Source organism: Thermobia domestica, chromosome 14 (assembly GCF_964235325.1).
Source record: "Thermobia domestica chromosome 14, izTheDome1.hap1.1, whole genome shotgun sequence".
Classification (NCBI taxonomy): Eukaryota; Metazoa; Arthropoda; class Insecta; order Zygentoma; family Lepismatidae; genus Thermobia; species Thermobia domestica.
Genome location: NC_137467.1, coordinates 179,915,595 through 180,059,773, shown reverse-complemented (window position 1 = coordinate 180,059,773; position 144,179 = coordinate 179,915,595). Strand labels below are relative to the sequence as shown.

At 34.7% G+C, this 144,179-nt stretch overlaps 1 protein-coding gene and 1 non-coding gene across 2 annotated transcripts; both read left to right on the top strand.

The window, feature by feature from the left end:
- Nucleotides 1-72,068: 72,068 nt before the first annotated feature.
- On the top strand, nt 72,069-117,749 carry LOC145670493 (nose resistant to fluoxetine protein 6-like). Its single transcript, XM_081739220.1, has 13 exons — nt 72,069-73,306; nt 82,207-82,460; nt 89,671-89,882; nt 91,982-92,070; nt 92,488-92,681; nt 95,928-96,097; nt 97,313-97,493; nt 99,148-99,335; nt 101,371-101,506; nt 110,559-110,757; nt 112,575-112,717; nt 114,979-115,087; nt 116,574-117,749. Exons 1-13 carry the CDS (start codon nt 73,201-73,203, stop codon nt 116,717-116,719), a joined length of 2,127 nt encoding a protein of 708 aa, XP_081595346.1. The 5' UTR covers nt 72,069-73,200; the 3' UTR covers nt 116,720-117,749.
- Nucleotides 117,750-134,304: 16,555 nt separating this feature from the next.
- Nucleotides 134,305-134,408, top strand: LOC145670771 (U6 spliceosomal RNA). Its single transcript, XR_014128419.1, has one exon. It is a non-coding gene; the product is annotated as a U6 spliceosomal RNA (small nuclear RNA).
- The last annotated feature ends 9,771 nt before the right edge of the window (nt 134,409-144,179 follow it).

The window sequence follows — 144,179 nt, the reverse complement described above, 5'->3', positions numbered from 1 at the left end:
TAGGATAGACAATTTATCTGGAACATCCATGATAACGGATAAACTAGAAGAACAAGAAAAGCGAAACTTTGCACGAAGCAACTATAAGAAGAGAGACATCGTTTTTCGTCTCAAACAACACTAGCCAGTGAACAGTATTGCCATCCCAATATAAAGATATATTTTTTTCAAATGGCACTTCGTCACATTATTACATATTTCAAATCATCATCTTAAAAGGAAAATTAATATGCGAAATTTATTATTCACTGTTGCAAACTGAGGATGTTACAATATCACAAACATCCAAAGTTTGGAATCCTCTATCACGCATACAGCACAACGGAGATAGTAAAGACAATGCACACCGAAAGCACTTTAGCACTGGATACTATGGCCATGGTATGACTTGTTTTAAATGAATAGCAACAAAGTTACAACGGCTTGACTATTTGAATTTTTGAAAGGCTTTATTTCGAAAAATGCTTAGGTGAGTATTATATCTAATTACTAGCGTTTTTTGCAATTGGCAAACAAATTATTTTCCCGTTTACAGCACTTTGAAATCTTAAACCGTTCCGCAGATATGGTAAACATTGACAAAGTACGCAACACTGCCGGAAATGGCGTATTTCTGGACAATATTTAAACGGATTGTTGTTTTCATTCTCTTTTATAGCATTGCAGAAATAACTTTTGGTAGTTATAATTACAACAAGTCCTCGCAATTACATGATTTAAGCAATGTTGCAAACTTGAGCATTGTTTACCATATCTCCGGGACGGTTTGATATGTCGAAGTGCTCTAAACGGCAAAATAATTTACACATCCCTTGCAAACCACATAAGTAATTAGACATGGTACTTATCTAAGCATGTTTTCGAAATAAAATCTTTCGAAAAAACTCAACATTTCAAGCCCTTGTAACTTGGTTGTTTAATTGAAAACAAGTCATGACATGCCCATAGTATCCAACGCTAAGGCACTTTTGATGTGCATTGTTCTGCCCATCTCCGTTGTGCTGTATGTGTGAAAGAGGATTCCAAACTTTGGATGTTTCTGATATTAAAAAATCCTTTGTTTGCAGCACTGAATAATAAATGTTTTTTTTTTAAGTTTTCGTTTAAGATGTTCGTTTGAAATATGTAATAATCGGACGTAGTGCTATTTGAAAAAATATAATATTATATTGATATGGCAATACTGTTCACTGGCTGGTGGAGTTTAGACGTAAAACGATGTTCCCCTTCTTATAATTGCTTCGTGCAAAGTTTCGATTATCTTCCTCTTCTGGTTCCCCCGTTATCACTGATGTTCCAGATAAGTGTCCATCCCGTATAGGGGGAATTCAGTTAATATAGCCAGTCCGAAAATATGAGCAGCACGAAGCTTAAACTCACACAGCGCACACATACCTTGCGCAAGAGAAAAACAACGACTTTGGTAGCATTGTTTGGAGTTTCATGAATTAGCAGAGAGAAGCCCAAGTTGGTTCGCTGCTGTTGTTGTGAAACAAAAGACAACTTTACAGGTATCTAGAATAATTATAATAAACAATTAAAACGTAGCTTTTTCGAACTATAACTAAATCAGGGTGATGAATAATAAGCTAAAACTTGGTATCTATGCGTTGTATATAATTTTTCGCTGGATTTATGGTCATTTCTGTCTAGGAACACAACGTCAGTCTTTTGTTCACTTGTTTTCTATAAACAGAGTTGCCAACTACTATACGTTAAAATATCATTAGCAATAGGTAAAATATGTTCTTTTGAATTCAGTTTAATATCGGCGCAAATACTTTTTTTATAATGGGAGAAATTGACGTGAAGAGCTTTTGTATATGTTAACTAAAGTAGACATTCCGTAATAACACAATTTGTAATAACATGGATTATATAAATTCTACAATCTTCAAGTTCAAACAGCAGGGTATTTACCAAATTAGAATTTGCTGAAATTACCACGAAATCATCTAACACTAATGTTACTGTTGGAATTGCTTCTAGTATTTTTAACTCTTTGCGGCACACTGTTTCTAAAACGTTATGTAAAATGTGGTAAATGCCACTATGATTCAAAGAGTAAATCATCTGGGTTGAGTGCGTTTAAAGCAACTGGATTGTGGCCAGTAGATGTACATGCTATACCAGAATACGCTTAAGTTGCTGATAATTATTCTCTCAATGTTTCTCAACACACTTTAAGGTCATCTGCTGGTAATAATAACGCAACAATCTCTTCTACACTACCTAATGCTCACATCACCAACCAATACGTCCACAGGTCAAGAACTTGCATGTTTAGCAAACACGGAACCTCAATCTGGACCATCAAGCGACTTAGGAAACGCTATCTACCAAGTTCCTCAAACACCACGGAAACTTGTCAAATCACTTCTTTATCTGACTACTATTCAGAGCAAAAGCAACAAAAAAGGAAGACATAGAGCAAAAGCAAGAGAACTTACATCAAGACAATTGATAACACAACTTCAGTCGAAAGGCACTTCAAAAGAAAGACTTTCTGTAAAGGTGAAGGAACGTAGGGATACACTATAACCTGGCACGTAATCCATACGATCCTTTGGGGAATCCCTCACACACATATCTGGAGGTTTGAAACATACATTTTTCAGTCGAGCAGGTACGACTTGATTGTCATGTTTTAAACTGCACTCTGTACGTTGCGTTGTTTTCGAATTACAGCTCTCTGAAGTTCATTTTCCTACGCTTTCGGCATCTTATATCACCGAAACTATTTCTCACTGACCAAAGTTCCAGAGGATTTTTTTGCTGGTTTTGCTGTGGGGAATCAGCTCCCGATTGTTAAAATAGTTTCTTACCACCCTGTATATTAAAGGAAGATTTGCTCGCTGCGTTATAATAGGAATAAATTAAACTTCTATCTGTTGTAAAATAAAAAATTCACTAATCTTAGAACGTAGAACGTCCTTCCTGCAAGACGTAGCATCCTAAAATTCCTACCATGTTTATCTATAAATTAGAGTGCTTTGTGTACGTCCAGCAGGAGAGAAAGTTCTCTTGGTGAAAAGGGCACGAACTCTAGTTTCAGCGCAAAAAAGAATAATGTTGGTATGACTGTTAGTTCAATAATGGCGGCAATTTTTTAAAGGTGATCGTGTGCACGTTTACGCTCGTCATTTTATCCACCAAACACCAATAATTTGTGGAGTAGAGCTAATTTAGGTAGTTACTGGAGAACACTAAACCTACTCTTATATTGTTTATTGTACATTGTAAAATCTGTAATGCTGGAAGGTTTCCGTCCTTTCGGAAGGACAAACTCACATTCTTTCCATTAAGGAGATGCGTCCTGCCGGCAGGACGGCGGCTTATGTACAAACGTCCTAGCGGAGGAGCTCTCCGGAGGACAGACGCTTGTACGTTCAATCATTAAGGGAAATTTACTCATTAAATTATAAAATAAAGTAATGGAAATTTCTTCTACTATTAATCAAGGCAAGTGTGGGAATTTAGTCGGTTTATTATAAAATACACTATTGGATGTTTTTCTAATGCTATCCAAAACGTAATGGAAATTTCTAAGCTGTATTGTAAAATCAGTAAACCGAGCTTTTAGCACTTGCTAGCGATATTAATAAAAATAATAATGATGGACTATTTAATTTTGTACTTAAAACTGCTTAATGAAAACTTGTATTTAGAATCATTGCAATTTCTACTTTCCAGGCAGCACGTAGTTGGAGCTACATGATTATACTGAATGGATTTGTTGCAGTCGATACCTTTTTTCTCTTGAGTGGTCTCTTACTGGTCTACGTCTTCCTTAAAGAAATAGAGAACACGCAAAGATTTAATTTCCGTGATCTTATTAAATTCTATGTGTATAGGTACATAAGGTAAGAACTTAATGTTTTAGTTTAGTCCTGAAAACCTGAACAGTTAACTTTACGATAATATTTTAATGTGAAACACTGTTTACTTATATTTATTTAGTAATTAGACTTCTACACTATGGTGTGCCTAAGTTTTGGAAGTTCTATAGATCCTTGAGTCTATCTCTCAGTTTGCCGACAAGTATTAGAGCAAAAATAATAAAGGCATTGTGCTTTTCAACGAATTTAAAAAGTTCGTCACGAAATTCTCTATGTTCCTCTGTGTGTGCGTTTGTGTGTGTGTGTGTGTGTGTATGTGTGTGTATATATATATGTGTGTGTATGTGTGTGTGTGTTATTTGTGATTTTTTCACTTTTGAGCTCTCCATTTGATAGAGCATCAAAAACTATCTCAAAGAAGTAATTGAATTTTTCGCATTCCTCTTACCGTTCCCGAGATATTGACCAAAAAAGTCCGAATTCCAAAGATTTATGGAGCCATATCACGAGAACCATAAGTGATAGAGAGAACGTATTGGAGTTGTTCAGTACGTAAACGAAAGGTGAAATTATTTTGGTACCAAATAATACCCGGTAGTCAATGGCCAACTGACCACCATTCCAGACACGTAGTCAGGATTTCGTAAACGGGAGGGGGTCCGTGACATGAAATACTGTGATCATCATACGAGAGGCTCGATCATTCTAAACTATTTAAAAAGTTCGTTTTGTGAAGATTTCCTTGTCGGGGGAAAGGTGGAGCTGACATGAAATATTGAAGGCCCAGGAGCTCGATCAATCTAAGCTACTCAACAACTGGCAACAAATATTGATTTGCTATGACAATAAAATGAGGATATGTTAGTATTTTAATAACGAACTCTGAAGAAATCTCGAGTGGAAGAATATTAAAATGTATTGAAAATGATTTTCTAATATCTACGTTCCTTCATCCGTTTATTCAAATAAAACAATTTTCCTTTCATTATGACCTCAACTATTATAAAAGTACATATCCACTATTATGAAAAGTGCATATCCAATAATGTCTTGTAAGATATTTTACAATATCTCCGTTTCTTTCTCTACTTGATCAAAGTTAACAGAACTTTCTTTCCTCATAACTTTTTGTTTTTATTATTCCGTCTTCTGTGTGTATATATTTCCGTCTATTCCAAATGACAGGTTAAAGGAGCAGTAGAAAACTGTTTTTGAAATATATAACGTATTTGACACTGCAGAGAAACGATGACGAAAAATTATGATGAAAAATGTCCGCACTATTACAGAACGGCACTATGCTTTTGAAAGCTTGAATTTTGCCAAACTAGTTACAGAAAGACTAAGAATTCCATATTTTTTTCTACAAATTTCAAATTCCTCGACTTTTTCAGGATATCCGGCTCATTCGCCACCATTTATTGCAAGTAATACAGATCTATTCATAAGAGAAAGTAACAAAAAGCTTTTTATTTTAAACGCTGGATCTTCTTTTCTTCGTTCCGTTTTTGTTTCATTCTTCCTCATTTTTTCATTTCTGGTTTCGAAGCGGGGGACGAACGCTCGGACCCCACCCTTTAGCTGCATGCTTGACCATTCCCAAGATATTGGCCAAAGAAGTTGGAATTTCGGGAGATTTAAGGAGCCATATCTCGGGAACCGTAATTCATAGAGGGATGATATTTTGCCAATTTTTCCGAGAAACAAAAGAAGTACGGATAAACATACATTATTTACTTTTACATGTAGGAAAAATCACAGTTATCCTTCCCACTCCATCTCGCCATTCATTTAATGTTCGTTCTGGCAATGCTCTTGGAGGATTCTTACCTTATCTCAAACGGTTCAGAATCCTAAGAATAGTTTACAACATTTCCGTTAACCCTCTCTTCAGACCAGAAGTGTTAGACATTTTTTGGTTTCAGCGTTTATCGCCATAAAACGAAACCTGAAACAGATAGTGACCAGTGGTTTTATGCCATTGACCGTCACTACAGCACTTTAACAAAACCGGAAGTGGCGAATATTTACGACTACGTTTCGTTTCAAGAGCAACAACATTCGAAACGCTTGGTTTAAGATTGATTCAGCGTCGAATAGATAGGTTCCACATTCTCTATACGAACAGAAAGTGGCAGAAATCAACCATTTCTTTTAAACGTTAATAACCTGAATCGGAAATTGTAATAAATAGTGACAAGTGCCAATTGACTCAACGTCTCAAGAGAATATACCATCACACCAGCACACACATTATTCGATCAAAACCAGCAGTGATTGAAAATGAGTGGTTCTTACGGTTTGAATACTTCTTGCTACAAAGCAAAATAGTAAGCGATATAGAAAAGGCTTTTACTTTCTCTTTTCTTTTTTCTTCCCAGAGAATCAACGTCCAGAGAATGAGTTTTGTCTGGCTTTTATCTATCTGTTCAAACTAAGGTAGAAAAAATCTACAATTTCCGGCTACCACACTGATCGTGTACTCGATTGAACGGAAAACGATATTGACAAGTAGCTTTCTGTATAAAGATTTAATACCCAATGTATATATATATTTCACCTCTCATTTTCTTATTGTGTTCTAAGTAAAAGTGATGAACATAAATTATCACTTTCGGTTTCAATAGTATACTCCATAGAGCGAAGCAAGCAAGATAAAATGAGTAACAACTTTTTCATATTGTCCATTCAATATTCAAGAAATAGGTTCTATCTTGGACGTTATTCCTCATTTGCAGCCAGTAGTTATACGTGTACTACTTGTAGTTTGATTACTGAAACCAAAACTGTGAAACCAAACTTATTTATTTAATTAAAAAATATCTACGATACACATTTCCAGAAGATTATACGTACTATAATACAGGGTTATTATAAACGACTGAAGCGCTTTCATAAATTCACTGTAGCTCTAGTAATTGAGATATTGTAACAAACTTCAACAGTGACGTACAAAAACTCAAAAAGTGTTGTTTCTTGCAGATGTACTTTAGATTTCTCCCACGAGAGCGCAGCAGTTAGCAATTAGGCAAGATGGCGATAGGTGCTGCCGAGAAGACATTTCGTGACATGGCCTCCACGCGTAGACCTTATTTTATTGTCTGTGCTGTTATGTGAAAGATTCAGTGTTTACACTTTCTCTACGAGCAAACCTGCCAGAACTGCGAGCCCGCATCAACAATACTTTTGAATTCATTGATAGGGACATGTTGCGCCGAGTGTGGGAAGAACTTGATTTTCGGCTTGATGTCTGTCGAATCACTAATGGGGCACATATCGAACATTTGTAATTGTTAGGAAAAACTTTTTGAGTTTTTCTATGCGAAAAAATTATAGCAATATAAACAGTAATACACATATTATAGAGCTGTGAAATCAATCCAATCATTTATCAATTCTCAGAAAAGGCATACAGATTTTGCTTCAAGAGAGTCATGATATAACTTGGAACGAAGTGAGTAGAATATCCTCGGTCATGATAGCTAGTAATAATGCTCGTGAAATTAGATGCTCTTACTGTGGACTTTCTTGCAAAGAAGCACAATACTATTCTGCCTTTAATTTTAAATTAAAAGTAAAATTCTCTTTCTCTCTATGTACTTCGTTAAGTTTGACAAACTGCTTATATATATATCATTAATCTGTGTCAGTTTTTAAATCAAATACTAGAAGACTAAACATTTTATGTAGAAATACATCTCCTTTCAGGGAAAATGTGCTGGCAAACGCGAGGTAAAGAATGAGTTGGTAGTTTGAATTATTATGTTATGGATACTTTAATCTCTCTAGGATAATGAACGTTAAAGGGAGAAACGTTACTTGCTGTGCGGGTTATGATGGAAAAATGCAAATAAAAGTACACACAAGTAATTGTTTCAGATATAAAACAATATTGTAAGCAGGTAGCCTGGAACAATCGTCTGAACAGAACAAAGTCGGTATGGGTAATTTGCATGTTTTGCATCTTCTTAATACGTTGACTGAAAGACCAAACACCTATCAGAACCGTACACCTCCTTCGATACAAAATATGATATGGAAAGATGTGAGGCAAAGAAAGAGTTGGTTGTATGAATTTCATGTTATTTTTATTTTACGTTCTCTTGGATGATGAAATTGAAAGGAAGAAACGTTAATTACTATGCCGTTTATTATGGAAACATATGTATAAAAGCGCACGTCAGTATTTATTTTTTAAATTTTAAAAAAACAAGATTGTCAACAGGTAGGCAAAAACAACCCTGTGTAAACAGAGGTAAGACGGTATGGTATGAGGCGCAGAATTCCAGACTGGAATGGTTTATGCTAGTAATAAACTAATAGCCATATTGTAGTTTTCAACCAGAAGATTGTCTCATTTAATGTTTAAAGGAGCTGCAGTTATTCTGAAATTTTCTGACAATTTTTGCATGAAATCTATAACTGAGTACAATAGAAATCCACAATATTGCAATTAGTTTGTTGGAACGTATGATAATATAGTAAACAATTACTTATAGTTCCATTTAGTTTGAAAGCATATGAGAATATACTGAAAGTATGAGTTGTGTTCTAGTTGTAATATTTGACATATTGATCAATTGTATTGTCATGCAAACACAAAGAAATCAATCATCACTCAATTTGTTGAAACAAAAAAAAATATTTGTAAGTAACTATAAAAATACACCAAGATATAGAGAGTAAAATGATATTCAGACACTGGAAGAGAAGGGGAGTAATATGTTGTATCCTTTTTGTGACGGTGGAAAAGAAGTGTCATAAACGGACTGAAACAAATTATTATTTGTAAGTAGAAACTGATTATTTATAATTAGAGACATATGAATATAAAGTAATGCCAACATGAACCAGAGAGAGTTTGCCATACTGCATAGGCTTTCAACAAAACGACAAAAATATTAACATCTAGAAAAGGTATCACTTCAAAGTAGTTGTGCAAATACAGTAATACATAGAATATAAAGTAAAATTAAGATTACTTGTGTAAGTGAGAGTTTAGGTTTTCTCTGTGCTGTTACAAACAGCAAGAATGTAAGTGTTATCAGGATACTGAAATAAATGGTCATTTGTAATTAACTGTTAAAATACTGCAACGTATAACGGATACAGTAAGATAAAGAGTTTTTTTAAAAATTTTTGTTGAGATAGTTACAACTTGCCTTTGGTAGTTATACTTTTTATAATATACGATTTACATGTATTATATTTCGGATGGTATACGTAATTTCACGTATTAAATATTATATATGATTAATGAAGGATATGATAGTTTTTCAGTAGCATTTAACAAACTTCATTGTAATAGTTTGTTTTTCGCAGACTTGCCTTACGCACCTTAGTTTTGTATGTCGAAAGAATTTATCCCTCATAATGTGTAATACGTACCAATGCATCTATTTAACTGTGTTTTAGATTTTTAAATAATGTGTATAATCCAATTCACTACCTGTATCATATTTGTAGTTTTGTGTCTTTTGTTAATTAAAGGCTGACTCCGCCTTTGGCAATTCTCGTGGGATTCCACGCTACATTGTTCTATTACTTTGGCTCAGGTCCACTTTGGAATTCTTCGGCTAGAAACCTTCAGGATAATTGTGCTCGCAATTGGTGGAAAACTCTACTGTACCTCGAGAATTATCAATATATGTTGGATGTTTCAGGAGAGGTTAGTGCGACATTTTACAATATTCTTTTCTCCTCCCAGATTAAATTTAATATCTCAATCTGTTTCATAAATTACGAACTATTTTATTATAGACATTACATCGAAATATGAGGCCTTGGATAGCAAAGTGACGTGACTCAGTTTTGAGGCATTGTGAGATGTTGAGACTTTTATTAGAATCGATATAGAAAATCGATTACTTTTTGTTGCTATCTTTTGGCCTATGGCCTGCTGTTTTAACTCTGAGATACGCAACTTTGCCATTCAACAGGTTATGGTTTCAAGTTCCCGGAAAGACTTGATCTATTTTTCTTAAAGAATTATGCCACTTTGCCATCCAAAACCTTATATGTCAGCTCGAAGAAGTTCTTTCACTACTACTGTGGATGCCAGAACAGTGTATTTGCAAACGTATTAGTTAATATTTCTAAACGGATGTATGGGAAGTGAGGTTTATATATCTTTGTGTAAAAAAAGCATTAAGTCTGGATATGTTTATTGTTTTGTATTAGCAGAAACATGGAATAACGTTTGATCAGAAATTTTTAGAAGTACAAGTGAAAATTGAAACGCTAATTTCTATCCCTTCGAGTTTGAATAGAAGGTTAGAAGAAGATATGAAACTTCATTGGCACACTGAATCAACTTTTTCTCAAAAAACGCTTTCTCTCACCTCTTAACGTATTAATTTTGCTGTCATCAGTTTACCCACGGACGGGTAGATACTGCCTCCTGTAAGATTCCCACACTTACGAATAGCACAATTCAGAATTCTGAAATGATATTTACAAATCTTTAAGTTTTAAGGTTACATTTTTAATTATCGTTGTACTAAAATTCAGGGAGTGATATGTATTCTCTTAGACAATCAACGATAACTTTAATTTCAAACCGTGGAATATATTACCTTCACAAAAGAAGGTGTTCACTATTATTTCAATAACCGGCATTCACTTTTCAGTTTTTTGTGGTTTACTTGTCCAACGAACAGTATGTGGGAACACTCGTGCAGTCTGAAAACCTGCTTCATACATAAAGCAAGGTATTTTCAAGGCCTTTGGAATGATGAAAGATAATTTGCTCTTAAAGTGCACAAAATAATATCTAGTCCAGGTTTTAACATTTTGGACTTATTTCACCTTTAATAACTCCATATAAGTATTTCAGACCTTAAAACACTCATACCCAGGTACTGTCGGTCACTGTTATAATTTAAAACCAATGTTAAATTTTGAATGTACTTTAGTGAGCTGTACAGAGCTCCACCACCACCTCTTCATCACTTTGACAATTCGGATAAAGTTTCTTGTACTCTGAAAACTCCAGTTTCTAGTGAGATGGTACACAACATCACTGAAGAAGGGCACGGAAATAAAATAGTGTGACTTTACTGCAAAAGGCTTTCAGGTTCCATACTAACGGCTGAAGACATGTCATCTGTTTTTCATTTTTGATGATTTGTACACTATATATTTTTTAAAAAATCTTCGATTTTTATTACTTTCGCTGATTTCTCGTTACATTTTAAATGAAATGCAGGTAAATATAAAACTATATATATACACTAAACTTTCAATCATAGTGTACTCCGCATAAAACAGATATAGAAACCAAATGACAAAATTTGAAGCAACCAATTCAATTTGAAAGCCACAAGCTAACCTTAACTGTCAAAGTTACTGTATTATAGTTTATAATTATTAGATATACACCAGAAGTTCGTACCAAAAGATTATGGTTAAACATCTAATATTGCTTTATTAAAACACTTAAACTTGAATTCTGATCTTCGAAGTGGAACTATAACAAATTTCAAGTTTCTAACTACGTTTCTATAATATATTCATCTGTAAATGAAAACCGTTTTCCATGCTGATGCTTCTCGCGACGAAGGTTCATAATGAAGATGTTTTTCTACATGTTGTGAAAACTCTATTCCGAATAGGGGAACTCTATTTAGAGGAGTGGAATGCAGAAGTCGTCTCCGTTTATTCTGCTCCTAACGTAATTTAAATTTTGTACTCCGATTATCAACTAATGGTAGTTGAGACGGTTATAATGGTATTAAATGGAATTTGGAATTAATAAAGCGAGAAGAAACGGAAGAACGCCGAGAAACCACAGATAGTTTTGTCCACTATAAATACAACTTACCGCCATTTGAGATCGAATCAAGGACTCTACGGGTCAGAGTTGAGCCCTCTATCGTTAAGCTACCGGATCAACTGTTTTATATAATTTTGTTTGTATGACTTATAGCTAAATTTAATCTTTCTCTCCAGTGTGTTGCACAAGCATGGTACTTGCAAGCGGACATGCAGCTTTTCTGGATCTCTCCATTGTTCCTATATCCTCTGTGGAAGAAACCAATTATTGGATTGGTCATACTAATTGTGTTCACTCTTGTCACCATCATCTACAGATTAAGTGTAACTATTATCAATGATTATGCATGGACACCGATTGGAGCGTAAGTATTTATTCTCGTAGATTTAGGAACGTTTTCCTGTTATTGTCGTGCATCTTGTGTTAAGTAGAAGACATCATAATAGGAAAACGGAAGAAATCATAAAGGACTTGTTTTCGTTTTTGTGTAATACAGGGTATATACTAAAGGATGATGTTGTTTTGACTGTTAACATCAAATTAATACACGGTCGTAATTAACCCATCACACATCCTGTAGAACAAAATCCAGGAAGTAGAAGAAAATACCTTAAAAATAAATAATAAAAGCAGTTGTTTCATTCTATACTATGAAAGCAAGGTAGAACTGTAATTATGCGAATTGAATAGAGGAACTGCAAGTAATAATATGTTTCCACGAGTTCGATTTTAGTTAAGAAATGCGATTGAGTTATTTTGCCGTTTACTGCTTAAATCCTGTAATTGCGAGAACTTGTTTTAATTACAAGTACCAAAAGCTATTTCTGTAATGCTGTAGAAGAGAATGGAAACAATAATCACTTTAAATATTTTCCTCAAATACGCCATTTTCAGCAGTGTTGAGAACTATATCGATGTTTAGCATGACTCCGGAACGGTTTGAAATATCAAAGTGCTGTAAACTGCAAAAGAAGTTACGTATCCATTACAAACCATACAAGTAAATAGGTATGATACTTATCTTAGCATTTTATCGAAGTAAAACTTTCAAAAAGTTAAAATTTAAAGAAATGGTAACTTAGTCCCTATTCCTTCGACACAAGTTATACTATGACCATAGTATCCAACACTAAAGTACTTTCGATGTGCATTATCCTGTGCATCTACTTTGTGCTCGATGTGCGTTAGAGGCTTCCGAACTTTGGATGCTTGTGATATTAAACATCCTTATTTTGCAATATTGAATAATACAAGTGATAATTTAAATTTACGCTTGACATGTTGATTTGAAATATTTAATAATCCAACGGAGTGTCATTTGTAATAAAAAATATAACTTTATGTTGGGTTATCAATGCTGTTTGCTGTTTTTTTCTGTTTAATACATACACAAGATATCTCCTTCCTTATAGTTGCTTCTTGGAATGCTTGGCTTTTCTCTCTATTTTGATTCGTCCGTTATAACGGATGATAAAGATAAATTGTCCACTACGAATATTTAGTCATATTTAAGTAGAGAATCCAATTTGGAAAGGAAAGTTTCACTGCCGGGGTTCACAAAATATGAATCGTTAACATTAATATATATATATATATATATATAGATCTCTCTCTCTCTCTCTCTCTCTGTATATATATATATATATATATATATATATATATATATATATATATATATATATATATATATATATATATATATATAAATTTTGTTAAGTTTCAAAATTTTCAATTTTCTCAACGCTACCTTATTCCTACATTTATATTTACAAAAGCAGCTACACATGTTCTATGGATAGTAGAATTTTAAATCGTATCGCAAGTGTTAATGAGAATTATAGTATACTGTTTATCTCGTTTTTCACAAACACAAAATACTAAATAGAAACTCCTTGTAACTCCTTAACAACAGCAATAGCTTACGTTCGAAATTATTTATGTATTCTTTTAAGCTGTAATATGTAGAATGTATAGAACAAAAATTTACTTTTAAAATTTTGAAAGTAAAATTAAATTACTTTTTTTCATGTTGTGTATTATAGAAGTGCAATGCAGCCAGAGTTTAATGTAAATGTCTACTTTCCTTTCTACTCGAGAGGAGCTCCATATTTTGTGGGCGCCATACTTGGATACGTCCTCTACAGATCAAAGGAAACAAGCATTAAAATTTCAAAGGTAATGGAAATGTCACAAATTTTCAATTTCATGTTTCAGCATACGAGATGTGTTCAAAAAAAGTTGAACTTGTGAAATACCACATCAACCAGCATATGGAGCATACTAGGCACTTAGCTTCATGATTAGACAGCAAATTGCCGTTTACATCGTTCTTCTAAGATCGTTAGTCGCCAAGCTACAGCCGTTGAAGTGAGTATATGTACAAGGTGTTCGTTGGGTTAACGATACAGTGACAATGAAAAAGATTGAAGAACTACCCGTGTGTGTGTGTGTGTGTGTGTGAATTTTTGCTAATAAATTGGTTTGTCATTTACAAATTCAATCAATTTGTTCTCAATTAATGCAGGGTTTCCTAGTCCAAAAATCAACCCATCACGCGGTCAGAATTCAAGATGATGTTCGTTGTGTTTTTGATTGAAAAGGTATTGTCCATCATCAATTTGTATCATGTGGTCAGATAGTAAACAAACAGTTGTACCAAGACATTTTAGCGCGGTTCAAGGATGTTGTGAACACCTGAATTCTGGCGAAACTAAACGTTAATAATGCAGCTTGCCAATGCATCTACTAACGTTTTGCTACTTATCCACAATTATCTGGCAATGTACCAGACTCCCGTTGTGCCCCATTCACTCTATTCTCAGGACCTAGATCCACTAGACGTTTTCCTGTTTACGAAATTTAAAATTAATTTGAAAATACGTAGTTTCCAATCCGTAGAAGCGATTCATGGCAACACCAAAAGATAACTGTGCACCATCCCAGAAAGTGTATTCCTGGAGGTTTTTTCAAAAGTGGAAGAAACGTTGGAAACGGTTTATTTGCAGTAGAGGGAATTTTTTGAGGGGCAGTGTGCTTGAAATGCGGTACAATAAGTAATGAAGATATTATATCAAAAGTTCGATTTCATTTAAAACTCATATTGGATGTTTCTGAATTAAAACGTATATATTCTCTTTCTGTAGTTATATATGTAGATATAGTTAAATGACGGGCTTTTCTTTGCTTCAATTAAGGCATTCACCGGAAAAAGATCTATGGTACATTCTCAAATGTGCTTAGTAACCGGTGGAATCAGTTGCTGTATAGAACATAACTGACATACTGAAAGGCTCTTTCTCCATTGTACAACTTAAGCGAATGCGAACCCCCGATTTGTATGCATATGTTTAAGTCTGGCGTCAAAGGAGAACTCCGCTAATTGCCCTAGCTGCCCACTTCCTGACCGTTTCTAACCCTATCATTTGATGTGTTTGAAACTTCAGATTTTTCTATTCGATTGATAATGATATGTATGTAAAGATGAATTATTTTTATAATATTGATTTTTGTAATTTTAGTTTTATTAATATTTATAGTATTTAACCTTGAATTTACAGGGCTAAAGAAGCGACTATGTTAGAAGGATATATTTTGTATCAAGCTCTATTTGTTTAAAAAATACACAAAAACACAATAGTACACAAACACTCTGCTAGATTAACTATTGTATCAAAAATTTCAATATTGTTCACTGATATTTATTGTTAAAATATATTTAGATAAAAATAATAAAAATTGTCTTTTTCAGCTTCAGTGTAATAACCATTAATGCGCACAGAATAAGGAAAAGCAGGAAACAGACCGAGTTTCTTATATTCGATATGTAGAAAATAAAGACCGTAAATGTTACCCTTTTCTTTATCACAGAACTAAGACATGACTAAAGTTAAAACACATTTGAAATCCTCCATATGTGGAAATAATTCCTAATGAAGTCACGACGTGATACATTGCAGACTCCAATCCCAATGCTAGGGTTAATTAAGTGTTAGTACATTTATAAATACCGAAACAATTTAAAAGGTGTTTAAATTTAACAAAGAAAGAACACTATGTAATGGCTGATCAATTAGCAGTTTTCTTAACTTGTATTATAGGACGTAAGATGAAACTTTCGATAGTGTTCGTACGACTTTACTTTCTAAACAACAATCTTCAACTATAAAATAATACCAAAATTTACTTCCGCTGTGATAGTTTATAACCATCCGTATAAATACATATGTCTCGTATTGAGTATTACATATGCATAATTCCAGGATCTGTCTTCGCTCTTCGCAAACTATCACTTTTTTAGATGAAAATCTTTATTTCCCACGATTAATCCCTTTTTTACTAATGAAAGCAGTTTATTATTAAATGTGAGTGATTATTGTAGAATTCGGGAAATAATAATGTGGAACGAAAACATCTTTAACTAATGAATATCGATATTAGTATTGCATAGAATGGAACTTTAGGAATTTCATGTAATAAATGTTTGGTATTTCCAAGTTTATCAAATTGAAACGGCGATGCAATTTTGTTTCCCGCCATGAGAATTTTTGGAGACCTGTTGGAATGGGTTTGGAATTGAGAAATCTGTGATGACAATTCTGAGGAGTCTTTCATAATAATTCGGAATCGAAACACAACTACTATTAGCTTAGAATGTAATATTTCTTTTAGTTTTGTTTCATTTTTATTATAGGTTTATTATAATTATAATATTTTATATTATTATAATATTTTTATTATAGATATTTCATTCAATTCTATTATAGGTTTATGTAATGTGTGGCTGGTTACTGTCCACAACTATTTGCCTCTTCGTCGTGTATGGTGCTAGAAGCAGTTTCCAAACGGATTACAAGTACAATGCCATTGAAGCTGCCTTTTATTCTGGTCTCCATAGATTCGCTTTCTCCCTAGGGATTGGTTGGGTAATATTTGCATGTGCTAAAGGATACGGAGGTAAGACATCAAGTTTAATCCTATCTTAATAAAACACATTGATACATATGAATATAGATAATCATAATTTTATTTTGATATAGCTGAGTAAAAGCATATTGCATTTGAGACAACATGGCATGAACAACCATAGCTTGTAAGTGAAGCACAGGATAGTTATTTTAACAACCGACACCACCCAAACTTTTAAAATATAAAATTTATGATCGCACTTTATTTGATACGTCTGGTTACTTCTTCTTTAGTACTACAATACAGATCATTCTTCTGTACAACGTATCACTAAGTACAAAAATAAATTATGCAACCTGCGCAAGTATATGTATATCAATGCTTGTGTATGTAATCATTCAAAATGTTAAACTAAAGTAAATCACAATCGTTTTAAAGCTTATTCTTTTCTATTCTTATCTTTTATGGAACAACATAATGTATTTAAATATATTTTCCGTTTACATTTTCCGAGAGGAATACCAGATTGAAGTTTCGAATAGATTCGCGGTTTTAGAAGACTCGGAGTGCACTAGTGTTGAGGATACTTGGATTGAAATTAGAGATAGCATTAAAAGTTCAGCAATAGAAAAATTGGGACACCCGGAAATACGTAGGAACAAACCATGGTTCGACCAAGAATGCATTAAACTAGCAGAGAAGAGAAAACAGGCAAAATTACGGTGGCTACAAAATCCGAATGAAACAACTACACAAAATTTCGCAGATACCAGGCGGGAAACTTCCAAAACTTTTAGAACAAAGAAACGGGATTTTTTGAAAGCTAAAATTAAGGAACTTGAAGATAATAGTAAAAATAAAAATATTCGGGACATGTATAAGGGGATCAGCGAATTTAAGAAAGGCTATCAACCTCGTGCTTATATATTAAAGAAATCTGACGGAACAGTTCTCACCGATACGGATAGCCTCTTAAATAGATGGAAAGATTTCTTTGACGATTTGCTGAACACGCAGCCAAAAATTAATGTGCGTGGAGAAAAGGAGATACACACCGCAGAACCGTATATTCCAGAACCCAATCGAATAGAAGTGGAAGCCGCTATAAAGAAATTGAAGAAACACAAATCTCCGGGTGTAGATGAAATTCCGGCTGAGTTAATTTTAGCTGGAGGCGAAAAATTGTGGAACAAGATACACAAACTCATTCTCCTTATCTGGAACAAGGAAGAATTGCCACAAGAGTGGAAAGAATCAATCATTGTTCCAATTCACAAGAAAGGCGACAAAACTGACTGTAATAATTATCGAGGCATTTCTCTTCTGTCAACATCCTATAAAATCCTTTCAAATATTCTGTTAGCAAGATTGACCCCATACGCAGATGAAATTATTGGAGATTATCAGTGCGGATTTAGACGAAATCGATCAACTATCGACCAAATATTTACCATTCGCCAAATACTCGAAAAGAAGTGGGAATACAATACCCCGGTACATCAACTATTTATTGATTTTAGAAAGGCTTACGACTCGGTTAGGAGAGAAACATTATACAACGTTCTTACAGAACTTAGAATACCGAGAAAGCTAATTAGATTAATTAAGACATGTTTAAATGAATCCCAAAGTAAAGTCCGGGTAGGAAAATTTTTGTCCACGAGCTTCCACGTCGAAAATGGCCTGAAACAAGGAGATGCGTTGTCGCCATTATTATTTAACTTTGTGCTGGAATACGCCATAAGGAAAATCAAAGATAGCAACCAGGGCCTAGAGTTGAACGGCATTCACCAGGTTATGGCATATGCTGATGATGTAAATTTAATAGGGGATGATAGGAGAACAGTAGAAATAAATGCAGAGATCTTATTAAACGCTTGCAGGGACATGGGTTTAGAAGTAAATGCAGAGAAAACTAAATACATGGAAGTGCGTCGGGACCGTAATACGGCAAATTGTGGAGGCGTTAAAATATTAAATAATACGTTTGATAAAGTGGATACTTTCAAATATTTAGGATCAATATTAACAGACGAAAATCATATTCACGAAGAAATTAAATGTCGACTAAAAGCAGGGAATTCGTGTTACTATTCGGTTCAAAATCTCTTGTCGTCGCGAATTCTGTCGAGGAATTTGAAGCTTAAAATATATAAAACGATAATTATGCCTGTTGTTCTGTATGGTTGTGAAACATGGTCGCTTACTCTGAGGGAAGAACATGGACTGAAAGTATTTGAGAACAGGATCCTGAGAAGAATATTCGGACCCAAGAGGAACGAGAATGGGGAATGGCGGAAGCTTCATAACGAGGAACTACATAGTTTATACGGTTTACTCAACATTGTTAGGGTCGTCAAGTCTAGGAGGCTTAGGTGGGCAGGTCATGTTGCTAGAATGGAAGAAAGTAGAAACGCTTTCAAAGTCTTGACTGGTAGACCCATAGGAAAACGACCATTAGGAAGACCTAGGCGCAGATGGGAGGACAATATTAAGATGGATCTCGCAGAGATAGGAATACAAAGTAGAAACTGGATGCAATTAGCTAAGGATAGAAGTCAGTGGAGAGCTTTTGTGAACGCGGCACTGAACCTCCGGGTTCCATAGGCCATAGAGTTAGTTAGTTAGTTAGTTACATTTATTTAAATATATCTATCGTTTAATACATTTTCAGACAAGTGAAATTTTGAAATAAAAGGTATGAGTTACAATACTAAACTTTCTAACTCCAATGTTTTAAACTAATGAAATTATAGAATGATTAGTGCAATGTATATTTGTGAATAATGAACACAATCACCTGAGTCGTTTTGAGGAAAATGTTTTCCGAAAAATCACTCCCACACAAATGTTTCACAGAGTAACTATTCTAACCGCAGCGTATGTTATTAATGAACTAATAATATAGGAATTACAGTATAAACATAATCATTAAAGCCGTGTTCGAAATATCTTTTTTGTGCTGCTTTTATATGTAAAAGCCATGGAAAACTGTTTAAAAACGTTTAATTGAAAATATAGTTCAGATGCATAAAACGATACAGCCCCTAAGAGGATAAACACACTTACAACAGGACTAAGAATGGATGGACGAACGGACTAGATTTTTTGGCTTGTAGGGGGTCATGAAACGTGTAAATTTATTTCAATATAGTATTCGATTTTCATACGATCACAATAAATTCGTCTCTCCTATTATCACTCGATCCTGAATTATAACCTCAAATATAACTTCAACGTTTTACATTAGAAAGTGAAACCGTGACATATTTCTATTTCTTCTGCAGCCCCGCATTCTGATTTAGCTTTTTTTTTTCATTAGACAATTAACAACTCAATCTACAGGACTTCGCTGTTTCTTCATTCGTTATAACTAACAACAATCAAACCTAGCAAGTACTCATTTTGCATAAACCATGCGTTTCTTGGTGTATATTACATTACTCTGAAATGTTGCTTTATCTAACAAGCTATCAACACTTAATCTTCTTTCTTTAACGTAGTTTTAATCAAAAACTTATAGGTCATTAGGAGGATTCATCAATCTAGATTTTATCGTTTTCATATTTTCCATGGAGTTTATCGTCGACTATTTTATCACTTAACGCTATTTTTTCTTGTTGGTTTGTGTAGAAAGACTTAATCGAAGTATGCAATTTGCGTTTTCCTATAGCGATTTTGTGTGGTTTACTCCATATATATGCAAATTATATTATGATATCATTCTTGTAATAATACACGTATCGTATCAGATAACTGCAAGACAAAACAAATAATGTAAAATAATTCGTAAAATAATATTAAACTTGAATAAATAGAATATTAAAATTGATTGATTTATTCCTGGATTTTATATTTTAAATTTATGTACTGTGATGTGTTATATTACGGTATGTAATATAAAAAGTGATTTAGATACATCAGTCTGAAACAACTAAATGAATAAAGGTAGATGAGAAATAAAACGTGAATGCAATTGTGGACTTTACTTTAATATTGGTGTACCTCAGAAAAAGAAATATTATTGAGAAGCAAAGGTAAGGCATGTCTTATCTACTTTCATCAGTGCAATTAGGATCGTTAATTAAAAGAAATATGACGGAAATATACATAAATATAAACTTCTGAAATGTTAAGAAGGAATAGGTATAAGACAATTATTTCTTTCTTTTACTCTTCTTGTAGTATTTATTTGAAATGTATAAGGGTTATTATCACACAATGAAACATCAGCATTAGTCTTCAATTTTAAAAAAATCAAATTTGCCTTTCTACGAAAAGTTACAACTGCTATGAATTTTAGTTTAACATTATATTTTCCTGTGAAGAATATTTAATACTTGGGCGTAAACTGAGAATCAAACTCTTGATTGAAGATTCTCAGTCTATCTGAATCTTAGGTTGATTTCCCACAGAATGTTGAGGTAGATAGAAACAAACTTGAATTTAAGAAAATATGTGAGTCATAAAGAGGTGTTAATTTCGTTACTTGCTCTTATAATGTGTGTAAAGAATGTGCTTGAGATACAAAAAAAAGGAATATGAAACTATCAGAAAAAGTAATGCGAAAAGCCATTTACATTGTGATCCTTGTGACAGCTGAAGTAAAACTTCAAAGGCTCCACCGCTTCTTGACTTACGTAATTTATGTAACTTCTAAGCGAACGGCAAGTGTTAGAGTTGAAGTATAAACTTGAAGTGTGTGTTAAGTGAATGTAGGTGGTCTGTTTTAGATAAAACTGCGGAATGCAATCCGCATGGCTTTCATATTTTCTTTTCTTGGAGTTCCACGTGTATGTTTGATTGAAAAAATAAGTTTTGGGCTTATTTCAATAAAGAGGACTAGATCTTGGAAACAATCCTGACTTAATTCATTGAATTCAAAATGTCAATATTTTGTACTCAAGTCACACATTAATTGTTTACATACACTTTTACAAAAGTTGAAATATTTACAATAGTTTCGGATCTTCAAGTTCTGGTATACTACAATTAGCTTTTAGGGTCTAATTTAAAAATAGAGAAGCATTTTTGCTTAGTTTAACGAGCCACGAGTATGCGCCTAGCCTAAGGAGACGAGGATAGTGAAATCCATGATAATGGTACAGTGTACAGCGTGGGAGGAAAAGAGAACTCCAAGAACGTCATAATTTTAAAGATTCTTCTTTTCGTGTTTGTATGTTTATTTTGAATACTAATTATAGAGTTAATTGCTCAAATATTTTTTGAAAATAATCTACAGAAATATTTATCAGTGAATAGTTTTAAGTTTAAAAAGAAAGAAAGAAGTAACTCGCCTTATGAGCAATAAAATTTATTCAAAGTTTGGTCGATTTGATGTTTAGTTCCATTCAGTAGCGATAAAATATGAGAAGTGGACCTGTAACTTAACGCGGAATTCGAACCACATGATCTTCCGTCGGGAATCGAACCCGGGCCTTCCAAGCCAAAAGCCCGGTATTTTTTGTTTAAATCTTCAACCCTTTTTCAGACAAAATGAGGTTTCCTCTTATCCTCATATAAAAATGACATTTCAGATGAATCATACCTTATATCGTGACAAATCTGAGTGTCTTATATTCTTTCATTTACTCTTCTAATATCGCTGCTTTTTCGTAAACTTTCCCCTAGTTTTAGCTTCAAGGAATATAACCAGACAGAGTGAAGTTTTGATAAGACGTTTATTGTTAGTGACAGGGGTGCCCATCCCCCCAAAGCCGATGGCGCAGTCCCCCCCAAAACTAATAATCTCTTCCCTCCTCAAAACTCAAGTCCTCTAAATACAATTGCCCAGTGTAGTGGTAGTTTTTATAGTACTAGTAATTGTTATTTTTGTTGTTGTTTTTATTTCCTGTAGTAGTATTATAGAATGCTTGTAGTAGTAGTAGGGGCAGTAGTAATTATAAAAATGGCATTACTTTTATTAGTAGTCTTGGTAGTGTACAATACTAAATATGTTCTATAAGGATATTAAAGGGTATAAAAACTTCTACACACTGTGTATGGCACAGATATTCTTTTTTTACAATTAGTAGTATTACTTTTTCTTTACAAAATATTGATATAACTCCCTTGTACATGAAAAGTAAGACGCAAGTTACAAGTTATTGAGTTTGATACCAAAAGAAAATGTTATCCTCAAAATGAGCCTACAAAAAGAAGTGATATCCAACAAAAAATATTCCTGTAAAAGAGCCAAGTACGAGTGGCCTTAAAAGGAATTGAAATCACAAAAATGGGCGCAAAGTTCTGGTGGACAACAGTTACAAACACTCACTTTCTCACTTCAAATTTAGATTTGAAACTTGGCTGTTGTCTGTATGGTTACCACTAGCTCACAATTATGTCAAACTACTTTATAATTTTCAACAGACAACATAGGCAAGTTTCAAATCTAAATTTGAAAGTGATTCCTTGAGTGTTTGTAACTGTTGTTCACCAGAACTTGGCGCCATCCTTTCATATAGCAACTTGCGCGGTACTTCATTCATAGAGTTTCTAAGCAGGGAGTAGGGGGATTCATTCTCGAGATTTGAAAAAAAAATCGCATCGTGTTCCAATGTTATTCTGACGACATCAAAATTACTTATTCGACATTAGAGTAAAAATTCTTCCCCATTTTATTTTATTTCCCCCAATTTTTTTTTTTTCGATGGCACAACTAGCGCCATTCATCCCTCCTGTGGGCGACCTTCTCTCTTAAAACGAACCAATCTTTCCTTTCATACGGCTACTTGCGCGGTACTTCATTCATCGAGTATCGAAACAGGGGATACGGGGGTTCACCCCGGAAAATTTTTGAAAATTAGCTTCTCAAAATCGTGTTTTAATGCTATTCCGACAGTAAAATTGCTAGTTCGAAAGTAGAGTAAAATCCCCCCCAAAATTTTTCTCAATGGCGCAGCTTGCGCCATACATCCCCCCTGTGGGCGGCCCTGGTTAGTGAAACAATTAACAAATCACGCAAAGCAGATGGAGAAGCATTGTAGTTTCTTCTATGAGTAGTTCAGATATTTCCCCTAATTCCAATGCGTTTTAAATATTTTTTACAACAAACATATAAATAATGTATAAAATTTAAGACTTAAAATTACTGTAGTTTATGGCATTGTAACAATGTTGTTTATCCACAACAAAATTTTCGTATGTACTTTCATGTCGAAAATTATTGTCGCATGTCTATAAATATGCTGCTGTTGGCAAATAATTTGTTAACGAATTCGCCCGGTATTTCTTATAATGTTAGTATGTGTATAATATGTATGTGGAAAATTTCATATCAAAAGAGCAGTAAATAAGAACAATGAAACGCAAATAACATTTTCTTTTCTTTTAGCAACATTTTATTTTACTCATAACTTTCGTATTTATGATTATTTTCCTATGAAATGTACCCCAAATATACATTTCTCGATTGTACACACACAGTATCAGTATTAAAAGTGCCCTGTAAAATCATCAAATTATATTCTTACAAGAAAACAGTTATAGATATGGGACAATAATTTTGGACATGAGTGTACACTCATGTCCAAAATTACTGCCGCATGCCTATAAACATCTTGTTGTAGGAATATAATTTAATAATGAATTTGTCCGGTATTTCATAAATGTATGTGTAGAATCGGCAAAGACATGTATGTGGAAAATTTCATGTCAAAAGAGCAGTAAATAAGAACAACAAAACGAAAATAAAACTTTCTTGTCCATTTAACATTTTGTTTTACCCATTCCTATTTGCGTATTTATAATTCTTTTCCTATGAAATTTACCACAAATATACATTTCCCGATTATACACATAGTATCAGTATTAACAGTATCCTACAAAATCATTATCAAGTTATATTCCTACAAGAAGACAGTTATAGATATGTGACAATCATTTTGGACATGAGTGTACAATGCTATATTATCATTCAATGTTTACGCCTCACTGTGACAAAACTCCAATGAAAATGATTCTGACCTGAAGGGAATTGGTACGGAGCAAGGACTTGTTGAGAGGACTTAGTATCTGGAAGGCAATTTAGTTTTCTATGAACATAAATGTATCGTCTCGAATATTTTAAATATAATTTCGTGTTTATTCGTCTTGACTCTCAGAGAAATAAAAAGAAGTGATTTCTGAAAGTAGACTATACAAAAATATTTATTAAGCCATTATTCTGGGAGAGAGGTATATTTTATATTCTAAACGTGAAGTTTAAAGGTTCGCTTGGTTACACGATCCATTATAAGAATAAAATACATCTTTACCTTTCTGTGATCCTCACTCATTTATACTTTTAAGCTTGTACGTAGTTATTTTTCAGTGCAATGCTATAAGGCACGAGGACTCACACAACAGATGGAAAATAAAATAAATGAGAAACCAGAGAGTGAGAGAGAGAGAGAGAGAGAGAGACGAAGATGGGAATCATGTTTGTTAAAATTACATTAGCAACTTCACACACAGTCCACATGTGTATGACGATGTTAGATACTGAAGATCGATAAAATAGTCACGAACACTTTAACCATATTTTATTACCTTTCTTCACTATGCTGCTACATTATGGAACGATGAAGTATATGCATAGCACCTATATATTTGCTACTCTCCATTTTTCACATAAAATAGTTTCACAATACCTAAAAGTATGAAAATATACAAACAACGAGCTTTCTTTGTTGCAAATTACATCCGGAAAAGTAAGACAGAAATTGTCTGCTAGTTCTTAATTCGTTTAATACTTTCTGCTGCAAAATTGGTAAACACTTTTTTTTTTTTAAATGAAGGATTATTGATATTCTTTCTTAAGTTCTAAAGTTTGGGTAGTACGGGTAGTATAATATTTTATATATGGTCACTTGCATATATAAAGTGTTGTTATCTAAATGTAAGTAACAATATTCTGGAGTAATATTTTTTTCAAATAATGCTTATTTATTTCTTGCTATAGGTCCAGTCAATGCATTTCTTTCCTGGAAGGCAATTATTCCTTTAAGTCGCTTAACATACTGCATTTACCTTACGCACTTCTTGGTTATTCAATACCTAAGCTGGTCTAGTAGAACAGGGATTTTTTATAAAGTAGAATATGTGGTAAGTTATTAAAAAACGGTGAAATTCCATAATTGTTTGTTTACTTTATTCTTGTCGTATGCTGGACTGCACGAGAATAATCCTTGTAGTATAACTTATGGTTGATCCAGTTAGTGAGATAATACTTGGTACGAAAGAAATATGTAGTAAAAAATGTTTTTATGGCCTTGTTTCAAAGCCTTAGTCGAAACGTTTAAATATATCTAACAAAACAACATCATATAGTAAAGTATATAAAGTAAATCAGCGTTTAAACGTGATTGAAATATATTTGTTTATAATAAACTCCTTTAGTCATGGCTAAAATGTCCATGTTCAGTCAATGAACTTTATTAGAACGCCTCCTGAAAGTGGGGAATAGGTATTACCCTATGAAGGTTCGAAATGTACATGAACTAATTAACGCACAATGAGTACATTGTAATTCTAGTTGGTAGAGTCAATAATAGTCCAGGATTTGACCTTGATCAATTTTAATATAAAATAATTCTTTATAAGATAGAATACAAAATTTCTTTCTAAATTACAAAGAGAATAAATCAGTGTCTATTCTTATCACAAGTGAAGGTGAAGGAAAAAAATACCTTTACCCGGGAACCCCTTACCTCATGACAGTCCTCCAGGGTGTCTGTAGCTACTATGGGACATGGTATTATTGGTAACCTCCTTAGCTCATGGCAACCTCCAGAGGATTAGGTTGTAATTAGGAATCCCCTTAGCTCATAGGGATTTTTGATAAGGTGATACTCCTTCATCAGGGTGACCTCAGGAGCAGGTGTTGTGGGTTATGCGATCAGTGGTCAACTGATAATTTGGACGTTTCTTGATGCTTTTTTATAGGTGACTCCGGGGTGGTTCGTCCTTCCTCGGGTTCCGTCGTGCAGTCTTCGGTCTTCCTGTTTATTCCGTGTATCGTCTGCCTGAATTAATTATTATAAACAATTGCAGGTATTTTGTAGATATAACATGTGTTCGATGAAATAATACGCACTGACAAGGGAACATCTTATATTGATAGTGGCATTGTCCAATCAAACAATGTGTAATCGATATAGGAGTAAAGAAAAGTGAGATGTCCAAAGCTTTACGGGTCGACATCATAAAACACAGGAGATACAGAGGAAAGATAGCAATGCAAAAGATGCACTGACACTGAAAGAACTTCAAAATGATTAAAGTAATCAAAATGGTATTTACACAACAGTATAGTAAGCAAACATTCTACCCACAGACACGCTCAATAACATCATATCTAATGCAGTGTTACCAACTAAGCACAAAATGAAGTTTTGTTAAACGGCACGGAACGCAAATTATAACACGTAGAAAATATAATTATGTGTAGAACCATACCTATGAACTTATAGTGTGCAGTGTTGCCAATGTTTGAAGATAGGCCTATATGAATTCCTACATGAACTTCAACCCTTCTCTTACGCTCTTCGTGAAACATGAAACATTTTAAATAATGTAAATATGATTAACCTGCTGTAGCTTCAGAAACATGGTGTCGTGTATTGTTTAGGTTTTGCTACGGCTTCAGTTTTCACTTCCACACTAATACGCTGAGGCTAGGCTTTTTCCGATTGTGAACACTTTTCTCGTGTTCCTCAGAAGCCATAATGTGAGCTAACGTAAAGTATAAGGCTAAAAAGTACCGAAAACGTTAGTTTTTGAATACAGCTTCTGAACAAATAACGGGGTCGCGTTGACTCAGTGGTAGAGGTTCACCTCTGGTGCATGGGATCCGTGGTTCGATTCTAGCTTGCGGTAAGTGAATTTTGTAGTGGACAAACACAGTGTGCGTGGGTTTTCTCGGGTTCTCCTCTTTCCTCCCACATTGTACATTCCACCATTTCACTTATATCTCATCATCACCGTCTCATTTAGCCTAGGCGGCATAAGGTTGAAACGTAAAACTTAATGATTTCATTTTATTTCTCAACAAATAACATTTACGGCAAATAAGCGAAAGTACTATTGAGCACACTGAGAAAAAAAATTGTAGGTGGCGTACTTAAAAAGATAGGTTACATGCGTAATTCCTGTAGTTTTTGGACTTAACGTACACCAGACGTATAACTGAAAACGCATGTTTTATAATACTTTCTGTATAAGTGTTTCATCTATACGTACTTTCCGTATGAAACAATGTAAGCGGTCAGGATCTCACATACAAATGGACGTATATAGCATATAGCTGACGAAGGTAACATAAGTATATGCATGTGATATAAGGAAAACTGTTAGATGTCAGACATCCTACAACGGTATGATGTAACATCTAAGGGCAGTGCCTATGTAGCATACGGATAACGTATGATCCGTACTGATTTCTATACTAAGCAAGAGGATACAGTATATTTGTACAATATACCGCTGTCCGGAGAACGGATTTTTCTCTGTGCATGTGGGATTCTGAACACTGACATACTTCGAAATATGGTTAGCGAGATGAGGAAATAATTCTTCACGAAACTTGTTCCTGAACCTATTTTTTCGTGAAGAGAGAGTTCGTAAACCATGAACCGATAGTCTACTGTGTGTAAATATTTTCTGTTAAATCTGTTTTATATCTGTTTCTTTAATTGTGAAGGAAACTTGGAATCGCTTTACACTATAAGTCAAAATCATGCGTAATTAGATTTCAAATTGTTTATATTTAAATTATTCATTTTAAATAAGTGGGAATAATGTGGCTGTAATAGAACGTAATGTTACATGAAACCTGTTAAATATTAAATTTCTATCAATTTCGGTCTTAGTAATAGGTATAGCAGAAGATCTAATCTCTTCTTAAGATGCTAAATAAGTTTAAAGAATTCCACTCATTGGAATCCTGACTTAGATCCCAACTCAACGCCTCTTTAATACTCTTAGAATACTTGTGGGAGCACATCATCCACCAGGAGCGTCCTAACTAATTTATGGGAAATTTGTGAAGGCATTTGGCAAACCATAACTTTAAATCAATTTCATAGGGATATTTTGTAGGGTGGCAATTGTTATTAAATACAAAGTAGCAACACCTTACTAATCAAACGTTTGTAATTTAGACGCAGTTTAGTACATTATTATTATTATTATCATTTTCATTTACATATCATATTTTTATATTTACAGGTAATGATATACCTGGGAATTCTCGTATTATCCATTATGCTGGCCACAATTTGGACTTTAGCATTCGAATCCCCTATTCTTATTATTTTAAAGGGAATTTTCAGGACAGGTAAGAAAAAAGTATAATTTAGTTTGTGTTACTCTATTTAATGTTTCTAAAATGACCAACAAAAATAGATATTTTGTTTACAGACGTAACTTCTTCGGACAACCTATTGAAGAGCTTTCTCTTATTTATTTGATGGAGGCGTAGTGTTTGAGATCTAAGTTGATTATATGATGCCATTAACTACAGTATGAAACTTATGTTAGAATGTAGAAGGTTCTTTTAAATAGCTTCAGCAATGATAAAGAATTTTCCTTGACATGGTCTATACGCGACGTTAGTACTTTTTTCCTCGAAGGTCAATTGAAGCATTAATCATTATCTTTCATTTCATTTCATTACAGGTAGGTCACCATCTACTACACGGTCATTACCTCCTGATGGAAATATAAACCACACGACACATTCTGAATTTGAGGAAGATCAAAACATACCATACATTGTAAACAATGACAGGCAAAATTTGGTTTAAAATTTTATTGGTAATGCGCTGTTTGTTAACATAAATTCAGTAATATTTCAAGAAAAACAATAGAGTCAATTCGCTGTGTACTTTGTACATATGTTATAAATAAGTGAAGAGTTAAATTAGAATAATAACGATCACAAGCCTCCGAAATGAAACATATGTATTGCAGAAAAAGTAAAACAAGTGTTCTTACCTAATTTTGGCATTCTGATTTAAAATTTAGCAAGTAAACATTTTCTATAGTCTGAAGGTGAAATATTTAACGTCCTACTGATTTGTAATAAGTAGTCAGTATCAATGGCGATAATAAACTTGCAGAATGCTGACTGACTACCAAGAGCAAGCTCTAAACTTGCGCTGTGTCAACTTGCGTTTGCAGTCTTCACACGGGCTATCACACTAGACATAAATAAAAAATATCCCATCATGAATATGTTTCATCGACCGTGATGTCTCATTCCGTCTTCAATGTCTGCGTAGAACATCTCTCACTGTTCTTTCTTCCGAACATCCAAGTTTTATGAAATGTATTCAAGGTGAGAGTGGTGGAAATATAGTTCAAACACATGCACATTCCTGTACATAGATTTCACTGAGAGCGTATTTCAAACAAACTGTTCATGCCGGTCACGTTCTACAATGCCCAAAAGTTATTGACAACATAGATAAATAATTACTATGCTTGAAACGTCTCTTCCTTCATAGTATTTCGGAACGCAAATCTATTAAGGACTTTTAAATCTGAGTGTTACGAAAAGGGCTTCCTTAGTTTTTGCATTGAACAACAAAAAAATTGTTTCAAGTAGCTACTGTAAACAAAGGCCACCTGTGTTTAAGGCTTTGCAAACTTCCTTATATTCCTAACTTATTATGTACGGTAGTAAGAGCTGAGAATCAATTAATGACTCAAGCATGAAATGTCACGATTATTGTTTTTTTTAAATAAGGAGCATGCTTTAAGGTTAAGGAAGATGGGGATGTTGATAAAAGGATAAAATGATAGAAAGAAGAAAGTGGGAGGAAACGGGGGAACCAAGAGAAAATCCACTCACTACATAGCTCACTTGGTTGGATTTCGAATTGAATCTGGTACTCCATGCAAAAGGGTGAACACTGTCACTAGGTATCGCGGCCTGGTGTTATTCTTAAAGTTACAAGAGCAGAATGCACTCCAGGTAGGGCCTTGCACCCCTTATTTTCTTTGACTCGCTACGGAGTAAGTGACGCAATAGTGTTCAAGTCTGAGTATGAATGGTTAGAAGAGGTAGATGCACTCATATCTGGTTCTAATCTCCAAAGAAAAAACTTACATTCATCAAGAAATACTTTATAGGAAAACGCATACTTTTAAAGTTCAGGCATTTAACACATCGTTTCGCAGTTGATGGTAGAGCTCCCTCGTGGCTAAGCGGTTAGCGTACGCGCCTTTGGCGTGGGAGACCCGGGTTCGATTCCCGGCGGGAGCTCATGTGGTTCGGATTCCACGTTAATCAGTAGGTCCACGTCTCATATAGCCTCGCTGCTGAACGGGACGTTAAACTCAAAATCAACTCAACTCAACTCGCAGTTGATGGTGAAAGCATAAGCTTTAATATAACATACGCTAGCAGTATTTATAAGAGCATTGTTTATACAAAATGTATACTTTATAGGACGAAATAACTATAGATTGTAACATGGTTAGTTGTTATAACATGGTTGTCGAGAAACGTTAAATTTTATATTTTCGATATAAAAAAAATAATTATTGACTTTCTCTAATAACACAAATGAAAATTAAGACTCGTCCATATCATTTTATTGGACTACATGAGACCTATCAGTCGGTATGTTTTCTCGTTGGATACTTGCTTCATTAAACGCTAATAATATTGCAGTACGTAGCAATAAAATTTCATTGGTAATAATATTTGAGATCGATCCTTTCTTTATGACATCATATGCAGGTATAGTAATTATCTCCCTTGCTAAAGGTATTAGGTAGTCACAGTATACACTTCTCAGATTCAAAAGGCTGCAACCGTTTCTGAGAGTCAGTGGAGCACAGGGAGACATCATGAGTTCGAAAATGAAAAGTAATCGTCATCATGATTCATTGTTTGAAACAAATGACATTTTTAAATATGGCATTCTTAACTCTTCATGACTCGCTTGGGCTATCATTGTAGCCCAGCTTTATTACTTTCATTGCCTCGCAATACTTTGGAACGATAAGCCATGGGGTCTCTGTGTACCTGCCTGACAGCTATACTTGTGCACGTTTACACTCTCAAAAATTTCCTTGCTCAGCTATGAGAAAAACACATGTTCAAAACAAAATAAATATTTTTTACTCGTATTTAAGATAAAATGTCACATTATTTTCAAATGTGTTTACATTTGTGAGTTTAAGGCAAATTTTCAGGTTCCCATTGCATTTTCAGATTTGCTCATTTCTTAGAAATGAAAAGTAAATAGCGTGTGATTTCCAATATCATAGATGATTAAAGGGTAACAGTAACAATCTTACCAAGATAATATTGCTATGTCTTACTAGGGAGTAATATTACCAGGTCTTAATTACTATACAGGAAACGAGATAAAAGTTTTTAGTTATAGCAAAGTAGCAAAGTAGCAAAGTAGCAAATGGATATGAGTACGCAATACGGTGATGTGGCTGAGATGGCGTATGGACACACATCATATGACAGCGGCGAAGAGCGGCATATCAGCATTCGAACATAAGTTTTGGTGAATTGTAAACATACTACCATAGACTAAAATATGTTGTAATACATTCGTTAGAGTGTAGAACGCTGCCCCCTCATAACTAACTAACTAACTAACTAACTCTTTGGCCTATGGAACCCGGGGGTTCAATGCCGCGTTCACAAAAGCTCTCCACTGACTTCTCTCCTTAGCTAACTGCATCCAGTTTCTACTCTGTATTCCAATCTCTGCGAGATCCATCTTAATATTGTCCTCCCATCTGCGCCTAGGTCTTCCTAATGGCCGTTTTCCGATTGGTCTTCCAGTCAAGACTTTGAAAGAGTCTCTACTTTCTTCCATTCTAGCTACATGACCCGCCCATCTAAGCCTCCTAGACTTGACGACCCTAACAATGTTGGGTAAACCATATTAATTATGTAGTTCCTCGTTATGAAGTTTCCGCCATTCCCCATTCCCGTTCTCTTGGGTCCGAATATTCGTCTCAGGATCTTGTTCTCAAATACTTTCAGTCTATGTTCTTCCCTCAGAGTAAGTGACCATGCTTCGCAGCCATACAGAACTAGAGGCATGATTATCGTTTTGTATATTTTAAGTTTCAAATTCCTCGACAGAATTCGCGACGACAACAGATTTTGAACAGAATAGTAACACGAATTCCCTGCTGACCCCCCTCATATAGATTATAAAGGCTATAGCAGTCATGTTGGCTTCTTTATGTAATAAAGCTCAATACTCATTTCACATAATAACGAGTGCAGCAATAACAAGTGAAGGTGGGTTAGAGTTGTGTAGGGCACGTTGTTTTTTATATTACAATAGAATGGGGGGATGTTAATGTTTTACACTCTTTGCCATTCGTTATAAGATGTAAAATTGCTTATGTAAGGAAACAAAGAACACATAAGTCATTTCTACAGTTAGAAACACCTTTAAAAAGTGATTTATGATTATGGAATTATAATGCAAAGGTACTTTGTGGTGATCACCTAGCATAGATTAGCGTCTCCTCTTTTCTCTTTTCATTACCACTAATCGTTTTAATGAAATGACGTTTGTTTGCAGGTTGTTTGTAGTATAGTACTGTACGCATTTGTACTTAATTTAACGCAGGGGTCGCGGTAGCTCAGTGGTAGAGCGTTCACCTCTGTTGCGTCAGACCCTTGGTTTGATCCCAGCTCGCGGCAAGTGGGCTTTGCGGCGGATAAACACAATGTCCGTGGGTTTTCTGGGGTTTCTCTCGTTTCTTCCTGTTTTCTTAGTACCACTCTCTCATTTATTCTCATCATCGTCTCCTTTAGCCTAATCAACACAAATTTGGGGCGTAAATTCAAACATTTCATTTCATTTTTTTTTAAATGTAACGTCCCAAGATTGTGACTCAAGGAAAAGAAAGACAGGGGTAGAGATGGATAATAATGGTCAATGAAAATGTGGACGTACGTTTCTTGGCAATTTTTGCATGAGTATGGGTTTCTGCTCTTGTTTTCTGTCTGAATTGTGTTCTTAGTAGTGGTGTCCCAGCATATCTGTGAGGGGCAGAAACTGTCCCATGCCCCTGTGGTAATGAAGAATGTGGAAAGTAGAGGGTGAGTCCACGGTCTCCGAACCCTCCCCGAAATCGCTACTTGTATGTATATTTTTAAAGACAAATTTACAAATTTTAATACAATTTGTTCTCGTATTGAACTTAGACCCCTCCAAAATAAATTCCTCCGTACATCTCTGGTGGAAGGTAACTGGAGAGCCTTGGAAAAGCCCACGCACACGGTGTTTTCTCATGTGCGCAACTTGTTTATGGCAGATAAGTAGACCATGATGACTCAGTGTTAGAATTCGTATTCGATGCATGGGGTCCCTGGTTTGATTCCAGGTGCGCCAAGTGGGCTGTGTGAGTAAACACTATATCTGTGTTATCTCGGCATTCTTTCACTTTCTTCATTACACCAGTTTCGCTCATTACCATCATAACGTCTCCTTGAGCTTCTTAGCATAATCGTGGGACGATATACTCCAACAGAAATTATTGCCGTTAGGCTGAGGTAGACGGATAATTCTTGAATCTGAATTATCAAGAAGTTGATATAATGTTGGAGTAAACTAGAGAATCTTGGGTAAACCCATGTTGATAAAAAGGAAGCGTCTTGAGAAAGTGGACAGTGATAATATGGAAAATGTTAAACTGTCTGTTGCAGTAGGAATAAGTAACGCACTTAAAATAAAAATCTTCGTGGCATTCGTTGAATTTTCATATATTATTGTGAAGTGAAGCTTTAAATGTGCTATATTTTAAACCATATAACTGTAGATGTTTATTTAATATAAATTCTATATGTGGTAATAATTTGATTTCTTTCATGTTTATACACCGGATGTATTTTGTTTTTACCCTTTCCCTTCTCCTTCTCGTATTTGAGAACCCCGTTTCTGTGAACCGTTTCTCGGTTTTGAGAAAAAACATTTCTCAACTTTTTGAGAAATGTGTTTCACAAAATTGGGTTTATATGTCTCACTTCTTCAGATGTTACTTTCTTAATTTTAAAAAAAATATCATTTTCTTCGCAAATTTGAGAAAGCATTTGCACCCTCACAAATGAGACATAATTCCTCGCATTTGAGTAATTATTTCTGAAAATGACTTGAGAAAATCGACATCTCACTTTCAAGAATGTATTACTCGGTGGACAGGTAAGAAACGGATGTTTTCAAATACGAGTATTTTTTTCTCGAATTTAAGAAACCATTTTTAACGGCTTAGTGTGTGATTGAACGCAAAAGTGAAGGAATATATTATTATTTTGTCTGAAAATTTGTTTTACTAAATCTATATCCCGCGCTAATATTGCAATGTGTGTTCCAAAACGTGAAACGATTGAGTGCTGATCAGATGTGGAGAGAGTTAGGAAATATCAATTCTAACCTGGACGGTTTTGTAGATACTGATGCAGACAAACAAAACTAAGACACAGATCAAGTACATTTTTCAGAAACAGGAGAAGTTACTGAAAATTGAGAAAAATTGACGGAGGATTCGAAGGCATGACTGACACTTATTGTTGATAATGATAGTGAGGATGGTTGTGAAGGAAAGTATTAAACAATGCATAGGAAAAGGTAATTTAAACTGGATATTGACATTTCTGAAGATAATATTCACAGGCATGTTCATGATATTATACTTCGTTTTGCAGGTCCTAAATATGAACCTAGGCGTGAGTTGTAGCTACCTGAATAAGTAAAAGTGTTTTACGATTGTGATGCTTCCATTTAAATTGCATTACATTTTCGCAATAATGTAGCCTTAAAATATAGAAGACTCGTACATTTATCACTGGACACAAATAACTCATACAGTCTTTTTGGCTGTTATTTCTGAAGAGTATAAGGTTGATAAATGAACGGCATTTTGTTGTTTTACGCAGATAAAGTTTCAAATCAAACATCTTTCTCAAATTGTGTATAACAACTTAAAATGATTAATGTATTAAATTCTTCAAAATAACCATATGAATATTAACTAAGTTGGGCTATACAGTAAAAGAAAAAGCAATAGGCAATAATGGCATATCATGCGAGTGCCCGTGGTATAAGAAAATGTGTGGGTACTACAAGTAGATATCCCCGCGTATAGATGGCCGAGTCAGAAAAAAATTATCTTGTTTTCCTAGAAATCGATATCATTTCCTGGAATTGGGAGGCAAGTTTCGACAAGCCTTTGGTTGCTATGTTCATAGCCTTTTATGGGTAGTACAGAAGCGCGTGGGAAAATTTTGGTTTATTTGAACCTCCGTCACCCCCTACTCCTCTTTAGTTGCTATGTTCATAGCCTTTTACGGTTACCACAGAAGCCCGTGGGAAAATGTTGGTTTGCTGTTGCTATGCTCATAGTCTTGGACGCCTACTAGATGTAGAAAACAAGATAAAACATGCCTTTTCGTGTTCTTGTCGTTTATTGGCTAATAATTTGAATCCCCAAACCCCCCACCCCTCTTGCGAAGAGCGTAAGCGGAACGTATGTGCTTGTGTAGATCATTCTGTAAGCAGCTGTTGCAAAGGAAGAAACGTCAAAAATTTTAAAGATGTCATCGTCAATGAGTTTATTAGATAAGCTTAATAAGCCATCAATGGTACCCTTTACAAAAATGCGAGATTTGGAGATTGGAGTACCATTTCGTATTGTAAACTGTGAGATAATTACAACGGTATATGGTAGGAAGGCATGTGTGACATTTGAAGGAGGTGAAAAAGTGATTTTACCTGGACGTTGTACTGAAAAATTGGAAGCAGATAATGGTGCATTATTAACGTATTTACAAAGTGGGAATGTCTGTTTAATATATAAAGGAATGAAGATTAATGTATCTGGACGTAACATGCACGATCTTGAATTTACTGAACTGGTTTACTCATCGTAAGTGTATGGTAGCATGTACAAACAAGATGAAACATGAATTTTCCTCTTCGCCCCTCCTCTTCATGCATACACAGTCATCGGTATGCATAGTGTCGTTATTCTATGCTGACCAGCGACTGGAGTAACATGTCTTTGAGTTATTGTGCGTCAACTATGGATACCAAGAAAGAGTACTTGTTAAATGTTGAATATGGACTTAATTCAATGAAAACCATATTAATTTGTATCGGACTGGATAGTGATACATTTGAACCAGTGATTCGTGTTGGCAAAGGACTTGTGTTTGGAGTGGAGTTAAATTTGGCAGAGTGGGAGAAACTTGTACATTTAACCCCATTTGTTACTGACTATTTAAATTCTCAAGTGGAAATTACATTTATAAAATCTCTTGGTCGAAAAAACGAACTGGTGGTGCGAAAACTAATGGGTGAAAAATTAGTGATGTTAGAGAAGAAAGGAACACTTCATGCTCCTCGAAACACTGTGTACTTAACTTCAAGTGATTGGCTTTATTTCTTGGAAATATTACCGTGTGTTGAACATGCTGTGAAAAACAGTAAAGTTTGTAGTGTTGTGCTACGTGAATATTTTGACTTGTGTACAGATACTATTCGTAATCATGTACAATCGCAGTGTCTTACATGCAGAGGACTTGCCGGAATCCATACCTGTGTAGATGAACAGAGTATTATTAATGGTATGAACATTAGTTTTCCAAGTGTCTCTCTTGATAAGAACAGTGATGTGAACATTGATGGTGAACGATTAAAATTGGAAATGAAAGTATTTTGCAAACAAAAACTCATAGATTCAATTATGGCTGATTTATTTGATAATGTATCGACACAGCCATGGTGGGGGTAAACCGATACTCAACCTTCGGAGGGTATCAATGAAGTGAACGACTCTTCATAAAGAAGAAGAAAAAAATTGATTTGTTTTTTCATGTATACTAAACAACGTAATATCAAATGTAATAGAAACATATATAGTGAAAAGTGAAATGTTTTATTTGTGTTCGTTTCATACACCTCAATATGATAGGATTTTAAAGATTTTTATAAGAAAAAAATCCTAACATATTTTTTTCCTCGTATATTATAAGTGATACGTATAATAATAATAATAATAATAATAATAATAATAATAATAATAATAATAATAATAATAATAATAATAATAATAATAATAATAATAAATTATAATTCTTGAAATGAATGTTAAAATAAAAATTAGTATTTGAAATTATTATAATTATTATTATTATTATTATTATTATTATTATTATTATACAACTTTGTCTTAAGTATGATAGGACTTTTTTTATTTTTTAAAAAAAGGAACTAAAATAATTAATATTAAAATTTTAAAAACAAAAGTCCTATCATAATAATAATAATATTGAATTCACATACTTGATTTAATTTACGAAAGAATAACTGATTAAGTATTTGATTACATCATTGAATTAAAAATCAGTTTTAGAATCTTTTTTTAAATCACTATGAAATTCTTTAATTCAATGACTTAAAAATGTGTTTTATGATATGTGTATTTAATTACAAAATGAGGACCATTTTTATCTAAATTGCTTCATGAATAAGGAAAAGTTTAGATATTTTGATCCTGAAAACACTGTTTAGAGCATGAATGTCATCCACTGAAATCATACGTATTTTATAGATGATGGAAACGGAGCAACCATCAACAGCGAACACTATACTGCAATGATGAATAACCTATTTCCTGAAAAACTAAAATAATTCCTACAGATTCCTGACAGTACGTGGTTTCAGTAGAAAAGGGTAACATCACACACAAATTGGTAGTCGATTGAAGCATTTAGAAAATTGTTTAACAATCGAATAATTTCTCGATTTGGTGATATGCCATGCCCCTTAAGATTCCCAGATCTCATAGTTCTTATTTTGCGGTTACTTAAAACCAAAAGTATGCAAACACCAATATACACCAGTTGGGGATCTGAAGACAGAAATCAGAGAGAAAAGCAATCCGATTTCTGTGGACATGTTCCATAATGAAACTCACGATGCTCCTGGATGGGTTCAAAACTGTTTACGTGAAAACGCTGGTCATTTTACTAATATCATCGTCAGACATGAGGCCACGTTTTAAAAAGATGTGAATTACTTCATAAATAACATTGCGTATTATTCATAACTATGAACACAGTTGGTTTGATATCTGCCTTCTTTTCTTTTCCATTTTCACAAAGGAAATTATATTCACGTATAATTATTAATTAATTAAATGTAAAATAATTGGAATATCTGCAGTAGCTCGTATCTTGCTCCAAATCCACACAGCTGGCACATAAAGAAAAAATAATAATTCTAAATTCTAAATGTATTTAAAGTATACTTGTATGTAGTTTTATTGTAAATCATTCAAATAATAACAATTTTTGGAAAAATAGATAGATAATTCTAACAGTTTTCTCCAATGAATCTTATTTCTGGTTGTAATTGTAAACTTATGATAATCAGTTAAATTTTCCTGGTAACCTGCTAATTTAAATAATGATGTTAGTTATGTAAATCAGGAACATAAAATGTTTCCATAGTATGTGCTTCATAGTATGGTTAACAATTATATTTTTTCTGTAAGTGTTGCATGAAATTGGCAATATCATATATCATTATCATAAGTATTATGCCATTTTTGGTATGCCATTTGTCGCAACTGAGAACCTTCCAGTCACCACTAAATTAAGCTACTTTTTTGTCTTCACGTACAAGCTTCAGATACGTACCGTTCTTCGTCATCTTCCTCTTTCTGCTGCCTATATAACTTGTAGCACTTCCCTTATAATATTGACCCTTTTCCAGCCGCCAAGAAAAAAAAAAACAGTTTCCATTTATTTTTAATTACATTCAAAATTATCTTTTAGACAAAATTCTTCCAGATATTGTTTCATAGTTCGCTAAATAATGCAATTTACGTAATGAATTTTGCGAAATATTTATCGTAAATTTACATGGTAAGTTTTGTGTGAAGCTGGTCATAATATGAATCGACATTTATTTTCTGAACGTTGTGTCTCCCTTAGCGTTTCCAGTGTTGAAATTTTTCTATAGTTTTGAAAAAATACTGGTGATAACATAAATCGGAATGGAGAAGAAAGACCTAAATATTTCCACGGATTAACCTTCATTGAAGCAAGGGCGCACGAGGGGAGGGCAGGGTGGGCACGGGCCCCCCTCTAGGTCACAAAAATGTATACGTAATATATCAACCATGTAGACGGGCCCCGTACCAGAAAATTTTCTTCGGGCGCTCCAGATTGTAAGTTATAAAAATTGCCCTTAGGTTTTACTAATTGGTCACTAATTAAAATCTAAATGTACAAAGTTTCAAGTTGTGTATTCAGTCATAAGTGATAACCATTTCCGACTAACTAAACTCGAAAAATTCCAAACAATTGTCCGTGAGTACTGGATTTTTTCTAAATGAATTTTTTATAGCAAAATACTTCTATGTTAGTAGTTCGGGTTTAGAATATTTGGACCCAAGAGGAGCGAGAATGGGAAATGATAGAAACTTCATAATTAATACGGTTTACCAAACATTGTTAGGGTCATCAAATCTAGAAGGCTCAGGTGGAAGAAGGTAGAAATGCTTTCAAAGTCTTAACTGGAAGACCAATTGGGAAACGACTATTAGGAGCACCTAGGTGCAGATGAAAAGATAATATTAAGATGGATCTGGCAAAAATACGAATACAAAATAGAAACCGGATCCTGTTGGCTAAGGATAGAATTCAATGGAGATCTTTAGTGAACTCGGCATTGAACCTCCGGGTTCCCTTGGCCATAGAGTTAGTTAGTTATGTTAGTCATAGAAATAGAAGAAACCCAATACTTACGTGATGACTATAGTCCACGGTAGGTGATGAACCATAGTCAACCAAAATGGAATAACGATTGACACAATAATGAGAATGGCCAAAACTACTAATCCAACAACTGGCCATCTCCACAAAGGATACAAGAAAACCGGAGATATCCAGAAGAGTTGCATATCTGCTTGTAAATACCACGCCTGACCAAGACACTGAAAACATAAAAACACATTGCAAAAGTGTATTAATATTGTGATTATTCCTAACCTGCTTTTGGAATTTAAACACCGTTAGTTTTTCGCCTACCAACAAGTATGGTTTAATCGTGATATTGTTAATACATTTGATGATTAATGAGGAATTTAAGATGATGTTTCTAACACTTTATATTTTAAAACAGTCACAAAAAACGATAATAAAATTAAAAACGTACATTTTATATATCTTTCTACATAACTTTCTAAGATATGGAAGTCTGAAAATGTGAATAGAATTGACACTAATTGAAACAAGAATTATAAGAATAAGGACTACCAAAATAAATTTGTATTGTCTAATTTATATTGAATGTTCAGAATGCATGTCTTAAAAAGAAAACTATACATGGCGTGCAAATATCTTTACACTCACGTACTTCTATACTAGTGAGGAAATACTAACTTGTAATATATTAACAACAGATATTAAAAGTACCAACCAAAATTGCTGTAGAAAGAAAGCGAACTCCACACAATGCTATAACAAAGGATGATATAAAATAGAGAATCTGCCTATATCACAAAATCGTGAAGCCAAACGTCAGAGTTTCGCCACAACCAGTCTGCCCGCTCCTCCCACTAAGATCGCAATGTTTGGAGACAACATTCATGGCGGAAACGAGAGTAGCTAATCAGACGTGCCGATTAGAGTGGTTCGAAAGAAAAAAAAAAAACATTCTTCTATTTCCGGAACGCTATAGTGCGCAAAAGTTGCTGATGGTATAGACAAGAAAAAACCCGAAAAGAAAAAACTTTTATTTACATATCTTCCGGTCCCGCTCGCCCTTGAAATTTTAAAAATCCGGAAAAAGCAATAAATTTTCAATATTTTTCTAAGACGACTAAAGAATAAGAAATGTCCCTATATGGCCTAAAAGTTTCTTCAAGTATGTAAAAACAACGTTAAAATAAATAAACTGTATTTATGTGCTATCTTCTGATCGTACATCGTTGTCAAAATTTGCAAATAATTGCGAATTTTGCAAAATTTGAGAGTTTAACATGTTTTTTTTTCTTAAAAGAAGCAAGATAAGTACGATACTCACGTAGAAGGGGTGCCTGAACTTGGAGTTCCACTACCCAACCAGTCATCCAATGATTAGGGTGTATTATTTACAATTATATTTACAGATTTATAATTTCCATAATTCGTCCCCTACAAATTTCCATTTTCCCCTTTATTTTTGTCCATCACTAATAATTTTAAACCCCACCACTAATGAAGCGTTCACTTTTGGTGCATAAGTTCCTTGGTTCGATCCCGGCTCGCGCCAAGTAAGCTTTGTTGTGGGCAAATTCCATGTGCGTGGGTATTGTCGGAATTCTCCCGTTTCCTTCCACTTTCTTCGTTCCAGCATTTCATTCATTTCTCAACGTCACCGTCTCCTTTAGCCTAGCCGACATAACGTGGGACGTAAAACTTAGAGATTTCATTTTCTCTGATTTATGCGAAAATGTAGGCATGGAGGATCTTGACAAAAATGTAGCTCTGATGAACTGGTCTATAGAACTGTGTCTACATACTCTGCCGGATGCTTCCGTCACTAGCTTAACGCATCTTTCGACAGTATGAGTATGACATGGGAACTTCTTGAAATTCATAACTGGCTTAGAGTTTGCTTATACACTGTCTTATTTCGTCATTAAACAATTCTTTTAACAAAGGTGGAGAAGTAAGATTACAAGTATCCCATTGTATTACTTCTGTGTAGTCTGTAGCTCCGAAGTTCAGGTTTGGTGGTATAAAATGTCTAATAGGATCACTTTCAGAAGCTGCTTGCCCTGCCTTCATAATTCGTCTGTACCCAAGCTCTGGAATGTGGTTTCTGTCATCAATAGCCATCGCCAAATGCAAATTCTTGGGCTGAGCAAAGTAAACACTTAGTTCTATAACGAAGTCTACAACTTATTTCAGCTCCTCAGGCAAACTACCACGTTTTCTGAATGGTTTCGTAAACATGTTGTGGTCTTTTGGTCAAATTGTTGCTTGACTTCATCGCAAACTGCATAGCCGTATATGACTTTAAAATAAAGGTGAAAATTTGCCTCATTATCTGAAGGATTTTGCATAATAATATATAACCGCAGAACTCTACTAGCTGTAGTGAGCCATCTTGAATGTGACAAAGGACCAGAGTAACGAAGTGAAAAGTTTTCAGAGCAGTGCCCTAAATGGATGACGTTTGATATGCCAGTAAATACAGTTGGTCTTTGCTGAGTATCTGCCTGTCTACTTCAGGTATCACCCAATATATCGAAAAGTTCAAATTCAGTAACTGGTAGAGTGTGGACACACAGTGCTAGAGACAACTTCATCGGAGCTACAAGATCATCCATACCTACATTTTCGCATAAATCAGAAAAAAATGAACGTCCCACGAGTATGTCCGCTAGGCTCAAGGAGACGGTGATGATGAGAAATGAATGAAATGGTGGAATGACAAAAGTGGGAGGAAACGGGAGAATCCCGAGAAAACTACGCAGACAGTATTTGTCCACCACAAAACTCATTTGGAATCGAATCAAGAATCCAATGTAACAGAACTGAACGCTTTACCACTGAGCCCCTGCTGCCGCCGCATAAATCAGAGTTTAAAATAATTAGTAAGCAAGAAAAATTAAGGATAACATGGAAATTCGTAGGGGCGAATTATATAAAATTATAAATTTGTAAATATAATTGTAAATAAGAAACCTAATCTTTGGACGGCTGGTTGGGTAGTGGATCTTCAAGTACAGCCACCCCCTCGTAGTGTGTATCGCCCTTATTTGCTTGTTTTAAGAAAATAAGAAAAACATGTTAAACTGTCAAATTTTGAAAAATTTGCAAATTGTTGACAACGATGCGCAACGAGAAGATATCATATAAATACATTATATTTATTTTAACATTGTTTTTACAAACTTGAAGAAACTTTTAGGCCATATGGGGTCCTCGTCCTATATTCTTTAGTCAGTTTAGAAAAATATTGAAATATATTGCTTTTCCGGATTTTTACAATTTCAGGGGCGATGCGGGACCGGAAGATATGCAAATAAAAGTTTTTCTTTGTGGGTTTTTTCTTATCTATACCAACGGCACCTTTTGCGCGCTATAGCATTTTCGAAATAGAAAAATGATTTTTTTTCGAACGACCCTAGTATCGATGCTCGTTTTTTCTTCTTTTTTAATATTTATTAAGTTAACATGTTGAAGACGCATATGTGCAGTTTCTATATCTTATAAAAGCCTTTATTAAAGCGTATGTGAGTGCCAGGATCCAGTAGTTCTGGCATTGCATGTTTCTGCTTATGAGTTCTCGTGTGGTTTAGCTGGCTTTTGCACTATGTTATCTGACAACACTATCATTTTCATTCTCTATAAGTGTTTGATCAAGTGTTTCGTTCATTCTAAAGCGCAAAGCAGTGGAACACTATTCTGAACATTTTCTGCTTATTTCAATTTAAAAAGAAATCATTGCTCTGACCTTGCCCTGTGATTCTCAATAAATCGTACTCAATAACACTTTCTGTTTACGATGGAGATACAAGTGATACTGAAGTAGTAGTGATAATAAAGTTATCATTTGTATTTTCTTATCAGGTTGAACGATTCATTGCGTCTTTAACCAATTCCTATGATGACACAAACAAAACCAGATCCTTTTGAATTGCCGTTCTTTCATATTACAAAACAAGAAAATTGTTATTATTACTTTAAGAAAAAATAATTATGTTAATTTTAAAATTTTCGTCTTCTTCTTCCCAAGGATATCCTCATTAAGAGATTTTCAAGTAGATATTTTATACACTACTCATGAATTTCTCAAAATCATTTTTGTAATGACGATCTATGTATACCCTATTCCAAAAAGAATTAGCACATTGATTATGACTGTTTTGAGCTAAAAACTTCGAATATTTTTGGAAACAGTAAGCCAAAGATACTGATTTGAGCCCCCAAACCTACCTTCACAATTATGGAACAATATTAACCCTAGGAACACTAAGGGAGGGAAGCCTGAGAGTCTCACAGGTTATATTTGTCACACTTAGTAACATTTCTAATTGGATAAAAAAAAACTTTAAAAAATGATATTGTCAGGTTTGACCTCATTCATCATAAAACGTATTTGCTTAGTTTTTAGTGTTTTATTTTTTTCTATTTATAAATAAAGAAATCGTTGTGGGCCTCAGACACCCTCCCCCCTTGGTAGACTAACGGGCTATTCAACGCTTACGCTAACTATCACATTCCAGGGTTTTACTTATTTATTTTATTTCCCTTTGAAACATTTTTGGTATTACAACATGCAGGAGCACTCTCAACTACTATTCTCATGCAGAGATGCCAACTACACATTTAAATATTTAGTATATATTTTTTTCTGGTTATTTCCTTGGCAACTAAGTATTTAATTTTCTATTAGTTTTTTTTCCTTTCAAACCTGTTAATACGTAAATATTTCACTATACTATTATCACTCACACAAATATTATCTATCTATATATTTATCTATCTATCTATCTATCTATCTATCTATCTATCTATATATCTATATATATATATATATATATATATATATATATATATATATATATACAGTGGCGGATCCAGGATATGATCAAGGGAGGGGCTAAACCATAATTTGCCGTTTTATCCAGTGTAAAGCTGAATTGAAGCCCATTTTATCCAGTGTAAACCTGAGCGTCAAGGGGGGGGGCTATAGCCCCGTAGCCCCCCCTTAGATCCGCCCTTGTATATATATATATATATATATATATATATATATATATATATATATGTATATATATATATATATATATATATATATATATATATATATATATATATATATATGTATGTATGTATGTATGTATGTATGTATGCATAAAGACAGAATCAGGTTTCAATATTAATGGGAAGGAAATCTGCTGGTGCAACTCTAGTGTTATTAACTCCTTTTAATCGTGGAATTTACAAGTAGCATCTTGCAACACTGACTGAAGACGCATATTTAATAGAAAATTTGTCAGTTTATAATTATATGACCATATGTGTTAATCTGCAGCAGCATTGGAACAGTAGCAAATCATGATCTTCGCCAAAAAATTAATTGAGAAAGAATTTAAAGAACTTTTAAATGAATCTAACATAGAAAATATTGAGCTCAAAGATAGCGAAGTGGAAATAAAACTGTCAGGTTTTCATGCAGAAAATAGTGATTTGGATATTTTATTTGATTATGTAAATGGAACAAATAGAAGCAGTGGTACGTTTGTTGCAGTGAATACATTGTAATATTCATGATGCTGTAGGGTGTTAGTTTGAAAAACTGACAGACAAGTGGTTGCTTGTTTGTTTACGTTTTACATGTGCATTCCACAGGTGTAAAAACATGACGTTGTTCCAAAAGAAAAGTTGTCAATTTATGTTGGGTTGGCAACACTCCTTCTCTAGTGACGTCCCCTGTAGTGCCCAATGAAGGTTCCTTACTTTATCTATTTTTTGCAGAAACAAAACTTAAAAGTATTAAAAGGATTCTGAAATCCTAAGGATAACCGGGGTGGAAATGATAAAAGGTTAACCCTGAATTCATTGGAATACTGAAGTATACCCTGCTCTTCTCCATTCCAGGACACTTTACCGTACCACCAGAGGCGCGGTGGCTCAGTGGTATAGCATTCACCTTCGGTGCTTGAAGTCCCTGGTTCGATCCCAGCTCGCGCTGTGTGGACTTTGTGGTGGACAAACACCGTGCTCGTGTCTTTTCTCGGGGTTCTCCCGTTTCCTCCCACTTTCTTCATTCCACCGTTTCATTCATTTCTCATCATCAGCATCTCCTTTAGCCTAACCAGCATAAACGTGAGACGTAAAACTTCAAGATTTCATTTCATTTCATTTTTACCGCATCACCACCGAAATGAGAATAGAAACCGCCTATTCACACACGCTACACATTCGCACATACTAAGTTGCTATTGATCTGTATAATACTTTTTTTGTATACAAACAAATGAAATAAATAGGTCATAGTTAGTGACATAAATAAAAATGGTAACTTAGACAATTACTCATATATAGTTGGTAACTCTGTACTTAGAAACCTAGTAATTATAGAGAGTAAAAGTACATGATGTCTTAGACATCCCAAGTTCATATCAGACGAGATAAATTATTTTCCGTGAGAAATAATGGCCTTTAAATAGTGGGCCTGAGAATTCCCAAATCTCCATTGGTGTTTCCTGTATTCCAAAAATACCTTCGTGTTCCTAGAGTTACAATCTGCTTTTATTCTTTCAAGAGTAATTAGATATGTTGAAGAAAAATAACTCTCGTTCAAATACATAATGATATAGTATTTCAAAACTATATACAAATACATAGCCTGTGAAGAAATAGTGGTTTTGGCACCTACATTTCCATATGTAGAAAAAACATTTCCAACGAAAGGAAAGACAGGTAACTTAATTCTCGCATTCATAGTGGAATGAAAACGAAAAAGGAGAAAAAAATCATTTCCAATAGCTTTGAAAGTCATCTTTGAAAATCAGCCACATTTGTTCTGATGGAGCTCGGCAGGGTTGTCCATATTACCTCAGTTGAGGTCTAATCGTGAAGTCGTGAGTTTGGTTCCAGCTTGAGTTCAACCTTACGAACTTGAGTTGAATAAGTTATATATATATATATATATATATATATATATATATATATATATATAGAGAGAGAGAGAGAGAGAGAGAGAGAAGGTGTAAAGAAAGGTTGTTTACAGCGCTCTATATCTGAAACCAAGTAAAAATGTCCATGTAACAAGAGGTCCACCTCGGCCTCCTAGCCGAGTTACGGACGTCCAAAAGGGTGGGAAAATGAAATTTGAAGGCTAATTCTGGCAAAACGACAAGAGATAGAAGGGCGGTGTTAGGTGGCCCACACAGACTCTCAACATGGACTATCCAAAGATACTAAGATTAGATGTGTACAAGGCGAGCGCAAGGGATTCCCCAAAGATTGCGAAGCATGCCGCGGACGTTATGAGGGCAAAGTGAGGTGAGAGGATGTATCTGAAGTGCTCATGCATACAGAAACGAATAGCTGAAGTGTGTATGCGTATGCAAGATGGCGGGAGAAGTGCGTGGTTGCATAACCGACAGTAAAAAAGCGCAATTTCGACCGGTTTATTCAAAGCATAATATCGAGAAAGGAGAAACGGCAGTCCGGCAGTGAGATAAGGACATACAGGTCGACAGTTGTGTAATTAGAAAGCGCTGGGAGGTGATGCAACGTTTACGATTGAGGAACCGAAACATGTTCCGGTGATAGCACTCGTAGAAGATAAGCTTCAGCTGATTACTGTACTACAATTGCAATACAAACAGCAATAATAGTACAGTAAAATTAGGCAGAAAAACACCTAAACCCGGGCATCCAAAAAAACAAAGGTTTGGCTGTTCCAAATTATTTATTACCCTTTGCTCTAAGTGTGGCAAAAAGTCTCCGCAGAAATAGTGTCGGGTTTGGGAGAGGGAAGGGGTAGAAGGAAAGAGATTAGAAATTTTTTTTTCTCTTTGTTAAAGATACAGTTATAGTTTTGCTCCGCAGATGTCTCTAAATTACAAAATCTCAACATTTCCTCTGCGTATTGTTATTTTTAAATCAACATGTTTAATTATTATTTTAAGATTAATGTTTAAAAAATGTAAACGACATTCTCTTGTGTATTTACTTTACCTTTTACGTTTAAAACCTATTTCTGATAATTTACTATGTCTTCCAAACAAAGGCACACTGATCAAGTATAACAAGTGGTATTACCAGTAGTTCTTTCATAACAGTTTTGATTTGCTTTGTGGACGTGAAAACGATATTATTATCATTGTAAGTATGAGTTGTGTATTGCAATCTTGTGTTGATAAAGGTGGTGAACTTATTCGGTTAACTCAAAAACGGAGAGATAGAATAATAGAGTGTAGTGAAATTAAGCAAGATAGTGTGAAGGAGAAATTCGAAAAGGAAGTAGTGTTGGAAGTGCATAAGGAGTGTCGTAGGCGCTACACTTTAAAACCCAAGCCACCCCAACAGTTCCAAATCCTGAGCTTAGACAAACTCCCCGTGCTCCATTTGACTTCAAAACACAGTGTTTCTTGTGTGGTCGCCAATGTGTGGACGTATCGAAATGCAGATATCCATACCAAGAAGAATGGAGTGAGGTACAGACAGTTGAGTTGATAAAAGGTATCCGCGAAGACACAATAAGAAGAAATTGTGCTTGGGGACGAGAAGTACTTCTCAGACTTAGCAATGTCATTGGCCTAGTCCAATGTGATGGTAGGTACCATAGGTATTGTTTGTCAAGATTCAAGGTGGAAGGCTCAAGTAAACCTGGAAAGCCAGCAACTAGAGACGGATCAATAGCAGACTCTGAAAGAGCTGCAGCATTTGATAAATTATGTCAATATTTAATTGAGAATGATGAATGCCAGTACACGTTGAAGGAATTACAAAAACTGTATAACAATCTGAACCCTAACGTGGAATCATACGATGACAGCCACCTGAAAAGAAAATTGATCGGGCGTTTTGGTTCCAACATACATGTAACAGATCTTCCCGGAAGAAGGGTCGTAATTTGCTTCAGTGGAACAACTTCCAGAATCTTGTCGGACGTCTGGTACCAAAATCGGCAAGTTGTTGAAAAAGATGATGAATTGAGAGTGATCAAAACTGCAGCAGCAATAATTTGACGAACACTGAAATCTGAAGCTTATGATTGTTCTCAGTTTTCAACTCTTGAGCAAATTCAAACGGGAAGTCCAGATCTTATTCCAGAATTACTGAAGACACTGCTTTATGAAATCATTAAGCCTACCAGGATAACAGAAGAAAATAAAAAAAGTACTGAACGGAAAACAATCACTATTGCTCATTCCATAATTGCAGTATCTCGGCCAAAATGATTTGTGTCCCCTGTTCAATTTGGTACAGCAGTGTTCCTTCACAGAAGGTTTGGGTCCAGGCTCTAAATTGACTTACTGGCAAATATGAGGTTCTGTTCTTCTTATAACGAAATATTAAAATTCGAAAGGTCAGTTACCAGTGAGGAAAAATTAAACATAAATCAGGGCTATGTTCAGTATGTCTTTGATAATGCTGATTACAATGTACATACTGTGGATGGTCATGCCACTTTTCATTCCATGGGTGGTGTACTGTGTTTGACACCTGAATCTGCATTCAGTGTTGACACTTGTGTACCTCGGAGGAATGTCAGAACAAAAGAAATTGAACACAGTGGGTTATCAGAATTACAGATATACAAACGTCCAGGTACATCTGAGTATACACGTATAACTGCTTTAAATTGGAAAGTAATGCAAATTAAACCTTTATCAGCTATTACCACCCACACTTTGAATATGTTTTTGTTGTCTGGTATTTGGCTTAATGGTTCGTGTACCGATAGTAGGCCTGGTTGGAGTGGTTGTATGGAAAGGCTGCATGCTGGACAACCGTATGAAACATCAGCAGTTTTGGCTCTTCCATTTGTGAATTTAGCACCCTCAAACCCTTCCACTATTGACGCCGTTCTCCTTTATGCTGCTCAGGAAGGTGCTAAGCAGGGTCAGGCTTGCACGATGGTTACGTTCGATCAACCATTATATGACAAGGCTCGGGAAATTGTAGCTGCAGCCCCTCTCAGTAGCCCTCTGAACTCACTATTCATTCGCCTTGGAGGGTTTCACTTTCTCCTTTCTTTTATAGGATCAGTAGGTCATATAATGGCTGGAAGTGGTTTGGAAGAGGTGTGGAGTCAAGTATACGCAAAAAAACAGCATTCCGAAAATGATGCAGGGGAAAGCATATTCCAGATCTATTCGTGCTTTGTTCCTAACTCAAGAAGCCCTTATAACAGTTTTCCTTGAGACACGATCCTGATGTTAACAAGGAAGATTTAAAGGCACTCTATTCGCAATTAACTTCTTGGACAATAGGTGCTGATGAGATAGTGAGGTCTACTGCAGTCAAGAATTTAGCAAATACTGTAGATGAGCAGCTGCAGAATTTCAAGGAACATGGTAGAACACAAAAATTGTGGATTCAATTCATAGAAATGGTACATCTTATCAAGATGTTCATAAAAGCAGAGAGAACTGGAGATTTTTATGCGTGCAGCAAATACTGCCTTTTCTCCATGCCACAGGACACTTGAATTATGCGAAATCGGCGCATGTGTACTTGCAAGATTGCCTACATCTACTGAGTATATTACCCGAAGAAGAGTTCGACAAATTTATCACCAGAGGGTTCTTCACCATTCGCCGAAGTAACAAATTTTGGTGCGGTGTTTGGACCGATATGACCATCGAACAAGTGTTAATGCGGGCGATGAAAAGCAGCGGTGGTTGACTGGTGGCAGAGGAATCACTGCATCAACTATCGCTACATGGGTGAAGTCGATGCCTGCAAGCTCCAGAATCGTAGAGGCAGTTGAGAGATTTGCATCTCTTAATTATGCTTCCTCAGAGCAACACGTAGAGTTACGTGATGCAAACCAGAAGCTAAATGCCAAGCACCTAAAAGTTTTAATAACTTGGTTTCGACTGCACAACCCTTTTACAAAACCTCCTCAGCTGTCTTCTCTTTCTACAGGTGTATTGGCTGACTCTACTACAAATTGTGACGAGGCCAGTGATATTGGTCTTTCTGCAATAAAAGAGATCGAATTGCTGAAATTCAGTGAAATCCATTTAAAAATAAAGTATACTGTCAAATCGTTAGCAGCCGTGACAAAATCTGTCACCATCCGAAATGACACCACTCACGTCAACCCCAACCAGTTGTTCCATCGCATGGTTTGTAGTGTGAGAACAGAAGAACATTTAAGGGAAATATTTAAATATGAACTATGTGCATACCCTCCCTCCCTCACTGTTCGATGAAACTGGTTTGATGAGGAAAGGAACCAAGTCTTCAATCCTAAAAGTGTTACCAAGTGCAGGAACCAACCCACCTCCTGATGATGAGATGGCACTGAGGGTATCATATGTGATGGATGGAGGGATATCGATGGAGGGAATCTTTTACATCGTGTTGTTTGGCAACGCCCTGCAACGTTTCAAGTAATATGGCGACAATATAGTGACTATGTTCTCTCCCATTACGGAAGAGCTACTGTCGTGTTCGATGGTTATAGGGAAGAACTCAACACAAAAGATGAGGAACATCTGCGAAGGTCTCGCTCAGCTAGCAACATAGATGTGAAAGTAGAAGACCACATTCACGTCACTTTGGGCAGAGTGATTTCCTTGCCAACCAGAACAACAAGGAACAGTTAATATCCCTTCTGACATTACACTTGAAGGAAAGAGGGTGCCATGTGCTTCAAGCATATGGGGATGCAGACACTTTGATTGTTTCGACAGCAATCGCAGAGGCTCAAAATGGGATGGAGGTGCGAGTAATAGGTGATGATACTGATCTGTTGGTTTTGTTAATTACTCTTGCTCCCCCATACTGCAGCTTACGCTTAAAGATGATTGTGCCTGGTAAAGGAAATCAGTCAAATAGAATTTACAACATTCAAGAAAAGCAGCATGAAATAGGGGACATGAAGGAAGTTCTGTTGTGTGTGTATGCCTTTACAGGCTGTGACTCTGTGTCATCAATATATAGGAAAGGTAAGACAGCCCCATTTAAAAAAGTTAAAAGTGATGAGGAACTCAGAAAAAAATTGCTTATTTTTAATTATCCTAATGCACAGGCAGACGATATTGCTGAAGCTGGCCATGATTTTTTTCTATCTTTATATGATTCCCACAAGACACGAAATTTGGATGCTTTACGTCACCAGATATATTTAATGACAGTTGCAAGACAGCCAGTGCAAGATGAGTTTCAGTTAGCTACTCTACCTCCAACGAAAGCTGCAGCAAGGGAACATTCACTGAGAGTCTACCACCAAGTGCAACAGTGGAATGGATTCTAGAAAAACACACTAAAATGGGGCTGGAAGAAGGTCAGTGGATATCTGCGTCCAACATCAACAACTCTTGCTGCTGCTCCAGAATGGTTGCTACGCCTCATCTCTTGTTCATGCACAGAAGAGTGTTTAAGCGACTGTGATTGCCGAAGAAATGCCCTTCAGTGCACAACCATGTGTACTAACTGCGCTGGATATGGATGCAGTAATACAGATTTTGCCACTGATTCTGATGCGGAAGAAGATGTGCTGACAGATGACGAGGAATGCAAGAATTTTCTGAAACAAATTCAGATAGTGATGAGAATGATGAAGAGAAATGAAAACTCTCTGTGCTTAATGCGTTAAGGAAATAATTTTCGTTTTAGGTTTGTCTAATTATATATGTTTTTTTTTTTTTTTGCTTTCCATACAGTAAACTCTAATTATCCTTGTAATTGGGTGGCGCGGCAAACTTATACCGGTCAGTGCGCAAAATGGACAAAGAAGAATACATCTACACGAAATTTCTTTTGGACAATTTAATCGATCATTTGAAAACAGACACATGTTATGTGGAGCTACAATGCATACCTCTTCTTAATGTCAAATTGAATTGAAATTTACAGGTGAATCTCTACAAATAACATTATTACTACCTAAACAGACAAGTTTGTTGATTTGCTTTCTCATAAAAAAAAGTCCACTGGCTTTGTTGTTAAGTGTTAAAATACCTTTTCCCTTTTGTGATTTTATTTTCCTACGTAGATTTTCTTCAGTAAAGAAGATCGCGGATAATCGAGAGTTTACTGTATTTGTTTTATAGGTGTCAAGCATATAGATTAGATGTCAAGGATTGTATATTAAAGTATTACTTATATTATGAATATGCTTTTGATCAACAATACTATCATTTTTCTAAACTAATTTCAACAACTCGTACCAACCCCCCGCCCCCCTCTCCCCTCCAAAACCCGACAGTCTTTTGGCGGAGACTTTTTACCACATTTAAAGTAAAGTGTAATGAACAATGTGCAACACTCAAACCTTTGTTTTTTTGGATGCCCGGGTTCGGAGCTAATTTTACTGTACTATAATGAAAAACTGAGTAGTTAAGGCTGAATTCTACCTCTGCGTTAGAATGTAAAAAACGTTTGAGGATATTTATGACGAAACTATGGATCACACAAAGTTTTGAATTCGGATAATTGTAAATTACCTATGCATTGAACTATGCATTGAAAAAAGTAAAATATTCCTAATCATTGTCATTGTTGTATAAAAAGAACATTTGAATGAGAAGTTACGGTTTTCGATAATGAACTGAGCTTGAACAGTGGTTTTACTTGTCTCTTATTATTAAAGCACGTTTTATTTAGTGACTAAGCTTTTCATACTGCAGTTAGAAGTATAAAAGATATTGCGGGACTGCACAATTTTAAGCTACTTCTTGTTTCGACGAAATTATCCACACAAATAGAGTGTTCTTCAGGTGGAATTCACCTGCAAACAGATTCACAGAGTACGGCATGATGCCGAGACACAGCAGCAGTGGGAAATGGCATCCGGGATTGAACATGTGGGTGAAAGGGCAATTCGATGAGCATTTAAGTACTATTACTACTACTACTGCTACTACTACTACTACTACTACTACTACTACTACTACTACTACTACTACTACTACTACTACTAATAATAATAATAATAATAATAATAATAATAATAATAATAATAATAATAATAATAATAATAATAAATGATCCTCTCGCGGACAACCAACGGCGCCCACCCTTTTATGAAACAGTAAAACACCTCTAAAGCGAAAAGTTACCAGGTGATTTAGGAATAGCTTTCTGAGAAGTATTGGAAATCTGGCAACCTTGTCTATCATTACGAAAGGAAAACGGAGAGTTCTTTATAACCGACAGACTATGGCTTAAGTGTGGTCGCGTTTCTTAAGTGTCATGTTTAGTCAGATGTTTACTATTTATTAACATAATTTGACACACTGCAAATCAATTATTCCAAGTTTTATCCACGACATGAGAAGGTTACTGTGGAATCTAAGGACTTCCAATTGTTGAGTAAGGCTCCTCTAAACGCTCCCCACAACGTTTCTCGGATTTTTGAAAATTGTGAAAAACGAAAAAAAAAGTAGTCGAATTTTGAAAATTCGGCCATACAGTGATCATGGAACTCTATGAAGTAATCTTAAATAATTGGTTTCCAGAAAAGATATTCGATACCTTTGAGGGAAGCCAAATGATTGTCATAGGCTGTCTTATCAAATGTCTCAAATGTTATTTGAATCGTTTCTTAGTTTATGAGTACCATAACTACTAAGTGGCCCACTTTTCAAAACCTGAAGTTTTATTCAGTTTTCACAGGAATTTCATAAATCGGAGGGGTTGGGGGGGTTGTAGGGAGCGTTTAGAAGGGCCTTAAGTAAATACCAGAACTCCATGCTTAAGTATTGAGCCTTTTAAGGTAAAACAATGAAAGGAAAATAATTCAACACGAAGACATTAGCGCTGATTTTGCATTCATCTATTTTATCCACACGATGAGAAATCATCCAGATTTACTATACACCAAAGTTGTTCAACGTTCGTGCTACACGTAGTCGCAAAGGTGAGTTTAGGAGCTCAATTTCGATTGCAGAGCTCAGAAAAAAAGAAAAACAAACTAATATTATGTGAGATAATATTACGAAGCAGAAACAACACTTTCTTCACATGTTGTAAATGTGACACCGTTACGTGTTACTCGACTTTTTTCTTAAAATTCCGTCTTCAGTCATTGTCCTTTACCTATTGCAGTTTGTATTTCCAACTCTTTCTCGCGTGTTTTCAATCAACTTTGCAATTTTAATACAATTCCACCACACCGACCATATATAACAATTTTATCAATTGTCGTTCCTCTCCCTTACATTTCACCTCTCTGCCCAGAGGTGTAGAACGCTCCACAACGATTTTTGTTGTGTTGTTTTGTTTTGGTTTGCCTTTGACACACAGATCTCATATTCGTCTTTTGTTTCCGATAATATTGCCACACATGTATTGAAAACTATTATGCTGTAATAATTTATCTACTATTACTTATATATCTGATACCAACCAAATAGTCCCAGTAACCAATCCTGCTCTCTGTATTACCAGTTAGTGTGAATGTCTTTCGTACAAGAGATGGCGGGTACGATTCATACTGGGAGTGCATCGAGGGCATTGTATTGGTTCAGGCTCAAGTGCGAATTTAAGGTTTTTCATCTTTATTATTATTATTATTATTATTATTATTATTATTATTATTATTATTATTATTATTATTATTATTATTATTATTATTATTATTATTATTATTAATATTATTATTATTATTATGATTGAAGATCCTAAAACATCACTTTAAACGGTTCGTTCATCTTATATGATTTCTCACTGAAGAAGATCATCAGATTTTACTTTAAACTGCAGGTTTAGGTATGGAAAAAGTATATCAACTTTCACTCTAAACTTAGATTTTGTCTTGCATGATTTCTTAATGGAGAAGGTCAGAAATTCCAATATAATCATCAAAATGTCCAAGTGACATTTTTTGAGTATTTTAAACATTTATTTATGGTGTAAATGTCTTGTGGCTTTTCCTTAAGTCTCTCCAAATCTTATTACTTTTCCCTTCAAACTTCATAATAATTCTCATATGCTTTACAATTAATATACATATGCTCCGATGTTTGCTAACAATAACTCGTATATCATTTTATACCTTGCCGAAATATTAGTTTCCTTATGCAGGACTCTTTATAACTCTCCGAAACTGATATAAAATAAACGTTGATACAAACATTAAAAAATACTATGTGGAAACTAACTATCACCATTACCATCTCATTTGGCCAATACAAAATAACAATGAGGCGTAAAACTGAAAGTTTTCATCTTATAATTTCCTCCCCCTGAGCAGAATCAAACGTTTTCTCCTCAAGTTCCTCATATTTTCTTCCAAAAATGCTTCTCTTTAGTGTTCAAAACGAATTTTTCAGTCTATGCAATATTAACATAATATTTTTCTAGAGTTTTCTCGTAGTTTGGTTTGGATTTCTGTTTTCTTTAAGAAATATTTCGGACACTCTCCTGTTCCATGCTTTTCATTATACAGAAGAAACAATTCTTTTTTAAAATTCTTTCATCATTTTCATGAATGTAAAGTATATACGTGGGTTAGTCAGAAAGTTAGTTGCACTTCTTCGTAAATATTTTCGGTCAAAGGCTACTTTTACAAAAATGTGTGGCAACACTGCAGACATGTAGCTGTATAATGTAACGTAGCATCTTTCAGGAGGCAAGTGGAGGTGCTCTGCTAATCACTCGTAAACATGTCTCGACAGGTATAAATGGCGTCCAAATTGGAAATGCGTGCAGTGACTCGCTTTTTGTGGGCAACAAGGTGTAACTGCACTGAACTTTATCGGCAATTGAATGAAGTGTATGGTAAAAATGCAATGATACGTCAATCTATCGCGAAGTGGTGCAACATGTTTGAGATCGGACCTACAGATATTGACAAAGTTTAGGAGGGAAGTGTGGGATCAATATCCTTGTAGCCCAGACCTTTCGCCACGTGATTTCGATCTGTTTGGTCCCATGAAAGACGAACTTTTAAAGCGACGATAAAACTCCGATAACGAGGTGAAAGCTGTAGATCACGAATGGTTATCGGGCATTGAAGGAGATTTCTCTTAACAAGGCATAGAAAAAACTTGTACCATGCCTTGACAAATGCTTAAATAACAGAAGTAATCATTTTGGAAAGTAAAGTAAATTGTGAATGGAACTTTAAAATACAAATAAAGTTACTATAAAATATCTATCCTGTTATGTTTTCTTAAGCAGGGCAACTAACTTTATGACTGACCCTCGTATTATATATTCCAATTGTCTCCCTATTTCTTGCGTGACGTGTAGCTTCGTTATATTCATCCGGAACCATAAACATGATTCATTCGCACAATTTATGCCAGAAATCTCAAGTAATTGTTTCATCTGTAGACTTTTATCTTGATTTACGTATTATACGGTGTTTTTATTATGAACAATCTGGGATGTTTGAAGTATCACCAAGAATCCTCTTGATAAAACAATGGCAGATAATGAAAAATTAGTTTTGTTATAGTTTGATTGGTAAAGAAGAAAAATGAATCAGGTTTAACAGAATTCTTATCCTTCATAATCTCTTATATTACTGATAATCCGGTTTTAGTCTTAGAATGATCTCAATTAATATCAAAAAGGACAGTTTTTAGTGCCAGAGTTCTATCAGAAAAAAAGCCTAGTAATATTAGTTAAACATAATCAAACTTCTAACATTGAACTTTGAATTTGCATAACTGGATATTTTCTATGTATTTGTTCAATTTAACTTCCGAAAAAATATTTATATCTATGAATACTTGACGTTCCGGTTCTTAACCCTAGAAACACCAAGGGGGACGGGGGCTCGGAAGCACAAATTATTTTTGTTAGATTTTCTAACATTTCTAATTGCATAAAAATCTGGACAAAAATGATACTGTCAAGCTTGACCCCATTCATCATAAAACGTACATGCTTAGCATTTAGTGTTTTGTTTCTTCTTTTTATAAATTCAGAAAGTGCTGTGGGCCTCAGAGCCCCCTTGGTAATACTAAGGGCCTATTCATCTCATACGGTAACTGTTATATTCCAGTGTTTTGACAATTTATTTAATTTTCCATTAAAAAAAAATTGGTATTACAACATGCAGGGGCGCTGTCAGCTATTATTCTGGTGCAGTGTTGCCAAGTACACATTATAGAAATTCAGTATATACATTTTTTATTATATTTTTGGGACCTAGATATTTTATTTTCTATTAGTTTGTTCCTTCAAAAGTGCTAACTCCTAAATAAGTTACTTTATGTTATAATCACACACACACACACACACACACACACACACACATATATATATATATATATATATATATATATATATATATATATATATATATATATATATATATATATATATATAAAGAAAGAGAAAGAATTAAGTTTCAATAGTGATTGGAAAGAACTATGCTACTGCACCTCCTTTGTTATAAATTATTTTTAATCATAGAATCTAGAAACAGCAGCCTGCAACACTGACTGAAGACGCATATTTCATAGGAAATTGTCAGTTAGTTGTTTTGTGACTATGACTGTATATAGGAATCTGCGGCAGCATTGGAACAATGGCAAATCGTGCACTTCACCAAAGTCCAATCGGAGAAAAAACTTAGAACTTTTAAATGAATCTGACATTCAAAGTACTAAGCTCGAATATAGCAAAGTCTAAATAACCATGTCAAATTTTGATGCAAAAGACAGTGATTTGAACATTTTTATTTGATAATTCAAATGGAACCATGGAAGCAGTGGTGCGTTTCCTACAATGAATCCCTGTAATATTCATTATGTTGTAGTGGTGTTATTTTACAAAACTGGCAGACATGTCGTAGCTTATTTGCTTACGCTTTACATCTTCGTTCCATAGGTGCAAAAACCTGACGTTGTGCTACTTGAAAAAATGTAACTTACTTTGTGTTGGCAACACTTCTTCTCTGCTGACATCCCCTATGGTGTCCAATGAGCGTCCCTTATATTGTCTGTATTTTCGCGGGAAAAAAATTGAAAGAATTTCGCCATTCCAAGGATAACCGGGATGGAATTATAAAACATTTATCCTGAATTTATAGGAATACTGAAGTATGTCCCACTCTTCCCCATTCTACACCACTTCACTGCACCACCATCAAAATTCTTTATGAAACAGCCTTTGTACACTTACTACATTGTACTAAGTGGCTATTGATCTGTTCGATAGTTTTTCTACACAAACAAATAAAATAAAAAGGTCATAGTCATCTGCATAAATAAAAATGGTAACTTGAACTATTACACACATATAGCCGGCAACACAGTACTTAGAAACCTAGTAATACTTGAGAATAAAAATATATGATGTCTTAGACATCCCAAGTTCATATCAGACAGGAAAAAATACTTCACAGTTCACTGTTCTAAACACTCACATTTTGCCTACTTTGGAACCACATTGAAAGAGAGGATATCAGAATATTCTGTTGTGAACATGTGTGGGAGCTATGCACCATAGGTAACAATCAATGGGCAGTCATTGAACTTAGATGAAACATGTATATTTAGGTTGCTTATGTACGGCATTTTTATGCTGATATAGAGCATTACCAACGGTTTCTCGAATTCGAAATGAAGCGTGTCGAAGCTTAGCTTCTCCACGATTTTGGACTGCCCTTGCTCTGAAAATAATGCACTTTTCTCGTAGATTCGTTATGAAATCTTTCTCTTATTTCCATATAGTTAATCGCCTCTTAATGTTATTAGTATAGGTCATTAACAGCCTATATATATATATATATATATATATATATATATATATATATATAGATAGATAGATAGATAGATAGATAGATAGATAGATAGATATAGATATAGATATAGATATAGATATACCGTATATTCATATGTAAGCTTCTGCCGTGCCTTACATCACAAGTTTTAGGAAAGGCTCAATTTCATGATGCGTTTTCAAATTCTAAGTTAAAGGTCAAACTGCTGTAACCGTGGATATTACACAATTATTTCCGCTAAGAAGTAGCAGGTACTGTGGCGCGTGAGATTCTTTGAGAGCCTGTTTTGTAAATAACTTTTATAGGAAAAAGCGTGTATTAATTAACACGCAAAAGGAAAGTAAAAATATAGTTGTGCAAACTTCATTTAATACTATTTTTTTCTTCTCCATTAAGCGGTTATACGATCATTTGCTATCGGAACAAAATTTTGCTAAGCTAATGACGTTATACGTAGTTTAAAATGCTTTTGGATTGCCACCTAAAAGATTCCGTTGTTGCTAATCAATGACCATTGTAATGATCTTGACTAACATTTAAGAGTCTAGAGGCCTAAACCATTAATTTCAAAAGACGTAATTTTGTCTTGGAGACCCAGCTTCGATTCCCTTTTAGAGTTCATCCCACGTTAAGATCCCACGTTAGGCTGTAGGTCCACATCTCTGCTAAAAGGGACACTAAAATGCTAATCAAGATAATCGAAAGAAATTGTTATATAGATGGTAATTTTTGTGAAATGTTTACTTGAGCATCCCATCAAATTAAAGTGAAATAATTGAAAAACTGGTTATGAATATTTGATACCATTAACTTAACTCTAATTTTGTGTATCTAGAACATTTTTCTCTGTAATAAGAATACGTTGTCCCAGGAACATTACTTCAGTTTTTGTAGAAACCAAAGGAAGGACTATACACATATAGACATAGTATGTATCAAAATCGTGTTAACGGAACCACATTTTATTACTTCATAGACCATGTTTTCTACACACCCTGCAAAATTTGTCATCCACTTTTACATCTAACTAACTAACTAACAAACTCTATCACCTATGGAACCCGGAGGTTCAATGCCGCGTTCGCAAAAGCTCTCCACTGCCTTCTTTCCTTAACTATCTGCATTCAGTTTCTACTTTGTATTCCAAGCTTTGCGAGATCCACCTTAATATTGTCCTCCCATTCGCGCCTAGGTCTTCCTAATGGTCGTTTTCCGATTGGTCTTTTAGTCAAGACTTTCAAAGCGTTTCTACTTCCTTCCATTCTGGCTTCATAACCCACCCACCAAAGCCTCCTAGACTCGACAACCCTAACAATGTTGGGTAAACCATATAAATCATGTAGTTCCTCGTTATGAAGTTTCCGCTATTCCACATTCCCGTTCCTCTTGGGTCCGAATATTCGTCTCAGGATCTTGTTCTTAAATACTTTCAGTCTATATTCTTCCCTCAGAGTAAGTGACCATGTTTCGCAATCATACAAAACGACAGGCATGATTATCGTTTTGTATATTTTAACACTCAAATTCCTCGACAGAATTCGCGACAAGAGATTTTGAACCGAATAGTAACACGAATTCCCTGCTTTTAGTCGACATTTAATTTCTCCGTGAATATGATTTTCCTCCGTTAATATTGATCTTAGATATTTGAAACTATCGCAAGTACTATTTATCAAAAGTATTATTTAATATTTTAACGCAACCATAATTTGCTGTATTCCGGTCCCGACGCACTTCCATGTACTTAGTTTTCCCTGCATTTATTTCTAAACCCATGTCCCTGCAAGCGTTTAATAAGATCTCCGCATTTCTTTCTATTGCTCTCCTATCATCACCTATTAAATTTACATCATCAGCATATGCCATAACCTGGTAAATACCGTTCAACTCTAGGCCCTGGTTGCTATCTTTGATTTTCCTTATAGCGTATTCCAGAACGAAGTTAAATAATAATGGCGACAAAGCATCCCCTTGTTTCAGGAAATTTTCGACATGAAAGCTCGTGGACAAAAATTTTCCTACCCGGACTTTACTTTGGGATTCATTTAAAGATATCTTAATTAATCTAATTAGCTTTCTCGGTAGTCCAAGTTCTGTAAGAACGTTCTATAATGTTTCTCTCCTAACCGAGACGTACGCCTTTCTAAAATCAATAAATAGTTGATGTACCAGGGTATTGTATTCCAATTTTTTTTCGAGTATTTGGCGAATGGTAAATATTTGGTCGATAGTTGATCGATTTCGTCTAAATCAGCACTGATAATCTCCTATAATTTCATCTGCGTATGGGGTCAATTTTGCTAATAGAATATTTGAAAGTGTTTTATAGGATGTTGACAGAAGAGAAATGCCTCGATAATTTTATTACAGTCAGTTTTGTCGCCTTTCTTGTGAATTGGAACAATGATTGATTCTTTCCACTCTTGTGGCAATTCTTCCTTATTCCAGATAAGGAGAATGAGTTTATATATCTTGTTCCACAATTTTTCGCCTCCAGCTAAAATTAACGCAGCCGGAATTTCATTTACACCCGGAGAATTGTGTTTCTTTAATTTCTTTATAGCGGTTTCTATTTCTATTCGGTTGAGTTCTGGAATATACGGTTGTGCGGTGTGTATCTCCTTTTCTCCACGCACACTAGTTTTTGGTTGCGTGTTAAGCAAATCGTCTACATCTACTGTGGATCGCACTTTTACATCTACTGTGCATTTATTAATATTAGTTGGTATTAATATTGACACTAAGTAAGACGAACTTCTGAGTTGAATACGCTATGGAAACTATTAGCCTTGGAAGGAAGTCAAAGTATAATATTAGTGCTTGAGTGCTATTAGTATAAGTACATTTTCCACTTCCGGTGTTATGTAAACTACAATGTAAGATGAACATTTAGATAAATAGATGGGCACCGGAGAGAAAATATGGAATCGTGGGACGTATACCTGAGTTAATCACGACAACATCGATAGAGAAAGATGAAAGATCATACACGAAGCATGAACTTATTTTGCATTAACAGAGACATTTCAGTATATTCATTTATCTACGAATACAATCGCTTCCTTAAAAATAATTTACTCTCTTAATCATTGAGATTTAACTATTACCGAAAGACGTATCCTATTAGGTTCTGTGGAAGTATAGTACGCTTGGTTCTGCAACATACATTTTGTACTATAGGCCTATATATAGCATAAGAGGTCCTGTCTCATATTGCTTCGTTGTTCAAAAGAGATCCTAAGCTTCAATCAATCAGTCATTACTATTCCAATAATGAAACAGGAAATAAATATCGCTGAACATTACATGGTTTAGAACGTTGTATCACTGAATGATATATCCAAATCTAAACTATACATATGTATTGTGCATTTCCTATTCGAGTGACAATAAGATGCTGTAACAGTCCACTGTAAATATTGAAGGTATCTGCTTCAAACAGTATATTGTTAAAGGACAGTTATTTTAATCATTTTGTATTCAATTATCTACTAGTAGGGTTGGGATTTTTTAAATACAAAGGGTATTTAGAAAGTATTCAAATTGCCTCCAGATGAAAATAGAGATATTTTCCAGCACGTGTTGGAACATCTGTCTAATTATTTCCACAATCTGTTCCTAGTACTTTTCCTTCTTTTAATTAATAATTAAAAATATATTGAATCTAATCATATATAGTGTTTCATTAAAGTTACTTATTTTGTTATGCTAGATGTAAAACGCAAAACTAAAATTAAAAAAAAAAAGAATCTTATTTAGAGTATTGTTGCTTTATATTTCTTTTTTCTTCAAATATCTTTCCTTTGAATTGTCAAATTTCATCTAGTTATCTTCTGGAAGCATTCCTAAATTTGTTGCTTCCCAATTTCATTTTAAGCACTTTTGTTGTAATTTATTTGTTTTTCAGAGAGAAAAAAGGAATCAATGATATTATCCAATTTACAGGCGATCGTTGAAACTCATCGGATCTTAATGGCAACTGAGATATTGATAGAACTTCACGTGCTTAGAATTTGAAATGTAATATATACGGCTTTGGTTTCTGTGTTACTGGCCACCAAATTTGAGGGTGAACTTGTTGCAAAGATATTTTATATGATCATCTATCCATATTACTAATTAGATCTTCACGAAATTTGACATGTGGGTAGTTCTTGCTGGGTTCTTCATTTCAACAAAATATTATGGCATACAATCAGTGGGTTCTGAAAATATCGACTATCAAATTTCTTTTGAACTTAGTGGAATCAAGAAATTTCAGTAAATAACGATCGATAAAATACATTAGACCTTGACTACACTTTACATTATGGTAGACAATGGCGATGGTGCTACTTGGAAGGCGTTTAAATAAATATATACTTATATTGTAGTTATAGAGAACTACAATAAAATTCTGAGAACTTTCACACTGCTCCTCATATTAAAAAATATATTTCTAAACAGAAATGTGGTACTTAATGACATTGAATATTAAATTAAATTAAATTAGGAAAATGTCATCGGAGACTTCAAATGTTTATCTAAACTTGTGCAATGTATACAGATAAATACTTTTCATGCTCGAGGTTCATCGGCTTGATTCCCTGTGGGAGATAATTGCACTAGAGCGATTTTATTTTAAACTGTATGTCTCGCTGTTTACAAACAACGTAAAGAGAAATGAACCAGTAAATGGTTACCGTATTTTACGGACTATAAGGATCACCTTAATGTTTAAGCATTTCTTTTAAAATACGGTACCGATTTTTTTTTTTTTTTCGTTTTTCGCAGTGTTTACGGTCTGTATATTCTGGTCTGTGGTTTTGTGATGGCGGGGCGAGAGAAAGACAGTGTTAGCAAGCGTGTGAATCCTCGCAACTCGTGTTTCTCACATTTGTGGACTGCTGCTGCCAGTTGAATCCAACGTTGCCAGATAGAAATAGGTTTCCCGTGGCATTAGATATTTTTATCTTAATTTCGAGTACAAGGTACACCTGAATTTTGCAGGCAATTTTTGGAAGAAAACAGTGCTTCTTATACTCCGTAAAATACGGTAACAGCTTTCAATTTTGAAAGTGAAATGAAATGACAGTTTTTAGTTTAATGTCCGACGTACGCTATGAGAGACGATGATTAAGGCAAGAATATGATGATGGGTGAATTGGTGAAATCATAATTTGGGAGGAAAGGGAAAAACCCAAGAAAACCCACGGACACGGTGTTGTCTATCACACACTTACTTTGGCCCGCGAGCGAACCAGAGACCCCACTCACGAGCGGCAAGCGTGCCCACACTTTAAATTCTGCATACAATTTAAAAACTTTAACAAAAGCCCATTCATTAATATTTTAACAAAGTAAAAGAAAAAAAGATACAATGTCACGTACACATAGGTGAAAGAATTTGTTTTTTATTACGTGACATTATCTCAATTATAAGCGAAAGTTATATTCTGAGAATGGAAGAATATAAAATTAATTAAACTTGATCTATTCGTTGATTTTATTGGGAGCTCTCTTCAAAAATTCCAAGTATTGCACAAAATGATATAAAGTCCTTATCAAAAGACTTATCGTCTGCGAGAAGGTCTGTTCAGTGAAACGCCTCTGCACTAAAAATTTTATTCATGCAATGAAAAGAATTCCTTTGATTTACCACATTGATAGTATTTCAACAATTTATAAATGTTTTAAAACTTCTATTACTCTAAAAATACTAGTAGGTCCATTTCACGAATCAGAATTAAATTTACATGTCATTTACATAAATCTCCTATTTGAAGGAAATAACAGTTTTTTTCCTAATCAGTGCTAAAATCAAGGAAGTTAAACATAGATTATTAGAACTAAAATAGCTATCATTGATAGGTCGTACGAAATAAATGAAATAAATATTTTTTGATATTCAGTAAACAGGCATAAAATATTTGTTAAAATGAAAGCAAATGAAAATCTAATGGACTATGCACAATGTCTAACAAACGAAATCACTCACCTTTCTATATACAGAGTGTTCGAAAACAACACCGAGAACGTTTAGAAGGTGATTCCTGACATCAAGAGAAGACAAAACGTATAGACCAACCTGGGTGCACAAATGCTTCCTTTCAAAGTTATAAGCTCCCGTAGTCATGGAAAAATGAAATTTAAAGGTCCATAACTCCAAAACTATGGGACCTAACGTAGTTGTGTCTGGGTCAAGACTTCACTTAGGAATTAATATGTGCTCCATCCAAAAATCTATGTTTCAGAATCCAGCGGTACTCACGAAGCAACTTTTATAGAGGGAGTTTGGCTATGAGCTTATAATTTGAAAAACTCGCCAGCTACCTCTATAAAAATTGTTGTGCAAATACTCCTGGATTCTGAAATTTGAATATTTGGATAGACCACATACTAGTTCCTAAATGAAGTCTTGGCCTGACTACGGCAGGTCCCATAATTTTGGAGCTATCTAACTTTAAAGTTCATTTTTTCATGTTTTCGGCAGCCTATAACGATGAAATGAAGCATTTGTACACCCGGGTTGGTCTAAACTTTTTCTCTTGTCTTTGCGTCAGGAATCACCTCCCGAACGTTGTTGGTGTTATTTTGAAACATCCTGTATATCGTTCTGTATCTTGCAATACGCTGTATGTTAATAAAAGCTTATTTTAGTTAACACAACTAGCTTATTTGTCACTACTTGTTTCTTTATCTGAATGTCTTTATCCGACTTTATCTGATTGGACGCTAAATATATTTTCGTCGGTCACAGACTTTACTGCAGAATTATCAACAGTTAAGCTTTCCCTCGACCACGTTTTTCAGATTACGCTGTGTTGCGTGCTTATCTGCATTGACACGCAAAGCTTTATTAAGTGATTGCAGAATGTTAATAACAATTACAATTCGTAGAAGCTTTCCAGTATCCCATCAGCTTTAACCACATTTTGTAGTGTGTTGTCTGTTGGGTGCAGAGACACGTCAACGTTAGAAGAAATGAGCGTTCCGACACAACCGCCGAGATCGTTGCATTGACACACTCTCTGCTGTACTTTAATAGCCGTAACTATTTCGTCCGGTGGATGTGCTCTCACTGTCAAGTGGATTACAAACGAAATTAAGCTCTCCTAAGCAGAACTGATCACATACTAGTCACGGAAACTAACTAATTTTCACACGCATGTGTATCAAACACACATATCTTACCCATTCTTATCTAACGCGCTTCATTAATCGTTTGTATTTTGAAGACGGTGTCCTTTCACTGAGTATTTGGCACAGTCTTGTATGATGTTCTGAATACTGTGACCATAGAGAACGTTTAATGATCCATAATAGTTTTAATTATCTTTTGGGGATGATGTGGTCTTTAGTAATTATATTTTCAGTTTAATTTGTACGATTAAAGTAGGTAACGTATCTTCAATTTTTAAATTAATAATTTCTATGTTACTAGTTACTTTTAATGGCATGATTTCACATGGTTTCTTCCTTCGCAGTGAGAAAAATGAGTTACGAACCTTTCGTTTTACGAAGAATTCGGGTTACGTAGAAAATTTTGAACTCTTTTTACTTTTGCTTTCAAACAATATTTCGGAATACGAATATACATATATCCCTTGACCGATTTATACAAGGAGTGCTTCTTTATGTTCACCGTAAATATTATTCCATGTTTGTGCATAGGGTCCCGGATTCAAACCCTGCTCCCGCCAAGCGAGTGAACAAACACCGTGTGGGTGAGTTTTCTCGGGGTTCTCCCGTTTCCTCCCACTTTATTTATTCCATTATTTCATCCATTTTTCATCATCTCATTTAGCCTAACCGGCATAAACGTGGGACTTAAAACTCAAAGATTTCATTTCATTTTCATTATCCCATGTTTATTGTCATTTGGCTTATTCTCCTACTTAGTAACCCTTATATTTGATTTACTTTTTAGGAATTTTTCACTGTATTGCTTGTATCGCCTATCAACCTTATAATGACAGGAATAAATAGACTCGCTGCCGGAGTCCCAATTAAATTTTTATCTTTGAATTAATGAAGTGATTTATAGATCGAAAAATGTTGTCACAATAGTTGCAGTGTTAGTATACCTATTATTGAGACTCCTTTTTCCATACTTTCGCAAAGTGACCACCAGAATCGCGTTTGAATTTTCTCTTGTATAAAATGTTTGAAATATGACACATCTACTAACATAAGATTATCACTCGAAGTGATTTGTACCTACAAGTAGTTAAGTTTCACTACTAATACTTGGTCGATGCATCAGTTCGTGCGGTTTTCTTTTGGGTTGGCAATAATGCGGTGTGAAGCGATAGTTTATCATTATTCCGCTGTTTTAACGTAGTTTGGAGTTTGTGTCTTGCAGAACATAGGTTTTCTTGATTGTGAACGTATTGTTGTATATATTTCAGACAAACTAATATGGAATGTCAAGTTGAGAAAAGTGATCATTTCCGTCACATTTTACTCTTCGAGTTTAACCGGGGATCTAGTGCAGTAGAAGCTGCGAAAACAATTTGTGCAGTGTACGGGAATGAAGCAATTGCTGAAAGAACAGCTCAGAAAAGCTTCTCTTGACCAATGTTTAACAAATTTCTTCCAGTTAAAACCAAAACCGTTCTACAGGCGAAGCATTGAACTGCTATCTGAACGTTGGCAGAAGGTCATAGATCGTGAAGGTGAATACACCACTGAGTGATTGTAAGTTAATGTGAGTTACAGTAAAATGTATGCAATGTATTGTTACACTCGTAGAATATGTTAATGTTATATCTATATTGTATTTGTATTTGAATTAACAGAACAGCAGAATAAAAACAAAATATAAAATATAAGAACCACACGAACTTATGCATCGACCCAATGTATAAGTCTTAGATAAAAATATAGAACAATATCCTGTTGTGTTAGAAGTAGTACAAGCGTAAATGTTTAGGGTTGTGTTTGTCACTGTTAGAAAATAAATTACAATAGATACAATCATATTTAAAAGTGTTTTTTTCATTACCAGACACACAAATGCATGTCAAAATGAAAAAGCAACTTATTCCAGGAGGGTAATAACATTTATCTAATATTATTTGCAATGGACATCATTACGACTATGTGCATGCCAAGTGGTGTCATTCCAAATTGAAATTATGCAAGAGAGAAGTTCAAATTCTAGATCTCGTAAACACAATATTATTTGCTATCAGCTTCAAAAATGAAACTTCATATTATGTTTTTGGGTGGAACCATATAGTAAATTGGGAATTGTTACTCAGATATTTAACTTTAATTTTATTCCTTAAAAATTTTCAAGTGGCACCACTTAGTACCCAAGTGGTTGATATGCATAACATCGTCTAAATGCGTCTCTCAATGTGTTTAAAACCGAAAATTATAATTTGTTGCATCAAAAGATCCGATATATTTCAGACAAAAATTTTCTTTTAGGTCTATAAATGGAGAAGTACATGTGGTGTAGCCAAACCTAAACTACTACTTAAAAGAGCATGATGTATTTATTCAGTAAAAGATACGAAAACTCGATTTAGGAACCATTCAAAATTTTTGTGGCCCCTGATCCAAAAAATCCAATATATTTCATTCAATCAAACATTTTCATGTACGCCTGATATCACGAGAACCACGTATAGTGTAGCCAAACCCAAACTGCCACTTAACTCAGTAGGATGTGCTTATTCTCGAGAAAATACGAAAATTCGATTCAAAATGTTCGTGACCCCGGATCAAATATATATATATATATATATATATATATATATATATATATATATTTGATTCGATCAAACATTTTCTTGTACACCTTATATCAGGAGAACTACGTATACTGTAGTCAAACCCAAACTACCACTTAATTCAGAATTATGTGTTTATTCCATAAAAATACGAAAACTTGATTTAGGGGCCATTCTAAATTTGTGGCCCCTGACCCAAAATCTATCATTGGCGAAGATCGGAGTCTTTTGATCTATTTTTGGATAATTCCTAATATTCTTGTTCCTAAGTATTTCATTTTTTTCAACTCAAAATGCTTTATGAATTGATATATGTCACATATTCAAATATTAAAATTTTAAAAAATAAAGTTTATTATGAATTATAATTTTAGGTTGTATCCCATTAGCTATGTAATGTATTCTATCATCTTGCTTCTGTCAGAATGGGAACCTTGATTAGGATATGACTTTATTGAGCGCCATATTTAACAAAACGACAGAATTAAAAGGTTTACAATCATCTCGTTTGTCTCGACAAATATAAAGAATTACATTGAAGCATATTATTTTCTTGCCCACTGAGATTTATGAATGGGTATATCCGTCATATTGAAACATTTCCCCCCTTAAGAACTAACTGTTTGTTAGTTGATTAGGAGCTCTCCGTTCAGTTCAGCATAAATGGGACATAAGACGTGGATATACCGTTTAATTTGGGATTTGAATTACATAAGCTTCCACTAGAAATCAAACCAAGCCAAAAGCAAGTGTCCTAAGCATGTTGTAAGAATAACGATAAAAAGTTTGTAAATTTAGGTTACAATAATTCACTTTTAGGACTTACACTGTCAGACATACCCAACATCGTACCGAGAAAAATATAAAGTAAAGTGAATCAATGTTGGAAATATGAAGACACAATTTGTGCTTTAAAACTTGCATATTATTATTATTATTATTATTATTATTATTATTATTATTATTATTATTATTATTATTATTATTATTATTATTATTATTGCGTTCACCAGGAAAGGTTTCTTTTCCACGTATGACCAGGAAGGAAATAAAACAACGTGGGATAAGTCAGTAAATTACTCATACGAGGGATTCAAATTTAGTATTTATAATATATATAATTTGCATACCAAATTTTTGCTTTGCATACATGAATAATTAGCGATTTAATTAGTTTTATTTTTATTTGATTTAATGTAATATATGTAATTATACAGAAGCTGAATTAATTAGTTTATGTTCGTATGTAAATATTGTTTTGTGGTTTATTAATTGTGTATTGTGACATCAATTCATCGTTTTCGTATAAAGATTGACTGCATAGATTAATTGAAAGCCAGAAAATATTGGATTATGGGGAGTTGAAGGAACATAAAAGACGTTAAAATTTGAGTTTCGCAGAGACAGCGGAACAGAAAAAAAAAACAAGAAGAAAGCGAACTACGACGCTCTGCCTTTGTGTGAGCAACCTTGTATGCTTTTAGCAGCGCACTGTTACCATCTCGTTTCCAGATATAGGAACAGAGATGAACTCAAGAATAGAATGAAAGAGATCGGGTAACAGTTGCAGTGCCTTGTATTTGAGAAGGACACTCTGCGTACAGTAGACGCAAAGTCGGGAAAAGACATTGTCTCCCAAACTCAGGAAATTTTCACGTGTCCATATGAATCGTCGGATACAATAGAGTGTAAACGTTTCTAACTCCTCCCCTTTCTAGCGCCCTACATCGCTTGAACTTGGCTTCCCTCAACGAATTTCAGGTTGGCGTAGTGAGCCTCTGAAATTCAAAATTTTAGCAGTCACCCTGGCGGTCGATGAATTCTGCAGGATACTCACGATAGATGTCACCCTTGTATTCGTTGTCATCAGCTTCTGCTATAACACCTTGTTTATATTATGTACAGTAAACTTTCTGGATGTTTCAATATCTATTTTAATATTAGAGCGTTGATATGTTGTAATAAAGTAGTAATGGCTTGTACCAATGTAGGTCCAGAGAATGGTTGACGGTTCTGCAAATTTACATGTCTGCAGAACACATACTAAAGTCTTTTTTTTTTTTTAATCACCGCAGACGAACCTGAGGAGCAAGAAGTATGCTCGCCACATTATTTATCCTTTTTATAAGGTTTCTAAGGTATGACAGCCAGAGGCTACATACAAAATATTCAACATATGTAGTTTCTGTATTTCAATCTGAGTAAACTGATAAACATTTAAAAAACTATAAACTTTTGCGAAATAACTGTATTTACTACAACAACCCCTCAGTCATACAGGTGGAAGTTTGGAAACCTGCCACCAGATGGGAGTAAAAGACAGGAACTGTCATGCAAGTGTAGGTGGACGCATAATTGCAATAATGTTTGTGTTTCCAGTAAGATTTCTTACATGAATCTATTGTGTGTTATAAAGTCACATATATCAATTTAAAGCTCTGTTAATGCTCTGTACGACGAACATAAACACTTACAGTAATTTGAAACGAGTGAACAGAGACATTCTAAAAAGTAAGTGAAATTGCTAATATAGGCAGAATGTAGGTAACCAAGCAATGTGTTCAAGAGGGTGAAAACCTTGCACCCCTATTTTTCAAGTGCTTGGAAAATGGTTGCGACGAGTGCGAGTCTCCGAGAGACAATGAACTTGTGTTTGTTTTAAAAACAACGCGGGTGAGAGACTCGAGGTCAGTCTTCCTATAGCGGCGGTTAAGCTCACATCGAGCTTGTGCTAGTTCGACGCCCGAACTGTTTGAGCGGTCAGTGATTTTATAGTCGTGGATAAGGTCACATCGAGCATGTTTTAATTAGACGCTCGAATTATTTCAACAATCGGAAAAGTTCGCGAAACTTAGTTCGCGAGTGACATTACTTGCTTTTAGTGAAAGTGAACCTTATTTTGTAAATCTGTCATGAAGTTGTCCGTGTGACGAACTTTGATGACCGTTTCTTTTACGTCTCGTCGTGTACGAAGAACTGAGCCAAATAGCTTTATACGAACTATGCTAGGCGAAGGACGGCATCGTCACCACTTGTAAATAGTAGTATAACATGAATATATAATCATAATTCAGTGCTCTATGGCTATTTAATTTGTGTGTTTAATTCAGAGCGAAACTTTTTCGTGCGACCAATGAATCGCCGTAAGACGCTCCAATCAACGTGTGGCTGCAACATGATCAGGTATCAACATCCAGGGTGTTGACAACCGTCCCCTGCAGTCCCAGATAGAGAAAGAGAGAACAGAGGACCAGATGCAGAGGATCGTCTATCGCCAGTGATCCAGAGATCCAGGAGGAGAGGGAAATCTGATCTACTCCAAAATTCCCGGAGACAACACAGAGATCTTCAGGACCGGAAGTGGTCGAAGAACCGTAGGAAGTAGCAGAGATTCAACAATGAAGAAGATGCGAGTGAAGATTTAAAGTAACGCGAGCACGAACGGTGAAATTAACGTAAAGTAAGCCAGATCTGAGCTCATGAGAGTATATCAGTGTTGAAATTTAAATTTTAAAATATTTTTTTTTCTTTCTCTCTTGCGAGTGATGTGTACAGTGTGTTATACAATTTTGCGATCCAGGATTCATATTAAAAGGATTCAGCAGCTTACTTGGAGAGTGTCCTTTCCCATCCACCTCAGAGCAGCGAAAGGTATGTGTAAACATTTCACTGTAACATGTTTCTTTTCACTCCGGATGCTATGATTTGGAAAACCCCATGAATCTGCTTTGCATATTTTATTTGTTTTGTGAGTAATTTCCTATCTCAGGTCTTGCGTTAAAACTGCGTAGGACCCTAAAAATAAGAATCTCATCGTTAAAGTAACTTTTTCTAAATTTTGCATTTAATTAACTTAGCTCTACCGACTGATTTTAAATTATTTGGCCTTTAGCTTGTGAGTATATGCAGGGTCCAATTAGTTTAATCTCATTTGCTTACATGTGTGGGATATAGCCTTCAGGATTATAATTCCACCATTTCCTTTGCATACGTCCTCCGCTCATCACATACTCACCCTCCATTCACAAGTTCATATGAATTCTATATGAACAGTGCAGAATGGCGCAAAATATTCTTCACAGCAAACCATGGGATGTTTGCTAGCTTAATAATAAAGTAAAAATGTCAACTCAAAGAACAAACTATGATATCGAATGATTTAACTATGTAAACTGTATTGAGTCAAGAATGGTGACATATCCTCAATGTCTATCCATCATGTCATCTGCAAGGTCCTCGTTATATCTCTTTCTAGTCTGCAAAATTGCATGTTTGGAATTGGAATTTCAATCTTATTCAACCCTAAATATAATTTTAAAATCTTCTCAACTTCAAGTGTGTCTTGCTTATTAACAGAAACATCCATCTTAGTTTTAGCGAAAGAGGCTTTGTGTTTTTTTTTTTTTTCAGTTTCTCAAATTTTACTCTTTTCGTTTACTAAATGCTAAAAAGTAACAAACTTTTTGAATGTCTAAGCATAGTAATGAGCGCAAGAGTGTTGGTCTTGCAGTTTTTGCAAGAGTCTTGCATGCAAGACCAAGACAAGACCAAGACCAGGAATCACGATGCAAGACTAAGACCAAGACCAACGGGTACAAGACCAAGACCAAGACCAAGACTATGCCTGCGAGACCAAGACCAAAACCAAGACTCTTGCGCAAGAGTCTTGCACAAGTATCGGCTTAGTAGTAAAGCATTAACCTCGGGTCCATGGGGTATCTGGTTCGATCCCAGGTTGCGCAATGTTAGCTTTGTTGGTGGACAAACACCTGTACGTGGGTTTTCTCGCGGTTTTCCCTTTCCCTCCTACTTTCTTCATTCCACCATTGCATTCATTTCTCATCATTAACATCTCCCTTAGCCTCGGTGCAAAATCATGGGACGTTAAACTAGATATTTAAATATATTAGTAAACATAGTGGTGTTCTTCTTGCAAACTAAAGAGAAATGTACGAGTATTTTGTACTCATAGTATTGAAGATCGTTAATTCCGTACACCATAGGTGCCGACTACACGGGTATGGTCTTTGGCACCGAGGCTCAAGTATGCATTGGAAATTTTTAATGTGTGTTCATGAAATTAATATCGAAATAACATTTTCATGACATTGACAAAAACTTAGTGTATCTGACTGCAAGTTTGATTTCATGGGCGGATGTTCATACGTTGAATAGTTATTTAACAATATAACTTCTAGCCTTCTTAGGTATATAACACATCGAGGATTGAGCGATATAACATTATTCAACAATAAATAATCGATATGCACAAATGAGTGTGATTTTGTACAGTTCTTTAAAATAACTTGGAGTTTAATCCGTTATTTTGTATTTCTAATATACAGTAGGTCAAAAGTATTTATAGAAATTGAGTTTACGCAACAAAAAAAAAAAAAAAAAAAAAAAAAAAAAATAGACAGTTGAGTAGTTTTCAGTCTTCACTCAAATTACTATAAAATAATAATAGTCGTGATTATAGTCATTGTTATTTTAGAGTTTTGTCTCTTGTTGGCCAATATTGATAAACATATCATCACCATCATCATCATAGTTTTCTCCCATTATTGGCAAGTTACTTACTGCAAGTGAGAAGCTTCGATGTACGGTGGACCTCAGCTAGGCTCTTTCTTTTGACGTAGCATTGTTTGTTTTAATACCTTCCTTCAACTAGAGTCTCCTTCACTCCCTCCCTCTCTTTCCTTCCACTATATCTCTAGCACGTCTCTCATAAACGGCTCCTTCTTAGCCAATGTCACAACCAGTTCCTCTTCCTTCTCATAATTACATCTAAAATTCTTTTTTCTTTCCTACTGCTGCTGTTTCTAACATCTTCTCATTCGTTTTCCGTTCAACCCAGCTAATTCCCTCGCGTTTCTATTGTCTCCAATTTTCCACCGCTTTTGCGTAGTGTACATGTTTCTGCCCTATAGAGTACATATTGGAATTAGTCAAAGAACATCTCAATGTTCAATTGGAAGTTTTTTCAATACAAAGCTTAGCTAATTGTAGCTTTTAAAAAATCTGACGCCTTTAGAATGTAACAACAATTTTGCAATTCATGATATTTCAGTAATCTGTGTCGTCTTGATTTTCTTTCATGCGTTTCGGTGGTAGGAAGGGTGTCATCCTACTTGCGACAGTCTTATAAGCGACAGGAACTGTTAACTGTCCTATGAGCGACCGATTCGACCTGTTAACTGGTCTATGAGTCACCCATTCGTTCATACCAAGATAATAGAAGAAGATTGTCCCTCTTCTTTAACTTCTTTCACGCTAGTGTGATTTAGAACCTAACAGAATATAGTATGAAAAATTTACGTTCCTAGAGGCCTCATTTCAAAAACATGGTGTATCCAAAGAAATTCTTACACAAGTTACAAATCTCTCTCAGGATTTAACAGTTCATCTTGCTATAAGGGATTATATGAAGATTACTATACGACAAGCTTTAATGAATAAATCAAAACAAGGGAGAAGGCGAACTAAGCAATTAGTATACGTTTTGCTGGCTTACAACAAAAGGGAAAGATAATTTAAAGGATTTGTTTACTTTTTGGGTTGATTAGAGTGTACTGCATTGTATTTGGTGGGGTTGGTTGGGAATAGCCAATCGGATGTGAGGGATCTCAAAAGCTATCTTTTTTTTATTGAAATTTTTTTCTCATTTTATTCATAGTCTTAGGAAGCCTAAAAAGTGGATAGTTGTCGAAACTGTTACACATTTAAGTTTTCCAAAATAAAATATTTTGCGTTGCTTAATGAGTAGTTAGATTTGAATTAAATTAAGTACAGAAAGCAGTGCTTTTGAAGAAAGTGGGTATTACAATTAGGTTTTCAATAATTAATTACATAGGGAAATACTTTTCATGGAAATATCCTTGTTCTCTCGTTAAGTTATTTGATATGTTTTGTCAAATCAAACTCAAAATTAAGATACGTTTTATTTGCACTCAGAGTAGAGTTAAATATATTTGACGAACAGTATCACTGGCACGTACATTTATCATAGTAATGTTGTTCGGACGCCAATAACGCCAGAGGCAAACATATTTCACGAGAGAGAATCATATCATCTTTCTCATCTCAATGTGAACGAATCGGTTGCTCATAGGACAGATAGCTCCTGTCCCTAATAGAACTGTCGCTTCTAGGACGAATTCGCATCCCCAGTTTGTGACTCGGTGGAATGTTGGATCCGTTAAAAAACATATAAAAAGATTACGAAACGTTGTGATAAGTAGTGAAGTGTGGGCAATCATTGAAAAAAATAAAGATCATCGCCTATGTTGTACACTATCATCATACGTGCACGAAGGTAAATTATACAGTATTACATTTAGAAACATACACTGTATTTCTGTTACTATTGGCGCATTGTAGAATATATTATCCCTTATATCCAGAGTAAAATTTACCTATGAAAAGCATAAGCTTTCTTAGAAGCAAGACTTGCATGACTCTTGCAAGCAAGACCAAGACCAAGACCAAAACTGGGTGTGCAAGACCAAGACCAAGACCAAGGGTTCCAGTGCAAGACCAAGACAAAGATTGGGTTTTGGTCTTGGTCTTGCACTTGCTCATCACTATTAAGAATATAAAGAAACATGGCAGGGACTGTTGGTCTCACTGATGACTTTTCCATTAAATTCTCAATAATGAATCAATAGAAATGTTCCAGCTCAACAACGTGCTTAATAATATAAACTACTATTGTTAAAATCCTTCGATCTCTGCTGTGTTCACGTCGATGGTTCTACCACACTAACCTGACAGTAAAATCCAGACACAAAAAGAAAATAAACGAATAAAATTAATATTTTACTATTTCCTGGTGAATGAAACTTTATAATCTCGATATCCTGACATTACGTACAACTCGATGATTAATGCATTTCTTTAATTTGTAAATGTCTTCATTAAACACAACATTATATTTGATATAAGATGATTTTCTATTCATAGCTAGATTGTTAATTGTTAACATTGCATGCAATGTGCAAGCAGTATAGTTATAATTTAATTACTGACTTAATGTAAACATATTTCCTATACATTGCGTATGTTTGTCCTCATGTTTTGTCGTTCCGCTTAACGATTTGTTGCGGCTTCTATGTTTTCGTTTTGTGTGTGTGTGTGTCCCTTTTTATTTGTGGCAAAAATTATCGGAACTGTGTAACGAATTTTGCCAACGGCTTTGTTCTTTGATGGCAATTGCAAATCTACCCCATTCAAGTCTTGGTAACAGAGCTCCTGGAATAAGTCATGTAGACTCTACTAATCACTACTCACATTCATTTCTATTGTTCCTAGACATTAGCGAACTTGTCTGAATGTATAAGCGTGAACTATTGTACGTTAAACTTTCAGTACGTTCTGAGTATAGTTTCTGAGATTACATCCAGGCATGCAAGTGTTGTGTTAAGCTAAATCATCTCTGTGGGTGAACATGTTGAACGAGAGAAACGAAAACAAACATCTAGTAAAATATTAAGAGTCAGGATCAGTGATTTACATATAATTTCATCAATGGAAATTCAAAAACTCAATTACGCATATATCAGGACACGAATGTTGTTTATATATAAACAATATGTTAATATAGTACACGTTAATTGTCCATACTATCTTCCTCAACGAAGATTAAAATCCTGAGACTCACAGTTTGTGCGACAGTGGTTGTCAATAGTTCACTACTTACTTCGTAAAACTCGCAATTTTTGGTTAACTCATCACTTCTTAGACCACATTAGGTTCAATTTCCGTGGTTCATTGTATTATTTTTTAAGATTTGGGGGCCATGGTAGCTCAGCAGTAGAGTGTTCAACCTCTGGTGCATGGGGTTCTTGGTTCGATCCCAGCTCGTGCCAAGTGAGTTTTTTGGTGCAAAAAACCGCATGCGTGGGTTTTCTCGGGGCTCTTCCTTTTCCTCCCACAGTTTTCATTCCACCATTTCATTCACTTATCATTACCGTCTCCTTTAGCCTAATCGGCATAACCGTTTGACTTAAAATTTAAAGATTTCATTTCATTTTTGTTTATTAAGACTTAAAGACAAGAGACAGTTTATAAAAAGAAGAGTAAAATGTAGAAACTATGTAACGACTACAGATATTTTAATTTGAAAGGTTTTAACTTCGAGTCTCCTTTATCTTGTAATGCCCATGAAACAGTTTTATTATAAGCTAAAATTTCATAAGATTTTTCAAAGGATCCAGAGATTTTGGAAACCAATCAAAGGATGGCCTATCTCAAATTTTCTGATAAATCCTCTTATATAAACATATTATTTTTCAAAGATAAGTTTTTAAAAAGTTATGTGGTAAGTATGATTTCATGACGTGAACCCTCTCACAAACATCTATGTATGTGAGTAAACACTAAAGTTATATTTGCAATTTTTCATTTTATCAAGGTTAAGTCGCTCAAATAATTTGAAAGAACACCAACAACATTTCTTCAGCGAAACATAGAGTTCTAAATGTGTTTCTTTACAGACGAACGGCTCAGGAGCTGAGCCAAAAGTTCAAACCTCCTTTGCTCCACTCCCAATTAACCTATAGAGATAATTTGGGTGTCTATCTTATTAGGAAGGACGAAACGTTCCAACTGTGTCAATTTCAAACACATCGGAGGTCCAGCAGTGGAAGGGTACAGGGAAAAGTTGTATGTTTTAGTTCAATCTCCCCCTCAGTGTTTGGGGGACGGAAATTTTCCCCAACAGGAGCTACAAGCAAAGCAAGTCGTATCAATAAAGACAAATGAAAATATTAACTAATAATACCCTGTGTATGGTCATTCTTGCGCACTACAAACAACAGTATTGTCAACTTCTAGATTTTTTTAAAAAAATTTCATCTTCTTCTTCTTTTACGAGTTGGGCACGGGGGCACAAAAGTTACTTCATTGGAATCTGTGTGTCATAAATTTTCCAATTAGGTATGGCTTATATCTGTGCGAATTAGAGGCGTCAGGGTTTATCAAAATATTTTTAAAAATATGACAGAATGATACTCGTAGGAAACACGTGGGAATGTTTCCTCACTTGGTATTGAACTTTCGTCTTTTACCTTTTTACACGATTGTATCCAATGTCTTATGTACACGTGAAATAATATTTCATGTGTACGGCAAGTAACAGTGTTGGTAGCTTCTCATAAATTTCTAAAAACAAAAATTCTCATTTTTTTACAAACACTTCTTCTCCTTATACTTTTTTAACGGCAACACAAACGTTAGCTTGTTAAAATTTGTGTTGCATAACCCCTGCAGCGAAGGATAAGTTATGTCCCTGTGACAATTAGAAGATGTATTAGGGCTGCCAACGTAATGATCTACGCATTTCTTGAAATCCCTAACCGTCCTGTAAAGGGTACTTTTATCTCCTAAAGGAAGATCTGTCACTTCAGTTAATATAAGATAAAAATAAGTCGTTGCGTCACTTCATTAAAAGAAAATATGACTTTCACTTTTAAATATCTGAATGAAGTGTTGTTCTTATCACTAGTAGTGCGAACTATTACAGAAAAGTTTTTATCAATGAAGATATAAATGAAAACAAAACTTATCCACATGTGTTATGTGTACCTTGATCCCTCATTTCCAGTTTTTCACTCTAGATTGACGGAGATGATAAGAGGAACTTTGTGACGTAATAATTTATTCTTCGGAAATCGCGGCAAAGATTTGAGTCCCATAATCTCAGTAATCAGAGATATCTAAATGATTGTAAATGATAAATCATTGTGCATCTATATATACTCGAAGGTTGGAAGTAGTTTAAACCATTCATTAGTAGCAGAAGTTTAATTCACAGTTTTCGTCAGCATGAAGAACAATATATTTGTATTTATATTTATTGTAACCACAGTGACAGCCGATGTTACTAAAAGTTTACTTGATGATACAAGGGAAAAACATAAATTAATCAGGGACGAAACATGGACAGATTATTTGAATGTAAGAGAAATGAGTCAGTTGATGCAGGAATTGCAAAGCAATATTCCTCCCCAAATAGTTCAATTGGCTCTACCGGTGAGAGCCATAGATGAAACTTGCCAGAAGCACAGCCAACTAGTTTTAAGTTCAATTTTCAGTGAGTTGTGGGCTCAAAGAAGTAAGTATTCTTTTAAAATGTGTCATAAATTTTTTATTATTGTTTTACATTAATGTTAAAGGAACTGTCAAGCGGTTATTACTAAGTATTTGTCGTGTTCTATAGTTTCTTGTGCATATTAGCTCATTGAATGCAAAGTAGATGTCCCTGGATAACTATTCTTAGCCATTGTTTTATTACCACGAGTTGGACTCAACCTCAATTTCTCTACACACATTTATTATTGACCACTTTCTGTCGTTATTCTTCCTAAGGAACGTGTTTACAGCTTCAGGTAATAGAAAATCTTGTAGAACTCAATAGTTTGTAGGGTTTTGTACACTATCATTTTCTTTCAGAAGAATGCTATTGTTTTTGTGTCTGAATAAAACTTTTTCGGTGTAGACGATTTGCTACTACTCGATGCTCCAGTCATATTCGTTGAAATGACTAGCGACAGAACATGGTCAAAAATAACATTATGTAGACGAAGTAGGGTCGACTTTGTGCAAAAAAAAAAAAAAAAAAAAAAAGGTCAAGAGTAGTTCTTCAGTCAGATCTACTCTGTGTCCAATGTGACAATATGTATTTGTGAACTTCTGTTTTTCTTGTTTCGTTATTATCTATATCATTTTACGGAGGTTTCAATCATGTGTAATGTTTCACCTTTAAGTAACTAGAAATGTGACGGAAAATTACCTAATCATAATGGAAGCAAAACTAATCTAACAGAATTTTACATTCATTATAGAACAACAAAATATCATAATATTTCACCGAATTAATGAACACAAAAAGTAATATGATATTTGAAAACGTTCCAAAATGGACAGAAAGTATTTTGATTCATCAAATTGACACACTGTTACAAAAGTAAGATTTATCTTAAATTAATCTTCTACTAAGCTGATTTTTGAAAGTGCCTCACACAAATGTTTGCCATGTGAGTTTTTGTCTCATATGACAATAACTATTGAATTAATGTATAGTAGGTTATAGAACCTGTAGAAAATGATGCTTCTGAAATTCGGAACCACATAAAATTTCGAAACCATATGCATAAGATTTCCGGCAAACTAGACACTAGCATTTAGTACGAAAATCATAAATTTCCAAATTCCTTAAGAAAAGACGATGTATGCAGGTTGATTTAAATTTGGACCTAGTCAAACTATTTGCAAACATTACGATTTTTGTGTGTGTGGGATGTGTTTTTGTAAATAATGTTTTCTGTATTGCTACAAAGGTACACAATGCATGTTATGATATATTTTGTTATGTTTAATCTTGTATGCATATGTTAGTGTGCATTCTTCTCGTGTGTTCCTAGTGTTCATTTGCAACTTCCAATGTATTGTTAATTTTTTTTATTATTAACATTGTACAACTAGTACATGCAATGGAATCTATCTTCTTTTAATAAATATTTATAATAACTTTTTTTTATATATTTCCTCAGTGTTGGATTCGTCTTCGAAACTAAATCCTGGACTTCTGGATATGAATTATATATCCCTTGGGAGTTATGACGAATGTGTAAATGTAGAAGCCTTAGATAACGAAACCCATTCCATTATGTTCAAAGGTCAACATTGCATGGTATCCATTTCATTGAACTGGGGGGAAATATTTCAGAATTCAAGTGATCCCAGGTTTCTAGGCATTAACCTCAGTGCTGCAAGAAAGATGCATTTACGAGAAATATTACAAAATGTAAGTATTTTATCTTTCAAACATATATTCAAAACTTCTTGAGAATCATTATTTGGATAAAAATGTTAACGAAACCAGGTGTATAAGGTAAATTGTACAGATGTTAATAATCTCTCATATAGGTGGAACGCAAAAAGAACGAAATGGTGCAGAGTAAGTGTAGAAACATTAATGTTGCTGCACTGAGACAGTACATAATGTATGATAAGTCTACAAGGAAACAAGTTGAGATGTGCCAAGTCTTATGGGGCGAAAACAAATAAGTTTTGGGAATAGTACATTATAATACTTTCCTGAGTATGCTTTAGTAGTTCCAGCATAGTTAAACATTGGTACTAATACGAATTTGCTGTTGAATACTACGCTGTAGATATCAACGTAATGCAGCATGATCGACCCGAGTGGGTATCATGAAGCAAACAGTATCCGAAGTGGGCCACACTGAAAAAATGAAATGAAATCTTTGAGTTTTACGTCCCACGGATATGCCGGTTAGGCTAAAGGAGACGGTGATGACGAGTAATGAATGAAATGATGGAATGAAGAAAGTGGGAGGAAACGGGAGAACCCCGAGGAATCCCACGCACATGGTGTTTGTCCACCACAAAGTTCACTTGGCGTGGGCAGGGCCACACTGATGCTGACACCAGCGTAGTTGCGCGGAGTTAAATATTGATGGAGTCAAATTATTCCATTTATACAATCGAATCCGGTATGGACAACTGAATCCGTACATCACAAGGAAGCATTTATCATACATTTCACGAAATTCTACTCCTGAGTGTAATATAAAAGGCGAATGATCATAAAACTGTAACCAGACCTCTTATTCAATGGCAAAGCAAATGCTAAAATTTATATGAGCTACACCTGTGTATTTACTATAGACTAGGCGTGCATATATATATATATCTAACCGATTTAGTCGGGTAAAAATAATTCAAATTTTGACCAAACCGCAAACAAATTGCAACAGATAGTCTGATTGTTCTTTCTTATTGAAAAAAAGGTGTGATAAAAACGATGGAATAAAGTTTATCAATGCCACATTTGCCATAATGCCGCCATATTGGAAAATGACCGCCGTAGTGGAATTTAGCAGTTTTTTGAAAGTTTGTGCATTTTCTTAGCAACAGATAGCCTGTGAATGTGTTTTTCTTCACAGTTGTTAAGGTAATCAAATTGTATGTTCTAAATGTAATTTATACAATTGCAACCAATTGTAAGGTATCTGAGATCTATGTAGGGTAATGATAGGCCGGAAAACACACCATTGTACATCACCTTATGAGCTAAGGTTTCTGAAATGAGTTTTGTTTATTAAAATGGAAAACTATTTTTTAAATATAGTATTCAAAAGTTATTTTGATAGTTTCTGAATTTGAAATTCAGCAATAGTACTTAATTTTTGGTCGGTTTGGTCAGATATTTGTTGCGATTTGTTTATGGGGGTAACATGCGTTTGAATATTTCGTCAAAAGTAAATTGCAGAAGTGTTTATTTCAGGTGTAAAATTGAAATTGTTTTTTGTTTACCAGCGTAATATATATATATATATTACATTCCTTTTGGATTACCTTCCAGACGTAAATGACATTTGAATCAATGACTTCTGTTCAGAATGGATATTAAAAGTTACTGGGTCGATCATGCTGCATTACGTTGATATCTATAGCGTAGTATTGAACAGCAAATTTGGGGGGCGGTGGCTCAGTGGTAGAGCGTTCACCTCCAGTGCTTGGGGTCCCTGGTTCGATCCCGTGTGGACTTTGTGGTGGACAAACACCGTGCTCGTGGGTTTTCTCGGGGTTCTCCCGTTCCCTCCCACTTTCTTCATTCCAATATTTTCAGTCATCTCTCATCATCACCGTCTCCTGTTCAAGCAATATTTAATTTTATGAAAACAAAACATCTGCCCAGATCGCATGATCATTACTACTCGAATCTTCGTGGCGGCGCGCATCTGGTTCGGATTCACATTAATCAGTAGGTCCCGTTTTGTATAGTCTCGTTGCTGAAAGGGACGTTAAATTCAAAATCAACTCAACTTGAAACTTCGTTTTCAGCGCAAAAATACACACTTAGCATGCATAAAACTTGGCTACACAATAGAATATGATAAGAGTGATAATCAGAATTCACAGAGAGAACAATGAGATGAAGATACACTTTCCCAGTTACAGTATAGTTGTAAAGAAAATAATAGTACAGGATCCATAAGTGAAATATTGAAAGTAAAATTGTCTATTAATACGAATTGAACAATTTTAGTGCACTATTTCATTTCCAGAATGCAGTTTAAATAGAAAAATCATTATCACTCAGAATCATTATCACTTACTACCGTATGGGAATAGTGAGTTAAAACAACTGTCACCATGACAATTCGTGCAAACTGTAGTGCAATACAGTCCCCGATTCTTGCAACTATACTGCAGAATTGCACTTTAAGTAGTTGAACAGCTGCATTTAATAAGTCGAAGAAGGGAAGTAGGCGTTGGAAGTTGAGATGCTTTTACTAAAACCAGCAATTTCTATTTTATTTGCTATCTCCAGTGCAGTGAGTTTATATTATTTCCTATCCAAGACCGGACATGATTATACACCCTTTTTACAGTGAAAGGACCATGCACGATTAATTTGTGGTAAAGACTCTGGTTTCACTTGAGGGTTTTTTTTTTTTTTTTTTTACTTTCTGAGTGAAAATTTGAAAGCGAACATCATTCAAAATGTCTTCTTTTCTTTTTCATTTATCATGGCTATTGCTATCTCACCAGCTGTGATTACTTCTTCTCTTGAACTAGTAGACTTCAAAAATACAGAAACAAGTTTCCTGAAATGTTCATATTTTACCAATGTGATCACGTCATCTTTACCAACTGAAATCAGCCATGAAGCTGTGTCACAGCCAGACAGTGATTGAGCAAACCATATGTTTGTTAGAATGTTTTTATCCAATTGTTCTCTAATGCATTTTACGTCCTACACAAAAGTTTCCTTTGAGATCCTCTTAGAATGTGAACACATAAAAATTTTGTACGGTATGTTCACAGCATAATGAATAAGTTCAACAAGCAAATAAGCAGCATCACCAATTACAACTGTAGTCATCTTTTCTGCTGAAGCAATTGCTGTTTTTTCTTCAATTTTCGCATCAGCATCACCCTGTGCTTTAATGCTATCGCACCCGATACATCTTAGTCTTCCTGCAAGGTACTGAAGAAATTTTTGTTTATTCTAAATATTAGTTAGGAACACATTTTTAAACCACAATGTTTGTTTCTGGTGAGAATGCTGCAGGGGGTTCAACTACAGCTCTTAGTCGACGTTGATGGGTTTGAGACTTCAGTTCCTTTGGCGTTAAGTTCCTCACGATTATAGCCATCAGAAACAACTATTTGTATTCTTGTATTTCTTCCCAATATAACTACTAATCATATTGCAGAAAAATGTCTCTCGTGTCCAGGGAATGCCATGTAAAAGTGAACCACCATCAAGAACTCAATACACTTTGTCATGAAGGAGGGATTCACAATGTGAATATTTCCGTAAAAGATGCGCCAGTTGTAATTTGGATGTCTCACGTACAAAGCCTTCCTTGTCAAAAAGTTATGTTGAAAAAGTGCACAATTCATATGTGATTAGTTCATCCAAGTCGAAATTGTTAGAATGCGCACACAGCAACAGGCGTTGAAACAAAAGTTGGTGGTCAATATGAACAGCATCATCTCTTTCATGTAAAGTACGCTTAACATTAATGGTACAAGCCTCCTTGAGTTTCTTAAATGTAAATGCAGAAACTGTGATTCCCTTCATCTCATTCAAAATAATATTTTCTATCTCTTCTTCTTATTCAGAATTGACAGAAATGTCCGCAGCCACACATCACCGCACCAATATTTCTCAAAGGTTTTTCTTTGTCAAATACATTCTCAAGGGAGACAAGAAATGCACCACTTTCTGAACATCTGCTAGATCCGTCTCTTGCTTGTTTGCATCTTCTATCACATGCAACTCACTGATATTACGATTCGTGTTTGTGATCTCATTCATAGATATATTCATTTGAGCAAAGAAAGGGCTTGACAAAACCCACAGAGCTTTATATTGTTCTATCATACCTCGTCCATGAGTCAAGGCTCCTCGCCCCTTCACACTTTTCATCAGCACCTGCTCAATCACTAAGTCAGTTGACAGTCCACTCCAGAAACAATCAATTCTTCAGATAACATTATACCCTTCACAGCAGGGACGCCCACAGGGGGGATGTATAGCGCAAGCTGCGCCATTGAGAAAAAATTTGGGGGGGGATTTTACTCTACTTTCGAACTAGCAATTTTACTGTCGGAATAGCATTAAAACGCGGTTTTGAAAAGCTAATTTTAAAAAATTTTCCGGGGTGAACCCCCGTATCCCCTGGTTCGATACTCGATGAATGAAGTACCGCGCAAGTAGCCGTATGAAAGGAAAGGTTGGTTCATTTTAAGAGAGAAGGGCCGCCCACAGGAGGGATGAATGGCGCAAGTTGTGCCATCGAGAAAAAGATTGGGGGGAATAAAAAAAATGGGGAAGAATTTTACTCTAATGTCGAATAAGTAATTTTGCTGTCGTCAGAATAACATTGGAACACGATGCGATTTTTTTTAAATCTCGAGAATGAACCCCCCTACCCCCTGCTTAGAAACTCTATGAATGAAGGACCGCGCAAGTTGCTATATGAAAGGATGGCGCTAAGTTCTGGTGAACAACAGGTACAAACACTCAAGAAATCACTTTCAAATTTAGATTTGAAACTTGCCTATGTTGTCTGTTGAAAATTATAAAGTAGTTTGACATAATTGTGAGCTAGTGGTAACCATACAGACAACAGCCAAGTTTCAAATCTAAATTTGAAGTGAGCCAGTGAGTGTTTGTAACTGTTGTCCACCAGAACTTGGCGCCTATTTTTGTGATTTCAATTCTTTTTAAGGCCACTCGTACTTGGCTCTTTTACAGGAATGTTTTTTGTTCGATATCACTTCTTTTTGTAGTCTAATTTCGAGGATAACAATTTCTTTTGGTATCAAACTCAATAACTTGTAACTTGCGTCTTACTTTTCATGACTTTACAGATGACTTTCCAGGATGATTTCCTTTCAGAAGGACCGCCAGTAATATGTATCTATATCAGGCCAATGATCTTTAAAATTCTGAAATACTACCTTTCTTACAAAAAAAAAAAAAAAAAAAACAATCTACTGCCTCTGGATAGGATCCATCGGGAGTGAAATAAAATTACTTTACATATCTTTCTAAAAATAATTTTCCAGTAGATAGCGCGCTGTCTGCCAATCATAAGGAGTTCTATTTGTGACTTAGAGCATGGTTAGTAATAGAAGGAAGTTCGTCATAAACTAGTGAACACTTCAAAGGTATATTGAAGCTTATTAGGCTTTTTAATATCCATAATGTAATGTCCATGGAACATGATAAGAAAATAGTAGAGTTTCTTAAATCTCTGCATTTTCAATGAAAGAAAAATTTGTGTAAAAGAATGAAATAAAATATTTCGTTTAGTGTTTAATGGTTATTAAGACAGGATATTAATGAAAGTAAGTTGGTAAGTTCATTCAATAAGTCACTGAAAAAGTATCTGCAGTACCTTAAAACATACACAGCAGTATAGGTAACTTATACAAGTATAGTTAGAACTACAACATTTAGAGAGTTGCATTTAATGTTCTAGACTGAAACCTCACACATGATTCACGTGGAAATAGTTGAAAGTATACATATGTCACACCTCAGTCAGTAGTCGAACTAGTGTATATTTAATTCTTAATCATTCTCGCTGTATTTCCCTTTGAATTCACTAACATTTTTCACTAAATTAAATATTGACAAGAACTGTTTACGCTGACACCAAGTTTGAAAGGTTCAATTGAACAATGTTGCCATCAACGGAAGAGAACAGGTGAGTTTGGAAAAGGTACAATAACTCAGAAAATGTCACTAATGCAGTATGGTTTAAAACATATAATACAAGATGTAGAACATGAGAAGCAGTACCGTGCTTATGTGAAATCGATAAGTCATGTACGGGCCGAGATATTCGGTATCTTGTTAAAGCTGAGAAGTAAGGTTATCCAAAGATAGCAACGCTGCGTACTCCACAGTTTTTCCAATGTTTCGCCATATTTCTCGAAAGGATTGCAACTTTGATCTACGTTTACAATCTCTTTTGTCTTTAGTTTCATTGTTGGTTCCAATGATGATATTCAATTTAGGTCATTCGGTTTACAGAAATATAACTTTCTCTTGCGTTGGCAAGACTGTTGATCCGGTGTTTTGTCAATACACAGGAAGGTGTCCTCTGTTTTCTAGTTGTGTCGTGGAAAGTTTTGTTTCTCTGTCTCTGTTGGTTTCTCCGTTATCACTTTTGAACACTCTAAATTATATTATAATGTGGAAACGCCATTTCATGAATTTGTCGTCACGTCAGCACGGGTTAACGTTCTCGTAGGGAGCTGCTATTTCACTAATGCGTGTTTACGGTCACATAGAATACTTTTATCTGGTGTGCGTATCGCAACACGAAATTACCCTAAATAAGGCACACCGTAATGTATATAGAAGTGAATACTGACTTAACTAACGTTGACAAACATTTTACAAGTAATCTTCTTTTGTAGTATGATGTGTTCAGATTTTGAGCTTACGGAATCACGGGTTGTAGAAAGATTAAACCGTGCTCACCTACATTTATTTCAAGAAGTAATTTCGTTACAAAATTCTTTGTTGTGTACTATTTCATCCGCCTCGTAAATAAATGTTGAGAGAATTAGATAAATAGTAACATATGTATGTTTTCCTTATACAAGAATAATATAATAGGGGAAGTCACGACTAGTTGCAGAAGAAAATGACATTCGTTTGACTTTTTATTATACATATACCTTACAAAGAAACAAAAAAATCAAGCCTCCAATAATGTTTCATAAGCTTTAACAGTCGGTCAAAATCATGAAAATTTTCATAATTTTCAACAAGATCAGATGAATTTTGTTTAACTAGTACGCTTATATAGTGATAATGTCTGAACGTTACAATATGCAAGCAGTTACGGAAAATTAAAATACTTTTCTCTTTTTAAGTCTAACCTTTATATTGGAATTAATTTTAGTTTTTCATATATTATTCATTCAAACAAAACGTTTCTATTCCGCTTCAGGATGGATTAGCAAGCTTCAACCAAGAAATTCTGGCTGTGGCTTTTCTTGGTCTGCAGATGTCTTTCTGTATTCCGTCCACATGTTCATCTAATGATCTTGGCCAACAGCTGAACTCTGTTCTTCAGCAAAACAGGCTTCCTTTCGCTGTAACAATTAGAGGATGTAGCAGCAATGAATCGAAAAGTTTCGAACCTAAGGATTGGGGAATGCTGTAAGTTCTTCATATATATTTAATATTGGTATTTACCTTTTAAAAGCCTAATGTAAGAGAATAAAGAATTATAGTAAATTAATATGAAGTACAGTGTATTGTGATAAAATTTAAAGTCACATCTGCTTTACTAATGATGATACGCATTATAAACCACAACAAAATATATTATTATTATTATTATTATTATTATTATTATTATTATTATTATTATTATTATTATTATTATTATTCAAGATTTCCAACTTCTCAGCCATTATCAATTTTACTATATTACAGAATATCGAAGAATTCCTACTAAATGTTCGTGGAATATTTTTTATGATTGGCTCGAGAAGGGGCTTTCTAATTTCTATATTCCTGGCTGTTTTCAACTGCCAGCAGCAGGGTTTGTAGATAGAGGCTCATGAAACATTTAAACTACATATTTAATCAAAAACGAATATTTTTAATGAACTGTATTGTATATAATACCTGTTGGGTTTGGCTTGAACATTTCTAATATTTCAAGTGTCCTGTTAGAAATAAATGTCCTGTTTACCCCACGAAATAGAAACCAAATATCGTGAATGCCGCAAAGACTGTATTGTGATATTTTGCAATCTTAAAATAGGCAGTCTTTTTCAGCATTCTAATAAAAAGTATGCACAGAAATTGGTGAGGCAAATACCAAAAATGAAGAAAGAAAGAAAGAGAAAGAAAGAAAGAAAGAAAGAACTAGAAAGTAAAATGTTACCCGAAATTTATTGCTCCCAGAATGCTCACCTCTTTCGGTGTTGTTCTCTACTCATCCCGGACAGTAACTCTATTCTCATCTAGTTCACTGAAATTCGTATATACTTAGATTTGTTTTATTAAACTTATATTACATTTGGTAAAAAGATTAGGAGATTATTTAAAAAAACTTACGATATAACAAGTAAATCAAAGTAAAAAAGGTTGTACAGTACATAAACATAAGTAGAGCTCACCTAAACAGAAGAGAGTGTCTATGAGAGAGCTCTTTGACGTCATTTCCAAATCCAGGATGGAGTGATGCTAAAATAATTAACATGAGCAGGTATTAAAACCAATATCCATTTTCTTTAATTTTCCTCACTATTACATAATAATGTCCAGTGTCAATACAAATTTTAGTAAATAATCAGTATTTTAAGTATTTCAAGTACCATTAGACAACCTGTTGTGGAACATATCTTCTATACCATGGCAGGGGTTAGGAGATTAAATATATAAATTTACTTCTTCATTCTCTATTGATTTTAAAGACAAGTAGAGATGTTTGCCAAGCCTACGATAAATATGTAATGGTCCATCAAACTCCACTATATTTGTTGTATCCTATCGTCACGCAGAATAAATCCACTCTTTTATTCATCATTGGTTATAAACAAACGCATTGGGCGTTCACTGAGGTTTCTCAAAAAAGATATGCCCCAAATTACTTAAAAATTAAATCTATTTGTTATTAAAGTGATATTAGATTACGTATTGTTTTGAAGATAGGGAATTTAAACAACTATTCATTCTTAAAAGATCTAATCAAAAGTGGGACGACTGGAAAACATTAAGGAAAATACACATATATTGAACAAAAATTCTAGTAATTTTGAACCAAGTTGTTTACAAAATTTATTTTACAATATATTATTTCAAAAGGTCATAGAATTTATCCCCTTTCACCCATTTATACTTCACGGATTCAATCATAACCTGTAAGTATCATGAGTTACCATAAGAAAACCCTACATTTTATCAAATTTGAATATGTTTTGAATAATTTCTATTTAAGAAAAAAATGTGTGTATTTGAAAACTAAGAACATAAAACGCATTTTTCCAGATTTTATCATTCTATCCTTGAAAAAGCACAACATGGACATTACGTTCATTTTGGAAGGAAGAATGAAGCAACACACCAAGTATCATTAGAATCAGACATTTTCTGTGATAGTTATCATTTAACAGATTGGCACTATTGATTTGCATAACAGATATCCTCTCTGTAGAAGTTGCTAAAATATCAAGTTCTAAACTTCTAGATTTAGGAACAAAACAAATAATGTCTGTAACGCAACATCAACCTATACTTATTTTCAGATCAGTTTTGATTGTTTTTGGAGCATTTTTGGTCATCAGCACTTTGTATGACTTGTGGATATCATTTGTTCATGGGACTAAATCTAAAGGTACGTTAATGAAGAAAATATTTTATTACACAAACAGTTGACTTCTTGATATAGCCCATATTAATTTTAAACATTCCGAAACAAGCATAAATTTTCTATTTATTTTAGAATATATATATTAGAATATATATATATTTTAAAATTATTTCTTCTAAACATTCTTGATTCCATATTTATCAAATACTTTCATCTAGTAAGTTATTTTGACATTACTTCTTCAATACATGTTTATCCTGCATATATTCACAATAGTAAATTTTTGATTTGATAAATTAAAATGTATAAGATCATAATATATAATAATGCTGTAGGTTTTATTATATATTCAGATATTTTGTTAAATAATGATAGTAATATAAATGTTTTTGATTCAATAGAAAATACCTTTGATTCATTATAGCATTGTGTTTGTTTCAGGGAGAAAACAGAACCATCTGTGTGCTTTCTCTATTTATTCCAATGGAAAGAGGCTTCTTTCTACTTCATCATCAGGCGATACAATGGGTTGTATTCATGGCATTAGATTTCTGAGTATGGCATGGGTTGTATTAGGACATAAAATCATGACAATGGTCTCTCTTCCTTTGCTCAATTCTTCCCAAATGCTCGAGGTTAGTTAATCTCATGTAAATGCATTGAAGCTTTCCATATGCAAAGCTAATTATTACTTATGTTATAATGTTTTTTATTTAGTTTTATCTTATTATGCTATTTAATTGTTCGCAATTGAAAATTATAGAAGGGTTAATGTAGATATCAGTTTTCAATAATTACTCTAAGTATATATGTTGCTTACAAGTATATAATTTGCGTTCGTCAACATTAGAAGGTGTATGTCATTGTTAGGCTGTTAAATCTTTTTACATGTACAGGTGTTTCAAAACAACACCGACAACGTTTGGGAGGTAATCGTCACACCAAGATAAGACAAAAAATATAGTCCATCCTGGGTGCACAAATTCCTCCTTTCGAATAGCAGGCTGCCGAAAACGTAAAAAAAAATGAAATTTGAAAGTCCATAACTTGAAAACTATGGAATCTGTCGTAGTCGGATCACGATTTCATTTAGGAACTAGTTTGTGTACAAAGCAAATATACAATTTTAATGGTCCTGCGGTACATCCGCAAGAATTTTTATAGAGGAAATTTGGCTACGGGCATATAATTTGAAGTACTCACCAACTACGTCTATAAAAAATTCATGCGGAAGTACTGCATGTTTGGATAGGGCACCTACTAGTTCCAGAGTGAAATCTTGACCCTCTACGTTAGATCCCATGGTTTTGGAGCTACGGACTGTTAAAGTTCATTTTTTTACATTTTCGGCAGCCTGTAACTGCGAAAGAAAGCACTTGTACACCCAGCTTGGTCTATAATTTTTGTCTTATCTTGATGTCAGGAATCACTTCCCAAACATTGTCTGTGTTTTTTTTCTAAAACATCCCGTATAATACATAAGTAAGTACAAAATCTGTTTCAGGAAAATAAAATCAGCCTATATTTAATGTTAATAAACGGCAAACTTTTAACACCAAATTGATGTTGTTTTTCTCAAAACGAACATATGAGAATATACTATACTCTCAAACATTTAATATTGCTCAACGTAATGTGGTTGTATTATCAAAAAAGTATATTTTTTTGATAAATGATGACTAAACGAAGTCCTTAAAACTATACCATAACTGAACCATAAAAACTATTATGATCGTGCTGGTCTCATACTACAAAGCTTGATGGGGAGTATACTGAAGTATGAGTTTCATTTTAATTGATAGTTGTCGTTTTTGTAAAACATTTATTTTTAGGTTTAAAATAAATTTATTTTATCTTAATTGTTCTCGATATCCGTCCATGAAGACTATACTCTGCAATATAAATTATTTTCACATGCATGAGATCCCTTGGTTGACATACGTCTTAGTCTTGAACAGTTTGTTTTCTGTTCCACTCAAATAGCATTACAAAATATAGTATAATTTTAGCAATCACTCAAATTTCCCCCTAAGATATGTATGATATTTTCTCTTATTACTGACAAACAAATCAAACAAATAACACGAAATCATGAGATTGTGCATAGATTATAAATGAGAGGTTTTCGGACTCAATTAGTCGTGGTAAAACGAATTGCACGTTGGTTGGTTCAATCTTAGGCAACGATCCTTTCAGAACGTAGAATAAATGAAATGTGACCTACAAGTTACCACAGGATAAACCTGAGCTCCCATCTGAAATAGAATCCTGTTATCCCGCGCTGTGAAATAAATCGTGTAAAAACTTGTAACTTCAGGATTTGAGTGAACCACCGGTTCTCAAATACTAAATTCGGTGTTTTCCAGACAAATACTATGTATTGTTCAAATTATACAATCATATTTTATATATTTTCTGTTCTCTATATCAAAGTTTAGAAACATTTTAGGTCTAGACTTGCACAATTTCTAAACTTTCATTACTCTTAAGTACATGGTGATATAATTATACAGGTTCACACTATTCCTTGAAAATATCTTAATTCTATATATCTTTTCGGAAAATGTTAGTGTCTCTATACAATGACATTTTTGTATATATACACATACAACTATTTTTCACATGTAGCACAAACGTTGGTCATTATAAAATATGAACATGCATGGGATCTTTATAAACCTTAACACAAGCTCTTCAAAGTAGATTGCATATTAACATAAAATATAATAATTGAAGTAAATAGCTTCAATGATTTTAGGATTTTACTATCCTTTATATATATATAAAGTTGTAACATATATTAGACAATATATCTCATTGAACTAGACAAACTGATACTTCGGAGTGTAGGTCGATATACGTAGTTCGTTTATTTTTTGTAAATGGGGAAAATTTAATTTCTTCGTTAACTTCTAAATCCATGCCGGACAACTATGACCCCTTTTATTGAAGATCGACTGAAAGCAGGGAATTCATGCTATTCCTCAATTCAAAATATACTGCCACTCTGAATTCTATCAAAGAACTTGAAAGTTAAAACATATAAAACGATAACAAAATTTTTATGCTATATGATCCCAAAACATATTCGCTTCCTCTCAGGGAAGAAAACAGACTGAACGTATTTGAGAATAAAATTCTGAGGAGAATATTCCGATCTAACAGGAATGGGAATGCGGAGTGGTGAAAATTTCATAATGAAGAACTGCTTACAGTAATTTATATCGTTTGCATAACGTTGTTAGGGTCATCAAATCTAGAAGCCTCAGGTTGGTAGGTCATGCAACGAAACTAAAGGAAAAGGTAGTAGCGTTTTCAAAATTGTTACCGAAAATTTAAATGGAAAGTAACTATTTGTAAGTCCCAGACGCAAATGGAAGAACAATGTTAAGATGGATCTCGTAGAAATAAGATTACACAGTAGAAGCTGGATCCAGTTAGCTAAAGAAAGAAGTGAATCAGAGTTTTGTGTGAATCTGACAATGAAACTTTGGGTTTCATAGGCTATAGTGTTGGTTTTATTTAGTTTTAATGAGAAATCAAAACAGAAACTCCTGTAGTGTTGAAACGCATATGATTCCTTGCCAGTAGTAATTGATAGCACTACTTCAGATCATGAAACTTAACTAATTAATACATATTTGTGAATGAGTCTGGCACTTGAACGACCAACTTTCTTCTCACTATGGTTATTTCACAGCTCAAACAAAAAATGTTCATGATATTATGTAATTTGCGTTCTTAATGCATGTCCTTTAGATTTTTACCATGGTAACGTAACCAAAAGTACAGCAGGCAGTTATAAAATGCTCCTTTCTCTCCTACACCTTTCATTTATTTAGCGTCTTATGGCTCTCATGGTATTGTTTCTCTTTTTTCAGATTCGCAAAGAGTGGCAAAAAATGGCACTTCTCAATGCCTTAGTATCTGTAGACACCTTCTTTGTTTTAAGTGGAATCTTACTCGTCTACGTATTCTTGAAGGAAATTGAGAAAACTAAGAGATTTAACGTATTGGACTTATTGGCGTTTTATGCTTACAGATATTTAAGGTACGTATAAATTAGTAAGCTTAATCTTGAATGTGCTTATTCGCTGCTTAACCCAACAACAAACAAGAATACAGACACAGCTAGATTACAATAAACTATAGACAGAGAAAGAAATGTGTTTCTCACATTCTTAAAGTAGGACGGACTTCCAAACTACTGAGATTCAAGATGGAAATCAAAGATAGAACACTTATAACTTCCGGTTTTAATGGAATGACAAGAGCACATATGGAAGATACTCTTGTGATGTTGAGTACATGAATGTTACTTCTATAGCCATCTTTCTCCCTTGCCTCCAATCTATTTCTACTTATATTTATATCTATCTATTTCTATATCTATTTATTTGTCGGTACATCTGAAAATGTTAGATTTTCATCACTTCCTATTTACATAATGTTAAAGGTACAAACATACCTATTGGTTTAGTACTAAAAACATCACTTAGTATTACTATGGTACTCACCTTATATGAGAGGAGTCCCTTGTTGGATCATAGTTTGTCATGGACAACACAGCGTGCATAGAATTTCTGGGGTTCTTCGGCTTCCTCCCTCATACTCATTTACTACACTTGTAAACTATGGTTTCTTTCGGTTTTTGAAAGGCGTTTTACGATCACACAAGTGTTTCTCAACTTCCTTAGCGTCCCTTTGAGAGTAATGTCCAATAAAATAAAAATAACAAACTTGTTAAGCAGCATGATGGCATACCTGCAATAAATTCAGAAATATATCTCTATGTACTTCGGTGGATCTCTTCTTGAAAAGAAGGTTGCTCTGAATTCAGAAACGTATGTCATTCCCTAGAGTAATAGTTAGAAAGGGATGTAATACAATATCAATAATTTCATGATTCACCTCCGGTTAGTCGTATGGTTTTTGTCATTAATATTAGATTATTGAATGTCTACGAATAACGAAAAATGTGCAGAAAGTTATGCAAAGAGAAAGACAATAATTGTAACATTGTTTTTGTTTAATTATGAGGAATGTCTAACAAATTTCATGAATTCTAAATTTACCGTTTTCGAATTGAAGAATTCTTCCACAATCATTCACTTTCATTAACGTTCGTCTCCTTTAGATTAAAGGACACAAACATATGACCTTAAATTTAAGCATTATTATCTTTAGCAATAGGAACATCGGAGACAGGACAACTTATTATTTCAGTTGATTGTTACTGAACATAATTGTTCCTTATTCATTGCAGATTAACTCCTGCTCTAGCCATTGTCGTTGGTCTCAATGCAACTCTCTTCTATTTCGTTGGAGACGGGCCTCTCTGGGAAAATGTTAATGGACACGTAAGAAACGACTGTGCCAAAAGCTGGTGGAAAACTTTAATTTATGTTAATAATTACAAATACATCCAGACATATTCAGGGGCTGAGGTGAGTCTTTGCAAGTTTTCATAAACATTTTAAAATGATTTTATCTTTTTTTTTCAAAAACTACGATTTCTTTCTTTCGTGTGCATTTTCAATTTTGTAATAGTGTGTTTTATCTTTCTTCGATAATCATATTTATTTAATATCTTTTGAGTTACCTTACTGTTTAATTATATTGTCAATGTTCGAAATTTGTGAAGTTATTTTAAATTCTACCGATTTGATTTAAACTATGTTTCGCAAGCTACTATCTATACAATATTACACCATTAACAACATCCATGTAATAAAAGTACTACAGAAGTACTCGTAAGGTATCTATTACGTCTTCTGTAGTTCTACTTAGGTACAGAGTTTGTGTTACATGTCTTTTCATTGTATTTACGAGACGAGGTAAAAGGTTCTTACTTCGTATTGTTACCGTGATACAGAGAAGCTAATAATTTCCAATTTAATCCATGAATTCTGCATATTCATCTCGTATTGACTTACATTTCTCACTTTGATAAATATGTCTCTTAATACTAACTCCATAAAGTTTGCGAATAGCCACATCGACGTACAACATAATGTCTTTCTGCTCCTCAGTGCATCACTGTATTGTCCACCAGCAGCAACACGTATTTCTAGAGCTAATGTAGTCTCTTTCCTTTAATGTTCCTGAAATATGTTCATGTCATTGTAGGCCCTTTTTGTAAGTGATGAGTAGGGTAGCATATTTACAATTCCAAAAAAGGTACAACATAATCTTGCTTCATTATTACTGCGCTTAGCATTTGGGAGATAGAATCCGAGATATATTTCAATATTTCGTTCATTTATTTCTATTCAAAACAGAATATGTACATCCAGTATTTAACTATGCCCACAACTCTCTACAAAAAATGTTAACCTTGTGGTATAGGCCCAAAGTGCTTTATGCATATTGCACACGTTGCTGTTCTCTTAACCCATCTATCCTACCTCTTTATTCATACGAAAATGTCATGTAATATGGTATGAACTGACCTCAAACTAATTTTCCTTTCCCTAGCTAAACAATTAATAATAACACGTCTATTTTCAAGCACTAGCTTTACCGTTTCATTTCACCATGCTTGGGTCTACTATACTCGTCTTGTAACAATCGTTTCTTCAGTCGTCCTGTAGTTTTGTGCAGTCACATGTCATTTATTTCTTCCAGTGTGTCATTGTGTCATAAAATGTGCTATGCTCACCATACACAGCTACCATCTCTTCAGAGTAGTTTCTAAGGACGTTTCTTGAAAATTAAGGAACCTAATGACAGCTCGATGTTCCATTTTGCGCAACTTGCAGCTGTCTCCTACTTTTATGACTCTAGAATCAATTCAAAAAGATATGAATGGCTGAAAGTAGCACAAATATTAGTGAGTTTCCAACCTATCATTCTTCGCATGTATACCGTATCTCTTTTAACAGAGTAAGAACGTTCTGCGCTCTTTTTGTAGGTACTGACTGCATGTTTTACGTTTTTCTACTCCATTCAGGTACAGAATTTATATTATATCTCGTGTTATTATATCTCCATAATGATTATCTGTTAGCAATAATACAAGTTAACCCAGTTATTAATTTAAAAAAGAATTAACTATTTTTAGATACGTTTACATTAAATTTCGTTTATATCTATTTCTAGTGTGTTGGCCAGGCTTGGTACTTGCAAGCAGATATGCAATTATTCTGGTTGTCTCCTGTTTTCCTGTATCCTCTGTGGAGATGGCCTGTTGTGGGTATAGTGATTCTCGTCATTCTAACAATTCTAACGATTGTTATTCCATTTTGGTTAACAATGGTTCATCATTTACCATGGACAATGGTTATTACGTAAGTATATTTTTCTATGATTACATAACATAATTTTTCTATGTAAAATATGTTCCCATTCTTAACACTTTTAAAATTTATTAAAGGGATTCAAATTTGCAAGATAAGATAAAATAAACTTAATTTATGTAAATAATTAATATATTTCTGAATTAAGTGATAACAGTTTCAATAACGTATCGTTATCTTCATCAGACGTTAATTGGCATGCATATTTTTATATTGCGTAGGTAACATTAACGTCTGATGAAGAAAACGGTACGTTATTGAAACTATCAGGACTTATTTTAATAAGGAAGTACATACTCTAGTCAAAAAAATATTAATTATTTAAGTAATAATTCCAGAATCAAGATGGATTGAGTTAATTTATGTATATTTGCTAAAAGATTAATATACAATAATATTCTTTGCATCTAACAATGTTGATTTTCCTTCCAGTAATATACATATATGTAGCATAAAAGCATTATATTAACTTCTAGCCTTACTTTCCCTCACTGACAAATCCTCCTCATATTATTATTATTATTATTATTATTATTATTATTATTATTATTATTATTATTATTATTATTATTATTATTATTATTATTATTATTACTACAAGTTGTGTGTGTGTCACCTTAAGGGAAAAAATAAACAAAAGAGATAGACCGGCCAGTCTACAATTCTTTTTCTTACATACGCAATTATAAATGTATAAGCAATAAATAATAACAGTATAAGAGCTGACAATTATGATAAAGATCGATAGCTCTTGGGGTCATAATAACAAGTAATACAGTGCTCACCTCTGCAGGGTAGGGTCCCTGGCTTGATCCCAACTCACGCTAAGTACAAACTTTGTGTTCATGGGTTTTCTCGTGGCTTTTCCCTTTCCACCCACTTTCTTCGTTACACATTATATTCGTTATCATCACCATCGTTTCCCTTTGTCTCAATGGACAGTCGTGGAATGTTAAAGTAAATAATAATAATAATAATAATAACAGTCGACAATTATGCTTGAAAATTTACTTTCAAGCCTTGCTACATTAATCAGCAAGACATTATCTGTGAATTAATAAGTGTACAATTTTTGCGCAATTGTAGAGTTAAACAAAAGACAAAGCTTTTGAATTAATCATGTTTATGTGACTTCCTCTCAACACACACAGACACAAATATAATTATGTGGCAAGAGTAATAACTATATTAAATACATTTTTTTGTCAAAAACAACTAAACCATCTATGTGTTTCCGTTCTGATAGTTCCCTGTGAGCTACCTGGTTTTCTGTGGCTGGAAATGGTCAGTGATAATGTCGAACTTGAATGCGCTTAAAAGTTTACTACTAAGACAAACTTATTAATAAATGTAAATAATGTTGTAATTACCTGAATAAAATACACATGTATTTATTCTAGTCAAGCACAACATATTTTAGTAACTAAGAAACACTAACACAGTATAAAATCTATAGACAGTTATTACCGTGTATACACACACACACACACACACACACACACACACACACATATATATATATATATATATATATATATATATATATATATATATATATATATACTGTACATATGGGATATGTGAATCTATAAATCTTATTCAACTGAGCAAATAACATACTTGACGGAAACGTTTCATGTGTAATTTTTGAAAGAGAGGGAGACTCAATATAATTGATTTTTATAGCATTAGGAAGTCCAATATCAATTATTGACACTTTTTATTCAGCTGAAGAGATTGATTGTTTATTCAGGTACACTATGAGCAAGAATATACGTACACTATGGACAATATACATAGAATATTGTATCTATATTTGTCTGACAATGATTTGTAAACACATAGCAAGGGCACTCACACCACTCTTAATAATTAGAAATTCAAAATACAGTGAATATATAGACATAAAAGTAACCAAATATGAAGTAAAAAAAATGATAGAGTAAAGCATACGTATACACAATGAATGTTGGCCGTGCTTATTAGGTACTATAAATATATACTTATTTTTTTCATTTTACCACAGTGACTTCGTTCATATAATGGATTACATGTCATATGTCTACGTGCCAGCATTCTCAAGAGGAGCTCCATATTTCGCAGGAGCTGTCTTAGGCTATATACTCTACAAGACGAGAAACGATAAAACTAAGATTCCAAAGGTACGTACAAAATAATATTTCAATATAAAATATATTCATATTGTATTGTAACTCTTTAGCAAATTAGAAATTGGTTTATTTCTATAACTACGCAGTCTTTCATAAAAAAGAATGATGATATTTAATCTTCATATCTTCATTAGGTATAATCTTCATTGCTTTGAGATCAACTGCAATGGTGATTCATGTGTCATGTAATATTCTGGTATACAACATACATGTATTTATTAAGCTACAATCAAAGCGGGTTAACATTCATAGTATAGCTCCGTATGTTAGATTATCTGTAGCCATCTTGTTGCTAGTACCTCGATTCCATGTCTTATTAGACACAAATAAATCAGTCATTGTTGTTTCAACCTTTTGCTAATTGGTGAAGCATCAAGATTTCAAGAAGTGGGCCGTTGGTCGAAACCGTAAGTAACTTGAAGGAGAAAGGTCGGGACTACATGTCGAGAATGGCATTAGTTTGTACCATCAAATTCCTGAATTCTTTGTAATTTTCCGAGAGGATTATGTATGTTTTTTTACCGTTTTGCAGCAAGTGCGCTTTTGATTCACCAACGCTGGATATGTTTGGTATAGTGAAGCATACACACAGAACCACAGACGCGTTAGTTGACACAAAAAAATGCATAACTTTTGTGACTCCAGCAAAACGTTTAGATGCATAATATTTAAAGATGCAACTAAATGCATAATGAAAACTGTGTTAATTGATGCACTTGTGTGCATAAAATTTATTATGCATATAAACGTTTTGCTGAAATCACAAAATGTTATGCATTTTTTTGTCTCCTACTGAAGCATTTACATGCATTAATTGAAACAGTGGTTGGTATCGCTGGTTGCATATTTCCTAAATATACAGGATTTCCAAGGGTGTGAAAACGATTAAATAAATTTAGAACACTACTAAAAATATGTAATCCAGGCTTTTTGGGTAATGCAGAACAGAGTACAGATATTCCATATTACATGAGAGCCTCTACGGCCATTTTGGAAGTAGTCATACTGGATTTGAGTTAATTAAGTGAAATATAGACTTTACGATACACTACTATTTTTGAAATAAAGTATGATTTTTAAAGACATTAACAAGATTGTTTTCTATATTCTTTGTTAACGAAATTTTGATCACATAGGTCTAGATACAAAAACTTGTCATTGTAAATTTATGATCATAATTTTGTTCAGGATGCAAACAAGCAGAGAGGAAACTACCATAATATCGTTACGAAATGACACCTTATTTCAACAATAGTATCGGATCGTAAAGTTCCCATTTCACTGAATTAATTAAAATCCAGTATGATACCTTCCAAAATGGTCGCAGAGGCTCTCATGTAAAGTGGAATATTTTCACTCTGTCATGCATCACACTAATAAACCTCGATTTCATAGTTTTGGTAGTGTTGTAAATTTATTCCATCGTTTTCACACCCTTGACAACCCTGTATATCAGATGTGCAATATACAATTTAGGCCACTCAATTTATGAGATCCATCTAAACTATGTCACAACCATTATGAGAAAATAGTTACAAAAATAAGGTCTTCAAATAGTATATCTTACAAGTCAAAAAAGGAAAAGAACTCAATTTATTATACCTAGGTACATAGCTTTTTTTTACAGGTTGCTCTACAAGAGCAGTTTTGCCATTTTCACTAAAGCTAAAATACCAAATTATCTTTGGTGAAATAAAAGAACATGGGTCAATGTTAGAAAAATCGTACCGATAGCAAATCTAGCGATGGGAAACACAAAACTTTACAGAGTAAAAAAAAAAGTGGAAACTACCAACTCAGATTATAAACCAAACTTTGTATATCTATGTTCTCTGAATCTTCCTATCGCTTTTTTATAATATATTTTAGTTTACTAATTTATGCCCCTTTGGCCTTTTTCGATTCGCCTTATGCCCTCAAAACATTTTGCCATACAACCGATAAGGATGTTATCTTAAGGCGGAAGGAGAATTCCCGTTTGGCCTTTTCCTGCTTGACCTTATAACATACAAGGGAATTTTCACTCTGTTTCTGTAACAAAGAGGGATTTATCTTATTCTCAACTGCAACGTCTCTTCTATTTCAGACAAATTAAACTCAAATATCTTAGAACATAAATTTTATTATCACACCCGAAATAGCATATCAAGTTTCTATGTGGATATAATATGAAACAGCATCAGTATATGAAATTACATCAATTTCACTGTTCTTAAGTCTATCTTTTAGGCGGTGAATCCTGTCGTCAAACCGTCTCTACCTTAGCTTTCTAAGTGTGTTTTCTGATAACCACTTGAAAAAGTACTCGCAATCTTTCATTTTCACGTTGCCTGTCTTTCATTAATTCAATGATCAAGTATGTCTAAGTGATCCCTTGATGCCTTTCTTCGTAATTTGACGTGCCACCGTCTTGCATTGTTAGTCATTTGTTCTTGATCGTTTTCAAAGTGATTCCACAAGTCACTGCAAATAGGTAAAAATACATCATTAGCACATTAAAAATTCAAAGGATTGCTGGAGAATCTACGTTGGAAAGTCGATGGCAAAATTTTGGGTGAACCTAATTTATTTCTTTTGCAAAGCAAAAGAATGTGTTCTTTTTGATAATTTACAAATCAGTGAATGTAGAATCTTCAATACATGCACGTCGCAAGAAAATCTATATTACACTTTACATTAGGTGTTAATGGAAAAAATGCTATACTGTAGAGTGCTCGGGATAGCTTAATTAATGATTTAATAATAAAAAAACAATCATTAATTTTTTGCACTAAACGCCATCTATTTATGTAGGAAAGGAAACATACTTACAGAGAAAATAACGTGTCACCATCGTCCAGCCAAGTGTCTATAAGATAATCATGGAACTCCTCCTTCATAGAACGTCAGGCGCATCTTCTTGCAAACGTACAAACACTACATCTAAATGGGAAGTTGGTACCAGAGGCTGTGCTGCTGCATGTCGAATCCATCTTTTTACTTCAGTGTTCTCTTTGTACAATTGAGAAAGTTCTAACTGCTGAACCTTCCTCCAAACAGACTGAGAGAAGTGGAAGGAACATCCTGTGATTTTAACCAGGAAATACTTTGTTTATAGCATAGATTGCTACTTTCTTAAGATCAATAGAAACTTCTTTCAATTTGAAACGCAGTCCAAATTTCTCAGCCTCTTCCCTGATTACCTCCTGTAATCTTACATGTGTCTCTTGCTTTTTACTGGGCAATATGCAGAAGAGGAGAACCAATACCTGGCCGAAATATTTTCCGTGCAGGGTGTACATTTGGGAGAAAAGGCGAGGTGCAGTCTTAAGTGTCCCATCCATTACAATCCTGTCGCACTGACACATAATTTTCAAAGCTCCAATAGTGCCGAAAACCTGTTGAAGATAGAAAGACTAGAATAAACAACACAGACATTCTAAAGAAAATGCTTTAATATTAATATTCTTACTCCTATTACTATTGTCATAACAGATTTTCACGATTTCAAAAAAAAAAAGAAAGAAAGAAAGAAAAAAGAAAAGAAAAAAAGAAACAAGAAAAACGTAAAAAATGATAAACTATTTTCTTGATTACTAAAATATAACTTACAAGAATTCTACTGGTGTCATCGCCTTCATCCCCCAATAAAAGTTTTTGCCGTCCTGCGTTTCGCTCCACGATCCTTCCACATTCAATGTATTCAATCTTTGCGATAGTGGTGCCCAGTTCATGCTCGTACGTTATATAGAGAGTGTTTAACGGCACCAAAAATAGGGACAACAGATGCAGTTTCACCACGGTAGTTTCCCTTAGCAATCTTCTTCCTGGAGAGAAGAAAATAAATTCATTTTAAACATCAACAGAAAAAAAAGTCGTACTTTCCCTCTAGAAAGTAAAGACAGACGGAATATTGCTTAACTACGACCGGTTAATTGTGTTACACTATAAATAAAAAAAAATGGACTATGTATTTGTGTGCTAGCTAGGATGCCATTTAAGAAAAGTTCCACATCTAAAGTTCTAAAATAACTTTTGGAAAAGTTGCACGAGTAAATATTAGAAACATGCAGAGAAGCTTCAGTGTCAAAATTATTTATACCTTATTACAACTATTATATATACTTACCTATACTTACCTATATGTCTTAGTAATTGTTGATGTTCGTTCTTCCGCCGCTCTCTTCTTCATATGCGAGGTACAAATACAAGGCTACATGAGCAATTTTTTAAACAGTGACGCAGATAACACAAAATTCTGAATACTTGCTTTGATTATACGCTATTCTGTTCGTTCAAACGTAAATACTACTAGCATTACGAATGTTTTCCAAAATGACACTAAATTTCCCTATCATAACTTGAAAATCCCCTTCGCTGGTGTAAGGCGAAATGGAAAGGGCAAAGGGGAATTCCTGTTTCGCCTTACAATCAAATTAGCATATACTATCTTAGCATCATAGCCTGAAGTAATGAAAACAGGCACAAGGCGAAACGGGAAAAGGCCAAACGGGAAGACATCCAAAGTTTCATTTTAAAATCATCTGAAAGAATTGTTCACTTACATTTCCCTGTTTTTAATTATTAAAGATATATTTTGCAAACGGACAAATACGTGGACGTTTCGAATTAGGTACAAAAATATGAAAACTGTTCTTGTGATGTATAATTACAATATTCTAAAAAAGTTATATTTCTGGGATAAAAGTCTGTAGGTCTATAGTAATTTACCATGTTAAATTCAAATCTGAAATCAGAATTTCGCTATCAGGTTCACTTTCTCAGTAATATAGGATGTTACGTAAGTACACGACGCATGTTCTAAAAAAAAAAAACTGAAAATGGAACAGTAACTAAGACGTTACTGGTTTAGCCTGTAGCATGTTTTCTAGTACGTGTGTCTCTTGTCTCTACTGACACATCATCAGTAGCCTTCTGACATGCTGAGTTATGTTTCTTTCATTTTCCATTCATGAAACTACGAATTTTAATTAAAAATGAAGTAACAGTCAGTTTAAATCTCATAATCAAATTGAATTCATTGGAAGAACATAACACTAATGGAAAATCCTGTTAACCTCTGAAAAGTTAACCTGATAATGATACCAGAAATTACATTTGAAATTTCCTTTCCTTATTATACGCTGTGTTAAAACGGCACCATTCACATTTCCCTATCATGTCCCTGAAATGGAAAGTTTGAGGAGGAAAATAAGGCTTTTGGTAGAAAAAATCCCTTTTTTGTATTTTGGGTCCCTCCGGAACACCCTGTGTTAACACACAGATCTCAAAATAAACTGAAAAATACTAAATGGTGTACGAAACGTGTGTACAAAATTTCAAGCTTCTATCTTGAATAGTAAGGATGGGAGAAACAAATTACCAATCAGCTAAGAACATCCCCACAGTGGCCCAGATGACTCAAAAAGATTCGGATGTAATATAAAAATTTTCTGAAACATCCTAGGGTCATGTTTTACACTTCATTCTCATCAGAATAGAACAGTCTTTCAAACGGTACCATTCATATGTTTCCGTCATGTATCTGAGGCGGAAAAAATTGCAAAAAATGGGATTTTTGTTAAAATATCCCTTTTCTAGCATTTCTGGACCCCTCACCCCCTGTGTTACACACAGATTTCAAAATCAACTGAAAAATGTTAAGGGCATAGTGAATATGTCTACAAAATTTCAAGCTTCTATTTAGAACAGTAAGGTAAATATATATATATTAACACATGTGCTAAGAATATCCCCACAATACCCCAAATTCCCGCAAGAACGGGAAATTTTCTAAGACATCCCTATTTACCCTAGGATCATGGTTCGTACCTCATTTTCTTCAGAATGGAAAGTACTTTCTAACGTTACCAATCACATGTCTTCATCATGTATCTGAGGCGGGAAAATCTCGATAAAGAGATTTATTAAAATATCCCTTTTTAAAACCTTTTTACCCGTTTGAACACAACTTGGGGCACCGCAGAGATCTGAAATATATCTGTAGAATACTAAGGAGTACACTGAATGTATGTGCAAAATATCGATCTTCTAGGTACAAAAGTAAGCCCGCCAAAAAATAATATGCCCACAGTACCATAAATTCCCGTTTAAAACAAGATCTCAGGTAAAAATTTCCTGAGACATCCTTATTTACATTAGCATTATGGTTCGTACCTCATTCTCTTCAGAATAGAACAGCCTTTGAAACGTTTTCCATTCGCATGTCTCCGTCGAGTATGTGAGCGGGAAAATCGAGAAAAAGGGAATTTTTGTTATAGGTGCAAAAGTAAGTAACTCAAAAAATAGTAAAAATAGGCCTAACAAAAAATTCTTTAGTTTTAAGTTATGACGTATCACACCCTATGTTTCGACCCAGAAAGGCGTAAAACCATACGTAACGTGTTCTAGAACGCTTCCACTCTAGAAAAAAAAGCTTTATTAGTACTTTTTAAATCGAATAATGAAAATACAACCCTAACGTATAAACATATACAATATATGTAAGGGTTAATACCGTGCTACTGTTTTTAACCTTCAATTTATTTCCTGCTCAATAGTAGGCATACCCGTGTTTTGTCAATATTTACTTCAATATCACGAAATCGGGGCTTTTGGCCCGATACTCTAACCAAAACATCACAATTACGTGACCATATGTGACTTTTAGTAGATATTCTACTATTGGTATGTGCAGGACAAGGGCGCCGTTTTCTGTGTAACTTTGGAGGGCCCTATGAAAGATATGCATTAGTAGAAAGGAAAAATGAACGACCATGTACTGTAGAAATAGGAGAACCTGCTTCAACTTAGCAATTTGGCCCCCTCGTTAGAGGACCATTTCAACTTTGGGGGTCCCAGACCACTAAACCCCCCCAGGATCGGCGCCCTTGGTGCAGGAGTAACAACTTATGCGAGTTAAATGAAGTTTTTTTAAATAATCAACCTTCACCTAATAAGAATATTAAGTATTATTATTATTATTATTATTATTATTATTAATAATAATAATAATAATAATAATAATAATAACAGCGGTTCGGAGTTCACGCATGCATCGCATATATTTAATGAGAATCAAGCAGCCACTAGCATGAGTCACTTCAACATACAGTATGTACTGTAGTTAACCTAAATATTTCTTCACTCCTTTGTGGATTTTTGTAGGAAACGAGTTCCTTCTGAGAATCCCTTATGGCTTTGTCTCTATTCTTGTTGCTATTTTTGTTTTGCTAACGGTACTTTTCTTAATAACTACATACTTGCACTGCCTAACACAATAATATCGTATTTTAATATACACTTACCTCCGTTTTTCTAAGCAGACTCCAGCACTAGACAAAAAAACACACAAAATAACAAGTCAGAATTCGCTCCACAACAACACGAAAACCAGTCGAGCATGCGCAGTAAGTGCTGGAGACTAGCTTCAAACAAAACACGACAGGTGACGCTCACATCAAGAAGAAATGCATCAGTACCGATGCAAAGATCTGCATCAATTGAGTAATCTTAAACCACAATGCATTTATATGTCTCAAATGATCCATTTTTTATTTTCGATCGTTCTCTAGGGTTGAAAATGCTGCGCATCAGTGACAAAAACGAAATTTATACATATTAACGCGCCATTTGATGCACGTAAATGTTTCAAATTTCCTATGATGCACTTGTAGTTCTGTGTGTACATACATTCATTCCAACTGTGGAATAAAATTTTTGTATCGTTTGTATTGCCGATAGGGACGAACTCGAACTGAATTACATCCCCACAGTTCAACTAGACTTTATGATGAAAACGGCTCTTTTAACGACCGATTATGGAAGTTAGCTCTTGCTCAAGAACTGTTTAGAGCATTCTGATTTCGAGAATGCGACCAATTTCGTCCGGTGTGACAATCCGATTAAAGAAAAAACATCGCATGGAATTTGCAGGGATTGTCGGCACTGATCCACTTTTCTCTGCATCTGAGCTGGGATCGATTTATGGGGTGCAATGCTGCAGCTCTTGATAGCTTTCCGAGTTCGTGCTGTAACACTACATTGGACTGAGGCATGCAGAGTTGAATTGACTCATATGCTGGTGGATGAGTGTTCCTGAATGGTTTGTCGTACAATCTCAGAAGCTGTTGTCTTGAAATGGCCTTTCCTTGGATGATCTTCGACATTTTGATAATCTGCATGTAATTTCTGGAATAAACATGTTGCTGTACTCTGGTTCTCTGCACCTTCAACAGTTGCAAGAGAAATATTTTGAGTTGCTGTCGTAGAGTCATACCATAATATTAACTCATACACCGCTAACAACAACTGACTGAAGATACGGACAGAATGGTGGCCTCTGTGTTCATCAGTCCATTTACCACATTGACCTCTTGGATGAGTTTGAACTTGTGTTTAAGGTTGATCACGGTGTATATACACACCTGCTCTTTGGGTTGTAAACACATTACAAGATTTAAGATTTATCATTGTATTGTAAAGGATAAATTCGCCTTTAAACTTAAAAAATACAATATTCTCACAACTTTCCAAAAATCTTTAAGGTTTTCATGGAACACGTTAATGTGTTTCATGCTTATTAGAATCCATATTAATTGGGGTCGAAGTTACTGTTTTCTTAAAATTATTTATTTATGTATAACTGTAGAATGTCCCTAGTACTGCCTTTTCATTTTGTATAATTAACGCTATATGACGTATTCAAAGCAAAAGGGAATTAAACTTACTTTGTTATTTTTGACATATTCTATTATTCACATTTTTATCTGAAGCTACTTTTAAAGCTTAGAAGATTTATGTCTAAATAGTATAAATACCTCTTGTGATAAACATGTTAACGTTTCCGTGCACTTAAGCGAACCTTACAAACATTATGTTTCCTTTCCTTACAACTTGAGTAACTGGTCTTCATTCCTTTGTGCTCTGATTTTTGTAATTGCAGACAGATGTGTTATAACATATATTCTATGAAACATTTAACGTTTAAGTTTGAACAACATGCATCAACTTCTCCAGTCGTATATAATACATTTATCATTTATATTTTATAAATTTGTTTCAGGTTTTCATTTGTCTTGGATGGTTAATGTCAACGGCCATTTGTCTAACAGTTTTGTACAGTCTTATCATTGTATACAACACAGACACTTTTGGTTACGATCGACCAGTTCTGGAAGCAGCGTTCTATTCGAGTTTACATAGATTTGCCTGGGGTGTTGGAATCTGTTGGATTATTTTTGCCTGTGTCAAAGGATATGGAGGTAAATACACTGTCGGCGACTTTTAGGTTATTACAATCACTATAATTCCGTTGTGACTTAAGCACTCAAGAATTTATATCTTGAAAAATTTATTGGCACAGAAATGTTGGAAATCATGCCATCTCTTTCTTGTAAAGGAACAAAACAAATAATCACAAAACACCGCGAGAGTCTATTTTGGGATTGTATAGGAGGTGCTTTAAAATGTCTACTCGTATTTGTGAATTGTTTCAAAAGCATGATCATCTATATGTGGACATGCTTTGGCCATATCAAACCGTAACATTAATCTATTCTGGTCTACGGCGTGTCATCATCATCATAGGTATTCTGCCTTTATTGGCAGGTCACTTGCCGCAGCTGAGAAGCTTCCATGCTCCACGGTCCTCCGCTAACTTCTTCGTCTTCGCGTATGATCTTTCTGTTTTTATATCATCCATTAATTGTAGTCTTCGCCCCCTCTCTCTCTTTCCCGCCATCATACCCTCTAGGACGTCCCTCATGATGCAATTTCTTCTTAGGTAATGGCCCAACCAGTTTCTCTTCCTCTTCCTAATAATATCTAAAAGTGTTCTTTTCTCACCCACCCTTTCTAACACTCTCTCATTCGTTTTCCGCTCGACCCAACTAATTCTTTCCATTCTTCTCCACACCCACATTTCGAAGGCTTCCAGTCGATTTTCATCACTTTTACGTAATGTCCACGTTTCCGCCCCATACAGTACAACACTCCACACGAAGCATTTTATGAGTCTTTTTCTCAACTCTTTATTCAAGGTCCCACAAAACAGACTTTTCTTCCTCCTAAAGGCTTCTTTCGCCATTCCTATCCTTGCTCCGGCATGTAAGCTTCCATAAAATCAACAGTATAAAGTTTCTAACGTGGCGTGACCGACCAAGCCGTATTACCTGGTTCATGGCAGCGACCACGAAATTTTGTTATAAATGATTCTGTTATATAATTTTTTTTTTTAAAAAAAGTGATTCCGTCTTTGTCACCCACTCTCCCTCCCTTATTGCTTAATGTATAATTTTCTTACTCTCTTTGGGTAGTAACATTTCTTGCCTCGTGTCATTCAGTTATAGTATTTGTGCTAAAGGATGGATAATTAATAATATCTGTCAAAGGACGGAGATATATCTGTCAAAGGTAATTGAAACGATATCAGCTTCCTATCTATATTTTCAGCCTCTATATTTAATTCTCAGATTCCGTGCAACACGTAGTCTTAGTGCTATACGTAGTCTTATAGAAGACATAGGAAAGTCAAAGAATATATAAATATTTATCAAAATAGTTTTACAGTTGTTTCTGCAGATACTGTAAGTATCTGTCTGTATCTTGTCTTGACAGTACAAGATAGTGCAATGCGTCGCTATTACGATGAATTTATTGTATTAACTGAGAGCAGTGTAAGAACGGCAAAATGATTTTATATAAATGTCGCATCTTACTTCTCAAAACATTTGAACATAGTGTAGTAACAGTTTTGTTTCCTTCAATTAATTTTTCATGATGTGATTACTGTATGGAGAGAATAATACCAACCAGAACTTCCCTTGGGAAACAGCTTTCTTTTAGATTTAAATAATCATACTAATTGTTGTCGTCATACTAGTCATTAATACAAGTAAATGGTATTATGATAAATAGATAAGAAATAGGTGACTAGATCTCCGATTTTGTAAACTAAAATGTGCAAACTTCATTTTGCTTCATTCTTTCCTTTTGTTTATTATAATCCTGCCTCAAATTAAAAATAATAATAATAATAATGCACTAAGTTAACATGTTATTGCTTCTCTTTCGTTCTTAGGTCCTGTGAATGCTATTCTTTCATGGAAAGCTTTCCAACCCCTTAGCCGTCTTACGTACTGCGCTTACCTTACACATTTCTATATTCTGAATTACTACGCAGGAACTACCAGAACGTCCGATTATTACTCTGATCCTAGAATGGTACGTTTTCAGACATCATACCTAAATTGAGTTTTTTTTCATTATTTTTAATCTAATAACACTAAAGTAATAATTTACCTTATTCATTGACCTTACAGTTTATTCAATTCTGTGCTTTCGAAAAGTAATCCTATTTTTAAGTTTTGTAGAAGGAGTTGTTGTATGGAGTGATATTTTCTCAATTAATAACCAGAAGTTGTAGTAGTTATATCTCTTCTGGTTTTAGTAAAGTTAAAGATATAGATTACAAAGCATTTTTTAGGGTCACCGAGTCTAGGAGGCTCAATTGGACAGGTCATATAGCAGAATGTGAGGCAATAGGAACACTTTTGAAGCTTTAACTGGAAAACCAATATTAAAACGATCATTAGGAAGACCTAGGCGCAGATTAAGGTGGATCACGTAGAGGTAGAAATATAAAGTGGAAACTGGATATAGTTGGCAAAGGACAGAAATCAGTTTAAAATTTTTGTGAACTTGACATTGAATCTTCGGTTTCCATATAAAGTTAGTTAGTTATATCCTTGGAACTCTAAATACATCGCCGGAGACCATTTGTCTTTCTCTGGTCTAAGGTGATCAACGTTGACCTCGAAAAGGATTTATTTATACCTCTTCTGTTCTGACTATAATCTCAATCAGAGAACTCGATTCCTTACGTTTAATCCTCTACATCCCCTGCAAAATTTATGGTAATTCAGTAAATGTCAGGATTTGTGTCTAACAGAGAGGCGAATATACAGGATAAATACATAAAGAAATTTTGGTAAACCAAATATTTAAAATGATTGGAACTTTTCACCACGGATTCAAACAATGCTTGAATATGTTCACTAGTAATAGAAAGGAAGCTTTATGCCTTTAGCCTGATAATTAAAAATTATATTACTGTGATACCAGATGGATTTTATCTTCACCTTAATGCACAAGGCATAACCCTCCTAAATTTACCTGGTGTGTTACTCTGAGAAAATATTTACTACTTTTAAGGTAACTCAATACTTCTGACACATAATACCACTTCATTACGAATAAGATATTATCTTCAATGAAGGGTGTCCTTCAAGAGGCAAGCAATTGTATTTCGTTATATTTCTGAACTCTTCTTTGTTTATCAATTTCAATTTTAATACTGCCAATAACTTTAAATTTTAATCATTTTAATACTGTAAATTTTTAGTAAAGTTTAAAAACTAGTCCAACAAAGACTACTAGTCCAACAAAACATTAATTCAATAAAGTAGTCACTTCCGCTTTACAAATGATTATTACTTTCAAACAAGTAATATGTTTTACATTACTTCTATATTTCTTTTCATCCTTGGCATAGCAATTGTCCTTAAATGTTTGAATTATACCTTTTTATAACTTTATTTTGAACTCTCAAAATTTTAAGGACTCATTTTCGGTCAATCATAGCCTTTATTCTGAGCACACTGAATTTGTGTTGCTTCAAAATAATACTTATATCAACTGACCAACAAAAATAATACTTTCCTACATTTATTCAAATGTTTGCAAACTCTGAACACTTTTATCTTGTTTTACGTGAAAAGAGAAATCAATAATAATAATAATAATAATAATAATAATAATAATAATAATAATAATAATAATAATAATAATAATAATAATAATAATAAGAAGAAGAAGAAGAAGAAGAAGAAGAAGAATATCTGAGCATTCCAAGTAGAAGCTCATCCAACAACAGTGCACAATTCATAGACAAATTAATAGGGAACAAAGCAAACAGTCGTTTCTATACGTACAATAAACCATAGATTGTTCCGAATTCCAGCTTATGAAGCAAGAATAATGAACATAATACATATAAAGGGAAAAAGAATCACTCCTACAAGTGCTTGTACAAGATTGTAAAATACAATTAAATGTTACCTGAAAATTTAAACGGTAGATAGAATGTTTCATTAAATTAAGATATGTCGTACATATTAGTAATTATAAATAGTAAGAGAGAATAACTCAGCATGTGTCAGATATACTATATAACAGCATATCCTCAGTATATACATTGCATACTATCTTGAAATTTGCATCTATGTTATACAGTATAAGTAGAATAGTTGTATCGATTTCCATGTACTTGATCTATCACAAAATTGCTACTTATATTTTTATTCAATCTGTTGTGTGGTATGCAATGTTTTAGTTGGCTATAAGCTATCTTTATCACTAGGATTTCCAATAAAAGTACACCACAAGGCAATAGTTTTAAAATTGTTCTTAATATTTTATTACAGGTTGAATCATATCTTGGAGACTTGGTTCTAGTTTTGATGTTGTCAGCAATATTCTCTTTGGCTTTCGAATCTCCAATCCTTATTCTCGAGAAGGAATTATTCCGGAAAGGTAATTACACATAGTAAATATAAAGTCTAATGTCTCCAGTAGTTCATATTTAATACCGATAGAAAAGTATCTAGGAGACTTGGTTCTACTGTTGATGTTGTCTGCAATATTCTCTTTGGTCTTCGAATCACCAATACTTATCTTTGAGAAAGAATTATTCCGGAAAGGTAATTACACACAGTTACGAGTATTAGTGTAAAACTTAATGTTTCTAGTTGTTTATCTTCATGCTGACAAAACTTGTCCTAATTCAGTAGGCCTTGTATAATTATTGTAGTTCTTAATTAGAGAATAAAGATGGTAGACATGATAAAATCAGGGGTAGATCCAATACGGACTTCTGGGAGGGCGGTGGGTTGTGATACTGCTACTTAGAGCTACTTTTAAGAGCTCCAAACTCTGGGATGGGTTTTATTTATATATAAAATAAGAAAGTTTTCTCTGTTGGGAGGAGGCGATCGTTTCGATCACCCCCCTTGATCGGCCCCTGAATAAAATACTAATTCTTGTGCCCCGAAATGATAAAATCTTTGTTACTGAGTGGTACAGTAGATATTTAGGAATACACATATGTAATGATAGTTACCATGATGTGGTGTGCCATAGAAAATGCTCGCTATCGAATGAGTCAAGTACAATTTTGATCAATGGCTGAATATCTCTACAAGTGAGTTTCTAAATTACTGCATGACTCAATCTATAATCGTAACTATCCTTGTCTTTAAATTCTGAGAAAGACATGAAGAGAAAATTATGTGTTTCTGAATGGGGAAAAGATTCACAAACTCGAGAAACTAAACGCTACTTGGATTCTGATAATCTTTAAAAAATATGGAATTTTTATTTGCGCTACCTACAAAAATTCTTAGAAAATATTTTTTCAGTGATAGAGAAAGAATACATGACATAGTATTAGGAATGGAGACAGTAGAATTCTGCTCATACCGCTTTTGGTTTGAAGAAAGCATTAAATACGAAGATGAATCCTATTCTTATAATTGTAAATCAATGTTAAGGTGGTGATTTACAATTATTATCTCTACTGATTTTGCTGTGATATGTTCAGAAAAAAAAAGATGGATATAATTTTTTAAGTCAGTGTTCGAACCGGCTAGAGTAGTTTGAAAGTGTAATAATGAAAACATATACGTATTTCACTTATATTTATTTGCATGTAATGTATGTGGTATATTTATATTTTTTGGTCCGTGAATCCAATAAATCTAATACTCAAAAATGTGTAATTGGTAGGATTATGACGAATAACTTGTAGCAAGTTTGGTTTTAGTTCCATCATACCTCTATTGTAAGTCAGTCCTTATAAAATAAGTATTCCAAACTACATAGGTGTTCGAAATATCTAATCAACGTCCCCCTTGTAATAGAACTCAAGTGGGTTATTTGATTCATCCACTGAGACGTATCATTGAAGTGCGTATATATAACGAATTGTATAAAATAGTTGATACATTTTTTCTTTCCGCAGGAGGTTCCAAACCAAAACCCTCAAAGGGATATTCAATTGAGGATTTAGAAAAAAAATCTCAGCTACCTGCCAATGAGATAGTTGAACGTGAAGAGGAAAAAGAAGTTTCTCCACATAAGATTGAAGTTGTAACAAGTCGCTTTTGAATTTAACAAAACAATAACTAAAATTATATTTAGTAACAACTTGTAAACATTAAGAGTCAAACGAATGAAGTCGACAAACACAAAGTATCGAAGGTGGTATAATGGTAGACAGGCACGTGTAATTTCCAAACATATTCATTCTTGAAAAACACACGTGTGACTTGCGAACACATACTCATTCATGAGAAAGGCACATGTGACTTCCGAACGCATATTCACTCTTAAGATACACATTGTGTGTAAGTTCGGAACACATTAACTCTTGAGATAGGTACGTGTCTTGAGATAGGTTACGTTTTTGTTCTGAATTTATATTCTATCTTGTCTATGCTTTAGCTCCTTCTCTTGTAATCATATGTGCATACTTTTTTGGTCTAGCGGAGCGGGTACGGTAATGACACGGTCTTGAGTGTTAGGCTGCCGATCTTGAGGCCAATCTCATTGAATCTTCGAGTCCCTCTAAACAGCGTGGTCATTTCTAACTGTCCTCCAAACTTTTGTGCTCACATCCGTGTAGCAGTGGATGAGGTTGGATATTTGGAAGATGAACCAAAAGACCATGGAGGCAAGTATTCTCGTTGCGGCGAGTTTTTGGAAGATAATAATAATAACATCAGAAATGGCTACCGAGTTTGTCTGCGGTACACAAAGTTCCGCCTTCCAATTCTAGCAGAGAACTTCAAGTGCACTACAGATAGTACTCGAATAGAAATGTGGCTCTGTAATCATAATGTTACCCAGCAGTATTAGTGGTGATGTCATGTCTTTCAAGTACAGTATTATATGAGGAATTTCTTGTTGTTGGTAGTTTGTGAATTTGTGAATTAAAACTAGTGATTATGCAAAATGTAGCTATGAATTCGTATATATGTTTTAATAGTTAGAAACGTAATAATTTTCTGTTATATTAGTGTATCTATGTATATGTTACATTATTGTGATTACCGTTTAACGTAAGTTATTTATATGCATATTTATGTAATTATTTTATGTGTGTTTTATATTGTATACAATTTACACTTGGTTAATACCACCAAATTTCTAAATAAAAGAAATAAAAAAAAAACTAAAGTTCCTCATTCATTTTTCAGTAACAAATCCTTTGAAAACTATATATTTTTACAAACATAACTGACAGGTCATTACAAGGATCCAACATAAAACAGGAATAGTTTGCTATTGAGCCTGTTTGCCAAGTGAGATGTGCGCATAACCAGTTTTATTTAGTTCCGAACATTCGTCTTAGGATCTTGTTCTGTAACACGTTCAGCCTGCGTTCTTCCCTCAGAGGAAGCGACCATGTTTAGCAACCATTCTGCACAACAGGCACGATTTTCGTTTTATATATTTTAAGCTTCAAATTTCTTAACAGAATTAGCTACGATAAAAGATTTTGAACTGAACAATAGCATGAATTTCCTGCTTTCACACCACGTTTAATTTTTTCGTTGATACGGTTTGGTCTGTTAACATTCATCTTTTATATATTTGAAAGTATCTACTTCGTCGAAGCTGTTATTTGATATTCTGACGTATCCATAATTTGCAGTATTACGATCAGTGCAAACTTCCGTGTACTTAGTTTTTTCTGCATTTACTTCCAAACATATGTGCCTGCAACACTAATTGCCTGACACATCGAAAAATCGAGTTGATTTGAGAAGATTTTGAGTTTCACGTGCCTTCAACGAGGCTATATGAGACGGGACCTACGGATTAATGTGAAATCTGAACTACATGATCTCCCGCTGGAAATCGAACCAGGGTCTCCAAAGGCGCGTATTGTAACCGCTTATCCACGAAGGAGCTCATCGGGAAATTGATTTTCGTTATCAACTCCCGTTTTATTTTTCTATGGCTTTCAGTGTTGAAACTGGCAATAGTATTACTTTGTAGTGTTAGTATTCTAAATTCGTATGCTTATTATAAATTTTATTCATTTTTTCCTAAAAAATTAAGTCTATTATTTTGATCAAGGACACAGACAACCTCTGAATCGGTTGAACTTATTCGATCTGCAGTTCCGAATTAAGGGGTGCTTAGGGGAGAGCTGTGTACCCGAACTTCCAGGTGAGAGGGCTTCTCTACTTTGGTCAAAAACTGTCTAAAAGCAATCATACAAGATGATCTAATGGGTAGCGTGATTGATGTTGTTTTTTCGGGTATTCACTTAATTTCCCTGCTGTACTTTCACAGAAATGTATTAGGTGAAGTCAGCAAGGGCCATATATTTTTCTAGGCACGGGCATCCGGATGAGTTAACTGTGTCCTTTCTATCTGAATGAAGATTGGCATGTTGGTACACTGTAAAAAATTTCGCCTTAAATTTACTGACCGATTATCGTCAACTCTCGCTGCCATCCGATTACCCTAAATTTTACGAACCACCGTTTTTTCATAAAAACGGCAGACCGTATATTTAGAAGCAAAATAATAGTGACCGTGTTTAGAAACAAATTTGGTACCGTATATTTTACGGTAATTTACCGTAAAAATTTAGGGATCATTTTTTTTTAAAAAAAAGCACAGGTGTGTTATTACCGTACAAGATTTACGGCAATTATCACACCGATTCCCTATCTAGAGGTCCTTGCCGGTCCAGCGTGCACTCTTGCTAGATCCAGTAAGAATTCTTGCTGGGCAATATATATTGACCCAAGTTTCATCTAATTGCTGGAAACTGTATCAGTACACACACTGGCTAGCAATACTTTTTCCTGGATGGATGCAACTAGAGTGCACGCTGGTCCACTGGTGTTGAAGACTACTTAACTAAAGAAAACACAAAAGGGAACTGAAAATAAAATGCTGCATCTGGAATCGCAAATGATATATATTTATACAACATCCGGTATGACTACAGAATTAAGAAAGAAGAATAAACAGGATCTGCCGTATGCTATTTGCTTCCCGCGCCCTTTCGCCAGAAAGAACAAATCTTAAAAGGCACGATTTTAAGTATGCTATCTCAACATAAACAACGGAGGGGACAAAGTTCACTCGCACTCAGAAAGGGCTAAACACTACAAATACAATCTCTTTGTATCTGTCTTTTTTCATTAAGTAATAGTCTATTACGTTAGTGAAAGATAAACAAATACACTTGTAGAGGTAAAAGGTCATTTATTTTTATAGAATTCAATATCTATCTTCAATCTCAATATAATCTCAGTATGTCAGTTTGTAATTCCAATGCAAACAGCTTCTTTATCTTTATTTCTTGAATGTCCTTCTACATTTGTTAAAAAAAATTTAAAAAACTTGTTTCCTTCTTACATGATTTCAAACTTCTTTGTGGTAAAGGCAAGACTAGCTTTTTTTTTTCCTCAAAACTGCGATAACAAACTAAATGGAACAGTTGTTCGCTACTGTTCGAGAATTAAGTTCTTGTATTTGACAATAATTAAACAATTCTTGATGGGATTTCTTTGACTATTTGCTTTAGAAATGCCCATGTGACCTTAAACTAATGTGACCTAAACATGATTTATAAATGTAGCATTCGAAAAGGTTAGCTTAGTAAATTTAACTACCTTCGTCATGAAGTCTGTTCCGAACAAGAGATATTTATTTTAAAATATTATAGTTATGACAGATTTAGCCGACCCTCAAAACTTGCTGCCCCGTGTAAATACTGAGCCTGTCCTTGAGTATATACATTTCTCTCTTGCCCTTACTGTTTATGCATAAGGAAAATGAAAGCCAACAACCAGAGTCCACAGCTAAATGGCGCTCACCAGGTTATGACATATGCTATTGATGTAAATATAACAGAAGATGATAGGAGAACAGTAGAAAGACGTGGAAAAGTCGTACGAAACGCTTACAGAGGCATGGTTTGGAAGTAAGTGCAGAGAAAAATAAGTACATGGAAGTTGGCCAGGATCGCAATACTGCAAATTATGAACGCGTCAAAATAACAAATAATACTTTCGACAAAGTGGATCCTTTTAAATATTTAGGATCAATGTCAAAAGACCAAAACCATATCCGCGAATAAATTAAATGTCGGCTGAAAGCAGGACACTCGCGTTATTATTGAGTTCAAAATTTTTTGTCATCGCGAATTTCCTCGAGGAATTTGAAGCATAAATATATAAAGCGATAATCATGCCTAATGTGCTGAATGGTTGTGAATCAAGGTTCTCCATTGTGAGGAAATAACGCAGACTGTCACTACCTGAGGAAAATGGTGACACGAATATTCGGATTCAAGAAAAACCAGAATGGAGAATGGCTGAAACTTCATAACGAGGAGCTGGATAATTTGTAAAGCTATCTAAACACTGTTAGGGTAATCAAGTTTGGGAGACTCAGATGTACAGGTCACATGGACAGAATGGAAGAAGGTAGAAACACTTTATAAGTTTTAACTGGAAATCAAATCGGAAAACGACAATTAGGAAGACTTAGGCGCAGATGGGAGGGCAATATTAGGATAAATGTCGTAGAAATAAAAATATAAAGTAGAAACTGTATTCAACTGGTTAAGGACAGAAGTGAATTGAGATCTTTTGTGAACCTGGAATTGAACCGCCGGGTTCCCTAGCCCATAAAGTTAGTTATTTACTTAACTACATACAGTCTTTACAGTTATATTACTGATTTTTTGATATAAACATGTTACTTTAGGAACGTACACAATTTCTTGCAAATTAAAATATTAGTTTTATATGACGGAAAAATATAAATCGGCACGTACCTTGCAATCAAAAATTCTGTATCATGTGTACCTAGTTTCCTTGTACACTGCATATTATCAACCATTTCGAACCAATAAGCATAAATCTGAATAGCTAGACATTTTTTTAAAATTAATAGTGTTTACGTAATTTCATAGTGCTAGAACGCACCTTGCTTTGCGAGAATGTTGTGTTTCGGTTATTCAATCAATTCAGGACTTTTAAGATATTAAGTGGTGCTAGTTAGGACTGAGAATAGAAACTGAATATGTGATGATAGGTTGGCATATGGGTTGACAGAGTGTAGAGAAAATATTCAGATTATTGATAGTTTTACAAGATTAAGTTTATTAGCGATGACAATAGGAAGGTAATACAATAGGTGAGGATAATCTTAATGTCATGATTAGCAAATAGCATTTACTACTTATATTACACACATAAAGTGATTATAATGTTTCATGACACTTCTTTTCATTATCAACTTTATTTTCTGTACACACATCAATTCATTAACTTATTTGTATTGAAATTACTTATGCAACTCTTCTTAAAATCAATAATCCACGGCAATTATCAAATCATCCTTTTGCCAGTCCTAACAGACCACATATTGCACAACAATCAGTAATCTCTTCCTTCCTATTCAATCTATCAAAATCTGTGGTATCAAATATTTAGTGAATGTTCCTTAATCATAAGTAGTATAGCTTATTATCCACGTATATATTAGTTAAATATAATATACTCGGTTTCATAAGTGCTCTATTTGATGGGATTTAATTACCTACAGCAGTTATATTACTGATTTTTTAATATAAACAGATTACTTTAACAAAGTACACAATTTCTTGCAAATTAAAATATTAGTTTTATATGACGGAAAAATATAAATCGGCACCTACCTTGTAATCAAAAATTCTGTATCATCTGTACTTAGTTTCCTTGCACACTGCATATTATCAAACACCACGTGGGGCACTACTTCCAACGAAACCAATTCTTGACGCATCTTTTGAGTTATTAATGTATGCCCATGATATAGACCATGAGGATGGGATACAGAACGACCAGAATACGGGGTAGTCATGAAAGAGATGTGTACTGGTATTGGTATCCGATTTCTGGAACAAACAAAAATATAGTTTTATCAGTTTAAAACGTTCTAATTTACTTCTAAGGTAAATTCTTGTTAAAAGTCTTTCGCTAATGTTTCACTCTCCAAACCCTAAATTTTGTGCCTTATAACATGAAATCTGAAAGTGAACACACTTACAATTTCAGGACGTTCACACCAGGTAAAGGTAATGCCAAGCGTGGTCCAGATTGGATGACCTCAGCTCAATTCGTAAGTTATATATCGTCCTTAAGTTTTTAGAACAATAAATAGATGAAGAACGAAAATCGAAAATACTAATTCAGACGCAGTCTTTCATTGTTACTGGTTGATAGTTTATGTATAGTTTATATATAGTTTGATTTCAGTTTATGTATAAGTGATACTTTTCGTGTTTCTAGTTGAGATTGTAAATATAAAAATAAAAGAATTAAACAGTTAGATAATAGCTTTTCTAAATCTATCCGAAAATATTCTTTCTTCTGTCTTAAATACCAAACCAACACCAAATTAAAAGTTAACATCCAGCTTCAACAAGCAATAGGACATAATCGAATACTATCCTTATTCACTGACTAGTGCTGGGAATTAAAAATGTAACGGATGTACACGAGCAAAGTTATCAAAAGTACAAGAAGCTGCTTCGTTATTATGTGGTTAACGTACTATGTAGGAGGTTCGAACAGGATTGCCGCTGGTGGCACATGCATTCCAGATCCCACGTTAAGCTGTAGGTACAAGTCTCATATAGACTTAGAATTTAAAGGAGCGAAAAACTTAAATCTAACTTAACAAAAGTTCAAGGGACCTAGATTTGAATCGAAATAAGCATTGTGTACGAGAACTTCCATAAGCTTGAATCTACATGGAGGCGAAATTTTCACAGAAGTCGGGTAAACATATAATGGAGAACATTAGTGGAGTAAAGAATTACATTTCATATTATCCGTAACGGATATTTTCTCAAAATTTACTTCTTTACATTGGAAATGCTTATCTGAAGGAAATAATCTATTTAAAAAGGAAAGTCAGCGCACTCGAACTTAGAGAGACGTGGAAATTACACCGTTATTTTATAAGCTCATTTTTAAATTATCAATTTATATTCATTGACGCAAGACCTTTCAATCACAGACAGAGCGGAGCAATTAAATGTGGAAACCTATCGATAATTAGATACATTCGAGTACTGTGAAAAGAATAATATAGGAGATACCATACAATCTTGAAATATATCCAAGACATCTGTAGTAAGCTATTGAGTACCTTTGGGGATCCAATGGTACAATTTGTACCATACGGGTGTTTCATGGTACATTGCGTTATAACTCTCCTATTTTAGCTTTTTCGTCCGTTTTTTTTTTCAAGTCCAGAGGCATTGTAGAAAACCTTACGTATGGTTTCCACCTTCCTGCGTCGAGACATAGGAGGTGATGACGTCATAATTCTAAAATATATATTTTTATTTATCAAGACTACATTCATTATTTTTTGGTGGGCTTACTTTTGCACGTAGAAGATTGAAATTTTCCACAAACATTCAGTCCACTGAATAGTATTTACCAGATTTTTTCAGGTTTCTGCGTTAAAACAGGGGGGATCCAGAGGGGCAAAAAGTTGAAAAAAGGGATATTTTTACCCAAAAATCCCTTTCTTCGGGATTTTCCCACCTTAGATACATGATGGAGACACGTGAGTCATACCGTCTGAAAGGCAGTTTTATTCTGAAGAAAATGATTTGCGGATTATAGTCCTAGGGTAGTTAGGGATGCGTCAGGGAATTTTTATCAAAATATACTTCTGTATAGGGGAATATGGAACATTGTCGGTACATATATTTTTTGGGCGGGTTTATTTTTGCACCTAGAAGATTGAAATTGTGCACAAACATTCAGTCCAACGAGTAGTTATTAACAGATTTTTTCAGATTTATGCGTTAAAACAGAGGGGTCCAGAGGGGCTAAAAGTTGAAAAATGGGATATTTAGACAAAAAAAAATCCTTTTCCCTGAAATTTCCCGCCTTAGATACATGATGGAGACATGTGAATGGTATCACCTGAAAGGCAGTTCTATTCTGAAGAGAATGATTGGCGGGTTATAGTCCTAGGATAAATAGAGATGTCTCAGGATTTTTTTTGTACCTGAGATCATGGTGTTTTGCGGTAATTTGGGGCATTGTAAGAATTCTTGATAAAATTTCTCCCGCCCTTAGTATTCAAGATAGAAACTTGAAATTTGGCACACACATTCAGTATACCAAGTACTATTTATCAGATTTTTTAGATCTCTACATTTACACAGGGTCGTTCCAGAGGGGCCCAAACTCGGAAAAAAATTTCCCTCCGAAATTTTAACTTTGACATAATTTTTCCTCTCCTGGTATATGGTATGAGCATGCAAGTGGTACCATTTAAACTCCAGCTCCATTCTGAAGAGAATGAGGTATGAACCATGATCCTAGTATAAATAGTGACGATGCAGTAGCTGCTTGACTGAAAGTCTAAAATATACCCCCAAAACCCCGGATCCGGTAAGGGTGAATCATCCTACTTCAAAAATATGCTTTATGTAATATGTTACTCTATTAGTTACTGAAATAAACATTAGTAATATTGTATATTGTTGAAGTAAGCGACCCTCTCTTATCTATTTCACTCAAACTATACTTGAATTCTAATCTCCGCTAAACAAGCACAATATTATATAAAATATTTTAATGTTATGTTGAATATGACACATACCAAACGAGCTTACACTGTCATGTGAAAGTTCATTTCCAAATTGAACTACCTACATACTTTTCTGTGATTTTATCAAAACCCATAAGTGTCGCTTACCTTTCTATTCGCGCTAGATACTCAATTGTTTTTCTTCAAACACGAATAATGTGATTTTAATATTCCTTATAGCACTTATCATTAGAGTAATTGAACACATAAGAGCTAAGTGATTGGTTTATTACCTGTAACAAAAACATATTCGGCTTCAAATTTCAACCTTCCTGTTTGATTCGAGTACAGGAACTGAGGGAAATTGCTTTATTTTGTCGCTCAATTTCAAAGTATCATAACTCTACTTTCTATCTCTTCGTTATTTCCTTTTAAACTATGTTGATTATAGCATTCACAAAAAAGCTATTTGAAACAGTCAATTATACTTGTCAGTATGGTAAATTGAAGTAGATAAAAATTTAATATTTACTAAAATTATAAGTGAATACATATTTAAACGAAAGAAAAAAACAATCAACCCAAGCTCAATCAAGCGCCAATTACGTAGAGAAAATCAGTCTGAAAGGTCCAGCTGGTTCCCCTTTAGTCATTTTATGAATGCAAAATGTAAAATTAAAATATTATATAATTTAACTCCTACGTCCGACCCCTACTGAACCCGTGTTTCTAACAGCGCATAACACATGTCAAATGACTTTCAATCATAATTTCAAAGTCGGTCTTGTGACCAGTTGGATGTTTACAGTCCCTTTTCCTCATCGAAGCTCTATGAGAAAAGACAAATTGACGAAAGACTAGATTGACAAAAGTTCTTATTATTCTAGTAGCATAATTTAATCTGGTTTAATTGTAATCAGGAATAGGGTATGCAGTACATAATTAACAACATAACGGAGTCTCAATGTAGAGCGGGCATTGCATTATGAGTTGTTGGCAGCTGTCGTTTGCCAGTGAAATTGATTGTGTATCGGAACAAGAAAACAGAAATATTCTATACCTATATTTAATTTTGAAACTGTCAATGGTTCTAGTCTACTGAAAACTTATTTCAAAATGTACTGCGCCATCAAAGAACAAACAACCCATAAAAGAACAACCTAAAATTCTGTTTGTTATTGTTTCTTATATATTTCTCAAATACTAGAAAACCATTTATTTGATTCAGTCTTTTAAGTATTTCACTGATGATACAAACAGTACACTCCCTCTTACATTACGTTTAAGTGTACTTTAATATAAGCGAAAGAACATTTGTTAGAAGCATATTGTAGTAATTCCAATAAATGATATACTCATCCAGATGCGCATCCAGAAATTTCTGTTGGAAAGGGTCCAAGCATTGACAATTTAACTATTACGTTTATCTTGCATTGAACGTTATTATTCTGCACCCGAAAAGAAAATACATAATCGAAAATAATTCAAGCTATATTTTCAGGAAAAAGTAGATCATAGAAATAAATTGCTTTTATAAGAAAAAGAGTACAAATGAAGTGTAAGACGAAATTTTTATTTTACATCAATCATTTCCGTGTTAAGCAAGTGTAGTTTTCTCAAGAAAGTGTACAAATTAATTTTGAGTTAAAAAATTTGGTTGGTTCGCACTCGGTGGACCCCTGAAATAATCTCAAAATCGATCATTCAAATATTATCTTCCACGAATCCCGTGTCAGTGTTCTATAGTACCTGGTACTTGTGTTTTAGAAAAGCATTATTACCAAGAAACAGAAATTTACGTTGCAATATAAACCCAGAAACGTATTCATTATACAATGTAATCTTGTAGACTTTTCATACCGGCCTAATGTACGCACACACATTTTGCTTTATATTAAGAAAATCGTCGTTCATTACCTTGTCATATACGAAAAGCATGTCATCAATTCCTTGAAGGTGAAAAGAAGTGCTAACAAGATCTTTAGCTTTGGCATAATTCTCTGTCGTTGAAGACACTTGAAACCTCATAATCACAATACAAAATTGAGCAGGAAATATCTCATGTTTTGTGCTATGAGCTACTTTCAAGCATTGTTCAACGTCCATTGCACCATCATCCATTCCACCAAAATAGTTTTACGTATTTGGAGTGTCTAACGTTGATGAAACATACACTGAAAATAAAAGTAAAGTTAGCAGCTGATGAATTCATTGTTTAAAATTTACTACAACACACAAGAAATAGAAGTGAAATAAGTTATTTATAGATAGTGCCTTGATTGTACGGTCACAGGGTAGTAGGTTTTAATAATAATAGGAGACACAAAAATTCGAAGAGAAACCAAGAGTACAAACTAAAAGCTGTGAGGAGTTTCCGTGGTAAGCTTTATACCATTTAGATAAATATTTACTCATAAAACTACGAGTACCTAATGGCTAAAGTAATTATGGTCAAAAGAAACCCTAACTTTAACAGTAGCAATTCATAATTGTATTTGGTACTAAAAGAAGGCCTCGTATTAGATGGATATTGCTATATTTATAATAATAATAATAATAATAATAATAATAATAATAATAATAATAATAATAATAATACTTCAATGAACACAACAGTACCCGTGATGGTACTACAAATAATAATAAAATAGTATTGCATGTTTATAATTTCGGAGATAGAAAAAACCTAGAGTGAAACCTATCTATGTTGGCCACCATCTTTCCATTGAAAAGTGGCCAACTTAAAGAAAATAAATGTAATTGGTGTATTTTTAGAATAGGATTTCCAATAGTACTTGATTGTAAAAGTCTAATAAGCAATGGCACGCCAGTTACTTTTAAATAATATTATATAGAGGAATCATAATATTATACAGTACTAGAAAAATATTACTATATTGTGTTTAATAAATGTACACACATTTCTCTTCTTAAAAACTAGTCTGGCATATTGAATTATTCGGATTGAAAATACAATAACACAAACAAGCATAAAATGGAAACAAATTTACGCAGTTTATTGAAATTGATATTGTAGTGCACTTAATTATTAAGATTGAAAACAAGAAAAACAAAATTATAAGTTGAACAATTTATATGTAGTTTGTATTATTATTATTATTATTATTATTATTATTATTATTATTATTATTATTATTATTATTATTATTATTATTATTATAGTTGTTACAGTTCTTTTCTATTGCAAAATAGCTTCCTCTTTCTGTTTGCTTTCTTTTATTCTTTTTGCACATATACACATTCAAATTTTGCAGTTCTTGTATAGTATCATCTACCTCTTGTTAATGAGCTATAGGTGTTTTCCTCGGAAAAACAATGTTTTGAGAAAATCTTAACAGAATTCATATATCAAACCTCGCTACCCTTCGACAAGCCGTGAAGTGGCAATAGTTGGCAATTGTCATGGTCAGTTTTAACTTTTCCGGAATTACTTAAGCTAACTACTGATAAATTGGCACCGATTAAACAAATTGTTTTACCAAAACAGACAGGGTAAACAAATACTTACAACCATTTCCTGAATTCATGTACATACGTTTTCTTATTCACATCTTCCTTCACCATCCCTTTATCAGCGTAGTGTTCTGGTTATTGACCTCCAAGAACAAATCGTGAGGATCCATGCTTCTTTGTACGCAAATATGGAACATCTGTTTCTCATATGAGAATACAAAAAGAGTTAAGAAAAATAACAAAATGGTATTTTGCTTGGGCAAGATACGCAGATAAATTTAGCCTTATAAGGTAAGCGTTGCTCGATTGCCGTCAACTTCCAAGATAGATAGGTGGCCAACTTAAGGAGTACTAAGTAACAACTGCCTTATGGGAAAATGCAGGTTCAAGACGAACCAATCCAAGTTGAGCAGGTGACCAACTTAGAGAAATGGCGAAGTTGACAGGTTTTACTGTATATACGAACTATACTTTCTGACATATGTGATGCATGCCATAAAACATGTAAATGTCCGTAAAAGTGTTGTAAATAGTGTCAAATGGCGTACTAGATCCATGAATATTGTGATATGTACACTTATGTCCAAAATGATTGTCACATATCTATAACTGTCTTCTTGTTAGAATATAATTTGATAATGATTTTGCACGGCACTTTTAATACTGATACTATGTGTATAATTGGGAAATGTATATTTGTGGTAAATTTCATAGGAAAAGAATTATAAATTCGAAAATTAGAATTAGTAAAAAAATGTTGCTAAATGGACATGGAAGTTTTATTTTCATTTTATTGTTCTTATTTACTGCTCTTTTGACATGAAATTTGCCACATACATGTCTTTGCCGATTATATTCATACTAACATTATAAGAAATACCGGGCCAATTCCTTATTAAATTATATTCTTACAACAACATGTTTATAGACATGAGACAATGATTTTGAACATGAGTGTACATGATTTTTGGAGAATGCCACGGAAATGCTACAGCAGCTTCTCGTGTGCAGAGAGGTATCCGAATCGTCTGCACCCGGATAAGAACGTCTTTCAACGATTGGACCAAAAGATTACGAGAACGTGGCAGTGTAATGCCTTCCCTAGCACTTGACACACGTCGCCCCCGTACTCGCCGTACAGCAAACGTCGAGGACCTTATTGGTGATATAGTGCGACAAACTCCAACTGCCAGTACGCGTGACATAGGCCATCAATTAGGTATGGCGCATTAGATAGTCTGGGACACTCTGTGATATAATGATTGGCTTGCGTTTCATTACACTGCAGTGCAAGCTTTGTCGAAAGATGATTATGAGCTTAGAATGGAATTTTGTCAGTGGATGAGAGCACAAAGCCGTAGCGATCCTAACTTTGACCAACAAACATTGTGGACAGATGAGGGAACTTTTGCACGCGACGTCTTCTTTAACACACTAACAGCCACATTTGGTCACAACACAATGCACACGCTACACTAAGCTCTAGCCATCAGGTTCGATGCAGTGCCAATGTGTGGGCTGGTATGTTTGGAAACCATGTAATTGGATCCTACCTTCTCCCTGTACGGCTCGCAGCAGAGGGATACTTAAAAATTCTTCAAGAGTTTCTGCCAGGACTCCTGGAAGATATTCCACTGTTTCGTCGCCAAGTCTTGTGATTGCAACACGATGGCGAGCCTATCAATTCCACTGCTGCCGTTCAAGCAGGGTTGAATGGTCGATTCCATGATAGGTGGATTGGTCGCGCTGGTCCTGTAGCTAGGCCACCACGGTCCCCTGCAGCTTTTTGACATAGCATTGTTCAGCAACCGAATAATTGTTTCCTATCAAAACGTCTTTTTGTACATGCTAATTTCAACCCAGTTTTTCTCAGATAATTTCAGGCGAATCTCCACTTCCTCTAGAGAATCCCTTGCGCACGCATTTCAGAATTGCGACATTCACGTTTCTGAATAGTGTAGGTTTGAAGTCTTTGACGTGACCATGCCGCATTCGCTCTATCATTCAGGGTTGTGGCGATATAGAGCTCTTAAGTTCATTTTCCTACGGTTTCGTCACTAAATATCGCCAAAGCTAGTGGCCTCTGACCAAAGATACAGAGGACTTTTTTCCTATCTTGATGTCCCCTATATGGTGGAGTATAGTTGGTGCGCGAACCCCCCGGTGTATATATACTGGTGTCCAAAAAGATAGCATAATTACGAAAAATGGGAAAACAAGGGAACACACAATGGGAACAGCAGCATACAGCCGTCATAGAACAGTGCGATCAGAACTGACCTTCCCACCCAGAACAAAGCGTACTGAAGGTCATACAAGGGCTGCTGAAGGGGTGAAGCGAAATGCCCGAAGAAGAGCTCATAATAGTATACCATACTACAGTGGATTACGGACTTGTGTGCAAAGCAGACGTGTTGGCAATAGTGTTAGAGCATCGTGAAGGCTTCAACATGCCATGAGGACCCACATTAGACCCTGTCTTTCAGGGCAGAATAATCGGACAGCTGGAAGCTGGGCAAACACAAACGGAGGTGTCCAGAACACTGAGTGTACCACAAAGTGTGATCTGATAGCTGTGGCACAGGTTTGAAACCACCTGCAACATCGCACGTTCACAAATTCCATGTCGCCCAAGAGTCAGAACTCCTTGACAGGACCGGTATCTGTCGGTAAGACCACGTCCGAATCGGTAGATATCAGCACAGCAACTGTTATCAGAGCTTGCAACTGCTACAGGAGCACGAGTTTCAAGACAAACGGTGTACCGGCGACTGCATGAGGTTGGTCTTTACTAAGGCGCCCCGTCGTGTGTGTCCCTCTGTCCCATGTGCAGCGCAGAGCGAGCTTGTGTTGGAGCCAAGAACACAGGCACTGGACCATGGAATAGTGGGGTCACGTTCTGTTCTCGGATGAATCACGATTCAGTTTGTAATCAGACTCTCCATGGACACTGATGTGGAGAGAACATTGGATGCGCTACAACCCGCAGAACATTATTGAAAGAAACCAATTTGGTGGTGGCTTGTGATGGTTTGGGCGGGCATCATGCTGAATGGTTGTACTGAAATACACGTCTTTCAAGGCGGAACTTTGACTGGCCAGAGGTACCATGATGAGGTGTTGAAACCCTATGTGAGATTGTTTAGGGGTGCAGTTGAACCATCATTCATATTAATGGATGACAACGCACGTTATCATCGGGCAGGTGTGGTGAATGGTTTTTTGGAGGAGGAAGATATTCAATGCATGCTGTGGCCTGCACGGTCCCCAGACATGAATCCAATAGAACATGTCTGGGATGCATTGGGAAGTTGGATTGCAGCCCGACAGCCCTCACCACGAAAGACTCCGGACCTGGGTACTGCCCTTCGGGCGGAGTGGCCAAGGATACCGATGGACATCATCAACGAAGTGATCTAAAGTATGGAACGACGTTGTGCAGCCTGTGTAGCCGCGCGGAGTGACCACACGCCTTACTGATGCACTTGATCCACCACAAACTCATTTGTTTTCTCGCCACACACATTGGGTCATTTTCAGCTATGGTGAGTTTTGTCAAATAAAGTCGTTAGGACTGTGTGTTGCGTGTTTTCTTCTTCCCTTGCACGCTTTCTTCACGCAGGTGTCCACGTTTTGGATACCTAGGATCAGTCAGACATGTTTGCTCCATGTGGATTAGGATTATGTTATCTTTTCGGACACCAGTATATATATATATATATATACATATATAGTATATCGCAACAGGTACATCATTAGTTCATTTACAATATCAAATAATAATAATAATAATAATAATAATAATAATAATAATAATAATAATAATAATAATAATAACAATAATAATAATAATGCAACACCCTTTAAGACATTCGGAATTTGATGTGCCTCAACTATTGTGTTCTAAGGTGGTAGTGTAATAGAAAATTAACCTGAACTCTTTTGACCAACAGATCCTAGCACGTTTGCCCTACCTGTAAATGACGTTTGCCCTACCTGTATCGATTCTGTGTTGTGAATGAACAGAGACAGAAACTCAGTAGGTGAGTTGATATGACTCGAACAGTAAAGACAAGCAATACAATATGCCACGACGACACTATCGTGCTTCATTCAGTCAAATGATCGTTTCGAACGAGGTCATTTTATGCGACACCGAGAGGCGGGTTGCTCCTTTCATCGAATCGGCCACCATGTTGGCTGTGATATCCGTTGTACAGTAGTATTGGCAGCGTTGGATATCAACCTACTCACATATTCACACAGAAGGTTCTAAACATCATTGTAGCACGGGTGTGCGCGAAAATCGACATATTATGAGGATGGAATTCGCAGTGTGCACAGCTATCGCTTTCAGCATCCGAACAAATGTGGTCGCTGGAGTGTCCTCACTCACTATTGAGAACTTATTATTGGTGCAGGACTTCGGACATACGCACTAATTACCCGTCTTCCACTGATGCCACATTATCACTCTACACTGCTGGTTTGTTGTATTCAGCCGTTTCTGTCTGCATGCAAGTGATGGTACACTGCGAACGCGACGTCGACTTCTAGAGTGTCAGTTCAGTGCCTTCTTGAAAGACAGTGAACCCACTCAGCTGTTATGGTATGGGTTCCAATCAGCTACAACTCCTTCGGCTTTAGTCTTTGCACATAGAACATTGACAAGAGTCTCTAATGTGCAATATGCCGTGGAATTACTTTTACTGTCCTTGAGACAGATGGATCGTGTACTATTGCAGCAAAATAATGTCCGGCTACATAATGCAAGTGTAACAGAACGTGCGCAGCAAGGTGTGTCACGACATTCCTTGCCGGCAAGCTCTCCAGGCATGTATCCTATTGAACATATATGGGGTATCGTGGTTTGATAACTGACAACCACATCATTTCCACCTACCACTGTTGCTGATTTGCAACTGCGTCGAGAAGGCATAGCAGAATGTACTGCAAGACTGTATATGTCATATCTGTGATCGAATGCATGCAAGAATCCATGCCAACAATGCTGTCCATGGAGGTATACGCAGTACTAGTGTGAGGGGGGCACTGTAATGGCAGAATTAAACATGACATCTAGCAAAATATTCACACATTTAGCAAGTTGCAGTAACATTTTCTCCTATTCAATTTTATCAAGTGCGGGTAACGTCCGCTGTGAACTCTTCTGCCACTAGGTGTTCTCATCTACATTTTATGTGCTAGGATATAAGAACAATAGATGGCAGCATAGCTACTCGTGTAACTGTTGTCAGACAATTCATAGCCTTACATATTTTGATGGCTGATTACAGCAGAACATGTTACGTTATTGTTTACTTTGCAAAAGTGTCAAATACACTGCTTAAAGCTTTGCTCATTGCTAACTATCCAATACAATTAAAATTCTCACTCACAATTACTAATTACTTCTGATGTGCTCGGAAGGCAATGTCTTTGATGTAACCTCCCGTATCACGATCATTGTCTTTCTTAACATCAATATTCCGCATAGATGGATAATTAGGTGATGTGAGGTGACTTTGATTTTAATGTTCCCTTTAACAGCGAGGATATATGAGACGGGGCCTACTGATTAACGTGGACTCCGAAACACATGAGCTTCCGCCGGGAATGGAAGCCAGGTCTTCCACGCCAAAGGCGCGTATGCTAACCACTTAGCAACACTGGAACGATACAGAGAATTTTAGCATGGTCTCTGCGCAAGGATGACAAGCAAAATCGTGAAGCATTCTATACCGTGATGCTAAATTTACATACAAATAACACGCTAAATTGGTTGGTAGTCATTTTGTGTTTTAAACATGTATTTGCATAGCACTTTTCAGAGTATAAATGTGAATGGAATGTTGTTAGTAAAATTGAAATCAGAGGATAAAAAGTGACAACGAAGAGCCCATGTGGAGGGTTAAGACGGTACTGGCGGTTTCAAGCCGGCAATGGCTGTTACATACACAGCACATACCCGTGTAAGGGCTGCACTAGCTGATCAGACAAGGCGAAACGGCAGATACCGCCATATTACCGCTATGGCGACAAAATTGCAGCATTCGTGTAATTTCGTAACGGTACCGCCGTGTTATCCGCGATCAGACTCCAAATTTTCGACGGCAGGCCGCCGTGGGTCGCGGCCGGTCCGACTACGTCTCGCACATGGGATGTATCATCTTGAAATTTTGTTGACTCATTAGAAATTGTATAAAATATTTAAAATTTGTAATGTTTAGATAAAGTTTTAAACGAGAGTTCATTTTATGTATACTATATCTTTAACTAACTAGCCAACTAACTCTATGGCCTATAGAACCCGCAGCTTCAATGCCTCGTTGAGAAATGCCCCCGTTGACTTCTGTCCTTCGCCAACTAAACAGAGTTTCTATTTTTCTGTTCCTATTTATCGGTATCTTTAATAATAACAAAGTAATATGTGTGTGTTTGCAGACAGTTTATTGCAAGCAAATCAGCCTCCAAATGCCAACAACATTTTCAGTTCTAATCCTTTTGAAGACTTTATTAGATTTATTGCTAGGGTGGGAGCGATTTTTTAAAAATATGTAAGCTTCTCATGGTTTCTAAGAAGATGTTACATACGAGCAACCTACATTATTTCAGAGTCTTGAAGATTTGCATGTCACTATAGGATAAACATCAGGAAATGAAATAAGAACATTATTTTCCTCTCTTTTAACTTTTGTTCTGAATTAAGTGTCCGTAACAACGAGTGTATCCATTTTTCGAATTAGGATTCGGCAATGAAGAGTCCTTACAGCTAGTAAGTTATATATCTATTGAAGAATCAATTAACTTTGAAGTGAAAGAAATGTCTTTAAATTAGCTTCTCCGCACGTCTAATATATAAAATTGAAAGTCACTATCCGCCTTATGCAGAGTCGTTTCGACGTATGATTAGCGTCATACTAAACAACTGACTACTGCAGGAGACTTATGTTAGTCGAACTCTTTAGTATGGCACTAATCGCGCTTCAAAACGACTCTGCATAAGGCTCTATGTTTCTGATTTCATAACGCTTGAACCAAAGGACCGATCTCAATCAAATTTTTAATATAGATGAAATTTAGACCTAAGTTGAATTTTGTCGTTTAACTTTCATGGTGCAACTTAGGAAAGTGGGAGGGATACTATTTAAATATGATCAAAAACGACCGATATTAGTTTCGAATCTATAGTTCTCGGTGTCACTGAAATGAACAATAACATTTCGGATCCCGTTTAAATCCACATTCAGGCCCGTTGCCCTTTATTTCCAAAATGATTTTTATTCTCCCCGTGCGAAGAACGGGTGATATGCTACGAATTTTTAATATTTTCTTCTTTTTTCATCGTGAATATTTTTTCTATTACAGGGAGTTGACTACATCACATATGACCATTTTCCACTTGAACTTATGCGAGTATTAGCTGACTATTCTCAATAAGTTACACATTCAGTTATGCCAATGAAACTCATGTTAGCTTAGGCTTTTACTAGATCGAGCTATGTCTGATATCTTCAGTGAGACTGTTACCAGTTCAATATCTCGCTCTTTATAATTGCCTAACACTTACGAAGGGTTCAGGTTTAATATTATCATTGACAATCGCACATTGGCTTAGGTTTGCGCTAACAAGTCTCTCTGGGGGCTCGCGCTCCCTCGGAATCAGACGTTTTTTCGCTAGGCTACTCACTTGCAAGATATATTCTTACACAAGCTCGTCCTCACTTACTTAGCTAGATGTCAATTTTAGTCGAGAGCCATGTTCGGGAATTTGGATATTTCTTTTCTGAATACAAGACCACACCACCCGCAACTTTAGTGCGAGGTGCCCCTGGTTCAATTCCAGACTTGTGAGTTTGTATTAGACAAAGTTCTGTTCGTTGGCTTTCTCAAAATTCTCTCGATTTCCCCCATATTAGTCATAATTCAATCCTCCTTTATCAAACACTATTTATTAATTAGGTCTCCACGCTGGTCTAATGGTTAGCGCGTTCGCCTTCCCTGTGAGTCATTCCGGGTTCGATTCTTAGAGGAACGGCATTAATGTTAGAATACTTTAAACTAATTATTTTAAATTTCACCATAAACACCTCATATATAACTGCTGTACTAAACGGGAATTCTAACTAATAAACAAATCTTTATTAGTAGTCCATCAACTTTATTGTGATAATCGTAACAGTGAGCTGATAAATTAGAAGTTTCAATTAATTTTATTTCTAATCTACATTCAGAATCTATTTTTGGAAAAGAGGCTGCGGTGGCTTAGTGGTAAAGCGCACATCTCTTTTGCAGGACTTCCTTGGTTCCATCCTAGCTTGCATCAAGTGAACTTTGTGGTTGACAAAGTCCGTGTACGTGAATTTTCTCGTAGTTTTACCACTTATTCCCGCTTTCTTCATTCCACCGTTTCATTCATTTCTCATCATCACCATCATCTTTAGGATATCCGGCATAACTGTGGGTCGCAAAACTTAAAATTTTCATTTCATTTATTTTTTTATATTTATATATAATAATTCAATATAATCTACCATAACATAGTACAGGCTAGAGCAAGAATACAAAATTAATGCTTTAGATCTCTTTTGGAAAGGAGAGGACATTGTTAGATTCGAGACCTCTGCTGTTGATTTTTCTGGTATGGACTGCAGTTTAAAACGTTTTCCTTTTTCTCATCATGTTTATTTATTCTTGCAAATATTCTCTTTATCTCTTCTCTCATCTATTCATTAATTTACTTTACCTTATCATGCATAGTAATAAAGTGAATTAATGAACAATTGAGAGAACATTACGCGTCTGGCTGTGAAGAATATGGGATGAAAATAAATGTGAAAGATAAGGAAAACCATGGTGATTGGAACGAAGCGGTCGGTTTCAAATATATGTATGAGGAAACAAAATGGAACAGGGAACTAATTTTCGATACCTGGGTAGTATTATTAGTAATGGTATGAACTGTAAACGTGAATTAAAAGCAAGAGTAGGAATGACAAAAGAAAACTTTACGAAAAAGAAAAACGTATTTTGTAGACCTTGAATAAAGAGTTGAGAAAAAGACTTATAAAATGCTTCGTGTGGAGTATTGAGCAATATGGGTCAGAAACATATACACTACGCGAAAATTGTGAAGAACGACTGGAAGTTTTCGAAATGTGGGTGTGGAGAATAATGGAAATAATTGGCTGGTTCGAGCAGGAAACGAGTGAGAGGGTGTTAGAAATTGTGTTTGAAATTTAGAAACAAAATTCAATTTTAGATATTATTAAGAAGATAAAGAGAAACTGGTTGAGACATTGGGTAAGAACGAACTGTATCAAAAGAGACGTGCTAGAGGGTATGGTGGCAGGAGAGAGAAGGAGCGGGCGAAGGAGACTACAATTAATGGACGATATCAAAACAGAGAAATCGTACATGAAGACGAAGAGGTTAGCGGAAGACCGTTGAGGATGGAACCTTCTGAGTTCCAGCAAATGACCTTCAAATAATGGGAGAGTATCTATGAAGATGATTATCATGTTGTGTGTTTAAGCCAGAAAGACAAATTAATTAATAAGATTTTGCTAATTATCTAATTATTGTAAGAAAGTAGTTTATTAAATCCCAATCATAGAAAAGAATAGTACAACTATAAGTTCGGAAATTATAGGATTTTAAATTATACGAGTGTAAAGATATAATAAAGTTATATATTATTATAAATAAAATTCCCTTCTTTTAAATAATTTAATTGAAGAATTTTAAAGAAAACAATCAACTAAACAAACCGGAATAATTGACTGCGGAATAATTTTAGTATTTAACCTTGAAAACAATACAACGTACTTACTTTTCAATGCCCATTCGTTCTCCTCCGATACATTTTCTGAACAGCCCGTCTAGTTTCCATGAATTTCACAAGTTTGGTTTGAATGTGATATCAATATCAAAGGAGATAATACAGACGATAGAATATCATGCGCTGGATCCGACGAGTTGGGCAAAGTTATTTTAGACTGTTCAATCAAATTGCCTCGAGCAATACATTCTCCTAACAAAATTAAGGACAGGGAGAGTGAGGTGTAAAGCTACGATCATTGTTAAGTGCTACGGAGTTGGACTATGCCTGTAAGTGAGATTATTATGCCTTAGAAATCATTCTCAAGTGTGATAATATATATATACTGTATGTTCTCACCGGATAATATCCATGCACACCTTTACAAAGGAAAGAATAGAAAAATAATAATGTAAGAGAAAAGTTTTAATTATAATAATTATGAAAATTCTTTTTAAAAAATCAGACACACGCAGACACCTATGTGCTGTGAAATATGTAAAATAAACTAAAGTAGTACCAGTAATAAAGCTCAAATGATCATATGAGGTTACAAGCAACATGAAATGTTAAAAATAACGACAAAAAACGCTAGCAGTTTGTTTACCATTTTAAGCAAGGTCATAATGTGAAGTCACGCAAAGCTTTACGAAAAGACAAAAGACGGATATCAACTAATAATTGCATATCACATAATGCACGCTTATTCTAGTATAATGATAGCAGGCAAAGTCTTTATTTTTACAACACTTCATATCGTTTTACATACATAAAGTTGTCCTGTAGATATACGTGGCATGGGACAATTGTAAGTTGAGAAGCCAAAGTCGGGGTGAGAATTTTGTATTCTAACTAACTCTTTGTCTTGTAGAGCCCTGAGGTTCAATTTCGCGTTCACAAAAGCTCTTCCTTGTTTTCTGTCCTTAAACAACTGGATCCAGTTGCTTCTTTGTATTCTTACTTCTGCGAGATTCATTTTAACATAGTCCTCTCATCTGCACCTAGGTCTTTCTAATGGTCATTTTCCGATTAGAATTCTAGGTACAACTTTAAAAGCGTTCCTACTTTCTTCGATTCTGGTTACACGGCCTGCCCACCTGAGCCTCCTAGATTTGATGACCCTAACAATGTTTGGTGATCCGTATAAATTATGTAGTTCTTCGTTATGAAGTTATCATTCCCCATTCCCGTTAAACTTGGGTTTGAATATTCGTCTCAAGGTCTTATTCTCAAATATTTTCAGTCTATGTTATTTCCTCAGAGTAAGAGACCACGCTTCGAAACCATACAGAATAACAGGCATGAATATTGTTTTATATATTTTAAGCTTCAAATTCCTCGACAGAATTCGGGACCCCAAAAGATTTTGAACTGAATAATTACACGAATTCCGAATTCCTTGTTTTTATACGAGGGCACAAAAGCCCCAACCAAAATTTTGAAATTTAGCGCTCGAAAGGCAAGAAGAAGTGTACCAAAATGAATGAAATTCTGCACAGATATTTCAGACGTAAAATGAAGTAATACAGGTTTCGTATTTTCCTGGAAAAAAGACGGTTGAGTGGGGCACGGACCTTCTAAACCGTTGATTACGAAATATTAAAAGTACAAATAATTATATGTCAGAAGTTCCTAAAGAATATGGAGAATTACAACGAAACTTCGAATAGGGATAATTTGGAAAACAGTAAACGAAACGTGTTTTAATTTGTACGGAAAAACAGTGTTTGGGACTAGGCCCCCTCCAAAAAAAGTAAGTGTTATGGTAATAAGGCAGGAAGGGGTGGACCGAAGCAAATGAAATTGTGTGTAGATATTGTATATGTAAAACAAGGACTTTCGTGACCCTATCCGATTTGATTCAAATTTGGCACACTGGGGGCGCGGTGGCTCAGTGGTAGAGCATTCACCTCCCATGCCGGGGGTCCCTGCTTCGATCCCAGCTCGCGTCGTGTTGACTTTGTGTTGGACAAATACCGTGCTCGTGTGTTTTCTCAGGGATCTCCCGTTTCCCCCCACTTTCTTCATTCCACCATTTCACTCATGTCTCATCATCATCGTCTCCTTTAGTCTCACCAGCATAACCGTGGGACGTAAAACTTAAAGAGAGAGAGAAATTTGGCACATAAACAGTAAACAGGAAAAAAATGGACAAGTGTTTTTGTTTATGCAGAAAAAAAATTTAAGGTGTTAAAGGCACCTTCTGAAATACTACAGAATACGCTTATACTTTTTGTGCTTACTGTTGATATGGCAGATTTGAAGAAATCTGATGGAAACACTTGTGAAACACGAAAGGCATTATTTTACATATCCAACATCTACATACAATTTCATTCGCTTCGGTCCACTCCTGCCACCCGACGTCTCGGTCCACTCAACACTTTTATTTACTTATTTATTATTATTATTATTATTATTATTATTATTATTATTATTATTATTATTATTATTATTATTATTATTATTATTATTATTATTATTATTATTATTATTATTTCAGGAAAATACGAAACACTTATTCCCTCATTTTACGTCTACAATATCTGTACACAATTTCATTCACTTCGGTTTACCTCTTCTAGAATTTCGGGCGTGAACTTAACCTAACCAAAACCAGTTCGATTTTCACCGAAATTGATTTCGGTCAAAACTTTTGGAAAACACACAAACTATTTCTCTAGAAACGGAATCTTTCTATGGAAAACAACGAAACACTATTCCGATCAGAAAGAGAACTAATTTTGAAAAAGAAAAACGGAAACCGTTTTGAAGAAAACTGAAACCGGTTCCAGTGGAAAACCGAATCGGTTTTCGAGAAAACTGAAACCGATTTTGAAGAAAACCGAAACCTCTTTCGGTGAATGCCGAACCGGTTTTGAAGAAAAACGAAAAACCGATTTTCGTGCCCACCTTTAAAATTAAAAAAAAAATATGTCTATGGATAAAATGATGGATTGCACATCAAGAAGAAAGGTGTAACTTATTAATTTGCAGCGACATTTCATCTTCACAGGAAGAAGATTTCTAGAACCGTTTTGGAGCAGTGGCAGAACACTCAAATCTCGTACGTGTTTTTAATGGTTTGATATAAGCCTGCAACATAGAAACTTTGGGATGGTCAAACACTGCGTGTGTGGCTTTTCTCAATGTTTTCACTTTTCCCTCACTTCTTCATTTCACTATTAATATAATTCATGTTATTGTTTAACTCACAATTGGTGCATAATCGTACAATGTTAAATGATGAAGGAGTTGAGTTGAGTTGATTTTGAGTTTAACGTCCCGTTCAGCAGCGAGGCTATATGAGACGTGGACCTACTGATTAACTTGGAATCCGAACCACATGAGCTCCCGCCGGGAATCGAACCCGGGTCTCCCACGCCAAAGGCGCGTACTAAATGATGAAAGAAGAGGTGTATATAATGGTAAGAAGATTGCGGTTGTTAGTATGAAACAATCTCAAATACGAATGGGAATTCACATTACTTACATTAAATTGTAGTTTAAATTTCAACATCTGGGCTATATAAGACGTGAACATACAGCTTAACGCTGGATTTTAAACATAAATGAGCTCTCACCAGCATTCGAAACCACATTATTCAGAACAATTAGAGTGCTATGAAATGGAATCAGATCTTTTAGTTTAACGTCATACGACTGTTTCCTTTAGCCTAAGGGAGACTTTAATTAACGAAAGTGAATGATGATTAAAATATTGGTGGAATGAGAATGTGGAAAAAATTAAGTTCCCCAGAAATCCCACGGACACAATGCTTTACACCACAAACTTATTTAGCCGGGGAACGAACCAGGGACTCCTTGCACCAGAGATAATCGTTGTACCACTGAGACACTGTGCCCACAATCGCATTCCTAATGACATTAGAAGTACTAATATTAATGTTATTGTATGTAAAGTCTGCTACTTGATTCAATATAATTTATTTAAGGGAGACAATAACATCTTGCTGAGGGTAATTGTGAGTACTTTTGGAGTAAATACCTGTTAGTGGATATCAGCTCAAACGCGCGCCCTTCCTTGGGAGTAGCATTTGGAGTAAATTTGTTAACACTTGTGGGTAATGGCGAATTTATTTGTGACTATGTATATCCCATACATGGAAATTGTCTATGGAGTCAACTTGAGTTGTGTTGATTTTGAGTTTATGGTCTCGTTCAGCGGCGAAGCTATATGAGACGTGGACCTACTGATTAATTTGGAATCCAAACCACTAACACCTTCTTTGGTAATGGTGATTTTAACGGTGGCTCAAGAGAATAATAATATAATTCATGCAAAACATAATTTAACGATAATTTACAAATGGTTGTAATATACTCTATTTATGACTTTAATTTTGAACTTCTCTATAGCCCTTGGGATACGTCCTTGAATCAATAAGACGGCACAAACCAAAATTTTGAGGTAAGTACTATGTCTCGAACTACGAATCAAACAAGTTAGTAATTTTCACTTGACGTTATCTCAGATTATAAACAACATTGATTTGAATGTGGTGAAACAAATATAGAAATTACCCCTTAAATTGGGAATTATGGAAATGCGGGCCTTGTGAACGATTACTTTTTATGAGTGAATTATTTACAAATTTACATCGTCCTACCTTCAGAGATGCTCTGGCTATACGGCCGGTGTATGCGCCTTGGTACTGGAAACCAAAGTTCGATTCCCGCTAGGCGCTCATGAGATTTCACTTTAAGCCACAGATCTATATTTCACATATCTTCGGTATTGAAAGGGACATTAAGCTCGAAATCAACCAACAATTTATATGAGGATCTCTTCAGTTTTTCTTATTTATTTATTTATTTATTTATTTATTTTTCAACCCCTTTTCTCTTCACTTACTGGACCTTTTGAAATCAATATGGCAAAATTATTTCAATTGATTCAACTTTTTTTTTCGTGATTTATTCACAAACAGACAATAGAAATTTCAGCGTGGAGCAAAATATATATTACAAGTCCGATTAAGGCGGAAATATGGATTCGCATCTCGGTTGTCAGGTCAATTTGTGATGACAAGAACAAACATTCGGAAGTTTGGAGTGACAAGCGTATTTGCTTTCGAATCTCTAAAGTGAAATGAAATGAATCTTTGAGTTTTACGTCCCACGGTTATGCCAGCTAGACTAAAGCAGACGGCGATTATGAGAAATGAATGAAATGGTGGAATGAAGAAAGTGGGAGGAAACGGGAGAACCCCGAGAAAAGCCACGCACACGGAGTTTTTGAATCTCAAGATTTCGTCTATTAAGTTAGCTGTGTTCAATTCGACCACAATGAGTAACTTTCTTCTTCTTCTTCTTCTTTTTAATTATTATTATTATTATTATTATTATTATTATTATTATTATTATTATTATTATTATTATTATTATTATTATTATTATACAATTTGACCTCTAACATGAATCCGGACTGGACTGGTCCCTAGTCCAGGTGCCTTTATTGAGGATTTTATGGGTTTTCCTCATTAACACCAGGTAAATGTCGGTATGGTACCTAACATGGTCCCAGGCCGCTTCATTCCTTCCCCAATTCTTTTTCTCTTTCCCTTTCATCGCATAGTGTGCACGCCGAGGGACGTCATCCCTCATATACATGAAGGGCTAAGTTTCCTTAGATGACAACAGCCCAGAAATCTAATTCCTAATTCTAATGAATCG

What these genes read in the sequence shown, in the direction of transcription:
- LOC145670493 (XM_081739220.1), top strand. Translation starts at nt 73,201, where the DNA reads ATGTGTACAGTGTGTTATACAATTTTGCGATCCAGGATTCATATTAAA. An exon ending in TATGCTTACAGATATTTAAG is followed by an intron (nt 96,098 to 97,312) that starts GTACGTATAAAT and finishes TATTCATTGCAG; the next exon opens with ATTAACTCCTGCTCTAGCCA. An exon ending in CTGTGTCAAAGGATATGGAG is followed by an intron (nt 110,758 to 112,574) that starts GTAAATACACTG and finishes TTTCGTTCTTAG; the next exon opens with GTCCTGTGAATGCTATTCTT.